At 44.1% G+C, this 144,179-nt stretch overlaps 1 protein-coding gene across 7 annotated transcripts; it reads right to left on the reverse strand.

Annotated features, from left to right (window-relative positions):
- Positions 1-466: 466 nt before the first annotated feature.
- Positions 467-113,273, reverse strand: ST6GAL1 (ST6 beta-galactoside alpha-2,6-sialyltransferase 1). 7 transcript variants are annotated; one of them, XM_046658211.1, is made up of 9 exons: positions 113,145-113,271; positions 111,496-111,692; positions 87,471-87,600; positions 27,386-27,521; positions 22,962-23,618; positions 19,967-20,064; positions 7,458-7,556; positions 6,081-6,255; positions 467-3,419 (listed from the first exon to the last, which is right to left on the reverse strand). In XM_046658211.1, exons 5-9 carry the CDS (start codon positions 23,566-23,568, stop codon positions 3,178-3,180), a joined length of 1,221 nt encoding a protein of 406 aa, XP_046514167.1. In that variant the 5' UTR covers positions 23,569-23,618; positions 27,386-27,521; positions 87,471-87,600; positions 111,496-111,692; positions 113,145-113,271; the 3' UTR covers positions 467-3,177. The 7 variants fall into 7 exon arrangements, with proteins under 7 accessions (XP_046514167.1, XP_046514166.1, XP_046514168.1 ...); XM_046658210.1 differs by lacking the exon at positions 111,496-111,692 and having other exon boundaries at positions 113,145-113,273; XM_046658212.1 differs by lacking the exons at positions 111,496-111,692; positions 113,145-113,271 and adding an exon at positions 100,307-100,381.
- Between the last annotated feature and the right edge of the window lie 30,906 nt (positions 113,274-144,179).

Below are 144,179 nucleotides of genomic sequence, written 5' to 3' on the forward strand. Positions count from 1 at the left end.
ACACATTCAACCTCTAACAGGAGGGGAGCAGTTCATGGGGAAAAGGAATTATCCTTTCTTTCCTTATTTGCTTCTTCTCAGGATTTTTATCCAAAAATTTTGGCTATTCCCTTGGGACATCATTCCTTTGAGGGTTTTAGGCTTTTGGCAACCAAAGTAAGGACCTTCCTTTCATTCTGCTTTCTGCCCTACTGCATCCCTTCCCTGAGGTGTTGGATGCACAGCAGCTTAGCTATTGGGGTCCAAGCAAGAGCAAAAGGAAGAAAATTCAATAAACCAGTCAATACCTCAAAGATGCTATCCTGACATATAAGCGAGCATGCCTTCTCCATGAGAACTGAAGCGGGGCTAAGGCCAGAGGAGCCAGTGGGGAGAATCTGGGGATTCAGGATTCCAGTTGTGTCCTCTTTGGAGACAAGAGTTGCCAATCAGCAGTCATTCCATTAGCAAGTAAGGAGAGAGAGACAAGCTTTTTAAAAAACACATTTATTTTAAAATCGTTTATAATCTTTGGGTAATTCAGAATTAGCTTAGAATCTTAGAATTTTCTGAGATTGATGTCCAACTCCAAAACAATATCGATAGCTTATTTGATTGTTGGAAGGATTAGAGGATATCATGATATAGGCTGAATAGATGGCTACTAAAGATAAATCCCTTCAGAGAGATAGGCTTTCCTGCAATTCTCAGTCATAATTTTTAAATTATCTGTCGCAAATATTAAACAGCTCACCAGCCCATCAATACCCCTCTTATTTTACTGGAGCTTCCATATAGAGAGAGCACAGAATTAAAATCACACAAATGAACTTGATCCCTTATATTAATCATAATTAAAAGCTAGCATCTACCCAGTGTAGTCTCAGGGTCCCAAACCAACATCTCTCTTCTGCTGATGGAATGCCACCTTCCTCTGCACTCATGTTCATGATTCAAAGATTGCAATGAATGTATCAAATCAGAACATAAAGAGAGCCAGGAATTCATGGGCCCAGAGAGGTGGAAAAGATTAGTTCACGCAGCAGTAAGCGGCGCGAGTGCTCAGCCCATTCCCAAGCAGATCGGGCCTGAGCTGCAGGCAGGGAGGAGGTAAAGGGGCCCATTCTGCACCCTCCACTGCCTCGGATGGTTTCCTGGGTGCCCCAGGCAGGGTAGTTGTTGTCTCCCAATAAGACAGTTAATTCCCTGAGGACAGGGACCCCTCTCTGGCCTCCCACAAAGGAGAGTCCTGCCCTGTGTGAGCTCAGAGCAGGTCCTTAGTGAACGAAGGAAGGACACCACCATGTACTGAGCACCTGCCATGAGCCAGGTGCAGAACCAGGATGGCTGTTGCACGGAACCCTCATGACAGCCCTGAGAGGTAGACTCATCACTCCCATTTTACAGATGTGGAAACAGAGGCTCAGAGAGGCGAACTTGCCCACGGTGCCAAATCTAGTAAGTAGAGGAACATCAACTTGAAAACCCAGGGCTTCTAACTCCAGGGCTCTTTCTACTGCATATGTAAGCCAAGGGTTTGGCGGCAAATGAGAAGTCCAGCTTGCAGACGGCTGGTCTGGAGCGCAAACATTGGAGGCCCTTGAGCACATGGGTTAGCTTCAGGAGTCCAGAAGCCTGCATCTAGGAGCCCTGGCCCTCCAGCATTACTCTGGGACTTGAGCAAGTCCTTTACCCTCTCCACACCAGGGGCTTGACCAGTCCAGTGCATTCTTTACAGGGGGAAGAGCTTAGCAAACCATCCAGGAGGCCTGCTTGCAGACACAGCGGGAGGGCCTCTGCTGTGAGGGGGTGGAGGGCGTGGCAATCTGATGCACCTGTGAGAATCAGTTAGCATCTCTAAGGTTCTGACCTTCGGGACCAACTTTAAGTTCTAGGGAACCACATGCCCACTCCCTGAGAGACTTTCCAGAGAAGGCCCACGAAGGTCCAAGAAATGGGGTCAGGATACTTTTACAGTAGAAAATGCTTAAAAGTAATTTGGGAGGGAGCCGACTGCTCTCTAAAGGGGGAAAAAACAAGATGGCAGGAGGAGTTTTGGGGGTGGACATTAAAAAGGAAGAGGTGGACACAGAGTGTAAACCCAGCTGGAAGGACAGGGTCAGGCCAGGCCGAGCCTGGAGAAATCAGGCTGCTGGCATCTGGTCTGCCTGGTGTCTGTCATGGGGCTGCACTTGCTACCTCAGACACGCATAGGGGTTTTCCTCAAAAATTAAGTTGGGGCTGTAAGTTTAAGCAGATCTTCAAGAATATATATGGGTAATAAAGGCAGAAAGAAAAACACAACTCAAATGACAGAGACAAAATCTGCTTGACATGTTTCTCCGCTTCCTCTAAACTCCACTCCACTGCCCCTAGCTCTGTGAAGCCCTCTATGACCCACAGAGACAGTAAGTGTGTGGCCCATCCTGAGAGTGCAGACAGACAGCACAGCCAGTCAGTCTCTCTACAAGTCCCCAGCGCCCTGAGCACACCAAAGCTTACCTCGCTGTCTCTCCCACTGAACTGTGTACAACTTGAGGATGGAGCCTGTACCTTTCTGTACCTCTCATCTCCATACGGGGAGCGTTCAGAGTTCATCAAGACTCTTTGCTCCTTAGCACACAGGCTAGGGACCAACCAAAACAGCCAGAGCGAGAGAAACATCGCCTCTCCCAGGGCATGGACCTGGGGAGCAACTGTGTTCTGGAGAAATCAAGAATGCTTCCTATGCCCCATACCACTTACTTGCTTCCCAGAGCCACCCTGTACCAGGCACGATCATAATCTGGGAGAATTTCTTTAAAATATGAAATCAATGTCTAGGGCAGATTTCAAGCAGTATAGGGTGCTGGTGTGCGAGGATAACATCATTCAGATGGGGAAAGCAGCTCAGCTTTGGAAGCCCTGGTGCGAAAGGTGGATCTTGCGTTTACCTGTGTGGGCGGAGGGGAGGACTAGGTGTGTGTGTACATGTGGGTGCAGGAGGCTTTGGGCTCACGTACTGCAGCTATAGGGCAGGCTGGACCTGGTCCCTTGACCCCTGGCTCCTGAAGCCCCTAGGCTCTTGCTGACACAAGGCCTAAAGTACAGGCTGAAATTGTGTAGGAATATGGTCTTCCCAGGCCTAGCGTGGCCAAGAGACCGGCTGTAAAACGCTCAGTGGAGAAGGGTGAGGGGACCTGGCCAGGGAGCCCCTGCTCAGCAACGAATACTCCGGAAGCCAGGCAGTGTGGCTTTTCCAAACAGGTAAATGTCCTCATCTGTGCCCTGGTTGAGGTGCTTCACCATATTCTTCTCAAAGAGGAGTGGGTGGTAGGCACCCATTGTGCAGGCGGTGTCAAAGTACTTCTGGTAGTAGTAGCACACGTCAGTCTTGCGCTTGGATGGGAGGAACTCGTAAATATCCACCTGGTCACACAGCGTCATCATGATGATGATGCCTGGAGAGAGGAGCAGAGGTGAGTCCTGCCCAATAACCCACCCCAGGACTCCACAGTTCTGCCTAGTGAGCCACAGCACATGACCTCCAGTTTGGGGAGATGTCTATCTGGAGTTCCTATTTATTACTGTGACTCCCACTCTGAGTTCTTCGGGTAAGCCAATCTAGCAGGCTGGTCCTCAGGGTGCAGGGCCATTGCAAGCTACACACTTTTGTATCCCCAGCATGTAGGCCAGGGCCTGGTGCACGGCAGGTCCTCCCTGACACCAGCAGACTGAAGGGCTCCATCAAACAGTCAATGAATTTATCAATGTCAATAAGCTATATGACGAGAGAGGCCAAGGTGACTGAAGAGACAGACCATCACATGTAGATAGTGCTTTCTAGCACTTTTATACGCTGGAGGAGGCTCTCAGATGGCGCTAAGCTGTGGGGAGGGAAGACTGCTCTTCCTTCAGCTGGGAGGAGGGAAGGTTGGAACAGGAGATGCCATAGTCTGTATTGATGGATACTGCTCATTCAGGCAAGAGACAACAATTTCAGTTACCAATGGTGTGGCCAGGTTGGTGCTCTCGGGGAGGCAGCACAGAAGACTCCTGCCACCACCCACACTCGTCCCCAATTGGCTCAGTCATTTTGTGCAGGACACATCCCTCTCTGGGCCTCAGGTTCTTCATATGCCCCAAGAGGTGATGTGCCCACTCCTCCTACCTCGTAGGCCACTGTTAGGATGCAATAAGATCACGGCTCTAACACCCCTTTTATCAACCATAAATATAGGGAATCTTTATGAACGAGCACTTCTCTCTGACAGCAACACTGTAAACTGCTAGCAGCAACTTTGTCCCAGAAGAATCGGATATGGGAAAAGCCCTGCCTCTGCCCTCTGGCTGCCCCTGGTCCAATGGGGGAGAAAAGACACCTCTGCAACTAACTGATGAAGGCTATCAGAAGTGCTTCCAGAAATTGTGGGAGGGAGCGGGCTCAGGTAAACCTCCCGGAAGCACTGGTGTGGGCCTGGCAGGGGCTGTGGCCATGAGGGATGGGCAAGTGGGGAGGATTGGTGGTGGAGGGAAGAGCATGGGCAAGGCGGGCAATAGAGCAATGGGAGAGTGTTACCCAGGATGTTCTCCCATCTACCTCTGTTCCGAAGGGCACCAGAAAGAGCCCCAAACGCACCCATCCAAAAACTGAAGAGAAAGGTACAAAGAAGATGTGATATTGAAAGAGCCCCCGCCTCTTTCTATAAGGAGTGCCTCTGATATTAAACACTTGTCTGTTCATTGACTCAAGGAACACTTAAGCACAGGGCTATCCTGTGCCAGACCCACAAGGAGTCATCCAGCACAGTCCCCACCCTGAAGGAGCCGGCGGTCTAGCAGCGGAGCAGGCAAGTTACACAACGGTGAGTGGCTGGGACCATCCAGTGGGCAGGTGGTGCCCTGCAGGGGCCCAGAGGAAGGCACTGCCCTTCTCATGCACATAAGGAGCCTGGAGTCTCGTGGAAATTGCCCAGGGTCCAGCCAAACTCAAAGTGAAAGGGAGGTAAGGGCAGACAGACTGTGAGGGCCAAGAAGTGTGGAGAAAGTCCAAGAAGACTCTGTAGCCAACATTCGGGACCCTCTGCACTCTGACCCCAGCCCACCCCACATCAGCTCCCACAGCTCCATTCATGACCCCCACACCCTGTAAAGCTTCACCCCCCATCCTTCTCTCAGAGCTGCCACCAGGCTGTTCACTAGGTTAAACAAATTTTTGAAATTTTGAGCAAAGTATTATTAATTCTTCCTTTTTCCTCAGATTCCAACATGGCTCAGCATGATGTTATTACTGACTCTATCTTTATTTAAAATTTTGATATTTCATTCATCACAAAATTTTGAATTAATTGTGATTTTTTTAAAAGATAGTGTATTAAGATATTATTTATCCTGTTACTGAATTTTTTGGCATCCCCTCAAATTGTGCACCTGAGGCAAGTGCCTCGCTGGCCTCATCTGAATCCCAGCCCTGCTCCTCCTGTTTGCCCACCTCCTCTCCTGTCTCTGCTTCCTTTTACTCCATCTCCACCCATCAGATCTGCCCCTCCCCCATGCTACTCCTCCATGAAGCTCTCAGACTGTCCACCTAGAAGGGGTCCTCTCTCCTGTGGCACCGGGTGGTCACTCCCTCCTTGCACAAATTTAATGTTACCTTAGACACCTGACTAAACTCCCCCACTGCACACCCTAAAAGAGAATTCTTTTTTTTGAGGAAGATTAGCTCTGAACTAACTACTGCCAATCCTCCCCTTTTTTCTGAGGAAGATTGGCCCTGAGCTAACAACCGTGCCCATCTTCCTCTGCTTTATATGTGGGACGCCTACCACAGCATGGCTTTTTGCCAAGCGGTGCCATGTCCGCACCTGGGATCCGGGCCGGCAAACCCCGGGTTGCCGAGAAGCGGAACGTGTGCACTTAACCGCTACTTAACATGCGCCACCAGGCCAGCCGCGAGAATTCTATCTTATTGATCTCTGAATCTTAGCTAGAACTTGGCACAGTGTACAAACACAGGGAAAAACCTAGCTATTGTTTGGTGAACAAATGAATGGAGACCCCAGAAGAAAGCTAATCTCTTCTAGAAACAAACACCAGAGGTCTTTTCCCAGACATGGACTCACCAAGCATCCCGGAGGATGGGGGGTTGGGCTGAATCTCCTCTGGGGAGATTTCTTGAATGATGTCCCACAGCTCCCAAGGCATCTGGGGCTTGAGGATGTAAAAGGGCTGATCAGGATGCAGCTTACGATAGCTCTTGTAGTTATCAAAGAAACTGTAGTCGGGATTCTTGTACCACTGAAAAAGAAGGAAACGGTCTCCTCAAGGAGAGAAGTGAGCCAGCGCCACTGCTGCCCCCAGGCAGCCATCCTCGTCTGAAGACCTGGGGGTGGGGGAGGACCAAGGCAGGATCCTAAGGAGCAGCCTCTTCCTTGGAGCAGATTTCAGGCCTCTCTTCCATATCACAGCTCTCACTGGTGGCAGAGGGGACCCAGCATGTAGCCTGTGCTCACAGGGAATTTTGGGCTTGATGTCCCTGGAACAGCTCAGGCTTCGTGATCATAGAGTGCGGGAATGGTGTCAGAGCTGAAAGGCGCCCCTGCACCATCTAACCCCACCTGTCACTTTTCAAGGGGTGAGAACTGGGGCACGGCTGTGGGCTCAGAGTACTTAGCCTGATCCGGACAAATTTCAGTTCTAAGTGGGGTCAGGGAAAACTATGGAAACTGAGGTAGTGAGGGTGCGAGGGATCACCAGAGCCTGTCAGCTATCGGTGTGTCCAACTTAATAATTAAGTGTCCCAAGAACAGTGCTCTCTGTCCTTCCTCCCTAAAGCCATTCTCCGGTGGTCACTGCAGCCCATATCAGGGAGAGGCCAAGTGACATGCATGACAAACAGTGAAAGGGCCATTCCAGAGAGGCCGGGGATCCAGCAGGCCCGAGACTCCTTCCCTGAAAGAGCAGCTAGTGCAGACCTGGCCCTCTGCTCAGTAAATCAAGTCCTGGGACAGGTGACTCGCCCTCTCCACATTCCAGTTTCCTCATCTGTAAAATGGGAACAACCATGCTTCTATCTACTTCCTCATGGTATGACTGAAATGAGAAGAATTCTGGAAACTGGAAGTGTGGGCCAAGTGTGGTAATATTATTTATAGGAATAGTAGTCACCACTGTCTATTCCTGCTGATGCTCATCAGGAATAATTGTATTAAATGAACACAGTCCATCCCAGGTGGTGAGAAATCCAGCCACTATTACTCCTGAAACATACCACAATTAGGAGACGATGCGCAGCAGTGTGGGGTGGGGCATGGAGGGCACTGGTATAGGACAGGAACACTTCTGTACTGATAGTCCAGACAAAGTGGGTGCTCTAAAACTGAAATAGCCAGTCCTCAGGGATGGCCCAGGTCAGCCAGGACTTTAAAACCCAGGAACTCAGGAAAACCTGTAGGCAAACAGGAAACTCAATCCCTTTTTCCCCACAGACACCCACTTACCTTTGGGATATCTGAATGGTAAACAGATGGGTCCCACACAATTAGGATGCCTTCATTGTACAAACTGTCTTTGAGGAAGCGCCCTTCTGTGGTGACCAACTGCAGGGAGAAACAGACAAGCTGTCACTTGGACATTTCCATGTAAACACTGGCTTGTGGTAATAACTGATACATCATAGGTACCACCCAAGGCCCCAGAGGCCCACAAGGCTTCTGAGTTTGGGGGCCGCCCTTAACCTCAGTGAGAAGGTGGCAAAGATGCCAGCCAGAACTGTGTGGACCTGAAAGGCCATTCTGTCACAATCGATCAGTCATAGAGCAGAAGGAGTTCTACCCAGACTTTGAGATTAGTGGGCCGAGGGTACAGTGAAAATGGCTCCGCATCTAGTTTCTTGTAGTCACACCATGTGGGGGGGTCAGGAGTGTGAGGTTTAAAGTCAGAATCTCATATAACGAAAAGGATCTCTGGAAATCCCTTCAATCACCTACGAAGTCCGGTATGCAGTATTTACACGCCATGATGGAGACAGACATGCGACCTCTCATGAGTCCAACACAGCCAGTGGTTTCTGCAGCATTGGAACAGGTGGCTGTGTCTGTGGTTGAGCACCATATAAAGCAGTCGGTTTGCATGGAGAGGCCGTGGTATACACAAAAACATGCATCTTTAAACACAAGGCCCTCATCAGGCTGGGGAGATGCTCACATGTGACCTGCTGGGGAACCAGCCACAGCTCCTCTCCTCCCCGCAGTCCTGGCTGCCAGGCTGGCCTGCCCATACTCATTTATTATGATTTCTACATACTCATGAGAGAGAACTGAGATTTTTAAAAATATCTCCTCTTGCCACAGCCCCTCTTCAGCAATTTTCTCAGTATACGAAGCAGGAGGCCAGTGGCAGCAACTTCTGGCACCCTGAGACTTTCCCAGGATCTGTGGCTTCACTGTGCTCAGAAATCCCAAGAGAGATCAAAGTTTTCTCCTTTACAATAAAGGAGAACAATAATAACAACAGATGTCATTTATTGATGTTGACTACAACCCAGCTGCTCTCGTATATTATCTCAGTTCATCTTCACAACAGCCCTAGGAGGTAGATATTAATATGTCCATTTTATAAACAAGGATATAGATTCAGAGATGCCAAGTAACTTGCTCAAGCCATATGCCTAGTAAGTCGGGAAGTCTGAATTGGAGCCCTTTTGCCTGGCTCCAGAGTCCACACTTCTAATCTACACACTGCACTGCCTCACACAAAGAGGGTAAGGTGGGACACCCACGGCTCTTGGGAGAAAGATGTCAAAGAAAGCACTGGATGAGGCATATGGAAGTGTCATGAGAATTTTGCTTCTTGTCTGAGTTGTAGCATGTCACAGCTGGAAGATCCTCAAGGGACTGAATCCAAATCCATTATTTTCAGATGGGTAAACTGAGGTCCAGAGAGAAGACAGACTTGTCTATGGCTTCAAGGTTGAGTTTGAGGCAGAGCCAGGACCAGAGTCCACAGATCAGCTCCTACCAGAATGTTCTTTCTGTTCCCACAGGGCTGCATTCAAATTCATTAAATGAGAAATTTCAATAAGCCAGCCCACTATCAGGATCTGGGCCATCCTCAGTTCTCACCGTACACAGTGGGGAAATGGTCATTCACTGGAGCTACTTGAGGCTATAAAGAAGAATCCATGAAACTGGGAAGAGGGGAAGATAAATGCTGGTTTTACCCAGAGAGGAGGAACACAAAGTGGCTGCAGCTGGGATCTGGTGGGGTAATGGGAAAGACAGCAAAGCACACCTCAACCTTAAATGGACTTGGCTCTGAACTCACCACGGTAATTCTAGTGGCCCTTTATGTGAGATTCAAAGATTTCCTCAAAAAAAAAAAGAATGCCTCAAAACTGCTCGGGGAATTGGGGCCTGCTCTGCATCCACCTCACTCTGTGGTCTCAGGTGGGTCACTTCCCCTCTCCAGGCCTCAGGTGCCTTATTCACAGGACATCACCAGCAGGCGACTAGCCATGCCTGGACAACATCTCAGTCTGCCATTCTTCCAACTGCAGCAGAAGGGACCTGGGAGAGAATAAAGCTCTTCTCAAATGCTCCTGTATTCATGACCTTGTGCCGAGTCCGACCTGAGTTCAGCGATCCCAGGGGCCTCATGATGAAGAGCGTTAAGTCATTGCCAGAGCAACAGAGCCCTGAGGAACACCTGCCAGGAAAAGGCTACCCCAGGGAAATGGAATGTTACTGTTTTAGAAACCTGTTTAAAGTAACCTTTCCAGTCATAAAGTAAGAAATGCTCACTGCATAAACTTGGAAAATGTAAGGAAAGAATACACACATCTATATATAGTAAAAAAAAAAAAGAAAATAATAACCATAATTGCATTCTTCAGTTATTACACTGTGAATTTGTTGATCTTTTTTCTTCCCAAATCTCTTTTCCCTCTGGTATGGACTGAATTGTGTCCCCCGCCCAAATTCATATGTTGAGACCCTAACCCCTCAATGTGATTATATTGGGGATAAGACCTTCAGGGAAGTAATTAAGGTTAAATGAGGCCATAAAGATGGGACCCTAATCTGGTAAGACTCATGTCCTTATAAGAAAAGGAAGAGACACCAGAGATCTCTCTCTCTCTCCACATGTGCACAGAGGAAAGGCCATGTGAAGACACAGAGAGGCAGCCATCCACAAGCCAGGAAGAGAGCCCTTATAAGAAACCAACCTTGATTTTAGATCTTTGATCTTAGACTTCTGGCCTCCAGAACTGTGAGAAAATATATCTCTGTTGTTTAAGCCACCCCATCTCTGATGTTTTGTTATGGCAGGCCTAGGAAACTAGTACACCCTCTGTGTGTGTGTGTGTGTGTGTGTGTGTGTGTGTGTGTGTGTGTGTAGACACTGACATATCTTAACTATAGAGTCAAGACTTAGTGGTTTTGTTAAACTCACAGAACAATCCAGGACAACGTCTTCTCATTTATTCCTCACAATATTTCCAAGCCCCAGACAGGGCATGAAAATGAAGCTCCAAGAAATTAGGTAATTGGCCAAAGATCACACAACTAAGGAAGGGATGGAGCTGGGATGCAAATCAAGGTCTGTCTAATGTTTTCCCACTAGACAATATTGATTCATAATCCCCTACATTTGTGTAAGAAACAAAGGGAATTAAGAAAACATATATACATCTATTCATCTTTACAGACAGAAACATAGAAGAATAAGTCAGTAAACAATAAAGCTGGCTATCTACAAAAGGGGATGGTGGAACAGAGTGGAAGGAATTTAGGAGTGAGTAATACTTCTGAAGTATACCTTTTTGGATGTTTTGAGTTTTGGAAGCATAATAATATTCTGTATATTTTAAAAAGAGAAAGGGAAAGAAAAACCTAAAACTGAAACAAAATAATTATAATTGAATTTCAAGTGAATTCAATAATCTCAGTAAAGAGAAACCAAAGGACTAATCCAGGTAATTTAGGTACACATTATTTGACTTTATAAGCTCCATCTTGGGTTGGACAGGAGAACTGCCAAAAAAATCCTGAACTCTCTTCAGTAGGTTTGTTTCATGTAGCGATATGCAAAGCAATTTTCAAATTATTTTAGATGTACTACAGATTTGGGCAAATAAATGTACTGATGTTTTTAGAAGCAGGATTCTCACCGTGAAAGAAGAGGAATACAAATGGGCAAGTCAAGGAAGACGTCTATGTGGATAGACTGAATTTGAAGGTATCAGTTTGAGTCTACCACTTCTAGAATTGGGATATTTGCATGTCTATGTAGATGTGTACAGACATACACACAGGTATATGTATTTGTATGTGTAAACAAATGAATACATGTGTTCATGTATTGTGTATGTATAGGTGGATGTGTGTGTGTGTACATGCATATATATCCTAGCTCTACCTGCTGAAAGAAACTAAGACACCTCAACAGGCATGAACACACCTAGTGCCCAGATCATGGTTTCTAATGCCATTTTTTAGTCCTTGGAACAAATGATGTATCCTAGAGCTAGGGTAGGAGGGTATGAGGAAATAAAACTTCCCTGGATCTCTCAGTGCCCTGCAAAAGGCCCTAGACTCCTGAGATGCTTCAGAGATCATGAGAATAAAGTCTGTAGCTATTTGTCTAGTTAACTCCTCTGCTCTGAGTCAAACATAATAAAACTTTTCAAATCTTCCCAAGAAGCCAATGATTATAGCCCAGACTACTGTATCTCTAGTTTAATAGGGAGATATTCCAGGAGGCCAGGAAGACTGGAGCAGGAGGAAAGAGGCCCAGAACTTAGACACATCTCTAGGTGAGTTTATTTATATACCAAAGGGCTGGAGTAAGAAGGGACCTTTTCAGGAAGGGAAGAGGACAGCTTACCTCCTGCCTTTCCTAAGCAGTGGGGAGGAGTCACTTATTTCTTGTCCATTGCCTATGGGGTATCTGGCTACTCATGGAGGATAACTGACCTGGCTCTCACTGCACTGCCTCAGGAGTCAGGACTTGAGTAAACAGGGACTAATGCATTCGTTATTTACTGTAGGGTATTTAAATAAGAAATCTGTCTCTGATCCGGAATACTTTGTGTGTACATTCAGAATTAAATCAATAAAGATGAAAAGTAAAAAGCCCAACAAATAGGTACAAAATGAACTGGAACATCTTGTTATGCCAGAAAGTATAGGTGCTAAAAAAGAACAAACAATGAGGGCATGCATGCTATGGGGAAACAAAAGCCAGCTTGAACGATCTCCCACTGGCCAGCTCTGGGACAATTTGAACACCAAAGTAATTCAGAACAGTAATGAATAATAAACCATTGGAAAAATAGGAATCCATGAGTTCTTACCAATAAGAAATAAAGAAATGGAGGGAAGCAGGAAGGAAGAAAGAGAGGAAGGAGGGAGGGAAGAAATAAATGGAGGAGGAGAAGGGAGGGCTCTTGCTTATAGGAGAATTCTGAGTGCCAACTGGATGATGCAGAGGAGGGAAAGCTGGCATTAAAAGACTATCATTTTGCAACCATCATAGTAAAGATGGTTCAGGCAAAAGTGATCAATGAATGTTAAACATAGGAGGAAATTTTGATGAGGAGAAGAATAATGGCACAGTATTCAAGTGTTCACCCAGAGACCACAGGGGAAAAATAGTAATCATACAGTGGAGAAATAGGATAACAGCCCCTATAGGTGAGGAAAATTAAAATCAGCTGAGGGGCAGATGGACAGTGGCTGCCTCCTGATGTGATGCCCTTAGGAAGACACAGCATCATTTATGTAGTTTTGCAGCCAAAAATGCATAAACTGTATTTAATATTAAGCAAGCATCAGACAAACCCCAAATATTTTTTTTTTAAAAGAAGAACTTTATTCTTCAAAAATGTCAGTGCCTTAAAAGACAAAGGCTATGGAAATATTCCAGGTTAGAGACTAAAGAGGCATAAAAACTAAATGTGATACCTGCTGCTGAACTGGATTTTCTGTTAGGATTAAAAAAAAAAAAAGCCATAAAAAACAGATCAATTAAAACTAGAAAGCAGACAGATTAAACTACTGTATCAAAGTAAATGTATGAAATTGATAACTTTACTTTGGCTACATAAGAAACAATATTCTTAGGAAATACACACTCAAGTATTACTTAGTCAGTTCAGGCTGCTATAACAAAATACCACAGACTGGGTGGCTTAAACAACAGACATTTATTCCTCACAGTTCTAGAGGCTGGAAGTCCAAGACCAATGTACCAACAGATTCGGTTCCCCAGTGAGGGCTCACTTCCCAGCTTGCATATGGCTGCCTTCTCCCTATGTCCGCACTGGTGGAAAAAGAGAAGGCTCTGGTCTCTCTCCACCCTTCCTCTTCTTATGAGGATCCTAATCCCTTCATCATGGGGACCCCGCCCTCAAAAACCTCATCTAAACCTAACTATTTCCCAAAGGCCCCACCTCCAAGTACCATCACACTGGAGATTAGGGCTTCAGCGTATCAAGTTAGGGGGATGTAAACTGCCTTTGTTGAGGGGACGGGAGTCTCTTCTCTTCAACTCAGCTGAAGCTGGTCCAGAGAGGAGAACATTGCATTATTCCGCTCTTCCCCTCTACCAGCTCTTGCGGGAGCTTATTTGCTTGGCTGAATGGAATCTGGGCAGCTGGCTGCACACCAGAGGGGCAGGCCACCCAAGGGAAAAAAGACTGACAGCAGCTCCGACATGTTAAAAATCACTTAGACCCAGAGCTTTGGAATAAGAAGGCCAGCTGAGTCCAATATCGAGTCACAGCTCCTTCTCTGGCTCTGGAAAACATCAGTGACCTAAATTGTGTCTGCTGGCCAAAATCAAGAAGTCCCGGATCTCAGGATATCCATGGTGTCTAAATTTCAGCCACCAGTCATGATGCTGAAATCCTGCATGGAAAGGGTTTCATCAAAATCACCCAGCTCACCTTAGCAATTTTTAGATCTGCTGTTAATGGAAAGTGCCCCCATCCATCTAGACACCTGTCTGTCAGCATCTTGAGAAAAAAATTGGAGCTTAAAGAAAGCATAGGGGATTTTAAATGCTACTGGCAAACAAACTGAGATCCAAATCTCACCTTACTTTCTGCACCACCCTGAGCAACTCACTTAAACTCTGAGCTTAAGTGTCTTCACATAAAGTTATAGTTGATGATGACAGCTCATAGCGTTGTCATATAGATCAAATGAGATAAGAAATGTAAGGCCTTAAGAGAGTAGAAGTATTTAATCAGTGACACCAGCCATTATCTCAGGATAAGCCCCGCTAAGTAATCTGGGAAAATCCTGCTTGAAGTCCAGTCAGCACATTCTGTCACTATGCACAGGACGTAGATTTTCTCTCCCCAGCCTGTACAAGAGCTTCTAAGGAAGCTACCGGGCCTTCTTGGCCCATTGTCTCCTCCCTCAGGCCCCCTGAACACAGGAGAAACTCAGCTGACTATCACGAAACTTTCTGACACTCAGAGTCAGAATTAAAGACTCATATTTAGCTATATGGTTTTCCTGTTGAATCTCATAACAACACCTGGCACATGCACGCCCAAATAGATCTGCTGAGCTGAAACTTCACAGTGTGACACAGTTCCTATAAAAAGCCATCTTCTCAATAAGAAAACCCCCTTTTTTATTTTTATGGCTTTGTCACAGCTGTCCTGTGGCACGTGTCGAGGGGAGCTGAACAAACACGAGCCCAGCTACCCTCACAAGACAGCAGCCGTCAGGAGGAGCTCTCCATCTAGGAAGAGAATGAGCTGCAAAAGGCAGATTTCTAGCAAAGCCTCAGCAACTATTCCCTCAGAGACTGCTGGGTGCCAGGTGGGGACTCAGTTTGCTCATCCACAGAAACAGACACAAAATAGCAGATAACCGACCAGGACAAAAGATAGAGAAGATGGACTGCCAGCTTCCTAGGATATCAAGATGCAAAAGGGCAATGATGGAACAAACGGTGTCAGTCACAGCTCAGTATCACAAGCAGCATTGTCATGGAGCTGCCCACAATCAGAGTGGTCAAGGAACAGCCCAGATGTGTAGTGCCACTTATGGAAAGAGAGGAAGGAGGGTCAGTGTGCTCGAGGAGGACTGGAAAAGGCTCTCTTGAGAGTAGATAGTGTACCCCGGGAAGTGGGCCACCCTCCTTTCAGCCCTGGCAGAGGGAGCACAGGAATCTGGAAGTGGAGGGAAAAATGTTGTGCTTCAGTGGAAAACTATGCATTGCCTACAGCACTTCCTTTCTCTTTATCAGATTGTGATTCTATGGGGGCTGTTCTACGACTCTGTAAATTATAGCTGACTGCAGACCGGCTTACTCAATCTGACCCAGCAGAGTTTCGATTGACTACCCTCCTCCTCCCGCCCACCTCACGGAAAAACCAGTTTCATTCCTTTATTCAAAATTTGTGCTATTTTGACTTTTCCTCTGAACAGGTTATAACATCTGCCTGCTTCACTCATATGAATAAAATAGACTCTTTAACACGTGTTCATTTTTATATCTGTATGAGAGTCATGATCTTACTTTTTTCTGAAAATTATCCTTTAACAGAAGTCTTACCTCCCTTCTGCTAGGCACCTCCCCACTGGCCCCAAGCCAGGTGGCCATCCCTGCAGGGAGACAAGTGGTCCATTTGCCTGAGCTCTGGGAAAGCACAGTGATTCCCCAACAGACAGAGGCAGGCCTTCAAGCATCAGTGACCATCGCCACCACTTACAGAGCCGTTGCTGCCTACCAGGCTCTGGGCGAAATGTTCCACACTTAGTAATCTCACTTGCTTCTACAAAGGCCCTGCATGGTAACTTTTCTTATTCCTCTTTTACAAATAAGAGAATTGAGGCTCAGAAAGATAAAGCAACTTAAGTCACTCATGTAGGAAGTGCTCATGGAGGAATTTGATCAAAATCTGTCTATTCATTCCCAGGCAACCTTACCTTGGTTTTAAATAAAGTTCCAGAATCTTTGCAGGATTGGGATGTACTTCCTCACTAAACACCACAAAGAGACGCCCAAGGAGGGAGTGGCCTCCCCAATCCAAGACAATTTTCAGGGCTCCTCCATGCTCCCTTCTTTATTGCTGCTGCCTACTGCTCTGCTGATCACAGTATCCCCTGATCAAACGCAGCTTGATTTCTCTCAATTCATGCTCTCCAACCTCCAAGTGGCCAGCGTGGCCGGGAAATCCTACTCCATTCCTCTGGTTTACTCCATCCTCCACTCTCCTCAATGACAGTTTCAAACCATCTTTGCCTAAACCTCTCTCCCTCTCGACCTCCCTCCAACACAGCCTTGCATCCTACTTTGCAGAGAAAACAGAAGCACTACTAACTGCATCCAGCTACACCCCTCCCGTCCTTCTTCTTTCTGACTCCCTCCTGCTGAGGTTAAACCTCAGCTGGGCTTTGGATCACCCCACCCCCATCACTTACTTATTATTTCCTCTTTTTCCTATATTGAGTTTCTCCCTCTATCAACTGATTTCTCCTCATTGACTTAAAAAAAATTTTATTGTGATAAAATATACATAACATAAAATTGACCATTTTCACCATTTTTAAGTGTATGGCTCAGCGGCATTAAGTACATTCACGCTGTTGTACAACCATCACCACCATCCATCTCCAGAACTTTTTCATCTTCCCCAGCTGAAACCCTATACTCATTAAACAATAATTCTTCCCTTCTCCCAGCTCCTGGCAACCACCATTCTACTTTCTGTCTCTATGAGTTTGACTACTCTAGGGACCTTATAGAAGTGGAATCATACACTATTTGCCCTTTTCTGACTGTCTTCCCATTGACTTTTAAACACACTCAATTCTTTCCAATCTAAAAAATGAAAAGAACAAAAACTGGCCCTGGAACCCTCAAGTCTTTATAGTTATTACCCGATTTCTCTCCTGCCCTTCAGAGCCAGACGTCTTGAAAGAACCATCCACAACTGCGTTCCCTACTCACTCCTCCATTCACTCCAGTCTGGCTTCTCCCAGACAGCTGTTGCCAAGGTCACCAGTGGCCTCCATTTTGTTAATGAGACCATGCTTTTCAGTCTTCATCTCAAATGGCCTCTTAGCAGAATCTGACAGTGCCGACTGCTCCCTCTTTCTCTCTGTTTTGGTTACCCAAAGCTCCTGCGTTGGTCTTCTCTCCTCTCTACACACTCTCTCTCTAGTGTTCTCATTCAGTCCCAGTGTTTCATTGTCATGTGGATATACACAATTCATAAATCCTCATCTCCAGCCCAGACCTTTCCACTCAGCTCCAGCCCCACTGGTACAACTGCCTCCTTGACATCTCTTCCTAGATGTCTAAAAGGCACTCAGATCCACCACATCCAGAACCATGTTTTTTATCTCTTCCCTGCCCTCTAACCTTAGGCCTCACAATGCAAAACATCTCCAAGTACTTCCAACCTCAGTGACTTCTGGTTGGCCAGTTACAGAGAAATCCAGCTGCACCTTTGGCCCCTCTCCCTTCACTTTTCACATCTAATCCAACATAAAGCCATTGACCGCACATACCAATTAGCTCCCAAATCCATTTCTCACGTTCACCTTCATTTCCACGCTGGTGCAACCACCAGCATTTCTAGTCCAGACTACTGCAAAGACTCCTAACTGTGTGTCTCCTCCACTATGTGCCTCTAATCAGACAGAAGCCAGGAGGTTTACAAAATGCAACTCCGGTCACGCCACAAAGAAGAAAACTTAACCAGCCCCATGACTTGTTCCCTCTTACCTTCAGCCTCATCTCTCACCATGACCCCCATACATACACTCACCTCTTCCTTGGTCCTTGTGCTCCCCTGCTCCCTTCCACACGTGGCCTTATCTACGCTATTGCCTCTTCTTAAAAAGCTTTATGCCATTCTTCTCATCGTCTACTCCTACTCCTCCTACGCAGCTAAGTATCACCTCCTTGCTTTTGCCGACTTCCTTGACTAGGGAGAATTTCCCTTTTATGGGCTCTGGTAGCAACTTGACCCTCTCCTTTGAGTTCTCTGTCACAACTTCATATTTCCTTGTGTGACTATTGATGGTACCAGTAGGCAACATGAGAACAGGGGCTGAGTCCATTGGTAGCCTCCACACGCAGCTCAGTGTTTGCACACATAGATATAAAAGTAGCCAACATAAGTGCCAGGTACTAAGTGCTTTGCGTAGATTTTCTCACTGATTCCTCACAACAGTGCTGTGAGGTAGGTACTATTATTCTCCCTTCTCTACAGACAAGCAAATTGAGGTATAAGTAACAGATGCACGATCATTTAGCTAATAAGGAGCAGAGCTGGGTTTCAACCCTAGGCAGGCTAACCACCAAGTCTACGTACCGACTACTATGCTCTCCTCAGTACTGTCCATATTTGTGGAAGGAAGGAAGGAAGGGTAAATAAACCTCTCTCCAGGATATTTAGGGACCATGTTACACAGAAGTAGAGGTTAAGCATTCATATCCCCTCAAGTGCCCGCCAGCTCCAGGATTTGTGTGACTGGGGCATGAGAAAGGAAAGGAGAAAGAAGAGAAAGTTTGTCCCAACTCCTCTGCCTGATTTTCTGGCTTTTCCAGAGTCTGAGCAGCTAGAGGGTCCAGCTTCATCTCCTTTTAGAGGGCAATAAGAATCCACGCCCCTACTCCCACACCAGCCCGGCCTGCTTGAATGTCTCCCTCATTTCCTATGCATCTCTGTCCTGCTTTGATCCAGCTCTGATCCCACTTTCTAGAATGCCTCCCTACTACTATTTCTCCAAACCCTGCCCATCTTTCAAAGTCCAGCTCAAGTACCACTTGCTCCAGAGAGTCTCTCACTGACTAATCTATTTCTTTTAACCTTCCCTCATAATTTATAATAAAAGTAACATAAAAACACAAAATATAAGGTTGAACAATAAACAGATATTGGAAGCACCTAGAGGCTACTGGAGGATATTACAGTGACAGAAAGTGACTTTCTAATAATAATAATAGTATTAGAAGAAGAATAGAAAACAAGATGGTGGCCGCTTACAAAAAAATTAAGTTCCTCAATCCCTGTCCTTGTCATAAAAAGGTTCCCATGACTGTGGGCCTCAAGTGGAAAGTAGTCCATGCAGGAAGCAGCTTCTGCCCAGCCAGTAAGTTCCTGAAGGTCAGGCGGGGCAGAGATCACTGTCTGAGAGAAACAGAGACATGGAGGCCTGGCAGAGAAGAGGAGAAATGTGTATTCTCCTGGGACAGTGCGGGAAGGGCACCTACGATCCCCCTCCAGGATTCACTCCATGCCCAGGAACCCTGGGGAGGTGTAGAGACATAACAACAGCCAAGGCTCACACCTTTACTCAGAAAAGACAAACATCAGTGGTTGTGAGTGAGGTGAATGGGTTTGCAGTCCTCTCGTGCTATTTTTGATATATGGCTAATCCATTTTTTTTCCACTAATTAAATCTACGAACAGAACTTTGTGGCAGGAGTATTTCTCAAGTTTCTGTTAGTATTGAGAAATCAGCATACGCTGCCTGGAAATTCTTCAGGAGACTATCTAGGGGAATTCATGAGGTCACACATGAATTCTAATGCCACATTACACAAAATCATAATGATGATGATGTCTTATAATACTTGTATAACATTGTACAGCTTATAAAGCACTCCCACATGTATTGCTTCATTTGCTTTTCATAACACTCCTCACTCCCCCCTGGATATTCTCTGTTCTGTTGTCCCTCATGCAACACTCTGAATATGACCTGGCAGCTACAGGGACAGCAGAATTCTGCTTTCTCCGGACACTGGGCACCTCTAGTGCAGACCAACCCCACCAGGGCTTTCTTGTGGACACATCAGCAGTTGTATCATGGAATCACGGTCTTCTCCTTCCTCAGTGAGGAATCCGAGACTCAGGAAGGTCAGGGGACTGAATTACGCCAGCAGCTTTGATGTGCTCCTAGTAGCAACATTCTACTTTAGAGCCCCCAGTGTGGCCCTTCTCTCCACATCTGAACAGAAGAAATTTTACCTGAGAGTTCATCAGGCGAATGGTGGTTTTCGTGCCCACGTCTTGTTGGAAGCTGGCTGTGGGTGCCCCATTAAACCTCATGACCGCATCATGATCATCTATAAACCACAAGGAAACAGAAAAGAGGTGATGAGCACCAGCAATATGCAGAAAGAGAGAAGGTCTGGAGGAGGAAGGGGAGGGGCAAGAGAATAATGCTTCCTAACCTTTATGCCATCATGGTACACAGGGGAAAATGATCATATTTGAATGCTACAACCAGGTAAGGCTCCTAGACAGAGATGACCACCTGTCTGCCCAGCCACTGCAAGGGCTAATGAGGTCAATATCATGGCATTCCAGAAATCCATTCAGTGACATCGTGTGCCTGGGCACTGCATAAAAGTGAACAGGGCCAGTGGAATTGCTATTCTGGTTACCAAAGGAGCAAACCAAATATTCTCTTGGTATCACCAGCAGGGCACATTTCTATCCCTGTTAGAAAAATGAAGACACCACCATAAGCTCGATCTAACCCACAAGTGCAAAGTACCCTGTAGCACTCTGTGGCCACTCTGCAATTTTTCCCATGAGACCTTTGCTTCTTGCTTTTGCCTCAACTCAGAATGCTCTTCTCCTTTCCTCTAGGAGAGCAAGTAAGGAAGAATATCAAGAGATTTTTAAACTGACAAGGAATTCATCATACCAAATTTTATTAAAAAGCTACAATCACTATGAAGCGCGAGAGCAGAGGGGCTAAGTGTGGGGGCCTTTGAGTCAAAGGACCTGGTTTCAAGTCCCAGTTTGCTATTAACCAGCTGTGTAACCTCTTTGAGCCTCAACACTTAGCTTATCCGAAAAGGGGGAACAATCATGGTACCCACCTCACAGGATTGCTGCGGGATTAAAAGGGCAAGGCCTGCTAGGCAGACAGCGGGTGCACAATGAGCGTGCCTCCTTTTGGTTATACTGTTTTACAATTATGCCATTGTTTGAAATGAAAATTCAAACACATCTGAGATACTTTACATGTATACATATCAAAAATCATTGAAAATGACTGAGCCCACCATTGACTAGTTTGCGGGGCTGCTGGAGACCATTTTGCAATAGACAAAAAAAGAGCCATAAAACTGATCTCACTTTGGTCTTCTAGCCCTACTCCTGAGGATATTTCTCCTTTTGGAGGGCAGTGGTAGTCACTTGTTATTTACACAAAAATACTGTTAGCAATACTATTTGTAAGAGCAAACACTTTGAAATCATGTGATACATTCAATAGCTGGGAAGAGGCTGGACAAATTCCAGATGTCCTGAAAAGGCTCTGGGCCTGGCATGCTGCCGATGCTCAGAGGCCTTCAACAAACGGCCTCTCCTTTCCCTTTCCTCCTTGTATTCTATGTTCCTGTTTTGTATTGTTGATGAATCGATGAGTGAATAAAAGAACAAATAAATGAATGCCTTAAAATGCCCGTTAGACTAATTGCCCAGAGGAAATACACTATAAAAGGCAGAACATTTGAGGTCTAAGATACAATTTTTGTTACATCTCAGGATCAAAGTCCTTTCATGGAAATACACATTTGAAATTATAACTGCAGTCTATAAAAAAATATTGTCTTAATTAATGTTTATTTAAATCACTCTAAGTTTTTATGGAGGCCATAGAAATGAAGATTAGAGTTCGAATTCATAGAAGTATCAGGTTCTGATTCAAACTTCAATGCAAGTCCCGCCAGGCAGACAATGATAACTCGACATGGAGAAGAGGATCAGCTAACACCTGGGATATTCTAAACATCACCATTACAGAGCAAAAGTAGGGAAGAAAGAAAGAAATGTAGTGCCATTATAGATGAACAAAAACCAATCACATTCAGTTTCTAGAAAACGAAGTCCAAAAGAAATGAAAAAAGAAAAAGCAAAAGTTGGAGTGGTCTGGTTATCTTGGCAGCGTTTATTAATAAGTGCTGCCTATTCAGCAAGGGACAAACTGTGACCTCACCACTTCTTTCTGCTCTAGAGAAGCCAATTTGGGTCTATGTTTCTTCTTTTGAGAGCCTGTGCTTAGTTTCAGGCCATTTTTCCTGGCAGTCATATGAAGGAAATAAAAAAGGAGACATATGACCTCACCTGCTCCAGTACCTTCCAGAGCCTGACAGAAGAGCAAGGCTTCCTGTGCTCTGCTTTCTTTATTCTGATTCATTTCACCATGGAAAACACATTCTCTCAAAATAAGGGAACGAAGGAGTCTTAAGCAAATCCACAGCTCTGTGTTGTACATGTGTTTACAAATATAGATAGATTTTCTATCGTTATAACCTATGAAGAATTTCAAGAGAAGCAAATTGATATATTCTAACCAGGGGACTTTTAATTTTTTGGGTCACCGACTCCTCAGAGAATCAACCAAAAGCCATGGGCTCTCTGGAAAAATGTGGACTGATATATTACACGCACACATTATACACATCTGATCCACAGATATTTTTGTATGTGATTTTAGGGATCCTTGAACCCCTGGACTTGGTCCACAGTCCCCAAGTTAAGAATTCCTGCTCTAATGAATTCTTTTGAAAAGAAAAGCTGAAAATTACCCAGATCGATGAGGCCAAAAAAGATAATTAGTCCCTAATTATTCAGTAAAATTACAAAATTTCAGGATCTGAAGATAAAGTAGAGATCTGTGCTTCAATCATTTTTAAATGTCAATTATAGTGTTTTGCTTATTGGTAGCAGTGGAACTCTCTTTTCTAATGAAATCTTACAGAACACCAATATCTAAGACAGATAAAAATAAAGCTATTCTAACTGATAAAGATGCTGGGAAGCTGGATCCCCATCCTTTCAGCTGGCCCTGTAGCACCTCCGACGCATGAAGGAAAGTTGAAAAACATTGATCCACTAGTCCACGGAGGCATCCTGGGTTCCCTTGGCTCCAGTCCTCTTCGTATGCCTAGCTACTCCAAATGAGCACTGGCTGTTCAGATAACAACCTTAATACACCAGAACCCACCTATTTCTTGGCCCAGTTGGGAGGACTTCAGAGATCCCGCTGATGAGACGACAGCACACTTGCCCCATGGCCCAGCCTTGGTCCTAATGTCCTCCATGGGCAGGTAACCCTCCCACTCAGAGGTGTTGAAGGGAAAATCTGTGGCCTCTACCATGGATACATTCACTTCGTCCCGGAGGCGGCAGCGTAGGACGTCTGCACTGAACTTGACACCCGGCCCTGGCCCCTTGTAGGACACTTTGTACTTATTCATGCTCAGATAATTTTTCCAGATCTTCTGCAGCCTGGGGATGAGGTTTTTGGAAGAGCTGTCCTTGTTCCACACCTGGAAAGAGCCCTCTGGTTTGGCCTTGGCTGGACTCCTGGGATTGCTGAGGCCCTGGGTGTTCCTGTGGGGGTCTTGGGTGCTGCTTGAAGATGCAAACTTGGAACCAGACCCAATGGCCCGTTTCTCTGGACTCCTCGGCATCTGTAAGTCCTTGGTTTGCAATTTAAGGGATTCATAGTAACTTCCTTTCTTCTTTTCCTTCCACACACAGATGACAGCAAACAGGAGAAAGACCAGCACACAGAAGCTGAATTTTTTCTTCAAGCTGGAGTGAATCATAATGAAAGATGTTTTCAAGGAAGCCACTCTGTTCTGAGCGGAAAACGAGCCTAAAAAAAGTGAGACAAGGCAAAAAAACGATGTAAAGAAAATCTAAAAGTCGTGATTGGCAAAAGGTGGGGGGAGGAATGGATTTAGAGTGAGGAAACTTGAATTCCAGCCCTGGTCTACTTCCCACCAGGTCTGCAAACTTCAGCAAGTCTCAGACAAATTCACCCTCTGTTTGGGCTTTGAATGTCTTCAGAGAGCAGTCCTCAGACGCTCCCTTATTCCTCTCCGAGCCATGAACACTTGATGCATTCTCCACCATTTCTTTTTATACCCTGAATCTAAGTTTTGTGTTGTCTTGTCTAGCTCCCTGACTGCATGCTGAGCTTTTTGAGGTGAGGAACCACATCTTGCAACATCATTTGGTTCTTAGGGCCATATACTATCTGTTAAATGAAGATATGCATGCTTGAAAAACTAGAAGAATAGGAAGAGCAGGCTGGCTGGTCTAAATCACAAGAACCCAAACTCCCTAAAATCCTAAGGGGCACAGCATCCTTTTAAAATTGCCAGAAAAAGACCTCTTGCCATACACAATGCCATAGATTTGTGTTGCATCTCTCTAAGGGCTGTGGTGCTGGACTCCTGTGTGAGAAGAAAACCAACGGTTAGCTTCACAACATCACATTTGGTTTTATGGAGTGCCTAGTAAGAATTCCATGAAGTGGCACGAAGGTGATTCACCTCATGGTAAAGATAAGAAATCTTGATAAGATAGCAGACATGTGACCAAGTAAGGAAATGGAAAAAAAAAGATGCATTAAGCACACAAGATGTTATTTCATTTAATTTCACCATAATCAGGGCCACTGTGAAGCACAACTCCAGTGAGCACCATGTTTATCATAGCCTAATATGAAGGGCATCTCCTGAGCTGCCCAAAGAGGCCCTGACCATCACTAGCCATGAAAGTGTTATAATCTCCACTTTATAGATTAGCAACTTGAGGCTCTGAGAGGTTAAGAGAAGTGCCTAGGATCACAAAGCCGAGTAAATGGTAGTGCTGAGGTTCAAATCCAAGTGTACTTGATTCCATAATCCATGTCCTTTTCATGCACAGAACTAGAAAGTTCTGGAAAATGGATTTCACTAAGGAAATAGAACCTGAATAGTCCCTTTAATATCTTGGTAAAGACCTACTTTGTTTTCTCAGAATTTATTGTGTAACTGAACAGAAGGTGGAAGTACTTTGAACTCAAATAATGTCTGTATCTTTTGGAAAACATTAAACATTCAATTCTTTGCTAAATAACTGGGTTTATTTACATAATGAATGTAAGCAATCACCCCAGAGTTTGCTAGCCCACTAGGGATCTACAGTCCTTTCCCATGGAAACTGCTGCTAAGGATATCAGGGATAAGGGGGCAGGAGTAGTCACGAAACCTGGATCCCCATTTGTGGTGACCTTGGCAAGTCACTTAACCTCTCTGCGCCTAAGTTTCTGTAGAGTAATCATCTCTGCCCTGTCTCATTCACAGAGTGCTAGGAGGACCAAACAAGAATGGTGTTAATAGGATTTGAACGAGGTAATTGTAAAGGCCCAGGAGGTATTCTGAACAGAGACCAAAGAGCAGTCCTCAGCATGAGGGCCCTGTGGAGGTGATGTGGGGCAGTGAACAATGGCAGAGTGGAGCACTGGCCAAGACTCATCAACCTGAGCTTCAGGTCCTTCATCTGAGACTCTTTAAGTGACGTCCAGGTTGTTCTTAGAATACACTTGCAGTACCAACCAAACAGTGCTTCTCAGACCTCAGGAACCATTGGCTCTGGGAGGATAGGTTCCTACCTTGGGCTGCTCATGTTTTGGAAGTGATGAAATGTACAGAGGGAGCGTTCACACATGAGATCATGAAATGGGGGAGGGGGCTCGCTGCATCATCAGAAAACCAAGAAATTCAACTTCTTCAGCTACCCACACAGCTACACACATGACTCAAAGACAGCTGAGGAAGAACTAGAGAAGAATGGACAGCAGCATTTGAGAAGTGCCCACTATATGGTGGCCAGTTTACCTGAAATATCTCACTTAATCTTTACTACAACACTATGGGATAGATAGTAACAACCCCATTTGAGAAAATGAAGAAACTGAGGCTTAGCAAGATTCCAGGGCTTCTCTGAAGTCCATGGCTAATCAATGCTAGAGCCAGCATTCCAACCCAGGTCTTTCTGACTCTCAAAGTTCATGGTCTTTGCACTAGAGGACAGTCATCTGTGATAAGGGACAGTGAAAAGTCAGTGTCGACCAAACAGGACTCAGAAATCAGAGCCCTAGAGAGACAAGTCAATCTGCCTGACAATCACAGAAAACGGCCCTCACCGTCAGCGCTGCACCAGCCATCACCCGTGTGCACTCCTCTACCCTCAGGTAGCTAGTTCACGGTACTTAGGTTTACAAGAGCCAGTATAATCCCATGAGATAAGTGGAACAAATTTTACTAGCTCCATTTATAGCTGAAGAAACTGAGGAAAACTTCAGGAAATGTATATAATTTTCAAAGTTGCACAAGTGATTTAGAAATGGTGGAGTTGGCGCTTCGCTTTTATGTGTATGAGTGAAAGAAGACAGGAGTTGGGACCTGCTTCACGTCTCATGAGCTGAGGCTCAGAAGGGGCTGGTGTTCAGCTTCCTGCCAGCATCTACTCTTCAAGGTTGAGTTTCTCAGGAAACAAGTGCTACCCCAAACAGCCAGGTACAACCACAGTCCTGCAACCTTCAGACAGCCTCAGCCTTCAGGGCCTGTGCCCTGTCATGGTCTCAGGGCACTCATTTGAAACCTCACATCAGGTTTCAACCAGGGTTCCCAGGTCTCTTGACACCACCCTCTGTTGAGGCTTCAAGTCCTACCAGCTCACTGGAGCTTCTGATCATAGACACTTAGAGCTTTAAGACCCTTTCTCATCCCTCAAGCTGCTCTAAAGAGACAGGGACTGAAGGAGTTTCATGTAAGCAGCCCAACTGAGGGAAAGAAGTAGCAAATTTTTCTCCCCAAATTCTTCGGGAAAACACACAAAGTTTTGAATTTTCCAGTCACATCCCAGTCTGACTTCTTAAGCCTCCAAGCCTTTGCACTGTTGCGATCTCTCCTCTCATCCATGTGCCCGGCAACCAAACAGCATCACCTTTCTGCTTCTGGCCTCCCGTGAAGCCCACCTCCCCTTCGGCACTATTCTTACTCCCTGCTGCTCCCATCTAGCGTTTAGTAAAGCTGGCTTTTCATGCTGACTCCTGCTGGAGGGGAACTCCTCCTGGCTCATTTCTGAAATTCCAGCCCCTAGCACAGTGTCTGGGCCAGAGTGGGTACTCAATGAAGGATTATTGAATTGATGGCACTGTATCAATGAATCCTTACAACCCCATGAGGCTTCTAGAAGAATGAAGTAACAACTCACATTATCACCTACAGAGAGCAAGCCAACACTGAACCAAGAGAAAGAAAATCTCAGTCAAAGGAAGGCCTCTGCCCTGGTCTACCCATTGCTACATGCCCAGCACCAAATGCAGGGCTTGGCACATAGCAGGCACCCAAAAAAGCAGGACTGAGTTACAGAATAACTTCAAATCTTATATTTGTAGTTTAAAGAAACAGGCAAATCACCTATCTCCACCGCTCACTGAATTAGGACTAAAAAACACATGAAGAAAACAGCAAAGCTGTAGCTAGACACCGAGACCCTGTGACTTTTACCAGCACACTCCTCCACACCACACGCATTTTTCATCCCTTTGTTGCCTCCATAGAGCTCACGCCTCCAGGTGTTCCTTACCTGCTTCTGGCTAATCCCCCTGGAGCTGCAGGCTCTCCAGGTCCTCAGGAACCAGCACTCTTCTCCATGGGAGGGATGTTTGCTTTATTGGGTCTGGAGGCCAAGGCTCACTTTCCTCAGGATAATCAAAAAACATCTGCAAAAAACAAAAAAAGAGAGAGAAAAAGAGGGGAGGTAAGAGTTGTTTTCCAGCAGGGACAGCGTTAAAGATTAACAGGATGGATAGATACTTCCGCTAGTCTCCCCGTGGGCCCTGGCCTGGGCTGCGGCTCAGTCCAGGAAGCGCCAAGGGCTGGGAGAAAGAGGTGTAGTGCTCTGGGTCCACAAACAGCACAAGGAACCTGGAAATAGACTGAGACTAGAAAAGAATACGCTAGAGAGAGAAAGCAGGCACCAGAGACCAATCTGGGAAGAAAGGATGGTTGAGTCACCGGTTTGGGGAGAGAGAATTTGGTTCATTCCAAAATAAACTTTAAACAGATTTTTAAAAATTATCTATTATCAAAGAATATTTAATGATATGTGAAAGTTCAATCAGTATAAGGTTAACTGAAAAAAATAGGTTATAAAACTGTATATAATATACTATCCAAATCCAGAAAAAATACTTTTTAAAAAATTTTATTGATGTCATATTGGTTTACAACATTGTGTAATTTCAGGTATACATTATTATATTTCAGTTTCTGTATAGACTGCATCATGCTCACCACCAACAGTCTAGTTTTCATCCATCACCATACATATGTGTCCCTTTACCCCTTTCGCCCACCCTCCAACCCCCTTCCCCTCTGGTAACCACTAATCTGTTCTCTTTATCCATGTGTTTGTTTATCTTCCACATATGAGTGAAATCATATGGTGTTTGTCTTTCTCTGTCTGGCTTATTTCACTTAACATAATACCCTCAAGTCCATCCATGCTGTTGCAAATGGAACGATTTTGTCTTATTTATGGCTGAGTAGTATTTCATTTTATCTATATACCACATCTTCTTTATCCACTCATCCATCGATGGGCATTTGGGTTGCTTCCATGTCTTGGCTATTGGGAATAATGCTGCAATGAACATAGGGGCGCATAAATCTCTTTGAATTGTTGATTTCAAGTTCTTTGGATAACTACCCAGTAGTGGGATAGCTGGATTGTATGGAATTTCTATTTTTAATTTTTTGAGAAATCTCCATACTGTTTTGCATCCTGGCGGCACCAGTTTTCATTCCCACCAGCAGTATATGATGGTTCTCTTTTCTCTGCATCCTCTTCAACATTTATTATTTTTTGTCTTGTTACTTATAGCCATTCTGACAGGTGTACTGTCAGACATTTTAGTTTTGATTTGCGTTTTCTTGTGATTAGTGATGTTGAACATATTTTCATGTGTCTGTTGGCCATCTGTATATCTTTGGAAAAATGCCTGTTCATATCCTCTGTCCATTTTTTGATCGGATTGTTCATTTATTTGTTGTTGAGTTGTATGGGTTCTTTATATATTTTGGAAATTAACTCCTTGTTGGATATATGATTTCCAAATATTTTCTCTAAGTCAGTGGGTTGTCTTTTCATATTGTTTGTGGTTTCCTTTGGCTTGTAGAAGCTTTTTAGTCTGATGTAGAAAAAAATACATTTTTAAAAACGTACAAGTGAGAACGAGAAAGAATTTAAAAAGAAATACACTCTGGATGGTAGAATAATGTATTTTCATTTTTCATAATTTTTTGTATATTCCAAAATTTCTAAAATGTACATGCATTACTCAGAGTTAGAAAAATATTATAAAAATATAACTTTACAAAGCTACAAATAGAATTCTATATTTGTCGGCTCTTCTTTCTGATGGAAAGTAGAAAAATAACAAAGGAAAAGTTTAATAGAGTCAGTTGCATGAAAATTAAACAACTTCTGTACAATGAAAAATACTGTATTAAAAGGTATGGAAAGGGTTAATACAGTAAAAACCTCCCAAAATAAACAGGCAATCAACATGAATGGACAAATCACAAAATAGAAATTACAATTAACAAGCATATGAAATTACGAATAATCTTGAGAGAAACCCAAAAGAGGTAACTGGAATATTAAGATACTAAATTTATACAATTTACATTAGCCAGCAGTTTTCAAAATGATAATACTTCATTGCTGGACAGACTATAATAAAATTGGTATATTTCAAGGGTATAATATTTCTTATTATGTTAGAAATTAAATTGACCTGTTTGGAAAGTAATCAGGCCATAGAATTAAGAGCTAATGACTATTAATCAAGTTATTGTACTTCCAGGAAATAAAACTGAATAAATAATTCAAAGGGAAAAAAGATTCGATGTTTCCATTTCCTCACAAGTGAAATGCTTCCCTACCTTACACAGTTGTGGTAAGGATTGAAAGAGGACTAATGGGATAAAGAATGAGTTTCATAAAACAATGTGTACCTGAAAAAAGAAAAATAGTTTTCAATTTCAAAATTATTTATAATGGTGACAAATCTAAGGTTAACAACTAAGCTTCCAGCAATAGGGAAATAGTTAAACTATGGGACATTCACCAGATAGAATATATATATATATATAGTTTGTATGAATTTAAGTAGCAATAGGGAAGAAAATGCTTAAAATATTATACCAAAAAAAGTGAAACAGAAAATGTTATCTGTGCATACATCATTGTGACTAATAGTTACGCATGTCCAAATACCTAGGAAAAAAATGTACACGGTTGAGACCTCAAAACTGATGTTTCCTGATGAGCAAACTGATAAGAGATGAATTCTCACCCTTCAGTTTGACTTCCTTTATTATTCTTCATATGTTAGTTGAGTAATTAAGGCAAAATTGTTGGGGACAGTATTGAAAATACATTTCAACCTCGTGTATCCACTTGACACACAATATTGGGCTGGCCTCGAAGCCTGTCCTAGGAGATGCAGCATTAACAGAACTAAGAGGAGGCCATAATGGCCAGAAACTGGCTTCACCCCATGAATTAGGAAGAAATCCTCCAATACAGACCCAAGGTTCAGGTTGGGGGAATCCCAGCTTTTCACGACTGGGAGGCTGGCAGGCAGGCAGGCTCTGGGCCTGACTGACAGGACAAAAGTGAGAAGTGCCATCTGTACTTTGTCAAAAAATGCAGAGCTCGCCTTCTCAATTCAGAAAAGAACTGGCTCCCTGGCAGCCTCCTGGTAGAGTCAGAAAATGTCTCTGATAGCCGTCCCTCTTTTCATGTCCTGTAAGTTCCCCTGGTGGCAGGAGAGTTTGTAGTTATGCATGCATTCATATTATTATTTGATTACCATCTGTCTCCTGCTGAAAACGTAAACTCCATACGTGGGCACTTTGTCAGCCTTCTTCACTACTATCTTCAGTGCCTAGATAGGTGTTCAGCACGTAGTAGGCGCTCTATTTGTTGAATGAATGAATGAGGAGGAGGGTTGCCAGCTTTGAAGAGGTCTATGCTGACCTTAGGCATCATAGATGGAAAAGGGTCTTTCTCAGCATCCTCACAGGGAACAATGTGGACAGTCACCTAACCTTTGGATGATGCCTCTTGCCTGTGAATGCTGGTTCGCTGCTATCCACCCAAGGGATGAGCTGCTAGGGCATGAGACTCTTGTTTGGGTCCAGTGCACATACATCAGAGGAATGCAGCAAACCCAGATCTTCCTCCCTCACATCAACTGCATCTGCCTGGAATAACTTGCCCTCTAAGAAGAGAAAAATCACTCCCACTCTTGCTTTCCGAACATCAACCAGTTTAAACAAAAGTGGTACAAGTGTCAATCTGGATCTATTGTAGGTGGTGAGGGCCTTCCAAAAACAGTCATTGCAGGGCCGGCCCATTGGCACAGTGGTTAAGTTCACATGCTCCGCTTCAGCAGCCTGGGGTTCGCCAGTTCAGATCCCAGGTGCGGATCTATGCACTGCTTATCAAGCCATGCTGTGGCAGGCATCGCACATATAGAGTGAAGGAAGATGGGCATGGATGTTAGCTCAGGGCCAATCTTCCTCAGCAAAAAAAGAGGAGGATTGGTGGTGGATGTTAGCTCAGGGCTAATCTTCCTCAAAAAAAGAAAAAAACAAAAGAAGTCATTGCTGCTCAGGAGATAACAGCAGTGGTGATCTGCAACCAGCTGCAGAAGGGATAACAGAATTCTCAACTCTCTGGGTGAGAAACTTCAGCCATCACGACAATAAAAGCTACCATTTATTTAGTACTAGCTAATTGCTAAGCACTTACTATAGCTTAGGGGTTAAGAGAAGAGCTCTGGAATTAGACTGATCTGGGCAAGAGTCCAAACTCTGCCTCTCCCCAGTGACAGGACCATGAGCAAGTTCCTCAACCCACTAAGACTCAGCCTCTTCATCTGTAAAATGGGAATAATAACAGAGCCTATCTGAGAGTAGTATTGTTTAAATAATCAAGTAAGATAATATACCCAAAGGGATTGCAATAGGGCCTACGACAAATATTATCCACATCACTTCATTTACTCTTCACCAGCCCCTACTCTGTGGATACCACTCCTATCACCATTTTACAAACAGGAAAGATGAGAATTTGTCCAGAGTAACTCAGTTGTGGCACTCCAAATGTCCCATGCTCTTTCTTGCCTGTGTAGCCCTGCATGTAAAGTTCCTACTGCATGAAATATCCTTTCCAATCCTGCTCACACAGGGCCACACCCACTCAGCCTCCCCCACCAGCTCAAGTACCCCTGGTCTCTAAAGCCTTTCTTGACCCCACACAGATCGACACGACTCCATAGTGCCTGTTCCGGCTCTCATCAGACTACATGACATTCATCTGTTTGCAGGTCTGTCCCAACCAACCTGAGAGTCCCTTTAAGTTTCATGATCCCTTGCATCTAGCCAAGCTCTGGGTCCTAACTGACAGTCAAGAGCTCAGTCATGTTTGAATGAAAGAATAAAGCTAGCTCTGACATCCCCCTCCCCACTCCCCGTGTTCTTCAACTGTTAGAATCACCCCTACTCACCCATCACCTTCAATTGCTAGAATCCCTTTTGCAGCACTGTCATTGCAGAAGTTCATTTTGTCTGCGAGACACACTCAGGGACAGGAAATCCACCACCTCGCTAGGTCACGCACAGCAGTATGAGCAGCTCTGCTTCTTGGAAAGGTCTTAAAATGAAGAGAAGTCAACCTCCCCGTAAAAATAAACCCAGTGGTTTAGGTTCTGCTCTGTGGAGCCACAAAGACTCAGAATGAGAACCACTAAGATGTCTTGAGCCTATAATCAGGGCTGTAATTCATTGACTCCTTTCCTCTTCATAGCAACCCTGTGTAGACTAGTACCTACTACCCTCCTTGTTGCTGTCATCTTCTCCTCCACCCAGAACACTCTTCTTCATTCCTTGAATAGTTTAGCTCCTGGCTCACTATAATTCTCTTCAACACTATTTTGTCATAACTCTTTGTGATATTAACATCCATCTACAGAACCATTCTGGTCCCCTGGTCTCTCAGTTCTTTGATCTCCTCTACTCCAATGATTGTGACCACAGCCACTCACTCCCAAGGTCCTATCTCTGACTTTGTCATTTCCAAAAAATATACCCCCTCCGTAGTCTTGATTTCAGGCATCCCCTCTCTAATCACCACTCCTATCTTTGCAGCTTAATCCAATTCGTACCCAACTCCAACAATCTTCTGTGGTTGAGCCTATCACATACTCACTGTCTCTCACTTCTTTCATTTCCTCACTTCCCTTTCTACCCAGCTTAAATTCCATGGGCAATCGTTAAATTGACCTCTCTCATTACACTTGGTTGGATAAACCACAAGCCTGGTTAAATCCAACTCTCTGCCTTACTCCACACCTGTAAGCATGCAGTAGAACATGGCTAGAGAAAAATCACACAACGATGCTTACTGATTTCACTTCAAGTTCATGATCACTAACTGCAAGTATCTCCTTAATGCTTCCCAACAATCATATGCTACTTTTCCAGTCAATTCATCTGCCACTCTCCTAGAGGACTATCTGACTTCCTCTCCATGAGAACCCCCCTCATCCTCACCCTTCCCTGATGAACTTGCTACTTATTCACAGAAAAAAAGGAAGCTACCAGAATAGAACTTCCGCACACATGCCACCTACCACAGCTACCCACCGTACCTCCATTTACACCCAAATGATCTCTTGTTCCTGTGGATGAATTGGCTACATCCAACACTTGGAATATCCAACATTTGTCCCCTGGATCCCACCCACTCTTATCCACTTAAGGACATTCATCTAGAAAATCTCTCCCTTTTCTTCTGTATCAACAGGTATCCCTCTCTCAAAGATCATGCCCATCAGCATATAGACACACTAGTAGTTCGCCTACCTTAAAAACAACTTTCTTGATTGAGGCAACCCCCACTGGACCCTGATCGGTCTTAGCATCACTAATAGCAGGACACCTAGACAGTGTGTGCCTTCTGATGTGAGGCAATATGAAGCACACAGTACACCTTATGAAAAATTCTTGCCCAAAATGTTTAACCTGTGTGTGATCAAGCCTTTATATGCAATTTCAGTTTTTAGGAAATACAGGAATAAGAAGATCAGGTTAAATGACACCATATAGAAGTTACCAGATAAATCCAGAAAGCAGGCCATTCTACAGGACAAGTGAACTAGTTTCATCAACAAGTCAATGGGCATGAAAAACAAATGGCTTAAAAGACATCACAATCATATCCGATATGTAGACCTTGCTTGAATCTTGGTTTGAAGAAAACATCATTGGAGACAAATGGAGATATCTGAATACAGATTGGGTTTTATATGATATTAAGAAGTCATTGTTAACTTTGTTAGGTATAATAATAGTATTATTCTGATTATATATGCAGTTATGTTTAAAAAAAAAGTCCTATGCATGTGAAGTAGTTACAGATGAAATCTACTTTAAAATACGTTAGCCAAAAAATAGATAAAGCAAATATGAAAAGACGCAATGTCATTTTTTCAAATATATTCATATTAAGCTATGTAAGGAACAAGACAGATTTGCAGATGCTCCTTAGACAATATTGTTTGGGAGTGGGGAGAGCATGGAAGAGCTGGAGAAAAGTTACAGTAGACAATCGTTTCTGTTTTACTGAAGGAATTAACTGAAAACGATATATGACTTTACAAAAGTCACATATTTAACCATTGCATGAATTCTAAATAAACTGCATGTCCCTGTCCCTCCTGCAAAACCTCCTGACCTCATTTCACCTTCCAGCTCCTGCTTTTCCTTCCTTGACCGTAAAACTCCTTGAAAGAACTGTCTATAGTCACTGTTTCCAATATCCCTCTTCCCATTCTCACTTGAACCTACTCCATCAGGCCTGCCTCCCCCATCTCTGTGAAATGGCTCTTGTCTATGTCACCAAAGACCTCCTTGTCCTCCAAGTTGCCAATCAAATGGTCAGTATGCAGTCTTCATCTTCTTCAGCCCTTCAGCAGGATTTTACGCAGTGGGTCACTTCCTCCTCCTGGCTTCCACCACCTGGTTTTCCTCCACCTTACTGGTCACTCCTTCTCAGTAGTCTCCGTTGCTGGTGCCACCCTATCTCCCCACCTCTATATACTGAAGTGCCCCTAGGTTCTGTACCTTGTTCTGTCTACACTCACTCTCTATTGGTTGTGAGCACCTTGTGGTCTGTTCCTCCTCTACCCAGCCTGGAGTCTGCCCTCAACATATCTTTGTTGAAGTGCACTAAAATCAGTTCAGAAAGCAGGTTCTGTCAGTGAATTTCTATGGAAAGGAAGTCCTCAATAATTTACAAACAAACCAACCAACATAGGGTGGGATGGAAGTGTACAGAACAAAACACTGCACTCACTTCACTATTCACCCTGTCATCTGTTATCTACAGAAGGGAGGCAGCATTGCAGGGAGCAATGATGATCAGACTTAGAGCACATCAGAATTATTACAATTACTTGTTAAAATGCAGATTCTTGAATTCTACCTCAATCATTCCAATCCTAGTAGTCTGGATTGGGGCTCAGAAACCTGCATTTAGCAAGCACCATAAGTAATTCTGATGCAAGTGGTCCCATCTATATACCATGCCTGAGAAACAGGTAGCTTAGGACACTACCACTCAAATTGATGAGGATTATTTTAGGCTGGTTACTTTTAAAACTGCAGATGAGAAGGGGGCTGGTTACTTTTAATAAAAGCAACTCTGAGGAGTGGAGTTTGCTTGCCCTTTGTTGGGAAACATTTACATTTGAAAGGGAAATCTCCATCCGTAAAGATGCCTCACTCTCTGTGTCAGGAAGAAGGGGGATGACCTTATCTCTAGAAACTCTTAATCAATGCCAAAGGCAAGAACTTAAGTTGTTTACTGTCTGGCAACCTCATGTAACTGAGCTCCCCCCTCAACATCCTCCTTTGTCTTTAGCTGAAGATAACATTTAAGAGGTGACTTCTGCCATTTACTCAATCGGTTTGATTCTTATCTAAAAGTTATAGGACCACCCAATAACCAGAACCTACAGGCACTGATATCATTTTAACAACTCTTTTTACATATTCTTTCCTTTGTCTTGTAAAGAGATAACTCACATACCTATGCCTTAAATTTAGCCTTACTCTCCACCCATGTTCACAGCAGCAGTGGTGGCAGCGGCAGCTCTTTCTGCCCGTGGGTCCTGTCCCCATGCTATTCCACACTATTCTCTAAATAAAAGAGGACTACTGCCAGACCTTGAGAGTCCAAGAAATCTTTCTTTCGACTCCTCGGCTCACTGACCCCGCATCAAAGTGAGATTTGCAGACAAGTGTTGGTCTGAGGACGCTTTATCGAGGTTCAGGAGGAGAAAAGTAGAGAAATTTAGTGTAAGCAACAGTTACAGTAATTTGAAAGAGTAATTTTATGCCTGTGGAATCTAATAACTTGTAAAATGGGGCTTGTATTTTGAATGTCCTTTTTTTCATTTCATTATTCTAATAATCCATTTTTATTGTATTTTAAAAGCTATTGATGTGTGAGAGGTTGGAAAAAAGCCTGATTTCACCACCAATAGTTCAAGAAACCCTGGCTTTGGAGAAAAAGTTCAGGGTGTGTCATCACAAAAGCCCAGATTCAAATCCTGGCTTTTCTATCAGTGATATGATGTTAGGCCAGTTGGTCAACTTCTGTGAGCTCTGTGTCTTCATCTGTAAAGTATGGATAATAATATTTTTAACATTTGCCTCCACAGGGGTGTGGTGACAATTTAATGATAGACTTTATCACTTTGTTTTGGCTAATAATTATTGAGCTTTTACCATGTGCTAGGTACTTTATACAGGGTAAAGCTCCCGTAATTCAGTAAAGTTCATTTAATTCCCAGAGCAACAATAGTGCCAGAGGCAAGTCCGGCTACCAGCCACCTCCTACAGTCCCAGGTGGAGCTGGTTCAGGCTGCTGTCTGACTCAGCATCCCAGCTCCTAGACGCTGAGCTCTATCAGTGGGCGCCAGCATAGATCAAAATGTTAATAGTTACGTCAAAACATTTCTGACAAGTTATGATTTGCTTAAAAGGGCAGCAAAAATCAGAAACATGATAAGCAACAGGAAACCAACTTGTAGTTGATGAACGTAAGAAGCAAGTGATAGAAAGCCATGCTAGATTTAAGCTCCCAAAAAGCTGTTGCATTTGCAAGTGTTTACCTGAGGACAAGCCCAGCTGACAGCCTGATGGTGGGGAGGGGGAATCCTGCCCAAATCAAAGCCCTGAAGATAAAGGGACTTTCATTCCTGCCTGCCCCAGCTATTCCAGTCCAGGCTGCAAAAAGGGTCTCTTAACAGAGATTAGATCTTTTCCCAGCTAGGCAGGCACTGATGGAGAAGATTATTAAGTCCTCGGAAACGCCTGAGTACATTTCCCTGAGGTTTTCTAAAAGCATGGAGAACAGGATGGGGGTGGGGGGGGTGCAGCGCTGAGGCTCTACCACAGACAGGGCAGCTGCTCTGTGGTCCCTGACCAGAGCCAGCTGCTCTGAACTCAGGATTCATGGAGCCATGGCAAGGGAAATCACAGGCCATCTGCCACTGTCTTCAACCTTGCACCTTCAGTGGATACATATTTGTAGAAATATTTGCCTTCCTATTTGATGGGCACCTGGCAGAAGGTAGGCACTTCACACCCCATCAGCTCCCTTTCTGTACAATGCCCACTCCCAGTACAAGCAGTAGAAGCCCCAGCCGGCATCTCCCCCAATCTTACCACACTAAAGACCACTCTGCATGCCACTCCATCAGTCAGGGGTGAGCAGAGGAGGAAGGAGCAAAAAGGGCTTCTAAGGAGGGTTGAATAAACACTGCACCCCTCCCAAACAACAGGCATGCCCCTCTTTCCTCCACACTGCAACCCCAACAGAGAAGTAGAGAGAAAAGCAATAGCCCTCTCTCTTCCTCAGGAAGAGGAACTATCTCACCTCCTCCTAATCTTTGAAAAAGAGCACTCTGCTTCGCAGCCCGGGGTTCGCCGGTTTGGATCCCGGGTGTGGACATATGCACAGCTCATCAAGCCATGCTGTGGCAGGTGTCCCACATATAAAGTAGAGGAAGATGGGCATAGATGTTAGCTCAGGGCAAGTCTTCCTCAGCAAAAAGAGGAGGATCGGCAGCAGATGTTAGCCCACGGCTCATCTTCCTTAAAAAAATAAATAAAAATAAAAAAGAATCAAGTATTCACTATGGAAGTTTTTACACATACAGAAAGGTATAGGAATAACATAATGAACCTCCACGTTTTCATAACCCAGCTTCAAAGATTATCAACATTTGCCTACCTCGTTTTATCTATCCCTCACCCCCTTTTTTCTCCAGGAGTAATTTAAAGCAAAGGCCAGACTTCCCATCAGGTCCCCTGACTAACTCTTCTCAACTGGGGTCCCAGAAGAAAATTAAGCCCTAAGGTCCTAAAACATCAATTTATGGAATAAATTAACCTAGCTCCTTGGCATCTAGAATGGTATTAGCTGGGGACCATCCTTGGCAGGGCTGAGAACAGAAACCCTCAAATCATTTTCTATGGAGCTTAAATCTCTATAATACACCCCCCCCCCCCCACACACACACACACAAACACAAATATTGAGTTCTGCCAGAGAATATATGAGAATATATATATACACGACCACAATGCCATTATCACCAAGCCACTTTCAAATTTCTGCCAATTCTCTCAAAAAAATCTTTTATGTTCAATCCCTTGGAGGCTCAGGGAGGTTATAGGATTCACCCACAAGCACCCCACTGTTAAGAGGCAGAGCCAGGATCTCAACTCAGATTTGACTCAAGGCCAACAGGCCAAGAAAACCTAAATGCAGCCCCCCAGTGCTGACGAGACGAGGACTAAGACTGAGATGAGGAAGACCCTCAGACAAGGCCCAGTCTGGAAAAGAAGGGCTAGCTTCATGAGAACCCAGCTCTGGAGTCAGATGAATCTAGGTTTAGATCCCAGTTTCATTATTCATCACTGTGTGGTCTTAGGCAAATGACATGAGTGCGCCGGACTTCAGTTTCCTCATCTGTAAAACGTGTGCAAAACCACCTACCTCACAGGATTGCTGTAAAGGTTGGATGTAAGGAGCGTGCAGTGCCTGGCACATGGCGGGGACTTTTATATGGTGACTTGTAAACCTGCACCTGGCAGGAGGGAAGGAGGGACAGAAGGATGGGGCCTGGCTGTGGGTGGAGGAAGTCTTCATTTCTGAGAGTGGGAGATGACCTTTCCCGGAGTGTCACAAGTCAATATTTGTCTTTGGTTAAACATGAGACCTTGAAGTTCGTCTCAACAAAACCAGTATCTGCCGCTTTCAGTGTTAACTATTTCAAACACTGCTCCACTGCAAAGAGAGCCTGAATTTGGGACCCTCACGTGACTCAGAAACGAAAGGGTGTTACTGGGAAGGCTGAACTCACAGCAAAGCCTGAAACCAGTGCACAGATGCGAGGTGCCCCAGCTCTCCAGCCAGATCACCGTGTGTCCTGGGAAGTCACTTCTCCTCTGTGAGCCTCTGTGTCCTCACAGTAAAAAGGGCTTAATAGTCCTTACTTCACAGGGGTGTGGTGAAGCACAAGGAAATAATCCATGAGAAGGAGCTTGAAAGCTATGCAGATGAAACATTTGTTATTTTAAATTTCTCCAAGACAGTGTTATGACTTCATCACCCCTATAAAGCCATAGGAAATAGAGCTTGTGGATGAAGTACCCTCCCATTTGAAAGAGGAAAAGGAAACACTTTGACAAACTTTTACTTAAGACACTAAAGGTTTCTTCTACTAGTGTCATTGTCATTCAATAATGAATTGAGCCTGTATAAGAATCATTTCTCTATGATCATCAAGATGAAAACACAAAATCGTTGAATTCTCTCAGAGCTTGTACACACTCCTGACAGCCTTCTGCAGATGCTCAGGGAGAAGTGCTGCCCTCAGAGGGTTCACACCCTGAGAGAAGGAAGTCAGTAGACCCAAATTCTCACAATAAAGCCTGCTGACTTTTCTCTGGATTTTCCCTCAACTTAGAAAACAGGCCACACTCACTCCACCTCCCAGCACCACTCTGACGTCTCCTGCAACTGGAAGGTGCCCAGAGAAGAAAACAGGAGATCAGTGAAGTGGTCCCAGAGCGAAACCAGGGCAGGCTGATAGCACTGAGGCCTGGGGACCCAATCTTGATTTCAGGAGAATAATTCTCTGCCCATTCAGCTGCAGTAAATAGGGAAAAAAATACTGTGGTCTCTGACTTGGTAGGGAAAAACAGGTTATTCAGAGCCACAGCTTCCTTTTCTGTTTCAGCTGTTGTTAGCCTTCTGGAAGGGGGGTGTGTGTGTAGCAAGAACATGTCCAACTTAGGGGTTCTGGGCCTGGGCACAGAGGAAGGGAGGAAGATGGGGGGCCGAGGGAGGGGCCATGAGTTGAGGCAGAGGCCTCAGCTTGGCTGAGCTGCCCTGGAAAGATCATGTTTAGGTCTGAGTTCTGCTCCAAAGATTAAGGTGAGACACTGCCAAACAAAACCACCTGAAGTTCACCCCGGTCCTCTGAGCCAAGCACGGCAAGGTGCATTTCCACTGAATTAGATAGTAGAAGATAAAAACGACGACAAACACACACATGGCAACAGAGGTTGGATTGGTGGTTACCACAGGGGAAGGGGGGGGGGGGGGGAGGGTAAAAGGGGTGATTAGGCTCACATGAGTGGTGATGGACTATAATTAGTTTTTGGGTGGTGAGCACGATGTAATCTACACAGAATTCTAAATATATTATGATGTGCATCTGAAAGCTATATAACGTTATAATCCAATGTTACTGCAATAAAAAATAAAAATTAAAAAAAATAGATAAATACTATTAGCAGTCAGAATCCATTCCCCCAAGATCACCCAATTCCCCAAGATGCATTTCCTGGCTTATGATAGCTGCCTCCATGGCCCAGCAGTGACTGAAAGACTGCCCAACAGGGGGTCTCATTAAGGATGACGGTAAAGAGGCAGCGACCCAAACATGAGCAGCAATTCCTGCAGGGGGTCTTCCCTGTGCAGGGGATGAGGCCGGTGGGACCCAGCTCTGAGCTCCTTGATGCCTCTACACAGGACAGCAGCTTTTATATCCTAAGCCTCAGGTTCCCAAGGACAACAAAGGCTACAGTCTTCACTGACCACTGTGCCACTGACCACTTCATTGACCACTGTGCACCAGGATTTTTTCCCATAAATCTCTCTTACTTCACACTCATGGAGGCCAGTAGGACTGCTCTGTTTCATCAGTGAAAACATCTGAGGCTCAGAGAAGTTAAGGTTGCACAAAGTCAGGAGTAAGTGGCAGAGTCAGGATTTGAACCCAGGGCTCCCCGTGTCTGCGTTTGCCTCTCATCTTCAAAATGGAGAATGGAGAGGGGACAATCAATCTCTTTTCTTCTACTCTTCTCCCCTACTTTCTTCCTAAAAGGTGGGGGACCGATTCAATGGCAGGCTGGGGATTCAATGTCACTTGGAAATCAAAGAAAAAAACATTAAAATAACAAGATACTACCTTCCCCCTGTATCAAATTAATAGAGGATAAAAATATACATGATATAGAGCTGACAAGGGCACTGTGATATACCTCTTGAGCAAAAATAACGTGGAACATCTCTTCAGAAGGGTAATTTGGCAAAATGTATCAAAACGTTAAAAATGTCCATTCTCTTTTAACTCAGTAGTTACATTTCTAAAAAGGAAATAATCAGAGAAGCTGTCAAAGACTGCAGTTCTATCTCAGCCCACGTATAACCTGAAACAACCTCAATTCACAATAGAGCAGCAGTCAAATGTCATGGAATGTCCACAGGATGGGATATGATTAAACAATTAAAAATCACATTTATGAAGATTTCTTAAAGTTTTTTCATTGCATACATATAGAATTGCATACATATAGAAAACTATAGAAAGTAGTACAATGAACCATCATGTACCCATTACTCAGCATCAACAATCATCAACTTATGGCCAATTTTGTTTCATCAATACCCATCCAGCCCCCTATCTTGAGTATTTCAAGCAAATTCCAGACATCATATCAATGCATCCATAAATATGTCACTATGTATCTCTAAAAGGTGCTCTTTTCAAAAATGTAACCAAAATATCATTTTTTAAAAATCAAAATTTTTTTAAATAATTAAGATTTCTTAACAAAATAGGAAAGTTTTCATAATATGTGACGATAAAAATATTAGAAAACTATATACTGTATAATCTTTGTTGAAAGAAACAGAGGGAGGGAAGAAAGAAAGAAATGCTTACTCACAGAGAAAAAGGACTTGAAGTAAATATATCCAAAATATTGCCAGTAGTCTGTAGTTACCCCTGTGTCATGGAATTAAATTATTTTCGTTTATTTTTGTATTTTTATGTGTGTTTTCACTAATGAGGAACCTACTGTGTTTGATATTTATCATTTCTCTTGCTCTTTTGTTATTCCTCATGTTCAAAGTTTCCCTCTGGTATCATTTCCTTGAAGCTTGAAAAACTTCCTCCGGAATTCCTTTAAGAGCAGGTCTCGTGGAAACAAAGTCTCTTGGTTTTCCTTCATCTGAGAATATGTTTCTTTTGCCTTCCCTCCTGAATGATATTTTTTCTGGATACACAATTCTAGGTTGACAATTCTTTTCCTCCAGCACTTTAAAGATGTTGTTCCACTGTCTTGGGCCTGCATGGTTTGGGATGCAAAGTTTGCAACTATTTGTATAAGTTTCCCTTATACATAATGTGTCATATTTCTCTGGCTGCTCTCAATATTTTTTTATCTTTGGTTTTCAGTGGTTTATGATGTGGCTGAGCAGTTGTCCTTAAGTTTACCCTGTTTCAGACTCACTGAGATTCTTAATTTTGTAAATTTATGTCTTTCACCAAATTTGGGACACTTTCAGCCATTCTGTCTTTAAATATCTTTTTCTGCAACAATATCTTTCTTTTCCTTTTTTTTTTTTCTTGCTGAGGAATGTTAGCCCTGAGCTAACATCTGTTGCCAAACTTCCTCTTATTTTTGCTTGAGGAAGATTAGCCCTGAGCTAACATCTGTGCCAATCTGCCTCCACTTTCTATGTGGGTCACCACCACAGCATGACTGATGAGTTGTGTAGATCTGTGCCTGGGAACCTAACCCGTGAACCTGGGCTGCCAAAGCAGAGCATGCCGAACCTAACCACTATGCCACAGGGCCAGCCCCTGAATTTTCAACTTTCTGATGTCGTCCCACAGTATCCTACGACACTGTTCCTTGTTTCTCCAATAAAAAACATATTTACGAATATACTATAAAAAATATTGTATAATTCCTATTGATCTATCTTCAAGTTTACTGACTTTTTTCTGTCATCTCTATTCTGCCACTGAGCTCATCCAGTGAATTTATTACTTCAGATGTTGTCTTTTCAGTTCTAAAATTTTCATCTAGTTATTTTACATAGTTTCTGCTGAGAAATTCTATCATTTCATTCATTTCAAGGGTGGAGAATGGTTAAAAAAGCTACTTTAAATCTTTGTCTGATAATTCTACCATCTGAGACATCTCAGGGTTAGCACCTATTAAATGTCTTTTCTTTTGAGTATCGTTCAGATTTTCCTGGTTCTTTTTACGTTCAGTAAATTTAGGTTGTATCCTGGACTTTTGAATATTATGTTGTGAGACTCTGGATCTTGTTAAATTCCTCTGGAGAATGTTGATATTTTTGTTTATTTGTTTTAGCAGATAATTAACCCACTTAGGTTCAGATAGAAAGTTCTGTCTCACCTTTTGTGACTGGTAGCTTCCTTGTCAGTTCTGTTTTCAAAGCCTTTGCTATGTCGTCTGGATCTGCCTGTCACATGGGCAACTTAAGGGTATATCTTGGACTTGGGTGGTGGTTAATAGCAGAGTTAATTCTTAAAACATTTGCTGTGCTTCTGGGGGTCTGCTCTATGAAGGCACACCTTGTAGCATGCCCAGGACTTACATCAGTCCATTCACAGAGTTAGTGGGTCCCCTTTTCCAGCTCTCTCTTCTCAGGAATTTTCTCACACTCTCTGGCTGCCAGTGGCTCCTGGTTCCTTTGGCTGGAGATATGGGCTTCTCTCAGAGTTTTAGCTTTCAGCACAATCATGCAATTCCATGTGACAAAGGCCTTTATGGGACAAGTTTTGACTTCAGTATCCTATCTACCTGCTATTACTTTTCAGAGTTCTCATGTAACTGCTTTTTTGCATTCTGTCCAGTTTTTAGCTGTACACAGTGTTAGGGGGTATACTTGGATGACTTCATCTTAGCTCATACTGCCACCCCTCCTTCTCAGCAAGTTTTACTTCTCAAAATTTCACCCATTTATCAAAGCTCCATTAAAATACCACTTCCTTCTAAGAAGCCATCCTTCTTCTCCCAGCTAGAGAAACTTCCTTCTTCCTCTGAATTAGGGAAAATTCAGATTTGGCAACATTGAGAATCAAGCTTAAAGCCAAATCTTTTCCTGACTATCCTTGTGCAAACCTCTGGGTTCACAGACATGGCTGGAACGAAATCAAGCCTAAGCAAGAAGCATCAGGGTAGTTAACAGAGAGGACTTTGCCTAAATCCCAGCTTTACTAATTGCTGGATGTGTAACCTTAGGCAAGCCACTTACTTCTACATACCTCAGTTTCCTCCACTATGAAATGGAAATAATAATAACAATTACCACATAGAATTGCTGTGAAGATTAAATGTGTTAATAGTTGTAAAGCACCTAGAAAAATGCCATATTCTAAGTCTTAGTGATTATTAGCAATCTCTCACAGGTTACTATAACTTTACTCTGCAGATGAGGGCACCCCACAGAGGAAACAGGAAAAAGCAGACAGACAGTTGGCTCAATTCCCACCTCTTACTATGCCCCAAAGGTGACTATAATTTTTGTTTCAGTAAATACTTGGAAGACCCCATTTGTGTGTCTGTGTGGTGAAGAGCCATGTGGCAGAGTGGGATGATAATTTGCCTCAGGTGGGTTGAAGATCTGGCTTCCAGGACTGGTTCTCCTTTGGGTCTGGATTTTTCTATTCTAAATCATGACTGCCTAGGGTGGACTGGTTTACCTACCCATAGCTGACATTGTAAAAGGCAAATGGAATTGGATCATTCCTCAGTTTACCTTCCAATGTCTTCCTGACACACACAGAATAAAATTCAAATTCCTTAGGCTGTCCCCTAAGACCTTTTGTGATTTTTGCTACTGCTCTGCTATCTGTAACCTCTTCTCCTGCCACTCCTCCCCAGCCTTCACATTACAGCTGTACTGACCTAACTAAGGTTCACTCATCCCACCTCACCATTCCCCACTTGCACCACTGCCCGTCATCCTTGAGCTCAAATCTCTCTCCCTACTGTTGTCAAATACGTAAATGCCTCCTCTTCCATGTAAACTGCTCAAGGACTTCTGTCCCTTGACCTTGTTTGGTCAGCCCTTCTCACCCTTGTGTCCTCCAGCTCTCTGTGCATACCCAAAAGCACTTTCTGGTACATTGGTGAGTCTCAACATCAACTTAGAGCATCACCATCAGATTTTTAAAAATAGACAAACTAGATCCAAAATATTAGAATTTATTGTGTGTAATAACAGTCAGTAGTGTTTCATGAAAATTTGTCTCAAATAGATAATTAGAAAGATAGATAGAGATGGATGACAGATAGTGAACTCCCACTGACCCATAACCCAGATTCAATACTTACCAACTACAGCCAATCTTATTTTGTTTATTTTCCAACCCACTCCTGTACTCCCTAGATTATTTTGAAACAAATCCCAAATAGCCTGTCATTTCATTCATAAATATTTCAGTATGTGTCTCTAAAAACATATTTTTTAAAAAAAAGTAACTACCATCCCATAAAATGTATTACTTACTGTTGGTGGCAGTCAAAAAGTTTGTAAGACTTAACAGGCTCCCAGGGAGAGATGCCACTCCATTGATCTCTGCACACTCAGGGCCTGGTACTCAGTAAGGGACAGCTGAGTAACGGAGGGAAGAAGAGGAGGAAAGAGAAAGGATAGATGGTGGGAAGGTTATAAAAGGCGGAAAAAAAGGAAGAGAGTCCCTTCTTCCCTTGTAGCTTTGAATCATCTGAAAGTACTTTTGATGAATTTCTCAAAAGGAAAGAAACAAAATAATAATGTAGGTTCTCTATCCTTAACTACTTCCTGAATAATTAAGGTTTCTGTGTTTGTTGTCTTCCCTCTGGGATGCCACACACGATTGTGCCAGTTGTTCATGGCACACAGGCATTTGGCCCTGGTGGAATGGCATCCTTCCTAATAGACACCAAAGAGCTAGACGGGCTAACAGTGACCCTGCTCTCCCTCCCGACTCTAGTGTCTTCTGGATAGTCATCTCGGTCTACTTTCTCCCTCTGCTAACTTCTTCCCTTCCTTCTACACTGTCTACAAAGGCCACAGGCAGAAGGTTCTGCATAAAGCCAGGCCCCTTTGAGGGATGATCTCAGTAACAGCCATAAAAGGTCATCTTTATATAGAATGACTTTGGTATAAGGACCAGGACCTCTCTCTTAGGAAAAGTCCTCAATTCTGATGTTGACTCTGCCACTTGCCAGTCATGGGGATTTTAGATAACATACTTGAAGCAAATTTTCTTACATGAAAGCAGGAATCATAATAGTTCCCTTGTCTCTTTCTGAGAGCCCTTGTGAGGACTGAAGGAAGGAAATACTTTGGCAACAAAAAACATCCAGATGTAAAGGCTATTTTAGTAATGATTTATGGTTATGTCCAAAATGATAGTTCCTAATTTCACTGCTGTCTGATGGATTCAGAATTGTCCTCCTCCTAAAAGTTCTGTATTCTTTCAAAGTACAAGTTCACAAATAAATGGCAAATATATCTTATATATAATTTACAATAACAAAACATCAAATGCCAAGAAACAAATTTAATTAAAGATAGGCAAGACTTTTTACTGAAAACTATAAAACTCTACTGAGAGCAATTGAAGAAGACCTAACAAATGGGGTCATACACCGTGTTCGTGAATTGGAAGCTTCAATTTTGTTAAAATGCCAATTTTTCCCCAAATTGATTGTGAAGGTAAATTTTATATGTCAACTTGACTGGGCCACAGGGTGGCCAGATATTTGCTCAAATGTTATTCTGGGTACGTCTATAAGGGTGTAATGGATTAGATTAACATTTGAATTGGTGGGCTGAGTAAAGCAGATTATTCTCCCTAATGTGGATGGGCCTCATGCAAACAGTTGAAGGCCTGGACAGAACAAAAAGGCTGACCCTCCCAGGAGCAAAGGGGAACTCCTCCTGCCTGACTGCCTTGAGGTGGGACATCGGGGATTTTTCCTACCTCTGGACTCAAACTAAAACATCAGCTCTCCCTGGGTCTCAAGCCTGTCAGCATTTGGACTAAAACTATACCATTGATTCTCCTGGTTCTCAGGCCTTCAGACTCGAACTGCAACTATACCGTTGGCTCTCCTGGGTCTCCCTGCCGACTACAGATCTTGGGACTCGTCTGCCTCCATAATTACGTGAGCCAGTTCCTTATAATAAATCTCTCTCAGCCTCTCTGTCTGTACATATGTGTGTATCCGTGCATATGTGTATATACACACATATACATCCTACTGGATCTGTTTTTCTGGAGAACCCTGACTAATACATTGCTCTAAAGCTTTCAATGCATTTTTCGTCAAAATTCCAGTGGCTATTTTGTAAAAATTAACAAGTTAACTCTAAAATTGATTAGAAAATACAAAGGGCCTAGAATAGCAAAGGCAATCTTAAAAGAGAAGAACAACGTTAAAGGATTTACATTACCAGACTTATTATAAAATCACAGTAATAGAGACAACGTGTCACTGGTGGAGGACAGATAAAGAGTCAATGAAAGAGAACAGAATCCAGAAATAGGCCCACAGATATACAGTCACTTAATTTTTTTACAGTGGTACAATGCAAAGCAGTAGAGAAAGGAAAATCCTTTTTCTTTTCTTTTTTTTTTTGTTTGCTGAGGAAGATTTGCCCCGAGCTAACATCCACTGTCAATCTTCCTAGTTTTGTATGTGAGCCACCAACCACCACAGCATGGCCACTAACAGAGGAATGGTGTAGGTCTGCATCTGGGAACCAAACCTAGGCCACCAAAGTGGAGCACGCCAAACCACAAGGCCACCAGTGCTGGCCCAGGAAAATCTTCTTAATAAATTATTCTGGAATGTCTGGATACCTCTACAGAGAAAGAAAAAAATGAAACTTGACCTCTACCTCACTCCATCCATATAATTAATTTGAGGTGGATCCTAGAGAGTTATATGTGAAAGTTCAAACTGTAAAGCTTCTAGAAGAAAATACAGGAGAATATCTTCATGAACTTGGGGTAGGCAAAGATTCCTTAGACAGGACACAAAAGGCACTAATGGTAAAAGGGAAAATAATGAATAAGTAGAACTTCATCACATTTAAAATCCAAGTTATTTGAAAGTGACCCAGACAACTAATTTCAGTTTTTAGTGTGAGAAAGACAAGATCCAGACCTGGCAACAACTGTGCCAGAATAAATACACGGACTCAAGATGTTTCAGGACCTCACGCAAGGTTCACAGTCTCATCTCTCACCAACATGGTAGGCCCAGGGTTAGGAAGAAGTTAAGGGAACAAGATAAGGTTTTTGTCACTGGGAGATCAGAGTGTTACTAGGAGGTGAGACTCAGAACAGACAGTGCTACTAAACTCTACCACTCTGACCTGCAATCCAAAAGTAATTCAGGCAAAGAAGAGAGCAGGCTGGACTGGAGTAGGCACAATGATGGTATGAAACAGAAGGGAATTTTAAAAAGCATCTGATCAAACTCTCCCCATCCCATTTTCATCGATGAGAGAACTGCTGCCCCCTGCCACAGAGAAGGCCACATCATTGGTTTATGACAGGGCCAAAGTGGAACTCAGATTTCTTGGCTCCCTCTCAAATTCTCCTTCTATCAGCACTGTGTCATGCTACTGGCTTTAGCATCTGGCCAGGCTTCTTAGAAGATATAGAGGGGTCACACTGGTCCTGAAAATGCGAGTACTTGAGACACTATTTGTGAGGCTCCCAGTACATTGTCGAGCAAACAACAAGTTCTCAGCAAAGAATACTATTATTAGGTTATATTGGACTTCCTAGACGAGCAGTGACAAAGCAGAAGGCCCCAAAGCCAATATTTGAATAGCAAACCTCATTTCACACAAAGATGATTCCTACACCTGCCCAGTGCCCCACTCTACCAGTTACTGCCATCCAAGGAAAGCCAGTGGGGCCCTGGCCCTTCTCTAACCCACAGGGCATGAGGATTGAAGAAGGAAACATTCATCATTTCTGCTGATATGACTGGGGCCCAAATTTTTCCCAGAAAACCAGAAAGCTACAAATTAGGTATGTACATACCACAGAATTATCCTCACCCCAAATCCTTGGCAAGGGTGGATGGCACAGATGGGAGATGGCGAGATGTTGAAAGAGAGAAGCTGCTTAGGGGTGAGAAAAAGCTGAGATGAGGAAACAATTGATGCCTTACAGAGTACAAGGCTGTATAAGCAAAGGAACGTGCTATGCATTTTCCAAACATAAATATTATTCCGTCCGTTATTCCTCAGCCCAAACAGAAAACGGCACTTAGCTTCTACTTGCCTCACTTTGCAGATCCACCCATCATTATTATACACACACCTTCTAGAATCACAGACAGATTTTTGCAAGTTCATCCATTCAGCCAGCAAATACTTATGGAGTGCTTTACTGTTCAGGCCTGGTGCTAGGCAGCAAGGACACAGGGGTCACTAAGCAGGGCTCTGCCTCCAGAAGAAGAGAGACAGGTAAGAGAGGGTTGCATTCGCAGAGAGTGTCACCATGAGGAGAGTCCAGCCACCAGTCTGGATGGTTTGGGAAGGCTGCCGGGGGAACCCCATCTGAGCTCAAACATGAGGATGAGAAGGAGTTAGCCAGACAGGAGGGGAAATGGGACGAGCTGTGTTCAAATGCCACTTTGGTCATTTCTTTGTATTTCCTACAGGATGTGTTTTTTTACCTTATCACTCAGGAAATTTGATCTGTGTTGCTGAGCACAAAGAAACCGTTGATACCTTCCATCAACTTGACAGTTTCTTTTGAACCATGGTAGGGGGATGTCACGGAATTATTAAGTATGTGAAGTTCGCCTTCTCTCTGTTACATTATGCACACATTAACCTCAAAAACAAGACTTCATTAAAACCTGTTAAAAGCTTCAGGGACATGAAAATGTTGATTTGCCTCTCATTGATTTCAGGATGGCTCCACACCCACATCACAGACTTAAAAATACACGAAAATAACAAATATGGTCAGAATCTAAGAACTACTACAACAGAACTGCTGCTTGATCAGTGTAAGGGGACAAAGCTCTCCCTTTCCTAGAGCAGAAAATAACACTAAAAAACAATGTTTTTCTCTTGGTTACGTTAATGGAGGGCCTTTCATGTGAGGGCTCTGTGCTAAATGCCCTCCATACATTATCTCAGTAAAACCCCCAACACTTTTGTGAGCAGGTGCTAGAATCCCCTTTTACAGGTAAGGAAGCTCAAAGCCAGAAAGGCGAAGTAATTTGCCCAAAGTAGACACCCAGAAAGTGTTAGAATGGAGATTCAAACCCACATTTCTAACATTTATTGAGTACTAATTATGTGCCGGGCACTGTGCTTAGTCCTTTCCCAATAGAAACACATTTAATCCTCCCAGTAACCTTATAGGAAAACACTGCTGCCATCTCCATTTTAGATAAAGACACAAGGCAAAGAAAGACTAAACAGTGTGCCCAGCGCCACACATCTCTCTGACTTCAAAGCCTGTGACAGATCCAGGTGCAATCAGGGGTGTGGAAGGAAACAGGAAGGAAACAGCCTTTTTGCAGGCTGCGTGCAGTTCAGAATGGAGCTCTGTCCTGCGTGCGTCGCTGTAGGAAGCGGAGACTAAGATTCAGGGAAATGCCACATCCAGACTTGAAGGTTGTGGGTATTCGGGCCTCCCTCTCACCATCAGCCTGCAAAGGAAAACCGTTTAACCCATCCTCCTGGGAGGAAGGCGCCCCTGCACCGGCGGTGGCCTCGCCTGTCCCACTGGTCAATGACATCAGTGGGGTTCTAAGAGGCAGATGGGGAAGTCCACACAAAGGCCTGGCACATTTTTACCTTTGTTAAATTTCACAAAACTTTGAGGACATCTTCATACCCAAAACTGGTGATTTTGTAGCAAAACTGGTGAGCTCATATATTCATTGCTGGGAAAATGAAAGCAGTACCTCAGAGCAACCAATACATTTTAAAATGTTTCTAGCTTTCTGGTGTGAAAGATGACATGGGTGGAGCTGTATTAAAATAGAGCCAGAGCAGGGCCTGCCCAGTGGTGTAGTGGTTAAGTTTGTGCATTTCGCCTTGGCAGCCCGCAGGCCCGGATCGCGGGTGCGGACCTAGCACTGTTTATCAAGCCACTCTGTGACAGCATCCCACATAAAGCGGAGGAAGATTGGCACAGGTGTTAGCTCAGTGACAATCTTCCTCAAGCAAAGAGAGGAAAATTGGCAACAGATGTTCGCTCAGGGCCAATCTTCCTCACGAAAAAAATAAATGTATGTATAGCCAGAGCAGCCATTTCAGAGGAACTGCCTTGCACAGCTTGTTTTCTTTATCTTCCAAACTGGACCAAACCACCAACATTCCAAGAAGCCAGTAAGGACAAGAATATCCTGTTTGTAAGGACTGATGAAATCGGACTTTGCTGAAGACTGAATTGCCAACCAATCAATGAAGGACAAGTCTAGCCTTTTGCCTGAAAACTGGGTCTCAAGCCAATCTATGAAGTTCAATCCTAGCCTGACCTCATCTAGCACCCATGAACTCTTCTTTAATACAACTTACTTCATCTTCTTCCCTTTTTCCCATGAAATCCCTGAGCCCCTCTCCTGTAATCAAGACACTATTTGGGTTTCTACCTGAATCTGTGCTCCCCAAATTGCAACTCTTGGATCCCAAATAAACGCTTTGTCTCTTAAACTGGTTTCTGTTTTTGTAGGTTGACATTGGCCTAGAATTCAAAGGCTGGCGTATTTCTTATAAAGAAATAGTTTTAAATTTATAATTATAATTGATAACATTATAATTGATAGAATTATAATTACAAACGATAAATTTATCGTTTGTAATCTAATTATAACAGAAAAGAAACAAACATGAGGTTACAGGCTATAGCACCAAATATAATGTCAAGAAATTTTGAAACAACCTAAATATCTAGCCATAGGAATAAACAAATTATGATACAGAATTCAGCAATATCCTCTGAAGCCACGGACATACTACATGCACTATAAAGATGGAAAAATGCTTATGATAAGGAGAGAAACAAAATAAATTCCATCCACACGAAAATTATAATTATATTAAAAACTTTTTTCCCCACCAACAGACAATGATTACAAGGGAACATTGTAAAATGAACAGTAACATGTCAGGATGCCAAGATTTTAAAGGTGTATCTTTACTGCTATTGAAATGTTTGTGGATAAAACAAGAAAAATAAACTTAGAACCAGTTTGGTTGCCCACAGGGCAGGCACATGGCCCTTCGAGTCCAGTTTCTCCTCCACTAGAATATCTAGTCTTCCTGGGAAGGGATAAAACTGGCCGAGTCCACAGGATCTCCTGCCTTAGCCGAGGGGAGGACGAAGACAGACTGGCCGGGCTAGCTGAGCTCTCTCTGCGTATTATAATCTAAATCTTCACGCAGCTTCTAAAAGGAAAGTGTTGTGAACGGCCCAGAGAGGCTCACAGAGTGAAAGGACCCCCTTCACTTTGGCATGTGCATTTGAAGACAATGGTTCCCTCTACAGTATTTCCCTAGGATCTCTGAGCCACTGTCCCCAAAGGCAAATTTAACAACAGTTTGGAAATTGGCTACCCCTACTTTGGCCCTGGGCCTCCTTCCCCAACACACACACAACACCATCAACACCAGCAGCAGCTCAAACCCTCAGGGTAACATCACAACATCAAGGCCGCTGCTCATTTCCACCTATTCAATTCAACCACCCTTCCAGGCCAGATCACACAGCTCTGCTTTCCTCCTTTCCACCAGATTCCGGAAGAGGCGGGACAGACCTGGGTCAGAATCCAGCTTGGTCACTTTCTAGCTTTGTGACCTTAGGCAAATTACCTAACCTCTCTGGTCTTCATTTCCTCAGCTCTTAGGTAGTACTGCAATATTGGTGAAATATGTGAAATATGTAAAATGCTTAGAACTGTGCTGCCCACATGTGGCTGTCCAGCCCTAGAAATGGGGCTAATTCATATAGAGTGTGCTGTAAATATAAAACACACACCAGAATTTGAAGATTTCATATGGAAAAAAAGAATGTAAGATGTTGGATTAATAATTTTTATATTGATTACATAATAAAATAAATAATATTTTGGATATATTGAGTTAAATAAAATATATTATTAAAATTAATTTCATCTGTTTATTTTTACCTTTTTAATGAGACTATCGTAAAATTTAAAATTACATACACAGCCCATATTTGTGGCTTGCTTTCTGTTTCTGTTGAACATAAACACTGCTCCACGTTAGTTCTTTCTCTATTTTTCCCTCCTCATTCACTGGCCACATAGAGTGCTCGGCATTGTCAGCATCGTCTAAAGTGTTCTGTCACGTCTGCTGTTCCAAGTGAGTCCCTCCTCCTTTCCAGGCCCCAGGATACCAGCCTGAGACAGATAACAAAGAGTTGAAAGGAAACTAAATTTAGAAATCAGAAGACTGAGCTCCAGTCCTGGTTCTCCCATTACAAAGTGGGTAACCCTTAGCATGTCATTTCACTACTCTGAGCCATACTTCTGTCATTTACAAAAGAGGGGGTAATGATATCCCCTCCATGGATGTGGGCACGAGAGAAGGCGTGTGAAAGAGTTTGATAAACTGTAAGGAAATGCATAGGCCAGGATTAGGTAGTATAATGTGCGCAGTGAGGAGGCTGGGCCGTCCTGCCTGCCTCCTCTGATAGCCTCTGCCTTCCATTTTGTACTGTTATTTAACTATTTTCTATGTCTCATGTCTCCAAAAACAAGTTTCCCGAGCACACCTCTTGCTTCTCACATGCCCCCCAACATAGCCAAAGCAGAGCGCTGCAGGCAGACCCCTCAAACCACTACACAAACTGGGCGCACCCCGCGTACCAGGCGTCAAGCTTAGGGAGCTCAAAGCACAGTGGTGGAGATGGCCTTGCAAAAAAACTGACAATAAAACACAGAATGCGCTTATAATGGAGGAATCAAGTAGCTGTAAGTGCACCAGGGACCAAGACGAGGGTGCATCTTATTCAGGAGAAGCAGAGAATGGTGGCAGTGGGGGAGATGCATAAAATGGCCAACAGGAGGGACTCTTGGAGGCATCTGCAAAACAGAAGGGTGTAAAGGTATGAACGAGTATGGAATGCTATGGCATTTAATTCAAGGTAAACATCAGCATACGATGTACAATGGGCCACCTAACCACATGCATCTTACCATGAGAGGCCCTGGTTGAGAGGTCCTTCCTGCAGATGGAGCACCATTGCCTTCCTGCCCTTGTCACCTCAGGTTCTCCCAGCTCAGCCCTCAGTCCACTCAGGGATGTGTGCAATAAGCTCTCAGGAGCTTAAGCGCTACCCGCGGCAAGTGCGTAAACCTCAGCCATTTGCACAGAAAGGCTGGGGGAGGCGCGAGGGGGGAGGAGCCCCGTCTCAAAACATCCTGTTCCTATTTTTAGCCAGGAAATAGCCTCTTACCATCTATACTCTATCTACCTCCTCCCAAGGCCAACGAGCATGAAAATCATAAAGCTGCATCATGAGGTGGGTGGCAGAGTGCGTTCCTCTATGTCATAACGTGTTTCTTCTTAATTCCAAAATAAGATGCAGATTATTTCCACTTAAGCTAAGATGCAAACTCTCACTTTATCAAAAACACAATGTTCTACCCTCATGACGCAGGAAAAGCAAACACACAAAGCCTCTTGGGTGAAGATCTGAAGTTGAGATTTCTGCAGCTGAACTTGTCCTTCCGATTGTTATTCAAATATTTAAAGAAGTGAAGAATCTCAAAAGTTCATATTTTCATTTAAGAATGACTAGACAGAAGATTGCGAGACGGGTGTTTCTGAGAGGGACAGTTGAGCGATGGGAATAGATCAGAATCTATGTAGAGGTGGCATCTGTGGGCCTGTGGCCACCTCTGCATAAATGGACAGTGGAGCTACACCTTACCCAAGGGTTAGTTACAAAATCAGCACCAGGGTCAAAAGTTCCCCTCCTTTAGGAAACTACTGATTAAAAGCATTTTCAGAATTTTAAAAGTCGTACCAATCTATTGAACTACAGGGATTTTATTTAGATCCTGATTTGAGCAGTTTTAAAAATTATACATACGTATGTATATACACACACACACATCATACATGCACATACATATATGTGTATGCATATCTATACACACATCCACATACATACATACATATGACAAGTGGGGAAATCCGTCATATGATGAAGGAACTGTTCATTATTTAAATATGATAACAGTACATTGTAATTGATTTTATTTTTAAAGAGTCCCTATCTTTTAAACATATCCATTGAAACATTTACCAGTAAAATAAAAAAAAAAAGAACAGCTGAATTACAAGTCAGTCAAAATGAGATCTTATTTTGTACAGATATTCACGTGCAGTACATGAAAGTTACACAGAAAGTCCTCCTACCTTGAATCACTCATAAAACACAGAATACACAGTCTGTTTATACAACCCTGAACACCACGCAAAAGTTCACTCAGTGACTCCAGCACAGCTGGGTCATCCTCCGGCCCTGGAGGAGATGACGATTCTTTCTTCAGGGTACCAGAAGAAATCATTATCTTGAGTTTAGTACCCTGTAGCAGGAAAAAGGCAAATATTTCAACACTGGGATCATTTCCAGCATACTCAGCCCACTGAGACGGAAGGAACTCCTGCTTCATGTCTCTCCGCCTGAACTTGTGCAAGCCTTAAATTAAGCTGAGTTGGGGGCCAGCCCAGGGGTGCAGCGGTTACGTGCACACATTCTGCTTCGGTGGCCTGGGGTTCACCAGTTCGGATCCCGGGTGCGGACATGGCACCACTTGGCACGCCATGCTGTGGGAGGCGTCCCACATATAAAGTAGAGGGAGATGGGCATGGATGTTAGCTCAGGGCCAGTCTTCCTCAGCAAAAAGAGGAGGATTGGCAGCAGATGTTAGCTCAGGGCTAATCTTCCTCAAAAAAATAAATAAATAAAAATAAAATAAAATAAAAATTAAGCTGAGTAGCCGTCAGACCTGTGGGCACTGTTTCAGTTATTCTCTTTCCTTCTCAATCTCTCCCTTTTTAAAAATGTGCTGAGTTTGTAGACCTGAATTGACATGCCACTCTGTGCTCAGATGCTGCTTCCCTGAGGTGACCTTCCCTGGGCTTCCAGTATTAGGGCTGCTATTTAGGGGAAGAAGATGACCACATCTTAACACATAGAAGGATGTGGACCATAAGGAGCATGCAGAGTGGTCCAGGTCACAAAGACAACCTCTGATGAGGAAGCACAACCATGTCTACCTCCATCAGCAACATGGAGGGCAGAGAGTCTGTAGTATTCAATTGTTGGTATCATTATCATCATTCTTATTAGGTCACTTACTGAGCCCCTATTCTGTGCTAGATGCTCTTCTCTATTTCATCTTAAATCTTCTGAATAACAGTGTGGGTTGATTATTTTACAGAGGAGGAAGCTGAAGCTCAGAGTAACTGCATGATTTCCCAAAGGCCACACAGCTAGAAAGGGACAGAACAAAGATTCAAATCTCACTCCCCCCATGACCCTTTCTAGCATGCTCCATCCCTGCATGCAAATGAGGCCTTTAAGACACAGTTATTGAATGAGATCCTTTATTACTAAAACATTAAAAAAAATTGTTGAGTTGTCTAAGTGAAAAGCAGAGAAAAATCCCCACTCTGAGATCTTGTAGGATGACTTCTGCAAGTTTGTAGCCCTGTTTAGTTTCACTTTGAGTTTCTCTAGCCATCATTTCATCTTCCCTTTGATGCATCTGACATGCTTGAGAGAACAGAAAAGGAAATGACTTTTTTGTTTGGAATGATAGAAGTGCAGGTGACCCCATACCACCCCGCCCCCCCGAAAAAAAAAAGGTCCTGTAAGACAGTGTTTTTTCTTTCGATCTCAAGTCTACTGGCTTATTATGGCAACTTAATAGCTGAGTCAGATTGGCTGTTCATGAAAGTGAACTGACAAAGGATATGCTCTGCCCAAGGGCCAGTCAAGCAGGGACCACAGGGACCACAGGGACCCCAGAGGGAGACTGACCTTGGAATAGATGCCTTTATGAACTTGCTACTTCAATTCCTCATGCAGGTGTTTATCAAATGCCTGTAAAGGGAGCCCCCACCCCAAGCTAGATGCTGTGGGGGACACAGACATTCAAGTCCCAGCCCATAGGCAGCTTCAGGAATCATGAGGAGCAGGTAAGGAGGAAAACAGCCATCCTCTGTCACAGGAAGCTATCCTCTATCCTCCTTGGAAGGGTTAGAGGGGATGCGTGGTTTTGGAAGGCCTTAGGGAAGGGTTCTCCTCACAAGTGCTGACCAGCAGTGGGAACCACCTGACCTAGATAGATAGTGGACTATAAGCCCCTTAAGGGCAAGGACCGTGTCTAACTTGCCTTTCTATTCAAAATTTGCCTATATTTCAAGAAAGTAGTCCTCAAACATTTGTTGTGGGTGTTCTAAATCGTGGTCATGTACTATGTTTACAATTTTAAAAGATATTTATGGCTAAATACTGAAACTGTTCTCAGGTGCCACAGCAGAAACTGAAGCACTTAGTTTGAGGAACTGAGTTCCTGTCCTCAGAATCGATCCGGCCATATGGGAGGTCAGGTGCAGGTGAGGGAGATGGTAGAGTGATACCTAAAAGGCCACTTATAGGTGGGATCCACTGATATCTCAAAGGATTATGGGCAGATCACTCTCTGTCCTCAGAAGGGAAGGGAGGCGGCTGGGGAATGGAAGCCCACTCTGGCTTCTACTGCGGGAAAATGAGAAGAGGCCAAGCTTTGTGACTCAGTGGAACTCACTTCTGCCCACAAGCTCAATGCTAACCCCTAACTCCCTAACCCCTGCCTTGATAGGAGCAAAGGAAGTGAAATGAATATGGATCATCACAGAAGGCACCAGGGCAGCTCACACCCTGTCCAGTATGGGATGAGGCCATCAGGTGACTAATTCATGCTTCCACGGAACCAGGTCACAAGAGCATTCACTTTATCAGTGACAGTGGGGAGGCCAAAGGAGACAGTCCTAGGGTGGGAACGATGTGAAAGGTCAGGCCATCCAGGGAGGAGCCACAGGCATCCTTTGACATAATATGTGTGGGAAGAGCCAGTTGATCTGACATAAAGAAGGTGTTGACTATAAGGTAACTTAGTAAAGGAGCCAAAGCCTCCCCGACCCCCAGTCTGATTAGGGCCCCCATCTCCCCCAGCTCCCTGTACAGACGCAATCCCAGCACCCCCTCACAGTTTCTATGTCTATCTCCTCTACGAGGGCATGATCTTCCAGAGCTCAGGAACACTCTAGTCCTCTGAGTCACTCTGAGGCCCATGAACCTACCACACTGCTAGGTACAGGCTGGGTCCTAAGCAATGACTTCTGCGTGCCCTGAATGAATGCATCATGAACGAGGTGCCTATAAGGAGAATCACACTCACCCAGAGTACAAATGCCTGGCCTGACTGCAAAGTCAAATCATAGCAAGTCCAGGAGAGGGCAACTGGCTAGGTCCTACCTGCCTATCCTTTATTATAAATTAATTCAATCGAAAGGTCTTGACCACATGAGAAAAAGAAAGAACTAGTCAATTAGTTACCACTAGGTTAACGGGGTAGGAGCCTGGCGAGGTGATTCATGTCAATACTGTGAACCCTGCCCAGCTATTTGCAGGTGACCTAGAAGCAGGGATGGAGAAGGTGGGAAACAGGCAACCATGACAGGCAGTGATGCAGAACTCTCTGAAACTAGTATCTGAGTGAGCCAGATCCAGATAAAGCCAGGATCTGGTTTATATTATTTATTTAAATTTTTTTAGAGGAAATCAGAAAAGACCAAGCTGTAGGAAAGGACAACAATGGTTTAAGAGAGAATGACTGGAGAAGGTGATGCTGGTAAACCTCACCCCACTTGCAACAGTCCCTGGCCAGGGAATTCTTCATTCCAGGTAACCATCCTTGGAGTAGACTGAATACAGCTCTCGAGCCTGATGCCTATCAATAACCATCATAAATATCAACACCATTGACTGACCATGAACCTTGTGCCTCGTACCATGTTGGCAGTTTGTCTCTCTCCAATTATCACAACAACACTGCAAGGTAGATGCACCTGCATTTTGTAGATAAAGGTGAGTATCTTTACATGAAGAGCTAAGCCCCTTGCCCAAGGTTGTGCACCTAGTACAGAGCTGGGATTCAAACCCAACTCATCTAACCCCAAAGCCCATGCCTACCGCACATGGAGGCAAGACCACCCCTACAGATAAGGGTGGGTAAGGGAAGGCTTCCTGTGAAGAAATAAGGTTGGACCTGGACGTGGAAGGATGTGTAGGATTTGGACAGCTGGAACAGTGCTAGGAGGACATCAGCAGGTCCTCAAGGTCCCTGGGATCCTGTGGGAGAAGACACTCAAATTCAAGGGCCCAGTAGTTATGCTGTTATTTTTCAAATAGTACATGCTACCTCGTAGGCACTTTGGGACTCTAATTTTTTATTAATTGCAGAGAAAGTCAAATACAGGAAGATTTGAATCATTAGCTCTTTGTCCAAAGCTCAAGCCATCTACACTGCGGCCTCCCATCAGATCACCAACGTTGTTATCCGGGTTCCCTTGTGCACGATGTGTGGGGCCTAAATGCTCTCCGAGGCCTCGCAGCACACCCTCCCAGCTGGAAAAGACCTTAGTGGACAGTCAGGTGATCAACCCACCACCTGATGAACAAATTCCCCATTCAATAGCAACAAAAAGGGGCTGGCCAGCCAGCACCTACTTTCACACATGTAATCATGATCCTCCTCTTCTGAGGCGGCCTGTCCCCAGACAGCCAGATGTTAATTACGACAAACTTTTTCCTGACATTGGACTGAACTCATCCCCACACCCCTCAGCTTCCACCTGCAGGTTCTAATTCTACTCTCCAGGGATAAACAAATGTCTGTTCTTTTTTCCATAAAATAATCCTTTAAGTTTGTCATACCCTCCTAAACCTTCTTTTTTTTCAAACTAAACATTCTCAGTCTTTGAACCATTCCTCAGGTAACAGTTTCTGAACCCCCTAACCTCTCTGTTCACTTGCCTCCTAGCCTACTCTCATTTGTCCACATCACTCTTAAAAGAACTAAACACAGTTTCCGGGTGTGGCCAACTAGGGTGGAAGAGGAAACTGACAACACCGCTACCATGCAAAAATTCAGTTTCTGGTTAGTTCTTTTCAGCCTCATACTGACTCTCACTTAGTGGAGCATGCAGTGAAATCAAGCTCCCGTAGCCTTTTGAGTCCTACTCTCTAGCCATACCTCCCGGCTGCCTTACTGGAGCCATTGGTATTTGGAGCTCACATTTTATCTTCTATATATCCTGCTGTGTTCTATCTTTCTACACTCAGTCCCTCTGCTAGCCTGTGGAACTTATGGAGAGCCTTGACCGTGGCACGTACAACATTTGCTACCCCTCCTGGCTTTACAGCATCCGTAAACGTGATCAGCAAGCCCTCTCTACGTACCCCTCTAAATCACAGGTTAGAGCTGAGAATAGGCACTATGCTGTGGAGTGACACAAGTTAGCATTCTTTAGGGACAGTTACAGAAGCACTACGTTTAAACCAACTGAACTACCACCCAGTCTGCATTTTCCATTTGTTTATAAGATTATAAATCCTCAGTTATTGGGGATAGAGATGTTCACTGCCTGATAGAAGAGTTCTAAGTTCATTATCATCATCATCGACATAAATTAAAGTTCCTCTCTGTTTTAGGATCACCCAAAAATGTCTAGCCCTTGAGGGGATACTTGGGATGGTAAAATACAGGTTATGGGGCCATGTGCGTTTCATTGTGCAGACATCACAAAGAGCAGCTAAACTGAGGTACCAGAGGCTGGGTAGGTCTGCCAACTGGGAAAGATCTTATCTTATGTAATAAGACATTATGGATGTAGAAAAGCTCCAGTGCTTTCCATAGGAGCCTCAAATTGAAAGACTCAGCTCGTAGAACTCCGTGTCTCGTGTCCCAGGGCGAGGAGAAGCAGCGGGGATTTATTTAACAATAATTAATAACTCCCTTAAGTATCACAGTTCTCACTTATTGAGTACTACCATGTGCTGTGCATTTTACATAGCTCATCTCAGTTTTGGCCTCGTGCTGAAGGTTTGTAATTATCTCTCCCTAAAATTTAAATATCTCTCTCTCCCTGGGTTTCTCCCATCCTCCAGAAGGCACTGAAGACCTCCAGTAGCACTTCAGCAAAAATATTTGCAAGTTTCCTCAGGGCCCTGGTAATTCACTCAACCAACCAACTCCTTTTGATAAATATTTCTCAAGATTTTCCTGAGAATAAGACACTGTGCTGGATGCTAGGGACTCAGGCTGACTTCAAGCAGCTACATTTCTTCTATTCATTCCTCTCTAGCCATGGGCTCCTCTCTCCCATTTGTTGGCTGTGTGGCCCTGGGTAGGTTCCATTAAACAGTGATCTAATGCCTTTTACCTAAGAAGGATGGGTGTAGGGTACACATATGCCCAGCATAGTTCCAGGCACACAGGATACTTAATAAATATTAGGGATTTTTTATTTCATTCTTTCCTATGCAGTCTGCAAATCTGCCTCTTTTCAGAGCAGGAAGGAGCAAAATAGGAGTCGAACCATTCTGCTTTCTCCCAGGGCCTCCATGAACTTTATGTCATTTGCCAGAATCAGGAAATTCTGCCTGCATTCTTCACATATCACTTGTTTTAAAAAGAAAAAGAACAAAGACTTTGGTTCTTGATATATTTTGCAAGTCATGGGTTTTTTTATTTCTTCCTTTCCTGACATGATTCTATTTATAAAACTGAAAGAAAACTAAGATCATTTTAAATCCAGTTCCCAGGGAGGTGGCATGACTTGGTGTGAGATGGAGCTGGTTCAACAGCAGGCTCTGATGGAGAGTGGTCTTTCTGCGCCCCTGGCCAACTCTTTTGTTCGCCTTGTTTCCCTGGACTTACCATCTGCTATGGTCTGAATGTTTGTGCTTGAAATCCTAATCCGCAGAGGTGAAGGGGTTGGGGGGGGGGGGGGCCTTTGGGATGATTAGATCATGAGGGTGGAGCCCTCATGAATGGGATTAGTGCTCTTATAAAAGAGACGCCACAGAGCTCTACTGACCCTTCCACCAAGTGAGGACACAGCAAGAAGGTGCCAGCTATGAAGGAGGAAGTGGGCCCTCACCAGAGGGCCACCATGCTGGCACCTTGATCTCAGCCTTTCCAGGCTCCAGAACTGTGAGAAATACATTTCTGTTGTTTATAGGCTACCCAGTCTGGTATTTTGTTATAGCAGCCCAAACGGACCAAGATACCATCATGTCCCTTACATCTGTACAGAACTCGAGAGTAAAAGGTCATTCTAGTCACTCGAGTCACTTGAAAATTACCTGTTAAAACCACTGTGCCATAAAGAGGAACCCAAAATACAGCCACATACAGCTGCTCAAAACCACAAGTGGGGAAGAAATGCCACTAGGCAATAGTCAGTGTTCAAAAAGTAGTCTCTCTACATTAGACATTTTTGTTCTTTTGTTGCTGTTGATACAGTGACCTGTCACTAAATTCTATGTATTTTATGTCGTATTCAATAAACATTCATTGTGGACCTACTGTGTGTCAGGCACCGTGCAAGGGGCTTAGACTCAGTAACAACTCTTTGCCAGGGACCAGATATAATTTGCACAAGTTCCATTTGCCAGTCTGCGTGGTATTCACTTACTGTGCACTTCCCCACCTCCACCCACCCGCCCACACGCAGGAGATTTTTTATAGCTAAAAAAAATCCCCCAAATAAGTCACTTCCTCAAATAACAACCTGACCTCTCTTTCTTTATGGCAGGGCCTATTAAGTTGCTTACACTTCCCACTTTCCACTTGTTCCTCAAATAATTGAAGTCAGCCCACATCATTCCACTGAAATTGAATTTCTAGTTGCAACATCTAAAGACTCCTCTCTAGTCCCTACCTCGGGGTGGCCTCTCTGGCTTTCCTCCTTCTAATGTCTGAGAGGTGTCCTCCCAGTTCCCCTCCTCCCTCCCCATCTCAGCTTCCTGCCTGAAATGTCCACATCCCCAGTTCAGCCGCAGCAGTAGGCTCCCCTCAATTCTGTGCCCCCTTCCATGCAGACAATTCCTGCATCCACATGTCCAGTCCCCTCTGGCATCTCCCCCAGACTCTAGACTACCTCATTTTCAAAAAGAATTTTTTTAACTGGACACCTATATGGAAACTTTACACTCTACTCATTCCCACTACATAACACAAAACCACTATGTGCTCAGCATAAGTCTTAGTACTTGGAATACAACACTAAATCAGAGGAGAATCACTACCCTTAGAGCTTTACATTGTAGCAGAGTGAGACACAATGAGTAAATGCAGTAAGTAAATTACTTAGCATCTTAGAAGATGCTAAGTGTGATGGGAAACAGAGCAGAGCAGAGTACTGGACGGGGAGGATCAGAAGTGCTGGGTGGAGGCAGGTTTCCATTTTTACAAGGCCAGTCAGAATCAGCCTCATTGAGGAGGAGACATTTGAGCAAAGAATAAAAGGTGGTGAAGGAGTGAGACCTGCAATACTCTGTGCAAAGACCCAAGACGGGAGTGCGCTGGTGTGAGCTGGCTGGAAGGAAAGGACCAAGAGGAGGGTACAAGGAAAGGGGCTTGGAGAGGAACAGAGACAATGGGTTACAGAGGATGGAGATCAGGTGGGGCCTTACAGGTCACGGTAAGGACTTTGGCTCTTACTCTGAGTAAAATGGGAGCTACTGCAAGGGTTTAAGCAAAGGAGCAACCTGATCCAATTCAATGTCACTAGGACTGCTCAGGGTGCCCTGGGGGGACGGGAATAGGGGTCAAGGGTAGAAGCAGGCAGACCATCAGGAGGTCACTGGAGTGATCCCAGTGAAAGATGCTCATGGCTTGGACCAGGTAGTTGCAGGAGAGGTGGTGAGAAGTGGGTATATTTTACACATCCTTCGAAAATCAAGCTTGATGATTGGCTGTGGGTGTGAAAGAAAGGGTCAAGGATGATTCCAAAGTTTGGGGCCCAGGCAGCTGAAAGGATGATGCTGCTTTCAACAGAAAGGGGAAGATGAGAGAAGAGAGATCTGGAGGGGAAGAGATCAGGAGTCTAGTTTTGGGTATTCTGAGTTTGAGATTAGACTGTTGAGTGGAGTGTTAAATAGGTAGCCTGGTAGGAAATCATAGAGGTCAGGAGAAAGGTCCAGGCTGGAGGTATACATGGGGGAGTTATCAGCACCGAGGGCCCTTTGGAAGTTCTTGATCAGCTGCTTGAGTTTTTCTCCACCCAGCTGCATGGGTGTTTACTGTGGAGCAAGAGCTCCTGGGTTTAAACCTGACTCCACCAATTCCCAGCTATGTGATCTTAAACTAGTTACTCCACCGCTCTGAGCATGTTTCTTCACCTGGAAAATGCAGAAAATAACAGGACCTACCCCTTAGGGTTATAAGGAGGAAACAATGAGGCAATTCATGTGAATGACCCTGTATGTAGTAACAAGCAGCCTATGTGTGTTAATAACTATTATCCTCTCCCGCACCCTCTCCGTCTCTTACTGTCTTGCAAAGCTTGGTATCTTCAACTTTTCCTTCTTTCTTGCCCCATATTTAACTCATCCTTCACCCTGAGAGCTCTGGATTACTTGTTCATCCGGGCACCTCATTGCCCCTAGAACAAGCCCTTAAAAGGTTTTGAATCAAACTAAATAGGAAACAAAGTTCTACTATTTCTACGCTCAAAACATTTCTTTTATCTGTCTCCATTTCTCTTTTCCCATTATTTCTCATCTGAGCTCTCAATAAATTTTACTTAAGCCTCAACTATAGCTCAAATGAAATTAAAATCTAAGTTTAATTTGCTAACCTGTCTGTCTTCCCTTAAAACTGTAAACATTTCAACCACCAAGTAATAATTAGCTCCGTATACCTAATGCCTGTGTCCAGTGCCCAGACCCTGGTCAGTATCTAACAAACATCATTTGAAGAAATGAAAAAAACAATTTTATTGGCTACCTATTACCTGCTAGACACTGAAATTAAAATATAATCATCACTACCTCCACATAAACTACAGTCCATGCCCTCAAGGAGTTTTGAGAAACAAACAGTACACCTGAGGCAGAAAACAAATTAGCTTCATAAATCTAAGGAGATCTCTATAACGAAAGAGCAAGCTACATAATATTGACCACATTTACACAAGGAGCTCCAAGAAAAAGACCACCATCTTGGCTAGAGTTAGAAATGAAGATGGGGACTCTTAGGGGAAGGCTGGCTACAGCCAGAAGCCTTCAAAAAGGAAAGGAGATGTGAGCAGGGTTTTTGAACAGAAGGTGGAGAAGTGAGGCAGGCCACTGGGGCTTTGTCAGTGGTCAGGGATAACAGAGGAGAGAAATGGCAGCATGTAAGAGGTGCAGCTCAAACTGAAGCCCAGAGGAGCTGCTGGAAGAAGAGACGACAGACAGGCAATCAAAAATGGGAGGACCCTCCATCTTAACATGAGTATGCAAGTGATATAAAACCAAAAACTAAGGTCTATTCATGGTTACAGAACATAAAGCTTGAGTTGGAGAAAGCCCTCAAATCCCTCTGCCAGTCTTGGAGGATTTTTGTTTCCCTAACACATCAGATCTATATACCAGAAGATGCAATCTCCTTGTGTTGGCAGACAGAGATGGGGCCTCAGAGGGTCTCCTTATCCAGGTTAATACACACAGGTACTCTTTGATCTCAAGCTCAAGGTTGATTAAATGGTGCGCAGCTCACACTCCTTTCCTCTCACTTCATCTTCCCAACTGTCATCACTCCTCAAGACCAGTCAAATTCCTCGCCCTCAACATCCTGGCCACAGAGCCCCAGCCTGTTGTAAACATATGTTCCCCAACATAGTCAGCCACCATTCTTAGCATTAATGGAGCCTCAGTGAGAGTCAGCAGTAAGCAGAAATCCGTCTCTGCTGCAATCACCAAAAGATGACTTGAGGAAGGTCACGGTTATTCACATTCATAAGGGTTAGGGATGACTTCAAATGTGAATGTAGGAGCTGCCATCCCTTTGATACACTCTATACATAGCTTGGCTTTCTACCACCAGTCAGAGTGACCAATCCTTAAGTTTCTTCCTCATCCAGGGAAGCAAAACTTCCTATTATTCCAATGAGGCAAAATAACATGGGCACATTAAGTTTTAATTTGGGAGTCACATAGATCTAGGTTTGAAGTCCAACTCCATTGCTTGTTAGCTCTGTCACCTGGGGCGACTTAGTTGAATTCTCTAGGCTTCAGTTTATTAATCTGTAAAACAGGGATAGTGTTAACTACATCATAGGGTTATTAGGAGGATTAAACAAGATATGTAAAACACCCAGCACACAATCAGTGTTCAAAGTGGCAGTGATTATCATGGGTCTTAGAATGGAAGTAGCCAAGGCAATCATTCAGTAGGTTTCCTTCAGCTTCTATCAGGGTCTTATAGATGGATTTCTCTCAGTCTATAAGAAAGCTTGTGCTGAGTTTTGTCATCCAGGCTGAGGTTGGAAACACAAGGTTAATGGACCAGGGTAGCAGTCAACCCTTTCTCTGGGTTCCAATGGGACAAAATTCCCCGAATACATTCTATAATTTCCATGCTCACAGGATGCACCTTGAGAACTTAAAAACAAAGACAAGGAAGACCAAGGGATACTGATAAGAGATAGAAAGACATCTGCCCATCATCAGTCCCTGAGGAACACAAAGTGCTCAGCACCCTGGTGACAGAACTGGAAGTCTAGAGGCTCAGAAGCTACTGAGGAGACTGCAGTACAGGTTGCCCAGGACACAAAGCAGGGAGCGGTGGCCCCAAAATATCTACTCACTTCGGCCCCTGCCATCCCTCCTTCCTGCTTTCCCTCCCCAGGTTGGGATCCTTCCCGACTTTGCATAGCTGCTCCACTCCACCTCTGCTGGAACCTTAACATGCCGAGGGCCTTCTCAGTGCATGCATAACGCAGACTCTGATCCGGCACTGGGTCCTTGAAGAACCGACCCCTCCACCAGCACACCTGATATGTGGTGTCACCTACTGTTGACTACAAGCAACAGGGACCTTTGAGGGCAACTCATTCCATTTGCAGATTGTTCTAAATGTAGAGTTTTAGAATATAGATTCACTGACCCAGAATCTACTTCTCTTGACTTCTATCTTGAAGATCTAGTTCTAAGACTAATGAACTTTCAAAAGATGAAAATGGTTGCATAATAAGATATCCTTTCAATCAATTCATACCATAATACTTACCACTAGTAATTATTGAGGGCCAACCATGAGCCATGGGAAGCTGTGAGGCTATAAGGGCTGCAGCGATGGGAAACGGGGTTCAACTGGATTATCTGCTCCAGACATAAGTGTTTCTAGTTCCAGTTTGTCCTGCAAGAAACTGGGACTGGTGGAGGTTTGCTAAGCATGCAACGGACATTATTGGATTATTTTCTCTAAACTCATTGTTGAGCTCCTGGCACCAAAAAGGAGCTTTGATGAGGCATGAAGAGGTGAAAAGGAGACATGTCAGTTGATGGAGAAGGTGCCAGAGACCATTTTTCCTCATCCCAGGTCTGGCCTGCAGCCCCACCATCTTACTCCCCAACCTCTGGTCTGGCTGATATTGAACTCTAGTCAAGTACCCACTGGAATACCAAGCTCCAGGAAATGTTTTCAGAGTGCTGGAAAGAGACAAAGATGAAAGATGGAGGAGTTGGGACCAGCTGCAAGGACAACCTGAAGGGGAGCCGGGGAAATATTTTGTGTCTAGTGGCTCACAATGTCACGAAAGGAGTGTGAGATCAACCTGAGTTCAGATCCCACCCCCACCCTTTGCTCCCTGCATGACCTTGGGTAATTCACTTGATCTCTTGGGGGCTATTTTCTCATCTATCAAATAGAGATAAGCCCCACCCCAAAGACTAGTTCTGAGGATTAATTTATTTCAAGTGACCAGCATAGTGTCCACACAAGGAATAATGGGTCTCTCAATATTAAACTGATTATTAATATCCTCATTTTTGTCTTCTGGGGGAGGGGGACATCAGACTAAAAGACCTCCATAAATAGCGGGTCCCACTACGACACCAGGATGGAATCAGCCCAACAAGATACTCACCGGGCTGCTGTGAATTCCTAGGTGAGACCTGACCAGTGCCTTCCAAGTTGCCTCCTTGGCTGTTGGCAGTTTCTGTAGGATAGGATCATATTTCCCACTGGAGAGCTGTGGGCCCCAGAGAGCTGTGGGTCTTGTAGCCCGGGGCTTTTCAGAGGGCTCGCATGACAAGCTGGCAGGGCGCAGCTGTTCCCAGCAAGGGCATTAATAATACAGGCCTTTTTCCACAAACTCTGGCAAACAGCCTAAAGTGACAAGTGAAAACACTGGGTCCAAATTCTCACTGGAGCTTAGGGCAGAGGAGGCCAAGATAACTTGCCTTTATCAGGGCTAAATCATGGAACTGAAATAGAGTTCTGCTAGGGGGTGATGGCTGACGGAAACTGCTGGTGATAAAAGCTAAGAAAGGCAGGAAAAACCATGTGTGTGTTGGGAGGGAGGATGGTCAAGCTCTTTATAGAATAAACTGCCTATATTGCCTATGGGTAGTTTCAGTGGAATGTTTCGGAGACCCAGAGGCAGAGAGAAAGGAGTCCATGTGACCTGTTGGCTGAGGAGTGAACTGGGCCACGGATTTCATCTCAGCAAAAGCCAAAAAACACAGCAGCACCACAGGCAGCCCAGAGCCACCTGCGACAGGAGACCTTATGAGGAGCAAGCTGATCTCCCCTCACAAGCAGGAGGACAAGCGGGGTAGGTCTCAGCAGGATTTTTGTGTTTATCTGTATCAGCACCAAAAATAGGGCCTGGCCCCAAGGCACTCAGTCAATAGGAGAGACAGAGAAATATGTGGTGTGGAGGGAGAACACAGGCATCAGATCCAGCAGCACCAGTTAGTAGCCATGCAAATTTAAGCAAGCCATTTGTTCTCTCTGAGCCTCAGTCTCCCCATCAGGAAAATGTAGTAATGACATATACTTTGGAAAATTCTTATCAAAATTAAATAATCTATATACCTAAAAAGGCACCTAAAATAATGCTCGGACATAGCAGGCACTCAATAAATGGACTTCTCAGAGTTAGATCTCTGTCTTCAAATACAGATGAGACCCTGAGGATCAACTTGGCTTCCATTTCTCATAGTTACGGTGGGGGGAAGACTGGAGGAAGACTAAAAAGAGAATGTAAAACAATTGAAGATGATCAATCAAGGGAAATTAAAGGAAGACCTCTAAGGTCACACTGGACAAGTCATGTACTTCTCTGGGTCTCAGAATTCTCTGCGGGAAGAGGGGAGGTCGGATTTGATTGGTGGTCTTCAAACTGTGCTCCAGGAATCCTAGAGAGTGTGTGGAAACTCTAAGGGGCTGTCTTGGGGTGGGGAGGAGGGAGACAAGTGGGCTGCCAGCACCTTCAGGAAGCTTCCTATGGAAAGCTTTCTTCTGAAGAAACAGCCCCACCCTCGGTCCTTAACCCTTTGAAAGCTATTGCTTTCTCCAAGGTCACCAGCAACCTCCCAGTTCTCTCCAGGAACCTAGCCCGGGACTAGGCAAGGCCAGGGAGGCCCCTGGGGTGCAAAACTGGAGGAGGCCCTCACTCTCAGGATTGTGCAAGCACTGGGTTGGCACCTGAATGTGAAGGCCTCCTTCAATTTTGCACCCCAGGCACCTCGCTTGCCTCCCACTAGTACCAGCCCTGAGACGCCAGCCCTGCTTCAGTGCCCATCCTCACTCACCTCTTCAGCATCTGGCATCTCCCTCTCTGGAAATCTCTCTCCACTACCTCCTCTGGCACAGCCTTCCATGGGCACCATGTTTTGCTTCTCTCTGGCTTCCCCCTTTCCTCCTGGGCACGAGGAGTGGGATGGGGAGAGAAAAGCCTGTCAGGCAAGGGGAAACCATGGTGTGGGGAGGCCACCTGAGTCTGGATTTGGACAGGCCAAGTTTGAGGGGATGGTTGAAGTGCAATAGGCAGGTGGGCAGGCAGGTATGGACCCAGGAAAGTTGGGACAGAGAGATTTTCTCCTGTCTCCTGGCAGAATCTTCTCTCCCACCCAGTTCTTCCTCCTTTGCCCTACTGTCCTGCCCATATCATGTCCATATCACCTAATATTAGGATGCTCACCAAAGCCTCCTAACCCAGGCCCACTTCCCCTCTCTCTCCTCATGCAAGATTACTCTCCCAAGTCCAGCTCTGAATGATCACACCCCTCCTTGGAGACTTAAAATGGTGTCTTCTGTGTTTGCTCCACTAAGTCCAAATTCCTCAGTCTAGCATACAAGATTGCACTCCCAACCATACCCCCAAAGCGTCCAAGCAACACCCCACCACACGCAAATGCGTGTGCAAATGCTCGTGCTCCTTTCTTCCGTCGGCACACCCTCACCCCAATTCCCCCTGTCGATTGCACTGTAAACAATACACCCACTCTCCCGTCTTCCCAGATCCTGCATCCAGGCTTGCCGAAGCCTGGAGCTGTTTGCAGATGTTAGTGAGTACACTTCCCTCTTTCTGCTTGGCCAACAATTTCAATGCAATACCAGGTATTACAAAAGAAAGGTGCTTGCCTTTCCCTCAATTAAGAACCACAGGGTAGACAATAAACACCTGCCCTGCAGCTGCCAGGAGACCCATTCATGCGAGTCGTTCCATTTGACAGTATGTTCAGTAGGAAGCTTGTCAGCTGCAGGGAAGCAAAAATCTCCACTTGCTTCTCTCTTTATTCCCTTTTGCCCCTAGCCCAACTGTGGGCTCCAGCAGGCTCTCAGTAAATACTAACTGAATTAATTAATAAGATCCTCCTGTTGAGAGCACAGAACTAATTCCAGAAAAAATAATTATGGAAGTATTTCCATGAAAAATAATTTTCTGGCCTTTTCCATGTAAAGATGACCCTACCAATGATGGAAATATTCTAAAACTAGGTTGTGGGAATGGTTGCACAACTCAATTTACTAAAAAAAAAATCATGGAATTTACACTTAAAGCAAGTTAATTTCATAGGATATAGACTCTACCTCAGTAAAGTTGTTTTAAAAAACATCTGTGTGATGATCATAACTACCACAATGGTGCACTGTGTCCAGTTGGGTCATAAGTTGACTAAGTCATGAGCACAACTCAAAACAAAGAAACAGCAAAAAAAGATGACCCAGCCCTGTAATGTGTGGCTCTGAGCTAAGTCTCAGTCCCCATGAGATCAGCAGCAGCTGTGAACGGTTGAATACGGGTAATCTCACAGAATAGTCTGGGTTGTTGGGTTGGGGAGAGCTCTGGGGTGGCCAGGCATCAGGCCAGTCTATAAAGTGAACTGATCCTACAGAATGTTCCACATGGGCCTCTTAAGCAGTTCAAGGCTGAGGAATCAGAACTCAGGTCAGAATCATCTCCCTGAGGTGGCATCGTTGGCCTCAGACTGTGGTTCGCTCACATGGCACCCCGGAACTTCCTTCACAGCATCCTACAATTCATGATTTTATTACTTGGTTGTGTTACTATTTAACTAATATTTACCTCTGTGTACCATATGCTACTTGAGTCAAGACCCATGACTCTTGTGTTCATCATGACTGGTACAGAAGCAAACACACAGCAGGTGCTCATTTTAAAAGTTGGTTGAATGCTGAATGAGTGAATGGACACTGTTCACTGATTGAATTGGGGCAAGGTACAGAGACACCCTGCTTCCTTGCAGTGCAGCACTGCCATGCAGCTGGGTATTGATGATTGTAAAGAGCCCCGTGGAAAGGAGAGGGAACTACAGTTCTTTAGGGCAATTCACTACACCACCCACACTCAGCCCCCACAACAGTCTATAGGCCAGGTATTGTTATTGCCCTGTTTACAGGTGAGGAAACTCAGGCTTTGCAACTGGAACCCAGATCTGTCAGGCTAGAAAGCCAACACTCCTTCCCAGTTATCCCTGATGGGTGGGAGTGAGGCGGGGGTCCCTACAGTGCAAGGACAAGGTTACTATTGCACAGGCAGGTGGTTCAGAGTCTGGGGGCCAGTGTGGTCATGTGCTGTCCTGTCCCCCAAGGTCAGGGCCTCCATGTCATCCTCCTCTAGCCTCTTCCCATAGTGTGTGTGAGCCAGTCCTGAGTGCACAGCAGGCTCAGGGAACAGATCTGTGTCTTCAGAGGCTGAGCCCCACTCACACCTGGACAGCCCATGCCCAGTGCAGGCTTCCAAAGAACGCCCATTCCTGCTGGGAAAGCACCTCTCACCTACTCTGTTTCCCATTTCAACATCACAAAGTGCTGATGCCCCAGGGAACACCCATGGCAAGCCCTCCTCCTCCTCCCACATGCTTCTCAGGGGAGAGCCTGAGGCCCTTCAGGTTCACATAGCAAGGTGCATACCACACAAGCTTCTATCTACCCTGGCACACAGACGGTATAGCGTAATGACTAAGAGGATGGACTTGGGTGTCAGACTGTCTGGGTGCCAATCCCAACTTAGCCACTTACTAGCTATGAGACCTCTCTGGGCCTCAGTTTCCTTTTTTATAAAATGGAGATATTAATACTACTTAATTCTTAGGGTTGTTGTGGGGATTAAATGAGTTAATATATATAAAGTACTTAGTACCTGGTATATAATAAGTCCTATACAATTGTTAGCTACTATTATTATTTTTTCCAGAGCATTAAATTTGCCTCTCTACCTAAAAGCAGAAAGAATAAGAAGATGCTGAGTGTAGAGAGAGCCTGAGGCCATGGCAGCTTCCCTTGGCACTTTGGACTTCCAAACATTGAGAAAACAGTCCTCCTGGGCCAGCTCCAGAGGTTTCTTCATCTCAACTGCCAGTAAGTACAGATGCTGGCACACTGACACCAGGGAGGGACAGGGTAGAGAGAGAACTTACCCCACAGCACAGTAAAAAAATCAACATTTACAGGTTCTTTGCTCATCTATAGGGAATAAAAAAATCCTCCCTGGAAAATTATGCAGATCTACAAAATATCACTTTCCAGGAGTCACCCAGGACAATGAAGAAGGATCTCCTGAAACTGGCCAGCTGGGCCAAAGGACAAAAGAAGTCAGACTTCTGGGGCAGCTCCAGAAACAGGGGCAGGAGACCGACAGCACTATGTCCCCTTGCTTCTCACACTTAAAAAGTACAGGCTGGGGTCTAGATTCACAGAGCCAGACTTAAGGAGCAGAAATGGTTAACAGTCACACAATTAGCTACTAGAGAAAAGCAATTTAAGACCATGAGATACCACTGCCCACCTATTACAAGGGCTAAAATAAAAATATGACACCACCAAATGCTGACAAGGAAGTGGAGAAAGTGGATCTCTCCTACTTTGCTGGTGGGAGTGGAAAATGGTACAGCCACTCTAGAAAATAGTTTTGCAGTTTCTTAAAAAATTAACATACTTTCCATACAACTCAGCAATTACAGCCCTGGGCATTTATCCCATAAAAACAAGAATTTATGTCTACACAAAAACCTGTACACAGTTGTTCATAGCAGCTTTATTTGTAATAGTCAAAAACTGAAAACCACCAAAATGTCCTTCAATAGGTCCATAGTGAAAATGTGGTACATCCATACCATGGAATACCACTCAGCAATAAAAAAGAGCAAACTGCCGACACTCTCAGCGACCTGGGTAGACCCAAAATGCATTATGATGAGTGAAAACAAGCCACTCTCAGAAGGTTGCATATTGTATGATTCTGTTTATAGAACATTCTCAAAATGACAAAATTATAGAGATGAAAAACAGGGGAGGGGCCGGGCTGGTGTAATAATGAAGGGGTGGCATAAGGGAGATCTTTGTGGTGATGGGGACAGTTCTATATCTTGATTGCAGTGGTGGCTCCACTAATCTACACATGTGAGAAAATTACAAAGAACTATATATACATCGTACCAGTCTCCTATTCCTGGTTTTGATATTGTACTATAATTATGTAAGATGAAACCAGTGGAAGAAACTAAATGACAGATGCACTGGACACCTCTGTACTATCTTTGCAACTACCAGAGAATCTATAATTGTTTCAAAATAAAAAGGTTAAAAAAAAATGAGAGATGCACAGCCAGTAAGCAGGGCAGCTGGGATTCCAGTCCACATCCTTCTACTCCAAAATCCCAGCATTCCAATCAAATTACTTCCAATTTTGCATGAACAATGACATTCTATATCTCGGTGCCTTTGCACAAACTTCTACCTAGATTGCCCTTCCACTACCTAGCTAGCTTTTAATTTTCTTTAAGACTCAATTCACATATGTTCTCTTCCAAGAAGCTTCCCTAACTTCCTATCCTAAGATTACTGATCTTCCTTTGTACTTCCTGTGCATAACACTTATTCAACTGAATTTAACTATCAGTTTACTTGGTACTATCTCCACATGCAAGCCACAGAATTGGAAAATATATTTGCAAACATCTACAATAAAGGATTAGTTTGTAGAATATATAAAGAACTCTTACAACTCAGTCATAAGAAGACAATCCCAAATTTTTATAAAATGGGCAAAATATCTGAACAGACATTTCACCAAAGGAGATATGCAGATGGCAAGTAAGCTCATGAAAAGATGATTAACATCATTAATCTTTAGGGAAATGCAAATAAAGCAACAGGATATCACCACACACCTATTATAATAGCTAGAATTATAAAGACCAAGCGTATCAAGTGTTGGCAAAGAAGTGGGGCACCTGGAACTCTCACACACTGCTGGTGGCAATGGAAAATGGTACAATCACTCTAGAAAACAGGTGGTAGCTTAAAAAGTTACACATATACCTACTATATAACCCAGTCATTCTACTCCTAGGGATTTACCCAAGAGAAAAGAATGCATATGTCCCCACAAACATTTTTTCACAAATGCTTATAGTGGCTTTATTTTAATAGCCAAAAATTGGAAATAACCCAAACGTCTGGCTACAGATGAATGGATAAATAAATTGTGGTCTTTCCATACAATGGGACACTATTCAGCAATAAAGGAATGAACTATTGATACACACAAATACCAAAATAATTACGCTAATGTAAGAAGAGCACATGCTGTATCATATTATTTATGGAAAGTTCTAGAAAATGCAAACTAAGCTATAGTGATAGAAAGCAGATTAGTGGTTGCCTGGGAATGGGGGAAGGGCATAGAGAGAAGCAGGAGAGAGGGATAAGGTGAAGGAGGAAACTTTGGAGTGTAATAATTATGTTCATTAACTTGACAGCGGGGGGGCATTCCATGAGCGTATAAATAAGTCAAAACTCATCAAATTGTGCAATTTAAATACGTGCAGATTTTTGTCTGTCAATTATACCTCAAAGTTGGAAGATATGGCGGAGTGAGCTCTACCAGTGATCTCTCCCCTCCATGATACAATGAAAAAGACATTCATACTCCAAGAGAGGACATCTATGCAACAGAAAAAACATCTGAGAGACCCACGCAGCCATACATTAGAGGGTGGAGAGGCAGGAGCCCCCCTCGGAGAAGGTGGGATAGGGTAAGAGAAAACTTCACTCCCCACTCAAAAGATTGCAATCTGGGACTGCACGTGGCCTCCAAGAGGGAAGGAAGTGGGGAGGGACCCCCCATTAGCAGGAACATCAACGATCCCCAGGGTCCCTCACAGCCTAGGGGGAAGCCCCCTACTGAGGTAGAAGCTATTGTGGGGGTGACTTCATCAAGCCAACACTCCAGGAGAACAGACAGCGAGGGCAGAGCGAGCCAGCCCATCAGAGCATGCAGAAGAAAGTGCCCTTTTCCCCCACTCGTCAGCGCTAGCTCCAGCACCTAGGATCTTGGTGGAACACAGGGGCTCAGAATATGCAGCTCTTTCCCCCACCCAGTGGTGATAGGTAGTAACAGCAATCAATAATAAAAGAATGCAGAAAAACAGAGCCATGCCCTCTAGCAGTATCAAAAATTATATTAAATCTCCAGACCAGAGAGAAATGACAAGTACCTAGAAATCAGTCCTGAAGACAGAGAAATATGTAATCTAAATGACAGAGAATTTAAAATAGGTATCATCAAAAATCTCAACAAGTTAAAAGAGAATGTAGAGAAACAATTCAATGAGATCAGGAGCTACTTCACAAAAGAGATTGAAACTACAAAGAAGAACCAATTGGAAATATTAGAGATGAAAGACACAGTGGATGAGACAAAACAAAATATGGATTCCCTGAATGCTTGAATAGAGGAGTAAATCAGCATAAGCAAGGACAGACATATTGAAACACTCCAGATAGAGGAGGAGAAAGAAGTAAGACTAAAAAGAAATGAAGAAAGTCTCTGAGAAATATCTGACTCAATTAGGAAATGCAACGTAGAAATTATAGGTATTCAAGAGGAAGAAGAGGAGAATGGAGCAGAAAGCTTGTTCAAAGAAATAATAGCAGAGAACTTCCCAAACCTGGGGAAAGAGATGGAAATCAATGTGAAAGAAGCTACCAGATCTCCTAAAAATGTCAGTGTAGAAAGACCTACTGCAAAGCATATAGTAGTGAAACTGGCAAAAGTAAACGACAAAGAAAAAATACTAAAGGCAGCAAGGCAGAAGAAAATAACTTACAAAGGAACCCCTATCAGGCTTTCAGCAGATTTCTCTGCAGAAACCTTACAGGCTAGGAGAGACTGGAGTTACATATTCAAATTTTTGAAGGACAAAAACTTTCAGCCAAGAATACTCTATCCATTCAAAATATCCTTCAGATATGATGGAAAACTAAAAGCTTTCCCAGATAAACAAAAGCTAAGGGAGTTCATATCCATGAGTCACACCCTACAAGAAATCCTCAAGAAAGCCCTCATACCTGGGGGGTAAAAAAAGGGAGTAAGGGGTTACAAAGCATGGAGTAAGGTGATAAAGAGGTAGAAAAATCAGAAAATTGTAGCTATACAGTAGAACAAGTTAGCAAATACTCAAGTATAACATTAAAGATAAAGGGAAGGAAAACAACAAAAACAAAGATAATCTTGTCCTTTTAACCACAAACTCACAACACAGGATGGAATGAGATGTGACCAAAACAACAAAGGAGGGGAAGAGGAAAGGGTCTAAATCAGTTAGTCTAAGGAAATAAGAGGCCATCAGAAAGTGTACTATCTTATCTACAAGATTTTGCATACAAACCCCATGGTAACCATTAAACAAAAAAAAAATGAAGACACACATAATAAATAAGGAGAAAACAAAGAAACCAACATAAAAAACTACGTAACTCAATTGGTAGACCAAAACACATGGGACAAGAAACAAAGGAAATGCAGGAGAACTAGAAAACAAGTGATAAAATGGCAGCGTTAAACCCTCATATATTGATAATCACCCTAAATGTAAATGGATTGAATTCTCCAATAAAAAGACACAGAGTGGTGAGATAGATTAAAGAACAAGACCCAACAATATGCTGCCTCCAGGAAACCCATCTCAGCTCCAACGACAAACACAGGCTCAGAGTGAAGGGATGGAAGATGATACTAATGGCAAACAAAAGAAAGCAGGTGTCACAATACTTATATCAGACAAAGTAGACTTTAAGATAAGACAAGAGAGACAAAGAGGGGCAGTATATAATGATCAAAGGGACACTCTGGCAAGAAGATGTAACACTTATAAATATCTAGGCATCCAACACAGGAGCACCAAAGTACATAAAGCAACTATTAACAAACCTAAAAGGAGATATTCAAAATAACACAGTAATAGTAGGGGACCTCAACACTCCACTCACATCAATGGGTAAATCATCCAGACAGAAAATCAACAAGGAAACAGTGTAATTAAATGAAAAGCCAGACTAGTTGGACCCAATAGACATATACAGAACACTCCATCCAAAAACAGCAGAATATACGTTCTTCCCAAGTGCACATGGAACATTGTCAAAGATAGACCATATGTTGGGAAACAAGGCAAGCCTCAATAAATTAAAGATTGAAATGATAAAACAAGCATCTTTTCCAATCACAATGCTATAAAGCTAGAAATTAATTACAAGAAAAAAGCTGAGAAAGGGACAAAGATGTGGAGACTAAACGACATGCTAGTGAACAACAAATGGATCATTGAAGAAATTAAAGGAGAAATCAAAAAACATCTAGAGACAAATGAAAATGAAAATGTACCATACCAACTCATATGGAATGCAGCAAAAGCAGTACTAAGAGGGAAATTCATTGCAATACAGGCTCACCTTAACAAGAAAAATCCCAAATAGGTGATCTCAAACTACACCTAGGTGAATTAGAAAAAGAAGAACAAATGAAGCCCAAAGTCAGCAGGAGAGAAATAATAAAAAGCAGAGCAGAAATAAATGCAATTGAAACAAAAAAAGGTAGTAGAAAGGATCAGCAAAACAAAGAGCTGATTCTTTGAGAGGATAAACAAAATTGACAGACCCCTAGACAGACTTACAAAGAAAAAAAAAGAGAAAGCTCAGATAAATAAAATTAGAAGTGAAAGAGGAGAAATAACAACAGATATCACAGAAATACAAAGGATTATAAGAGAATACTACGAAAGCTATATGCCAACAAAATGGACAATCTAGAGGAAATGGTTAAATTCTTAGACTCTTACAATCTCCCAAAGCTGAATCAAGAAGAAACAGATAATCTGAATAAACCAATCACAAGGAAAGAGATTGAAACAGTAATCAAAAGCACCCCAAAAAATAAAAGCCCAGGACCAGACGGCTTCCCTGGAGAATTCTGCCAACCTTTCAGAGAAGGTTTAATATCTATCCTTCTCAAGCTATTCCAAAAAATTAGGGAACATGGAATGCTTCCTAACACATCCACACATCCTATGAGGCCAACATCACTCTGATACCAAAGTCTGACAAGGGCAACACAAAAAAGGAAAACTATAGGCCAATATTGCTGATGAACATAGATGCAAATGGAACAACAAAAGTCCCCAAATAGCCAAAGGATTCCTGAGAAAAAAGAACAAAGCTGGAGGTATCATACTCCCTGATTTCAAAATATACTACAAAGCCATGGTAAACAAAACAGCATGGTACGGTGACAAAAACAGACACACAGACCAATGGAACAGAATTGAGAGCCCGGAAATAAACCTACACATCTATGGACAGCTAATATTTGACAAGGGAGCCAAGAGTATACAATGGAGAAAGGAGAGTCTCTTCAATAAATGGTGTTGGGAAAACTGGACAGCCACATGCAAAAGAATGAAAGTAGGCCATGACCTTACACCATGTACAAAAATCAACTCAAAATGGATTAAAGACTTGAATGTAAGACCCAAAACCATGAAACTTCTAGAAGAAAACATAGCCAGTACGCTGCTTGACATCAGTCTTAGCAGCATATTTTCAAGTACCATGTCTGACTGGGCAAGGGAAACAAAAGAAAAAATGAACAAATGACATCAAACTAAAAAGCTTCTGCACAGCAAAGGAAACTATCAACAAAATGGGAAAAGATATTTGCAAACCGTATATCAGATAAGGGGTTAATATCCAAAATATACAAAGAACTCATACAGCTCAACAACAAAAACACCAACAACACAATTAAAAAATGGGCAAAGGATCTGAACAGAGATTTCTCCAAAGAAGATATACAAATGGCCAACAGGCATATGAAAAGATGCTCAACATCATTAGCTATCAGGGAAATGCAAATCAAAACTACAATGAGGTATCACCTCACTCCAGTCAGAATGGCTATAATTAACAAGACAGGAAACAACAAATGCTGGAGAGGATGTGGAGAGAAGGGAACCCTCATACACTGCTGGTGGCAGTGCAAACTGGTGCAACCACTATGGAAAGCAGTATGGAGTATCCTCAGAAAATTAAGAATAGATCTACCAAATGATCCAGGTATTCCACTGCTGGGTATTTATCCAAAGAACTTGAAAACACAAATGCATAAAGATACATGCACCCCTATGTTCACTGCAGCATCATTCACAATAGCCAAGACTTGGAAGCAACCTAGGTGCCCACCAAGGGACGAACGGATAAAGAAGATGTGGTATATACACATAATGGAATACTACTCAGCCATAAGAAATGATGAAATCCGACCATTTGTGACAACATGGATGGAACTTGAGGGTATTATGCTAAGTGAAATAAGTCAGAGTCAAATACCATATGATCTCACCCATAAGTAGAAGATAAAAACAACAACAAACAAACACATAGCAATGGAGATTGGATTGGTGGTTACCAGAGGGGAAGGGTGAGGAGGGAGGGCAAAAGGGGTGATTAGGCTCACCTGTGAGGGGATGCACTATAAGTAGTTTTTGGGTGGTGAACATGATGTAATCTACACAGAATTCGAAATATATTATGATGCACATCTGAAAGCTATATAATGTTATAATCCAATGTTACTGCAATAAAAAAGAAAGAAATGCAGACTCTCAGGCCCCACCCCAAACATAAAGAATCACATACTGCCTTTTAACAAAATTCCCAAGTGATTCATATGCATATCAAAGTTTGGGAGGCACTGTTCTAAGTATGTATAAATCACTTACTGCTTCAACCTCTCCACCATTCAAAGAACAAAAGAATGTTACTATGAGACAATACTTGGCTATTTTTTTAATAATCTCAAATTGAGTCTTTTAATATTAATTCAAATATATATGAAGTGTAAAGTTAGAAAAATAAGACATACTTGCAAAATTATTCTATAACAAAAATATCATTACTAAAAACAAAAACAAACAAACAAACATAGATGCAAAAATCCTCAACAAAATATTGGCAACCTGAATATAGCAAAACATCAAAAAAATCATACATCATAATCAAGTGGAATTTCTACCAGGGACACCAGCATGGTTCAACATCTGCAAATCAATCACTGTGACACACCACAATAACAAAATGAGGAATAAAAACCACATGATCATCTCAATAGACACAGAGAAAGCATTTGACAAGATCCAACAGCCATTTAGGGTAAAAATTCTTAACAAAATGGGGATAGAAGGAAATTACCTCAACATAATAAAGGCCATATATGACAAACCCACAGTAAACATACTCAATGGGGAAAAACTGAATGCCATCCCTCTGAGAACAGGAACAAGACAAGGATGCCCACTATTACCTCTCTTATTCAACATAGTACTGGAGGTTTTGGCCAGAGCAATTAGGCAAGAGAAAGGAATAAAAGGAATGCAAATAGGGAGTAAAGAAGTGAAACTCTTGCTGTTTGCAGACAACATGATCTTACATATACAAAACCCTAAAGAAACCATCAGAAAACTATTAGAAATAATTAACAACTACAGTAAAGTTGCAGGGTACAAAATTAACTAACAAAAATCAGTTGCACTTCTATACTCTAATAACAAACTTACAGAAAGAGAACTCAAGGACACAATTCCATTTACAATCACAACAAAAAGAATAAAATATCTAGGAATAAATTTAACCAAGGAGGTCAAAGACTTATACAATGAAAACTATAAGACATTATTGAAAGAAATAGATGATGACATAAAGAGATGGAAAGAGATTCCAAGAACATGGATTGGAAGAATAAACACAGTTAAAATGTCCATACTACCCAAAGCAATCTACAGATTCAATGCAATCCCAATCAGAATCCCAATGACATTCTTCACGGAAATAGAACAAAGAACCCTAAAATTCATATGGGGCAACCAAAGACCCTGAACTGCTAAAGCAATAGTGAGAAAAAAGAACTAAGCTGGAGGCATCACAATCCCTGACTTCAAAATGAACTACAAAGCCATAGTGATCAAAACAGCATGGTACTGATACAAAAACAGGCACAAAGATCAGTGGAACAGAACTGAAAGCCCAGAAATAAAACTGCACATCTACAGACAGCTAATCTTTGATAAAGGTGCCAAGAACATACAATGGAGAAAAGATAGTCTCTTCAAAAAATGGCGTTGAGAAATCTGGACAACCGCATGCAAAAGAATGAAAGTAGACCATTATCTCATGCCATACACAAAAATAAACTCAAAATGGATCAAAGACTTGAAGATAAGTCCTGAAACCATAAAACTCCTGGAAGATAACATGGGTAGTACACTCTGACATCGAATTTAAAAGAATCTTTTCAAATATCATGTCTTCTCAGAAAAGGGAAACAAAAGAAAAAATAAACAAGTGGGAGTTCATCAGACTAAAGAGCTTCTGCAAGGCAAAAGAAACTAGGCTCAAAACAAAAAGACAACCCACCAAGTGAGAGAAAATATTTGCAAATCATATATCTGACAAGGGATTAATCTCCATAATATATAAGGAACTCACAACTGAACAACAAAAGAACAAAAGGCCCAACCAAAAAATAGGTGGAGGATATGAACACACATTTTTCCAAAGAAGATACAGATGGCCAGTAAGCACATGAAAAGATGTTCAACATCACTAATAATCATGGAAATGCAAATCAAAACTACACTAAGATACCACCTTACGCTTGTTAAAATGGCTATAATCGCTAAGACTGAAAACAACAAATGTTGGAGAGGTTGGAGAAAAGGGAACCCTCATACAATGCTGGTGGGAATGCAAACTGGTGCAGCCACTATGGAAAACAGTATGGAGATTCCTCAAAAAACTAAAAATGGAACTATCATATGACCCAGCTATCGCACTACTGGGTGTCTACCGAAACAAGTTGAAATCAACAATCCAAAGTAACATATGCACCCCTATGTTCATATCAGCACTATTCACAATAGCCAAGACATGGAAGCAATCCAAGTGCCTGTCGACTGATGATTAGATAAAGAAGATGTGGTGTATATATTCAATGGAATACTACTCAGCCATAAAAAAGATAAATTCATCCCATTTCCAACAACATGGAAGGACCTGATGGGAACTATGCTAAGCGAAATAAGCCAGACTGAGAAAGACAAACACAATATGATTTCACTCATATGTAGAATATAAACAAACACATGGACAAAGAAAACAGTTCAGTGGTTACTAGGGGAAGGGGATGAGGGGTGGGCACGGGGGAAAAGGGGAGAACTTACATGGTGACGGACAAGAAATAATATACAACTAAAATTTCACAATGATCTAAACTATTATGAACTCAACAAAAAGTTTTAAAAGTTAATGAAAAAGGTAGACTAGAAAGATCAAAATTCATTTCAAATAATAAATATACATAATGTTTCAGGAGCAAAAAAAAATAATAATAGTGGGTACCACTTAACAGACATCTACTTTATGGGAGGAATGTTATATAAATAATTATTAATCTTCGCTCAAGGTAAATATTATTCAACCCATTTTACAGATAAGGGAACTGGGTCAGAAAGGCCAGGCAGTCAAGCAGCTATGGTCAAGCCAAGCTTAAGCCCAGGTCAAGTATCTCCAAAGCTGGGGCACTTTCTCTGTATTGTGATGCCTTCCAACAATGGCAAATTCCCAGCATGAAGTCACAGGTGATAGCCCCTGGCCTGAGCCAGACCTCTAGGAAGTATCTGAAAGAAGGAGGGTGAGAGGCTGGCATCATTGAGAAGCCAAGGGACCTCTGGACCTCTCCCTTCCAGGGTGCCATGACCATAAATTCCTCCAACAGTCAAACCCAGCCCATCCCAGGCACTAGACCAGACAGGCTCAGGCAGGAAGAGGGCTGTACCTGCTCCCCAGGACATTCTTCCCTCTGCAGCCAGAGGGTTTGATGTGAAGGACACTGACTAGACATTTAGGAAAGAGACTCCAGTTCCACTTGTGTCATAAGCAAGACCTTACCCTTTTCTGAGCTTCCATTTCCTCAGATGCAGGATGTGAAAGCCAACCAACAAGCTCTCCAAGGAACTCTTTCAGCCCTGATTCACATTCTGAGCCCCCTGAAGTGAGATTTTTCTCATTAAGAAGCTGCCACAGATGAAAGGGACTCTTGATTATCCATGAACCTGGACACTCAGCTCCCCCATCGACTCCAACTCTGCAGGCAAGGACACCTCCCCCACCTGGCAGCACCAACTCAAATTGCTCCCTCTGCCACTCTGCCTCCTCTCCTCAGCCCCAGCCTCTACAAGGATCTTCCTCTGACCCACTATTTGTTTCTTTGTTCCCCAGTTAGCAGGTTGAGCACTTAAAACTCTATTTCGAAAAGTCTGAGAACCCTGAGACACACAGGGCAATTTGAGACATAATTTCACCCTTTAGAATTCTTGCAGGAAAGGCTGGAGATGAGTGGTTGCAGGCAAATGTATGTCATATACAGTCTTGACGCAGAGGAGCTCCTCCCTGTGTCCGTTGTCACACCTGTATGCCCAAGGCTGGGCCAGAATCTCTTGTCCAAACAAGCCAGGATATTTGGGTGGGCACACAGTAGGCTTTCAGTGCATATCTTTGGGATTGAATTAAATCCCTCTTGCCAGAGAAATAATCTCTTACCCAAACAGGAAGGAAAACCAAACATCCCTCTCAGTATGTCCCCCTGGAAGGAGCTCTGAGAGTCAAGAGACTGGGAAGACCCCAGCTCTGGCTGAGAGACCGGGAGCCACCAGCACGCCACTTCGCCTCCTGGGGTGTCACATGAATGAGGGGACGACGTTAAAGAACTTTAATGGATGCTCCCAGCTCTGATGCTATCTTACTATACAAGGAAGAGCCCTTGTGATTTGCAAGGAACAGTGCGGTCTTTTGTAAAACTCCAAGCACTTTGAGCTGCAGCTGTTCTCATAGCTTCAGAGTTGGAAAGATGTTCCCCGAGGGAAGGGACCCTGCTTGTCGGAACTGGATTTGGGAACTCCTGCCCACGTAGGCAAGTACTGCTGTAAAGAGCATTCACTAACTTTCAGAAGCTGTGGCAGTCACAGGCAAGCGTAGCTTACATCCCTGTTGCTTGTGAGCTGTGAAATCTTGGGCAAGTCTCTGAACCTCTGCAAGACTCAATTTCCACATCTGCCACATGGGGATAGAAATACCTACGTTGTTAGGTCGTGGCAGAATTAAATGAGCTCATACAAATAGAGCACAAAGCATAGTACCTGGAGCCCTCCTGAGCTCAGTCAACACCCTTCCCTTCCCTTCCTCATACATACACATAAAGGTCCTCAGGGAAGAACTTCTCAGCTGGTTTCACTTACCTGGAAGGCCAAACCCCAGAGGAGCAAGAGGGCTTAATTCCAAGCACACCACAGAAGCACTCATGAAGTGTACTCATGAAGAGTCCTGGGGCTGCGGCAGCAGATACAGGGGAGCGGCTGAGATGGGTATAGGCAGGGCTAGCACCTGGGAACCATCTACCAAGTCCCCTTGCCAGTCCCACGCAAGGGCTCAGTGATCAGGTGGGCTCAGGAGCAGTGTTCTATGGCCCCTAGCCTGGTTGCCAGCCTCCCTAGGAGCACATAATACACTTCAGACAGCTATGCGACCTGACTTCTTAAGATAAGGGTGTGAGACCAGATGGCTTCTATAGTCCTCGCCACCTTTATAATTTTCTGAACTACAATTCTACAAAGATAAACTGGTGCTTAACTGATGCCCCACCTGCGCCCATCCCCTCCTTCAGGATACAGGAAGGAGGTGCGGAGAGGGGGCCAAGAGGTTCAGAAAGTAGAGGGTGAAGGGCAGAGGCTGCAGCTCCATTCCGCTAATTTAATTAGCTCTAATCTGCTGACAGCAGGGCCTTGAAGAAAAAGGCTTTTGTTTAAATTTCACATTTGGCAGGAAGTGCCCCTTCTCCTCCTCCTCCCCTCTCTCACCCCTCGACACCCGCCCCACCATCACCACCCCTTAAAGCTCATGAGTCAAAAGCTCTCATTTCAGTCCTGGCTCTTACATCTAGCAGCACTGGGGCTTTCTTTTCACACTGCTCTAACTTCTTGATTATTCCAGGAAGGAAATTTGCCCCAGATGTCAGTCTGTAAATGGAGAGTTTTCATCTGCCTTTATCAAAGGGTGTCAGTAATTCACAGACTCGCCAAGAAGCCAGCTGACTTCTCTCTGTCAATAAACCAAAGGTTTCCCAATCAACTAAACCTCCTACGGGGGCAGGAAGCCTCACAGTATGCAAAACATTTCGTCGTCACTGTCTTACAGGACCCTTACAACCATCTTATGTAAGATAAGGACGGAAATCTCATTCATTCATTCATTCAACTAATGCTTATAGAGCACGTACTGATCACAGAAGAGGAAGCAGAAGGATGCACAAGTGAAGTGACTTACCCCAACCCCCCCAGCCTGTTGGTGGTGGAGCAAGCACCTGGACAGGTGGTGTGCTGGTAATCTGATCCTTCCAAATAAACAAGCCCTGGTTTGCAGCAATGGTTAATTTCCATAGTGCAAATTTTCCCACCATGGCCAATTTCAAGCTGCCAACAATCTTTAAAAGCCAGTTTGCAAAATTCCTATTTGAAAACCGGCTCTGAAAAACCTCCAGACTAGAGGCAAGTTCTTGTGGCTCCTATTTGAGTGTTCTTTCTGCCTCACCTCTCTCGTCGCATGCTAGAGAAGTCCATGTGCTGTGGAAGATTCAAGAGCAATGTTAATGAGAACTACCTGAACGATTGTTAACAGGGGTAGGATTTCAAACATGTTTTGTTTTCTTCCACATCAATATTATCTCAAATGTCGTAGGAACACATACTACCTTTAAAATCAGAACATATCTAGGTAAGGAAAGTCTTTTTAGTGAGCTTAGTGGAATGTTTTGCAATAACCTCGTCACATAATTTCTGTCACTGTCTCCTTTGGTTGAAGGGAGAGAGGGAGAGAGAGTGTGTTTCCCAACAGCTCGACTTCCCTTGCAGAACAGAGCAGGCACACCTAAGTTATGCATTCACCTGAATCTGGTGCAGTCTTACCTGGAGGAGAAACTTATTCCCTTTGGAGATCACATTTCACAAGCAACTAAGAAAATACAACTCCCAATTAAGATTCCAACAGACCAGCTCAGAAAACTCAAAGCCTCTTTGGCCACCAAATGGCCTTGTCTCCCGGTGGGTTGAACCAGAAACAACTGCTCCTTCTTTCCTAAGCCTTAGAGGAGGTGTACACCACCTCACCACACGAGGCATTCTGCTCTCTCTGTCCCCAAGCTGGGATTCCAGGGGTCTTACCTCAGCGCTGGACAGACCAGGGCTTGAGAAGGCTCAGGGAGGCCAGTTCATTTCAGCTGGGCTCCATGGCTTCCCTGCTTCTTCTCTGGGCTGCTCACCACAGAGCTCTGCACAGCGGGCTCTACCCTGCCTGCAGGGGTAAAAAAAACAAAGCAAAGTTACGGGTTGAGCACCAGAGACACAAATGTCGATCCAGGCAGGAGGCTGTGCACCCTTGCTCCTCCCACTCCCAGCCCCGGTCACTCCTGCCACTTCAGAGCCTCTGGAACTACACCCCTCACCTGAAGGAGCCAGCCTCCTTCCCAGGGCTCAACCTAGCCGTCTGTTCACCCAGACCTACTCCTGGGCAATTTCAGAGTGAGCTGTGGATTAAGCAAAGCAAACTACTGTAGTCACTGAATCCTTGTGCCACTTGCTTTTGCTCATAATAAAAGCAGGAATAAGAAAACTACCATTCCAGCCCCAAGTCTTCTGTTTAGATAAGGCTTGTGGACCACTGATTTCAATCAACAAATACATCAAACTTGCTCACAGTCTCCCTTTGATCTACAGGATGTCATTTATAATGTTACAAATGTGGGGTCAGCCCCGGTAGCCTAGTGGTTAAGTTCAGCATGCTCTGCTTCAGTGGTCTGGGTTCGGTTCCCGGGCACAGACCTACACTGCTGTTAGCAGCCATGCTGTTCTGGCAACCCACATACTAAAAAATAGAGGAAGATTGGCATGGATGTTAGTTCAGCACAAATCTTCCTCAGCAAAAAAATAATAATAATAATGTTACAAATGTGAATTCAATTTCTAATTCATTTGGGGAGCATTTTTAACTGAGCCTAAATTTCCAGCCCATAAAGTTATTATAGCTGCCTGGGTGGGTAGTATTTGTTTTTAAAGTAGTTATTGTTTTTCCTAGTGCCAAAGAAATTTAAGAAAATATAATTAAGTCAAAAGACGGAAAAATGTTAACTGTTTTTTCTCCACCCAAGATAACTACAGATTACACACCCTTCCTGGTTTTATTTTATTATCTGGATATTTTACAGAGATTAAATAAAGCTGGGCATGGTTTAGAGCTGTGTCATCGGCAGTCATCTGCAGCATCATTTTAATGGCTACATAAGATGTCCTTACGTGACTGTAGCATAAATTGTACCCTGCCCCCAAAGACTGGACATTTAAATCATTTCCAACTTTTTTTGCTAGTTACAAATAGTGCTTAAAAGTAAATCTTTGGTGAAATCCCTGGTTATTTCCTTAATGCACAGTCTTAGAAGACAAACTGCTGGGTCAAAGAGATTCCAAATTTCTCAGGCTTTTGAACCGTCTTGGCAGGCTACCTCCAGGATTACTGTACCATCTAAACTCCTCCCAGCAATGGAGAAATGTGCCCGTTCCTCCAACACTCCTCTCCCCAGCCCCCTAGTCCCTCCCTCACCCACATCCTTGGTCACCATGTGTAACCTTTCTAGTGGAAATGAGTGTGGAGTTCCAGGAATCTGGGTTTTCATTTCTCACTCCCCCTCAGCTCAGCCCAAGTCTAAGATCAGATCTATGATGATAAAATGAGGTCCCCTAATCAAGCATGGGGTTAGGGGGTGCATGAGTAAGAATTGGTGAGGAAAAAAGTGATAAATCCACTGTGGAACAAAGAAGGAGTGGTAATACACAAGGACGGTGTCCAGGAGGAAAAGACTCTGAGATCCTAAGACAAACAAGAGTCATCCCGTGAGAGGGCAGATGCTGATAGGAACTAACATCAGATGAAACTGAAGCTGAAGGTGGAAGGGGTGGAAATGTCAAGGTCTCACAAAGATTCAGGGCAGAACAGTGCAAACAACAAAGGCATCAGGTGAGATGGAAAAATAAAAAGTCACTTGCGGCAACTGGGCACTTTGCTGCTTTTTATAATTAATGCCAACAAAACACCAGGAACCAGAGTCACTGTGGGGAAAGTGGGCCAATCCAGGAAGAGATGTCTAGCTGTAAACACAGCTGAACTGGTGGCCGCCTGGGAGCCTGCCAGTAAGGAGCATTCCCGAGGGAACAGGAGCAAGGTACTCCGGGGGTAGAAAGACTACCGGACTGCAGACTCACCTGCCTCCTTAACAGGAAGGAGGCCCCCACTATCCATCTCTCTCTAGCCAGCCTCTCATATCCCTCCTTTTAGTCAGGCCAAACCTTCAGTGGGAGATGGATAATTCACCAAGAAATCTGTCTAAACAGACTTAATAGATTTCTGTGGCCCTGTGACCCAGGCAAAGACCCTGAGGACCCTTGCCACTCCACCCCAGGCACCCTGCACTCCAGCCACAGCAATCTGCAGACCAGTATGGGAATGTGGGGTTCCATTAGTGCTTTTTAAATCCTTTGGAAGATGGCTTGCAGACTTCCAACATTACTAAAATAGGCAAGTCATTCTACCTGCCTACCCTGTTCCCCACCCACTCACACGCTTGGGACTCCCCTGATGGACAAAGAGTGGAACTTTGACTTAAAAGCAACTCACCCATAAATAAGGGAGTTGGAACAATCAAACACTTTTAAAATGCAACTATGAAAAAAGACTAAAGTCAGCTGGTGGTAGACCCAGGAGCTTTAAGGAAAAATAGTAGGGGCACCATGAGAAGCAAATGCCATGCACAAGATCAAGTGATGGGATGGTGGGGCCCTGCAGAAGGAGAGGAAGTTGGCCTACAAAGAGAAGAGCAGAGGCCCAGAGAGAGGCAGACAGGAAACTGTGCAGCCCTAGAGAGAACAGATACTTGGTGACTTCCTAGTGGCAGTGAGGCTCATCTGTAGTTCCTACTTTTTATTTCTGTTAGCTTCCCCAGGAGTCCCACCAATAAACCCCTGAAGAGCCTGATTAACGAGGCTCTGGGGTCCCAGCCAGCCCTGCCACACTGAAATCTAATGGAGCTGAGTGAGAGCAGAGGGTCTGTCCCATCACCCAAGGACGGCTTCGTGGTAGGGCTCCGGACATCCATGATGGCTGCTCAAAGCCTTTTTTTTTAAACTTCCTTCCAAAGTTTGTGGCTGGGCTTTTGACAGATAAGACAACTAAATGTCCCAATCCTGGATTGCAAGTATAAATTGTACTTTGTAGTAACATGAGAAATAAATAATAACAGAGATGCATACTAAGTCCTCCTATCACCTTATCAGTGTTACAAGTCAGCTGATCACAGGGTCCCCTTGCATCCTCCTTGCTCCGGAGCCACCTATATCCTCACGTGCTTTCTTGCAGTTTTAATACGGTGCCCATTTAATTCATGACCTCACTGTAATCTGTGTGTCTCCTGCTCCCTGACCTACCTCCTATCCCACAAGGGTCACTGGCTTGACATCTAAATTTTAGTTTCATTACTTTTCTCCACAGGCCTAACCAGCCAAAGGTTGGCTCAACTCCTTCCTCGCGCTCGGAGCCTATTCTCTGCTTTCTCTCTTCCTGCCCTCATGCTGCCTGCATTGTCCCCCACCTGGCAGCTCCTCAGCTAATCCCCTTTCTCCTCCACCCTCAGTCAGACCCAGAAGCTTCAGAAGATGATTATCAGGAAGACAGCAGATAAATGAGAGGCTGCCTTGGCCTCATTAACTCCCTCATACCTCTAGCAAGAGTTTCCTTCAGGTGAATAATGTGTGAGGCAGGGACCACAGACCAGAGCCAGGATTTAGAGAGCCCACCAAGAACCAAAGAACCCCAAAAAGTTCCATAAAATGAGCTAAGAACACACACCCTAAGAATTTCATGGCCCAGCACCCCCCGGACCATTACTAAAGGGCTGGTTGTGAGTCAGAGAATGGGTTAGCCTGTCACAGGGGTAAGTCTCTGGCCCCAGGTCCCTGGCTTAAATAAGCAATCACCACAAGGCACACAGGAGCCCTAGGGTAAAAGATAACCCCGACCAATTATTCCACATGATCTGGGGTGTGAGCAGTTGTGCTGATCGTCTTTGGATATGGAAGCTAAATCAGCTAAGAGCTTTTATCGATCCTTGTGCATAAAACATCCCAGGATCTGGGTCTCCACAACTTTGCTGAGCCCTGCAGTCAGATCAGAAGACGCTGCACTCAAAATACAATGAGAACTTCTGCTAAAATCTGGAGACTTCCTGGATTACTTCTGCCCTCCCCTCCTCTCCCAGAGCTCTCCCCTCTTCTGGATGGTTCCTCTGTGGGGTCCAGCCCCAACATTATGGGGCTCCTGTCCTACACCACAGTGTTGCTTTATTATTATTTTTCTCTAAATTTTTTTAGCAGGTAGTTTGTGCAGGGCACTTTATGTACTAAGTTATTTATTTACTCCTCACACAATCCAATGAGGCAAGGAGTGTTTTCTCCATTTTCAGGTAAGGAAACCGAGCTTAAGGCACAAAGCTGGTAAGGGACAAGCCACAATTCCACACAGTGGCCTGTCTCCCTGAGGCCTTTCTTCCCTCCAGCATTAAGGTAGAGCCAGGCCAAGCCCTTTCAATAAAAGAGCTGAAATTAAAGATGAATTGAGCACTGAACACACGAGTTCTGACAACAAGAGAAATGATGTAAGAATCTATTTTCAGAGAACCAGGTAAGAGAAGCTCTTCTGTGACTGCCATATGCCCTGCCCCTCCTTGCCCCCTGCTGCCCAATGCGATAACTTGCAACTCATCTAATTCTAGAGTGACTTGAGCGTATCTACACAGCATGCTTAAATGGCTGTTTTTCTTCAATGTTCGATATTTTTCATGGACTTCCTACTACAGAAAATGAGGATTTGGCTCTTTTACCACCATCCGACATACCTCTTCTACTTCCCACATTCTCCTAATATAGTTATACCATTTCTTATTAAGTCAACACTAGAAATTACTTTTCTTTTTTTTTTTAAAGATTGGCACCTGAACTAACTTGCCGATCTTTTTTTTCCCCTCCTTTTTCTCCCCAAATCCCCCCAGCACATAGTTGTATATTTCAGTTCTGCATCCTTCTAGTTGTGGCATGTGCGACGCCACCTCAGCATGGCCTGACGAGTGGTGCTATGTCCGCACCCAGGATCCAAACCAGGGAAACCCTGGGCCGCCAAGCAAAGCGCGGGAACTTAACCACTCGGCCACAGGGCCGGCCCCTAGAAATTACTTTATTATGACCAGATAAATGATTGCTCACGGCTGAGCCATATAGTGTGTTATGATTAATTCCTTTCACATATATTCCTTAGTTATCATTTCTGGAGTCCGTGATTGCCTCTTTTGTTTGTTTGCTTAATTTTTTATGTGCCTGTCACTAATTCAGCCTTCGACTTTCCAATAGTTCTTTTTTTTTCCCAAAGATTGGCACCTGAGCTAACATCTGTTGCCAATCTTCTTTTTTCTTCTTCTTCTTCTTCTTCTCCCCAAAGCCCCCCAGTAAGTAGTTGCATATTCTAATTGCAAGTCCTTCTGGTTGTGCTATGTGGGATTCCACCTCAGCATAGCTTGATGAGCGGTGCTAGGTCCACGCCAAGGATCCAAACTGGTGAAACCCTGGGCCGCCAAAACGGAGCACGTGAACTTAACTACTCGGCTAGGGGGCTGGCCTCTAGTTCCTTTTTTTAATTTCTTGAAGCTCTCCCTCCTGGAACCCTCTGTCCTCCTACTCCAACCTGAGCTGGTTGTTCTCTGGGCTTAAGGGAAGAACCTGTTTCTTCTGTCTTAATTTACTCCCTAATTTTGGAAGAACATGTCTATAGTAACTTCCTCAGAAAGGATGTAAGGGAGGTAAAATAGCTGAGACTTCTCATATCTGAAAACAACATTATTCTTTCTTTTTTTTTTTGGTGAGGAAGATTGGCCCTGAGCTAACATCTGTGCCAATCTTCCCGTATTTTGTATGTGGGATGCTGCCACAGCATGGCTTCATGAGTGGTATGTAGGTCCATGCCCAGGATCCAAAACTGCGAACCCCAGGCCACCAAAGCAGAGCATACGAACTTAACCACTACGTCACCAAAACAACATTATTCTACCTTCACATTTGATTAATAATTTGTCTAGATATAAATTCTCAGTTGGAAATAAATTCCTCTCAGAATTTTAAAGGTACGGCTCCACTGTCTTCCAGTTTCTGGTGTTGCCATACAATCAGATTTCTATTCTTATTTGTAATCAGTTTGAGGTTTGTTTTGATTCTTTTCTTGTGTCTATAAGCTTTTCGTCTAGGTTTCTTTTTCCCCCCCACAATGATATGCTTTTGTGTGTGTCTTTTTTCACTTATAGCCCTAGACACTCAAGTGAGTTTTTCAATCTAGAAGCCTACATCCTTTGGTTCTCACAATTTTTCTTGTATTATTTCTTTTATAATTATTCCCCTCCACTGTCTCTATTTTCTTTTTCTATAAGTCCTGCTATCCAGATGTTGAATGTCTTAGAATGACCCTTTCTTATATTTCATTTTATAGCCTTTTATTGTTTGACTTTCTATAAGATTTTTTCAACTTTATATTCCAAACCCTTTACTGATTCATTTATTTCTGCTATCCTACTTTTAATTTCCAGGAGCTCTTTCTTATTCTCTGAATACTCCTTTTGTTGCACACGGTCTTTATTTTATTAATGTGATATCTTCTCTTGTCTCTATGACACTAATAATTACAGTTTTTGTGAAGTTTTCTTCTGCTCCCTACATTGTCTCTATTTCTTGTGAGTTTCTTTTTAAGTTGTTGTTATTGTTCATCCCTGTTGGGTTTTGTTATTCACGTTTTAAACTTTTCTCAAATATCCGATGATACTTAGCTGTCTTTTTAAATTTTGAAGTGAGACACTGAAGGCTGAGTGGAAGCTCCCTATGCATTGGCAGAGGTGCTGGATGGGTGGATCTTACCAGGGGCAGACTGAGAGCAATGTGTCCATTTTATTTGAAGAACTCTAAATGTCAACATCTACAGGCCTTTTCTCTTGGGCTGCTAAATTTATGCAGAGAGTCCTCTAATCTCATGACTGGGGAAAAGGGGCATATAATGCTAGCTTGCCGGCACTGTGGGAACCAACAGAAAAAGAAGGTGGAGGAGGGGTGGCCTCATGGTTCAGCATGCAGACTTCAATTCATTCGCTTGGTTTTAGAAAGGCATCTCACGCATGCCTTCCTCAGCTTGGCCCACTGTGCCTGATCTTAATCAGATCTTACAGTTGAGCATGTTCCTGGAAAGATCCTTTAAAAGAAATTTTAGCTACCAGGAAAAAAAAAATTTTTTATAGCCATAGTTTCAAATGCCAGACATTTAGGAAAGCATTAACACAGGTTCACAATCGCTTATCAGGAATTTAAGGGGCCTGGTAAGCATCAGAATTCGGAATTCTTTCTATTTTACAAAAGTAATATATTGCCTAAACTATACATGAAGTAACGCCTGCAGCACGGTCAGGGTGGCTCTTCATAATTATCGGAATTCATATTTCTGCAGCAAAACAAATATTTATACTAAGTAGGTTAAATAAAGATTTATAAATAGCCTCACATCAATCCAGGTCAGGTCTTGCCACCAAGTAGGGTAAGAATAAACCTTGGTTTTCACAGATTCTTGGATTTGGAAATTGCAGATAAGGGAGTGTGTGCATGCATTTCCCGTGCACCTCCCACACCTCCAGTCACACTGGGGGCATTTTCACAGGGATTTTGTTACTCTGGGGCCGCTTGCTTGCAATGAGATGTGGACAAAATGAGGCAGGTCGAGATGTGGGTGCTGGCGGGAGGCCCAGCTCAACAGGGAGACAGTGAACTGGCATAGGCACTTGGAAGGTTTGACTTCCAGTTCTATGCCAGTGAGCTGTGATATGTTGAAAAAGTTACTTAACCTCTCTGAGCCTCAATTTCCTCACCTATAAATCGTGGGTGATTCCAACTAATTTTAAAGTGTTGTGAGGATTTAGTTAAATTCAGCCAACAATTATGTATTGTGTTTTTTATTCCTCAGGCATTGCTCTGGGTCCTAGGAAAATAATTATGAACAAAAGAGATGAAATCCCTGCTCTTATGGAAATAACTTCCTAGTGAGAAGAGACACAGAGTAAATAAGTCAGATGGCCACATGTGCTACTGAATAACAAAAAAGCAAGATAAAACGGAAAGAGAGAGCCAGGTGTGACTCAGGAGCAGGCAGGTGCCCGATTATTATCTCACATGAAGTGGTCACAATAGCCTTTCTCATGAGGCGACATTTAAATAGAAACCTGAAGGAAGAGAAGGAGAAAACAATGAGAATATATGAAGAAAATGTGTTCCAACTGAAGGGAACAGCAAATGCAAAGGCTCTGAGGTAATAATGTGCTGTATGTTTACAGAGCCAGGTTAGTGAAATGAAACAAAATGAAAGAGGCAGAGGAGACTAGGAGACAGTCTGTGAGGACCTGAGGGCCAGATCACGCAGAACCTCGTAGGCCTTTCTAAGAACTTTGACTTTGAGTGAAATGGGAAGGCTTTGTTGGTTTTTGAGCAGAAAAATGACATGATACTACATCTTCCAAAATGATCACTCTAGTTGCTGTTCCGAGCAGAGACCCTGGAAGCAAGAATGGAAGCAGGAGGCCCAGTTTTGAAGCTGTTCTAAAAATTAAAGGCAGAGATGGATATAGTTGGACCAGCATGAATTTGGTGGATCAAACAAGAAGTCCATTTCTTGATCTATTTTGCAAGGACGGCTGACATGGTTTGCTAACAAACAGCTGCAGCACGAGAGAATGAGAGTCAAAAGTGATGCTAGAGTTTTAAGCCCTAGCAACTGGAAACAGAAGTTGTCGTTTACTGAAGAGCAATGGCTGTTTGAGAGAGAGAAGCAGCCATTCAGTCTTGACTTCATCATCATTGAGACGTCGTTAGACACTAAGGAAACTTGTTGTGTAGATGATTGGAGATGTGGGAGCGGCATTCAAAAGGCCTGGGATGGAGATACAATGGAGGGTTGTCAGCATATGAGGAGATCACCAGGCATTGAGGAGACAGAGAGGCCGAGGCCGAGGGCTACTCCGTGGGGCTCTCCAACGTGAACAAATAAAGAGGAGCTGACAAGATAAACTGAGAAGGACATGCCAGTGAGAGAAGAAGAGAACCAAAGAGAGAGAGATTCCAGAAGCCAATAGAAGAAACTTTTTCAAGGGGAATGGAAGAAGCAACTACATCAAATGCTGCTGATAAATCAAGACAAGGGCTGAGATTTGACCATTGGATTTGACAATACAGAAGTCACTGGTGAACCAGACAGGGGTAGTTTCTGTGGAGTGATGGAGGCAAAACACTAATTAGGCTGGGTTTAAACAATCAGAGGAGAGGAACTGCAGGGAGCAAGTGCAGACGATTCTTTCAAAGAGCAGGGAAATGAGTCAATAGCTGGCGGGGTAGATGAGGTCAGGAGAAGATGTGCATGTGCATATGCGTGTGGATGGGTAGCAATGGGAGAAACAACAGCTGTAGATAGATGGGAAGAGAGAGAGAAACATGGGAAAAAGAAGGGAGAATTGCTGGAGTCGTGCCCTAAATTAAGTAAGGGAATAGGATACAGTGCACAAGTGGAGGGGTTGGTCCTAATAGGAGCAGACACAATTCATCATCCACAGTAATAGGCAGAAAGCAGAATATATGGGCATAGATTTGGTGGTGGAAAGGTGTGAAAGTTCTCCTCTGATTGCCATTATTTTTTCAGGTAGGTGAGAAACAAGGTTCTGACCGAGAGTCAGGATGGGAAAGGAGGAGTTCAAGGTTTGAAGAGAAAGAAGGTGTGGAACAGTCATCTAGATGAGAGAGAATAGCAGGGGTTCCCAATGAAGGCTGCCCCGTTGGAACCAACTGCAGGGCTTTCAAAAAGGATACTGATGCCCAGGTCCACTCCACAAAGACTCTGATTTCATTAGTTTTGGGTGGAATTCAGACAGCAGAACTTTTTTTAATGTCCCCCTGGTAATGCTAACAGGAGCCAAAGCTGAGAACCACTGGACCAAGGAAATGGAGAGAGATGATCTGACGGACAACCCCAAAGTCCACACAAGGATCACGATCCTGAACTAGGGCGGGACCAGCCAGGATGGTCATGCTTTTCCACGGCCAGAGTCAGCTGTGTGGAGCAGGCACGGTGGAGAGAGACAGTTGGATTTAGCCACAGTTAAATGAGACACCTGTGCAGCACATAACATGCGTGGACGTGGTAAGAGTTAAGTAAATGAAAGCTGCTATATTTATTTTTATCACCAGCTAAGTGACATACACCATCTTTCTAGAAAATATAACTTTGTTTTTATCTCATCCAAATGATTCATCCAATTTGTGTACATCATAGGGTTTTGAAGTCGTTTGCAGACAACTGAAACCACAAATGTGTATCTTTGAATATCAAGGAGGTCTCGTCTAGTTCTTTCTTTTGTGACATTGAGCACTGCACATGGCATCACTGGGCTTCCTAACAACTGCAGAATTCGCTGGTCACCCCTCCCACCCACTCTCCCCATGTCTCAATTTAATAACCACCGTTCTGTGCCAGTGTTTTGTGAAGGCTTCTCCAGTCGACACTACCTGGAGCCTGCATTTTATTAGATTCCACAATTACCAGGTAATTCCTGTCTGGTAATCTGTACTACTCCCTCTGGGGAGGTCCACCCCGGATCCTAGCCCTGAGCTTGGAGAGATCTCTGTGATGACAAGTGCCACCTCAACACCCTGTTCCCCAAGCAAGCCTGGCGGGGTTCCTGTCCATGTCCACCCACCTGCTGGAAAAAGACTGCAGACTCCATCCTGAGCTAAACCGCGTGGGCTTGAATGCCGGCAGAGGGTGTAAACCCCGTGGGCTCACCTGTTGCGGGAGCCCCTACTGTCAGCTCCTGCCCCCCACTAATGGATGGATCTAATGCCATATCCCAGTTGTAAGCCTCTTTCTATCTGCCCCTGCTGTTCTCCCCACCCCTCCCCACCCTAACTGGCTGGAAAACTCCTCCCTCAGGGGTCTCACTTCTTCTTCCCTGACCCCGCACTGCCCCTGCCTCTTGCCCGGGCAGCAACTCATGCAGCTCCCCTTCATCTGGGCCCTGATCACACACGCCCGTCTCTCCTCCTGGACGGGGCTCCTCCAGGGAGAGGCTGGAGCTCCCGTATCTTCTAGCAGAGTGTCTGGCCCACTAGGTGACCCATAACTGAGAATGACCATTAACAAGTGCTATGATATTAAAAATAGCTACCATGTATTGCTCACTAATTCTGCGCCAGTACCAGGTGAAGAAGCACTATACGGTCCTCACACTAACGCTGTGAGATAGGAATGATTAATACAGGTGACAGATGAGAACCTGAGAGTGCGAGAAGTTAAGTTCCCAAGTTCTCAAAGCTGAGAAGTGGCACATCTGGAATGAAACTCAAGTCTGTCTGGCTGCAAAGCGTATGGCTTTTTTCTCCCATATGACAAGCGCTCTCTGAGAAAGGTGACCCTGTAGATGGTGACGGGGAAGGCAGAGAGTTGCCTCCACTGTGAGTCACCAGGACTGGCTAGGGAGACAAGGATAGGACTTGTGTAGAAGCATTTCCCTGGGAGGTGCCTTCCATCCATCTCCTCCCTACCTGTTCTTTCCTGTCCTCCAAATTTATAGGCCAAAATAAGATGTTCATTGTGTAGAGCAAAAAAGGAACTGCCACAAGCCCTCTGGCAGGCAGCATCTTCTGGAGAATTATTCCTCACACTGTCATTAACCACCCCCAGCCCAGGCCCTGGGCCAACATCCTCCCAACACCAAACAATTGACAAAGCTCAGATACAGGATGATTCAGCCTAACTGCTTTTGTGGGAGCTCCCTCAAGGCTGTCCTCCCTCTCTTACCTGGGACAAAGCCCTATGACCCTAGTTCCCAAGAGGATAATGAGAAGACGAGCCAAGTGCCAAATCTGCCTCCCCGCCAGGGCTCAGCTCCATGGAGCAGTGGAGAGAATATTCCCTGTTTCATCTTCTTCTTGGCTCTTACTCCCAAGACTGGAAGTGACAAGTAGAAAAAGAACTGTCCAGTGGGGCAGGAGGGCAGAGTGTTCCTCACTACAGGCTCCTGCAGCCCCCACTGTGCTCACACACCTTGACCCTCCCTGGAGAGCAGTGCTCATGCTCACTGGTGGTGGAATGCGTCCTGGTCTCAGTGGGCAGATGGCGAGCATCGGGAAGGCTGAGCTCACTCCATGAGGCCTCCGAAGGGCTGGGCACTGCACTGGGCCCCGGCTGTGTAGAGAAGCCAGTCAGCATCTTGCCATCCAGGAGGCTACTGTCGAACATGGCTAACTCCATATAACATAGTAAGCACAGGGTAAGAGACAGAAGGTCTTCTCTTTCCTCCGGGTGCTATGAATTTGAGGGGCTCATCCCGAGTGATGCTGAGCTAAGGCTGTGTCATCATAGCAGAGACCAGCGGGATGAAGAATGACTGATCTCTTCAGCAGTAAGGAGAAGCTTAGCTCTCTAAAACCCCACTCATCCGCCACACACACCACACACACACATCACAGGGCTTTTGGACCCCTAGTGGCACATCAGGCCCTATCCAGACCCTAGAACAATCCAGATCCTTCCTGGAGCCAAGGTAAGTCGCCCCAGGCCACTCTAGCTCAGGGCTGAGGTCTGGCTGCCAGCCCATGGTGATGTGCTGTGTCAGAGCCCACTTTCTTAGAGGCCAGGCCCTGCCGTGTCCTCATCAGTACTCCTGGAGAATAAAGACTGCTCCAGAGTCCCTGACAACTCTGTCTCTCCTGTCCCTTTTCCAGACCATGAGCCTGTACCAGACAGACCTGGCAGAGGCCTGCTCGCCTGGCAGCTCGACATTCCTTCCTGTAGCCTAGCACGTCTGGAACACCCTCCTCTGCCCAGTATAACTCACCAAGCTGTTGACAGCTGTCCCGACTCAACTCTCTGGCCCAGACTTTCCCAGCAACCAGGAAGGCAGGCAGGAGCCTTCTCTAGCCCGGCGGTGATGAAGCCAGCCCGAGTGCCTGCCTCCCTCCCACTCCACTGCCTCCCACCACAGCCCCCAGCTGGTTATCTGAGTCAGGAGAGCACAGCTTCTTGCCTGTTGACCAAGTTGTTTGTTGCAAGCCTGCAGGGACCCCGTCCATGCCTGTGGGAGTTTTTACAGACACCTGTGGGTGCTCTAACAGATGTCTGTAAGTTCTCAGAAGAGCAAGGGCTGTGTCAGCAACAACAAACCCTTCTGTGTGGCTCTTTTATACTCTCTCATCTTTTCACATCTATGATCTAATTTGAACATAAAAACAAATCTGAAGGTAGCCAGTCCCACGATTATGATCCCCTTTCATGGATAAAGAAATTCAACTTAGGATTAAGTAGCTCGGGGCCCCACAGCTGCTGGACAGCAGAGTATGAACCATAATTTAGCCTTTCATATTTCCCTAAAAGCTTACCTATAAAATTTACATGTAAAACATATTTACATTTCATAGGTCCATATATATGTAAATATATAAAACATTTACCTATGAAAATATTTTTGTATTTATTTGTATTTTTATATTTTACGTTTCACAAAGGTGGCTAGTTCAGGTCTTCTGTGCACTGCAAACCATAGCACAGCAGAGAAACCATGGGCTTTGGCGTGCAGGCAGCTCGGGGGGTTCAAATCATAGTCTCACCACTGTGTGAATTTGGGCAGATAAATCTCTCTCTTAACTTCAGTTTCCCCATCTGTCCAGAAGGGATCATTTTACCCATTCTACAGGGTTGTTGGGCAGCCTATGGATATGTGTGTGTCATCCCTGGAACACGATGGGCACTTAAGGAACTCTAGCTACTCCTTCATTCATCCTTTGTTGTCCAACCATAACAAATGACTCACGGTTACCCAGACGTGCCGCATACTTTCACTCCTCCAAGTTTGTGTTCCCGCTGCCCCGTACGCCAGGAATGTTCTTTCTCGACCTATCAGAATTCTTCTCATCCTTCAAAATCCAGTTCAAATTTGTCTCCTCTGTGAAAGCTTCCCCATTGTCCTCTGGGCCCCAACACCCCATTGGTCATCTGATTGACAAGTGTTTTGTTGCTCCTAGAGTCCAGTGTTTACATAACTGACTCACCAACTTCCCCATGAAAAACCAACGTCTTGCTCATCTATTTCTATCTCCCACCTCGCTCTCCACACTCTGAGGATTAGTATTTAATGAGACCTTTTATTTTATTTTGTTTTTAAAGATTTTATTTTTCCTTTTTCTCCCCAAAGCCCCCCAGTACACAGTTGTATATTTTTTTAAGTTGTGGGTCCTTCCAGTTGTGGCATGTGGGACACCGCCTCAGCTTGGCCTAGATGAGCAGTGCCACGTCCACGCCCAGCATCCGAACCGGCGAAACCCTGGGCCACCAAAATGGAGCGCGCGAACTTAACCACTCGGCCACGGGGCAGGCCTCTAATGACACCTATTAGATTAGCCTTACTGGTTTTGTTCACTAAGATCAGCTCATTATTTTTTTTAAAAGATCAATCAATGCAAAAAATTATATAGAGCTAAAAGTCACCCAAGATCCCTCCCTTCTTCACGTCTCTACATTAACGTATGGATACAAGTGTGGAGGATAAAAGAAAGCATGAAAGCAGGATGCATGGAATTGTTTAATATAATAGGTATTCTTTATTTTTAAATTTTATTTTGTTACTTTCTCATAAAAGTAAAACAAAGATGAACTTTGAATAAATGTTTTCCACCAAAACAGATATTATTTCTTTAAAGATCCCACCAAGTTTAAGAAAAAAATTAATTGAAAGGTTGAAGACCTCACTTTAACACCATTTAGACAGTCTGAGAGGGAAAGCTCCTCCCACCTCTCCCATCAGCTCTCCATCCCCGATACATTCTTTTCACTTCATCACATTCTATTCCTTAGCCTCACTGCCCACCCTTGCTTAGCTTTTCTCTATTTGAGTGGCTCAAGGGCTCACCAAATGACCTTCAACCACGCCTCATTAAGTGTGCTTTTGATTAATCTTTTTCATCATCAAACAAGTTTTCCAGAAGGGCTCATATGTGCTATATTCCCTGAGTTCTTGCACATATGAGAATGGCTACCTGCCTTATCCTTGCAGAGTGATTTAACTGAGCATAAAAGTCTCCAGTCACTCTGCCTTTCCCTCAAAACTCTGTATGTTCTCAAGTTTTTCTTCTGCTGCAGATGACGTCTGAGGCCAACATGACCTTTTCCCATGCCATTTGGAGATGAATGGCTCCCAATATCCATTTTCTTCATCTTCCTTTTGGTAATACAAGGCCTTCCCCAAACCGGAGTTGTAAGAGGGCACACAGGCACCCAGCTGGAGACATCTTCCCAGCCTCCTTTGCAGCCAGGTGTGTCCATGTGACTGAGTTTCGGTCAACGGAGCATGAGGAGAAGTGACTTGGGGCCTCCACAGATACCCCAGTTACCCTTCTGAGGGATTATGTTTCTAGGACCTTTAGATCTCTGATTAATTTCTTTATCTTTTTTTCTCAGCACCTACTGTGATTTTCCTTGAGCCTTCCCTCTCTGTTAGTAATCTAATTTTCAATGGATTCTACTTTGTTCCTTTATTAAGTTTTTCTCTAATGATATTTGTATCCTCAATTTTTTCCTTAGCTCTGTAATTGCCCTTTTTATTTCATTCTGTAGTTTCATCATCTTGTCTTTGAGCGCTCAATTGATGATTTTCAACAAACTTTATTTTGAGTGAATGAACGATACCCTTACTGCCTCTCCAACCCAAGAACGAACTCTGACCCAGAAATTCCCTTTGCGGGGGGAGGGGTGTGAGGAGAGTAGATCAAAGGTATCTCATTTATCATTGGGTGGGACAGAATAATTTTACTCATATATCATGACTTCTACTTTCCTGATGCCACTCATCCTCAAAGGGACAGCTCCAGGCCCACCTGCTCCAGACTCTTCCAGCCCACACTGATAGCTCCCTCTCCACTCCCCAAAGGGCTTCTCTGAACTAAAGGATTCATAGGTAATACCTGAGCTACTAAAGGAACCTGGGACTCTTGAGAAAGGGGATGAATCTTCTCCTTCTCCCTTGTCACACACTATTGGGCACATAAAGGTTTTCTTTGAAGATTTCTGGACTACTGATTTTCTGAATAAAAAGGAGGGCAAAAACGAGAACCAAGACTCAGAAGAGGCCTTCAACACCAGATCCATGGTCCCAATGTAAGCCATGAGTCAGCTGAAAGGAAGAGGATTCAGCCAGGGTATTACCCTTGAAAGATTAATAGAGAAGGAACAAGCACCTTAGCCAGCAAGCCAGACCTTCCCAACCTGCCCCTGCAGGTACTGTTGTGGGGGCTGAGCAGGCCCACATTCAACTCCAAGCACCTCAACTGACTTGCCATCAGACTGCGAATAAGTCACCAAACCTCCTTCTGCCTTTGGTTTCCTCATTTATCAAATGGTGGTGATAACAGCACATGCCACATAGGGACGTTATGACAATTACATGAGATAAGGTGTGTAATGGTTCCAGCCCCATCTCCCACTACTTCCTGCCTTATGTGTTCTTCTCCAGGAACATCAACCTGCTAGTGGTTCCCTCGTACACGCAGCGAGCCATTCTTCACACCACACCTTCGCTCCTGCAGACCCTTCTCCTTCAAATGCCCTTTTCCCAGAGGCTAACAGCTACTGCCCTCTAGGACCCAGCTTAGGTATCACCTCCTGCAGAAAGCTTTCCCAAATTCACTGTACCTTCTTCCCAACCTCTGTGTACAGCCAAATCATAATATTCATCACACTATGTTGTAATTAATACCTGCGTGTCCACCTCCAGCTATGTTCTTGAAGGAACAAAACTATAGGAATAGTTAAGTCTATGTTCTAAAACTGAGGGGCCGACCCCATGGCCAAGTGGTTAAGTTTACAAGCTCCACTTTGGCAGCCCAGGGTTTCAGTTTGGATCCTGGGCGCTGACATGGCACCGCTCATCAGGCCATGTTGAGGCAGCATCCCACATGCTACAAGTAGAAGGACCCACATCTAAAATATACAACTACGTACCGGGGGGATTTAGGGAAAAAAAGCAAGGAAAAAAAAAAAAGATTGGCAACAGTTGTTAGCTCAGGCGCCAATCTTTAAAAAGAAAAATATGAGCATTGTGCCTGGGCTACAGCAAGCACTCAATGTTTGTTGAATGCATGAACAAAGCAAGGACTCAGAAAAGAGGAAGAGGGTGACAGAGGAAGTTTGCCTACCACTTACTTCCAAGGCCTCGCTAGTCACACTGAATATGTGTGTACATATCTACAATGTGTGTTTTTTATGTATATATTTCCAACGCCTAGCACATAATAGCCATTCAACAAATATTTAATGAGCAAATTAACGTTGAATAAACTTTATAAGAGAAGAAACTGTTTAATTGCCTAGAAGCACAGCTGCAAGATAAGCCCTTAACAACGCCGATAGTGAGTTCCATTTATAAGCTAAAGGCAGTTACAGTGGCCAAGCAGTAGTGCCCACCAATCTGTGGCCATGCTCACTACCAGTGTGCTTGTTCCCAGTCATAACCAGATAACCAGTACAGGTGGATATCATAGCTTTAAAGGGCAAGCAAAAACAAAAAAACAAAAAACCAGGCTTGATGTAAACAACTCCAGGCTTGATGCAAACAACTCTTACCAAAAAGGCAATGAGCAAACGCAGGCTGGATCCAAATGCCAAGCCAGTCACACATGACTGTCCCAGGAGTCTTTCATTCATATGTTCTTAGGGGAATGGTAGAAAGTTTCCATCAGCCCCTGTAAGGAGAAATTCAGCCAAGCCCCCAAAGAAACACGAAGATGAAGCACTTCTCAAACCCAAAGGACTGAGAATTACTAGCAGTGGGAAAACCTGTAACACGATGTAGGGAAAGAGCCACACCCAACGCCAGCTTCACTACTTAGCAGCCGTGAATCTTTGGGTGAGTCTCTCCTCGTCTCTGAAGCTCAGTTTTCTCATCTGCAAAATGGAGCTAATGAAACCAAGACCCCAAGCGTTGCCATGAGGACTGGAGGAGAGAACATACGTAGTGCCTCATCAGGGCCAGGTGCACAGTCAAGGTCCAGAAGACGGTAAACTTGCCATGTTTCCCTCACCAAGACTTGGTTGTGACTAAGTCCTCATCCACAGGAAAGAAAAGGACAAGCATTAAACATGGTGCGCGCTGTCAACTCCAGCTCACAGGCGCTGTCAACTCCAGCTCACAGGACCTTCCACAGGCTGCAAAGGGTAGAGTGTTCCTAAAATTAAAGCTGAGTGACGTCTCAGCACTGTGCTAGGGAAACCAGGAGACGGATACAAATTTAGAAAGACTGTAATGAAAAAAATTTACAATCATCCTCCTGGGACATGTAGTTCTTTTCTGGTTGCCAGACTTCCTGGTCATCTAAAGTGTATGTGATATATTTATTCTTGTGGAAATAATTTATGAATATAAAGTCAAGCAGAGCTGAAGCCAAGGACAGAACAGGAGGAGGGTTGCCAAGATCCAGGGAAAACAATGGTTAGGCCTCCTTTGAAGGTTTCCATTTTATTCCACCTTTGCAGAGCAGGTGAAACTGCTCCAGTCATCGTCCGTCACTTGTCCCAGCCCTTCAGTCCTATTTTGTATCTCTCTGCTTCTTGCCCTACAGTCACAGGCTTTCAAAGTTGGGAGGGGCCTTAGCAGGCATTTAGGTCAACCTCTCTGCAAAGCAGGAAGCCTCTGACGGCAAGGAAGTCCACTTGCAACTTGTGCTCAGATACCTGCATGACAGCGAGTTTGCTGCCTCCTGCCATAGCTCATTACACGATTCTGTTTAGTAAGTTCTTCCTTAACTGCCCTCTTGCAACATTTCCCCCACCCTAAATTGGTTCTCCCCCTCCACAGCAGCCACTCAGTGTGACTCAAATCCTTCTTCCACATGAAGAAGAGGCTTCTTATTTTATCTCCTGTAGGCTAGAAAGCCCCAGTTTCCACATTTATTCCACCTCCAATACGGTGCCCTAAACCTCTGTCTTCCAAGTAGCTCATTTCTGGCTTTGCTTCATTTTATCATGATCAGTATCAGACCCAGGGCGATGTAACACTCCAGATGGTTCTGAACAACCAGACAGAGTGGAGCAGACCGGCACATTCCCTCCTCCGGAGCCTGAGATCAAATAGTCCTTTGCTTCTCTCTCCTCCCTCACTATCACTCAAGTTCCAGTCCTCCCACTAGGTCCCCACTGACCCTGGGAACAGAAACAAACTTGGAAGTGCCAGGGGTGGTGGAAGGAATAGGAGACGGTGACGATGCAGCATCTGCAGCCGAGGGCACCCAACGAGGCAGGCTCTGTCCAAAAATAACCTTCCATCCAAACAATCAGCCTCTTAGTAGCTTCCCAGGAGCCCTTCAATCCAGCCTTCCAGGGTGTGGTCCTCCGTCCCTGGGCCCATTCTCTCACCACCCTTTCCAGAGCTTGATAGACTGGCTGCATTTAACCACTGACATTTTACAACCATTGCTCTATATATCCAAGTTCTAAATACACTTAGAAATATATTTTTATGAAAATAGATAAATATCCATCAACAGAAGGCTGGGTAAGTAAACACATCCATAATATAGAACGCGATGCAGCTATGAAAAAAGAATAAGATACATATTGATTGGAAAGAACACCAACTAATATAGTAAACTGGAAAAGACTGGTTTGTGGCAGTTATAACGTAATGCATTTACTAAGCTTTTAAAATGCATCCGCATATAACCATGAACACATACATAAATGCATACAAAAGGGGCTGAAGGATCACCACAAACTGCAAACAGTACTCCGGAGAGAAGGGGGATTGAGGGAAACAGCAAAAGGTGAGGGGGTCAATTTCTTACCCTATTTGAATATTCTAAAACCAAACAGATTCCATTTCTTATTTGGGTGAAGAAGCCCCCTGACCTTATATATACCTTTTCCCCCTTGCAACTTGATGATCTCAGAGCCAGAAGGGGCCTAGAGAGCTGAGTGAGTCCCTGAGGTGGCACATCCAGGGTGGAATACATCCTGCCCAAGGCCACACAGCTAGCTAGTGACAGCCTGAGACCACAAGTCACAGAGCAGGCTCTGGCATAATGGGAGTCCCAGCAGATTAAAGAGAGGGCTTTAACTTAATTACTAAATTAAATCAACTTTCCCCTTGTAGTTGAGTCAAAAATTTCTCCATGGCTGCAATAGGTAGTTAGAGGAGACCAAGACTCATCAAAATTAGAAGCGGAAAGGAAAATCCACCTATTCCCAGGAAGAAAAGGGGCCTCAGAGAGGGCCTGTTACTCAGACACAGCTGGCAGGGCCCTCGCTTCTCCAGACTTCCTCACCCTCATCCATCAATCAGAGGGAAGGGACTAAGTGCGAGGGGAGAGGGAGAGATCCAAAGCTTGGGGTGCTCTGTGCACTCGGTGCTCTTCTAAGCAATAACCACATCTTGGGAATGAGAGACTGGTGGCCACACTCCCTGAATGAATCCTGGCGCAGTGGGGCTGTCAGTCTGTGACCTTAATTCCACATGGAAACTCTGCCTTTCGGGGAGGGAAGGCTGGATTCAAGTCCTGATTCAGGTCCAACTAATGCTGAGCTGCTTGGGCTGTCACATGGATTACCTCATTTGATACTCGTCAAATTTTTATAAATGGTCTCAAAGAAATTCAGAAGTCACTTGCTCTCCTATGGAAATTATCTGGAATACGGGCAGAGATTTGTTCACAAACGTGTTAATCACGGTGTTGATTACAATAGGGAAAAATCAGAAGTGGTTGGAGTCTCCCACGGTGGCCCTCATCTAGGAAGACATCCCCCCTGCTCCAGTCCTGGGCGGCTGCCCTCCTCCGTGGTCCCACATTCTGCACTAGTCTCTTGTTAGCCTTGCCTCCTCCACTGGACTGTGAGCTCCTTAAAAGCTGAACTCTTCTTATGCATCTTTGGTTTAGAGTGGGCACTCGAATATGTGAGCACTGGATTAATAAATGATCCTGGAGTTGCTTATTTAATACAGATGGAAACTGTTAATGTAAAGTTGCTGGAGGTCACACGGGCAGGATTAGAACCCAAGGCCACATGCAGGGCCCTTCTCCCTCCACCTTAGACTTTAGATTTCTTCTAAAATAAAATAAAAATGGCTGGTGTTGGAACACTTGAGCAGGAGTGGGAAAGGGGGAAGAAGTTGAAGGCTCCTTCCTCTACAGGCCCTCATCCGAAATGATCACTGAAGGGATCAGATCCCATGGACCACGTGACCTTGGAGATGCTGAGCGGCTGATATTGGTGATGAATGAAAAGATGCAGCTTTAATTCGAATGTCAACTATGATATGTATATATGAGAATCTTACACAAGAAAGGATAGAGATAACTGCACATACAGTTTATTCTCAACCATTCAGAGAAAATAAATCCATTTAAAAAAAAAAGTCAGAGGGAAAAATGCCAAATGTTAACAGTGGTTGCCTTTGAATAACAGAAGTTTTTTCTGTTTCTCTGTACTTTTTTGTACTTTCCAAATTGTTCTAAATGAGCATGCTGTATTTTTATAATCAGAATGATAAATAAAATTTAAATCACCAAATTGATTCTGAAGACTAACCTGACCCTTTTAGTAACGACTTAGAAAATCACCCCAGTATTTTAATGTGATGAAACTGCATTGCTATGTTACTCATACAGATAAGCCTATAAAAACTACATCTATCGGAGCCAGAATGCCATCATGTAGTTTCAGCATACAAGCAGACAGGCCAGAAAAATGTTATTTTTCCCCAATTCAGTTCTTATTGAACAAACCACTGATACCAGGTCTGAGCAAATTCTCAGATGTTCCAGAAGAGTACTGTGAATTTCATTAATGAACTATTCCTGTCATTTTTTTAAACAACCACATCCTCACACTGTAGAGAGCCACATTCTCTTTGAAGCCTTCCTTCTCCCACTCTCTCATTTACCACCTGCTCTTGACTTCACTCATGAAGAAAAGGGGACTCTCCCCCCAGAGGTCAATATTGAGATAAATTAGATCTATTCTCTGTGGGCTCCTGACAGCAATTTCTAAGGGGTGATCCAAATGTGCTCTGAGCAAGGGTAGTGGGGCAAAGAATGTGTCTGGTTCTTTGTAACTCCAGGCCACGCACAGGCTCCCCCCGACTCCCAGCCTGCCTGCTTGTCAGTAAACATGGAATGAATGAATGGAACGACTTTAGATTGCACACTCTTGGGCTTTGAAAGGTCTGGTTTTGTTTTTGACTTGTTTTTTAATAGGTTTGTTTACCTCAGAGTCACACACACTTCACAACTATCCAAAGGCCCCCTTTACAATTTGGGAGACATACACACCTCTTTGTAGCCAGGTAGGGTCTCCTAACGTGAGCACAGGGTTACCCTGTGGGGTTGCTATTCTCCCACCATCCTTCTCTACCCCTTAAAAAGCTGGTGAGCACCCAAAGCTTGCCCAGAGATCTGAACTGTCCTCCACATGTATCACGTGACTTAAAACCCACAACACCACCAGGAGATACATACACATTCTTCCCCTCACATTACACAACATGGACACAGACAGCTGGTTCTCAAGGAACACAAGAGAGAGGAGAGAGGACCCAAACCCGCTCCTCTGACTCTCTGGCCTGAGCATCTTCCACTCCACTAGAACAGCCTGTGCACAGACCGGGCAGGAGGGACCCTTGATGTACACAGAAGGAAACTGGAGCCCAAGAGTAAGTAGCATAAAGGGCTCAGTGGAGTCTCTCTCTTCTGACTTCTCGCTGCCTTTCGCTTGATCATGATACAAAGCAGCTCCTTACTGGGGAAGCACAAGGCAGAGGAATATGTGGGAGCCCAGGGCAAGTGGAAAGCGGACCATTTCGTAAATACTAAAGAAAACTGATCCCCCATGATAACTATAATACTCCTCACCATATCTACCATTGGGATCCACAGCTTTGTTTAATAACCAAAACCTATTTAAATCCTTAAGGAATTCATTCTCTGACTTAAAGGGTGTTGTTATAACAACCATCATAACTTTGACTTTACTCTGGGGTGCCAACAACAGCTGGCTTGATGCAACAGTTTCCCTTTCACACAAAAACAGGCACTAAGAGCAGACACCTCACTGTGTGTCCTTAGGCAAGTAATTTCTTCTCTCTGGGCCTCAGTTTTCCCAACTGGAAAAATAAAAGAGTGTGGCCAATTTCTGAAGTTCCTTACAGGGCAAGCATCCTGATGAGAAAACTATACTCAAGTGCCACGCGGAATTACCACAAAAATGAAACATCCTGGGGGCCCGCCAGGTGGCACAGCAGTTAAGTTCACACACTCTGCTTCGGTGTCCCAGGTTCCCTGGTTTGGATCCCAGGCACAGACCAACACCACTTATCAAGCCATGATGGGGCAGGCATCCCATGTATAAAACAGAGGAAGACAGGAACAGATGTTAGCTCAGGGCCAATCTTCCTCAGCAAAAAGAAGAGGATTGGCAGCAGATGTTACCTCAGGGCTAAGTTTCCTGGGGGGGGGGGGGGGGGGGAGGGTGATGAAACACCCTAGAAACTCTGAGAAAAGAAACAAGTGTAGCGAGGAGATAAGCACAGGGTGAAACAGCACATCAGCTTTGGGGAAGCCAGGACTTGAAGTGTTCTTTTGGTTTTTCCACTTTTCCTCTGCCAAATACAAAAATAAGCAGGTACTTCTGTGGAACTCTCATTAAAAATAAATTAATAAAATCGATGAAAACAATGCTTTGTTCTCACACAAGTGGCTCAGGAGTAGCCCACTAAGAGACACTTTCTTCTCAGTTGGCCTGATGTCAACAGCCCCTGCTTATGCCCAAACAAAGGCCTCCTAGCCCAGGAATGAGAGGCAAAACATCTACGGCTCCACAGTTGGACCTATTCCCATTTGAGGGGAAGGGCGCAGTCAGGGGAGAAAAATAACTAAAGTTATGAAAGGTTAGAAGGAGAGTAAGGAATTATTAAATCTATCTTTTCTCAAATGAATAAAGAACTCCTGAAAGGGATAATGGAAGGGTGCAGCCTTCAATCTGAATTACCTTCTTTGTTTAACTCTATTCTGCCTAAGGCCACTGCCTTTCAAGCCAACCACAGAACCCTGGTTTTGCCTCAGCTGCTGGCACGGTGGTGCAGTGTGGGAGTTGGGAGACCCATGCTCACGTCCTCTCTCTCTTGCTGATTTCACTCGGTTTAAACTTGGACAAGTGGCTGAACTCTCCAGGCCTTGGTTTCCCACCTGTAAAATAAGAGAGTTCACCGTATGCCCTCTGGATTCTCAGTGTCAGTGGTATAGAGCTGGCGCCCCTCCATTTCTCCCCAGGGACAGGTTAATCTCCAGCGGTGCTGACCAAGGTGAAGCCGCAGCCCCAGCTCAGCAAGCACATCAGGCAGGGGCACCTCCTTCCGTGCGCACACCACCCACCCACTGCCTCCAGCGTAGGGGCGCGCTCCTGCACCAACACCGTCACCTAAGAGGCCAGATCATCCCCCAACCATCTCACGGCTGCCTGAACAGGTCTGATTAACTAAAATCTGCAAAGCTGAGCTGAGCATATGTAAGCAAAGAAAAAGCAAAACAAACAAGAGGCCTTTCTGGACCTTGGCATTTCTCTCAAATAAACTCTGATAAAACTGAAAATAATAGCATCCCCACCTACAACAAGAGGCCTCGGCTGGCCTTGCTTGTAAAAATACATAACAAGCCAAAAGGGGCCAATGACACCCGGGCTGCCTAGGCGTGTGGACCTACAAGGTAAAGCGCAAGCCAGACCCAAGACTGCGCAGGGCGCAGTTTAAATCGGACTGCGGAGGCGCTCACGATCTGCCAACAGAGGCCGGCGCCGGAGTGCAGGGACAATGGTGCGCTAGGCGCAGTCTGTTTCTGGAGGGAGACCCACAGACCCTTAATTCAATTCCCATCTCCAAGAAATCTCCGTGAAGTGGAAGTGAAGGGTTGTCCAGGTTACATCAAGTAATGCACCTTGGCCGGGGACAGACTCTCGGCCTTGGGTAATCTTTTTGTAGCTGCTTTCGTTTTTCGTTTTTGTCTTTTTAAGTCTGGCGGTTTGGTCTGATGCCCAAGTGGTACCTTTTAGATGTCTCTGTCGTCCTCCTCCAGCAAGTGGCGCCCCCTGGGCCGCTCCCTCCCTCGCGGAGATAAAAGCCCAGTTCCGCAGGGCTGCTCCAAAGGGCTTCCGGCGCGCCCAGTTCCCAGGGCTGGGCGCACGTGCGTTTGTTGTGGTGCCTGTGCGTTTGGTGTGGTGCCTGTGCCCACCCCCGCCGCGGGCCTCAGTTTCCGGGTCTGTAAATCCAGCCGGCGGGCTCTGAAGCAACCAGGACTGTGCAATTTCCTCCCCTCTCCCCACCACCCCCACCCCCCATACTGACGGTGCCATTGAGAAAGCGGGGGTCCTGGAGGGCCGCGCGCACGTGGGTTTGTTGTGGGTCCTCAGGCTTGCGGAGCCCGGAAGAGGCCAGGGCGACCCCTCGGCCAGGACAAATACACAGCCATCTCCAGCCAAAACGTGGCCAGCCCTCGCGGCAAAAGCGGCTGAGGCGGCGTTGGACACTGATTCCCTGCGCCCTAGGCGCGCCGCGGGCCCCGCCTCTCCGCTCCCCTCCTGCGCCCCTCCACATCACTCCTCCCGGGGGCCCGGGCCGCGCCGCCGCCCGCCGCGCCCCTACTCACTCGCCGCGTTCTCGGCCGCCAAGGCTGCGGCTGCTCCGCCCGCTCCGCGCCCGAGCCGCCCGGCAGCCGGCTCCCTTTGTTAGCGCCGGGCAGTGCCCCCGCCGTCTTCCTCAGCCCGGCCTTGCCCAGAACTCCCCTCCCCCAGGTGCCTCCGGGCTCCGGAGAGCCCAGGAGCTGGGAGCCCCGCGCGGGAGTCCCGGGAGGAGGGGTCTGCTGGGATGGAGCAGGGCACAGGAGACGAGGGGTGGAGGACACCCGGGAAGGAAGGAAGAAGAGCGCGGCGGCGGGACTGGGGAAGCGAGTCGCCTCCGTTATGCAAATAGTCGGGAAGACGGGGTGGGTCCCCGGCACACCGCGCCCCAAACCGGCCGGGCCCTGTGGAGGTTGCTAGCGAGCCGGCCTCGGGCCTACAGGGGTCCCTGGTTAGAGTACAGCGTGATGCTGGGACCCTGCTTCCTCTCAAGGAAGGCTGACCGAGGGACGAGGGGGAGGGGCAGCGGGGCGGGGCAAGGATCCCCAAATGCTGGCCCTGCTCCACACCCCAGAGGGTTGAATTCAGCACTCTCGGGCTTTTTGTCCTAACAAGCGGGAACCATAAATCCTGGCTCTGCTACTGACTGCATGACTCTGAGCAAATCACTTAACCTCTCTGAAGCCTCGAATTCTTCTATAGAATGTGAAACAACATCACAGGGTTTGGCAAGAACCTCTCAACCTCGGGCGTGACAGTACTAAGTGCTCTCGAAGGGCAATCACAGAAGAGAGGGAGTGTCGGCGAGCCTGCTCGCAGAGACTTCCACCCAGGCTGTCTGCAGGCGGGGGCAGGAGAGCTCAGGGAGGGTGGTGAAGGGAGCAGATTCCTTCCTTTCCCCGGGGCTCCAGCGAAAGGTGAGGAAACTGCTTGTTGAGCGCGTACTGACCGCTCCTGGTAGCCCCGGGCCACTTCCCCAAGACAGAAGATCCCCCAAAGGAGGGTCAGAAGCGGCCGGAAGCCACCGCTCCAGTCCCTGTAGAGAGGATGTGTCTGCCAGAGGCAAAGATCGTGTCTATTGAGCACCCACTTAGCACCAGGCTCCCTGTTTGAAGGGAAGGGGTTGAGGCGGGGGAGAGGAGACCTGGAGAGTGGAAGGTAGCCTGCGTCCTCCCGAAACACAAGGTCAGGTGCACACTGAGAGGGCATGAAGCCCAGGTCCAAAACTCTCTCTCCAAATGGAGGTGGCCGCTCCCTACCAACAACCTGCGAAAGGGGAGATGGCACCCTCCTCTCATCCCCAACACCCTTCTTCCAGGTGCTGTTTCCTCCCTCCCCAGATCCTCCCCCAGGATGTCTCCTGCCGTCCTGCTGGCCTTCCCCAGCCCCTGAGAAGGCATTATTGCTCAGTACAAAGAGCTCCAGTTGGAGGGGATGCCAAACACAGTGAATTCGAATCTCTCTGACCAACTAGTTGTGCGCTCTTGTGTGAGTTCCTCAACCTCTCTGAGCCTCCCTTTCCTCTTCTGTATGATGGATAGTAAAGATAGTGTTGTTTTCAGGATTGTGTGAAATGATCTCTGTGAAGTGCTTAGCTTAGTGTCCAGCATTTAGAAGGCGCTCGTAACAGTAAAGTATATGAGTGAATGAGTGGAAGCAGACAAACTCTGAAGACTATTTCTGGGAGGATGCTACGATGAAGATTTTAGACTTTATTCTGCAAAAAATTGGAAGCTATTAAAAGATTTTTGTGCAGGGGCATGACATGCGTCTTTGCGTTTTACACTGATTTCTCTGGCAGGTTCCTGGGAAATGGATGGCAGGTGCAGAGACTGCAAGCACGGAGTGCACAGACCAGCTTGGAAGCTGCCGTCAGTGGAGATATAGTAGGAGCTGTGGCAAGGACAGAGAGAATGAAAAAGGACATCCAAATAATGCTAGCAAAAGCCCTTTGCTTATTATATCGTCTCTCCTGGTCATAAAATAGGTGGTGGCCTTAGCCACATTGTGTGGATGAGGAAATTGAAGTCACCTTGGAAATGAAAGAGCCAGAATTTCCACATTCATTAAAAGCCTTAATCATTTCCTTCCTCAGCATCACTTTTCTGTCAACACTGCTTAAGAACCAAGAACAAGAAACAGAGGAGAGGCTTTCTTAGAAGGTGCTCCAGTCCCCACTCCACAGTTCTCTTTACCAGAAGAACTCCAACCAAATTATGGAGAAAACAGGGGAAAAAATTCACTCTGTATTCTTAGCTTGCAGGACTGACATGACCACAGACAACATGATAAGCCCAAGAAATTTCTGGGTCTCCGGGCAGATGAGCAGGCAAGTAGGAGTGTCCCTGGCAAATTTCCAGCTGTGGAGTTACTCTTGTTGGGGGCTGTTCCTCCCTCGCCAGTTGGGGCCTTCTGACCTGTAAGTGAGAGGCAGGAGCCTGGACCATTAGGTGGGGGACAGTCCCGTCCTCCCCAACCTGTTTATGAGGCTTGTCTACCCATTGTCTCTGGGCCCCTGCCTTGACAGTTTGTTTTCCTTAGAAGTCCAGATACATATTTCCCTCTGGACACCGTCTTAACCCCCTGCCCGACCCCATCCTCCATGACCTCAGCCTTTGTCCATGAATAATATTTTAGGTAATGCCTTTCTTGGTCATCATTTTAGGCAGTTTACTGGTTAATACAAATAATGCCCTACTTTATAACATTTGCAGTGATCCACTCGCAAACAATATTTTCATAACATTCTTGAATTAGAGGTGGTGTTATTATGAAGTCTTGTGGAGGGAAAAGGAGGCACAGGCATTTGAAAATATCCTCCCAAACCCTTCTTTCTCACCCTACTATAGATGCTCATCGAGACCCTTAACCAGCTCTCACAGTTCTTCTCTGCTTACTGTCAGCACTGTTGTCCAATATAAGGGTAGGCTGGGGGTTAAAGGAACTGCTCTGTGGGTTGTCTGCGCCTTCTACCTTGGGCCTCAGTGCTGCCAGCTTCAAGGATAAAGATACTTATGGACAGCTAAGTGTATAGAACCCAAGACAGAAAATAGAAATGGAGTAACAGCATCTCTAAGTTAAGCACCCAGGGACTGCTCCTGCAGTCCCTGCACAGATGGGCCAGTGGAGCCTGGAGTGAGGGCGAGGCAGAGGAACACTAGAGGGCGGAGGCTAGACACTAAAGAGGCCTCATGGGAAGCCCACAGCCACACGACAGGGGAAATGGCTGGCCACACAGCCCCTAGTACAGCAAGCAGTGGCCTGGTGGCTCCAGGACCTCAGAGTAGAGTATGGGTGTGGTGTGATCAGGGTGGGTCAGAGAAGGGACATACTGTGTGGGCACATGTGTGGCTGGACTGCACTTCACCCAATCAACTTCACTGTCAGCCCTGTCCTAGGAGATACGAGGAGAAACCGAGTCTCCATTCTCCAATCACCCATGGTTTAGCAAAATATCGCTTGGTTCTCAGTAATAATAATAATTTCCGTGCACTGGACATCTGCTGGGTGCGAGGCAGTCTATGTGAATGTTCTTGCATAATCCTCACTTGGGGGAAGGGGATTATTCTGGAACTCTAGCATAGTAAGTCATCCTTAGCTACTCTTCCTGTTCTTGCCTTAACGCTCATCTTAGCGTGAGATTAATGCATACAGAGCAAGAGCTCGACTACAAATCTCAGTCCAAGAACGTTAAAAAGTGAGAGAGGTCCCTACAGAAAGTTTCTCAAGGAGACAAGATGGCGTGACACCAAACACCCAGAGACAAGGCTTCCTGGATCCCTGCTTACAACACCCCTTTCTCCAAAGTTCTGCTCCTGACAGTCACTGTCTCACGTTTCTACACTCCCTCCTCAACATCCCTCGCCCTCCCGAGATGCTCCTCCAGCTCCCTCCCCGTCCCAGGTCCTTCCTCTAGATGTCTCCCTTAATTTTAACATTAATTAATTTTAATTTTAAGTAATTTTAATTAGCCTCTGTCAGTGACTCAAAAAGGTGTGAGAAACAAAATGGGAAGCTACAAAAATTAAAGAAAGACAGTTGACATGAATATAGATCTTTACATTTACAAACAGCTGGCACAGACTTTATCCCACCTGAGCCCTCTTCAGACTCACAATAACCTGTGAGGTAGGTATGACTCTTTATCATCTCCATCGACAGACGAGAACGCTGAGGCTCAGAGGTAAAGTGACTTGCTTGAAGTCTATTAGTAAGTGTTGAGCTGTGCCTTGAAACCCAGGCCTCTTTCCTTTGTACAGTGTCTGTACCCAGGGCTGCAAAAGGCTGGACAAGCCCATCAAACTGTCAGTGACACTTCACAGGCCACTGCTGCCCTGCTGCCTGGGGGCAGGACTGATAAGCTATGCCCAGAAGACCAGATGCACCAGCAATGGCAGGAAATACAGGGGCAATACAGAGAAATCAAAGATCCTTGTAATAAATTTTCTCAAAAAGATTCAGGAAATTGGATTCTTTTAAGAGACTTCTTTCAGAACCTAAGTGGAAGCTGCCTCCTGAGTATTTATGACCTGGGGATGACTGCCAGAATAACCTGCAGTAAGGGTCAGGCTTTGTGCAAGAGAGCGTGTGGGTCTATGAAATGTCTTTGAAATTAACAAATGTTTGGGGGGAAAAAAATCAGTGTTTGATGCCTGTTGATGATTTGTCCCAAACCGATCTCTGTACAGTCTCTTGTTTTTAAAAATCTATTTTAAATAGGGCTTTTCCCCCTGATTTAACAGATAAAGGTTGCTTTAGGAAATTTAGAAAAGTCGGAGAAATATAAAGAAGCAAGGGGAAAAAATTTGTCATCTCATGGGCCACAAGCAGAATTAACCTTTTGACCTACTTTCTTCTAGTTATTTCCTGTGCAGTTTTCTTCAGCTTTCTGTAGTTGAGATCTTAATATTTATAAGTGATATCCTGCTTTTCTTCTCCATTTAGAGTATATCATAAGCTTTTCCTATATATAACAATAAATTTATTCGTTCACTTCAGCCTTGATTAGATGCAAGGCAAACATTCTTACTTATTAGTTATTAGTGGTTTCTTACACCACTTATTGGCCGTACCAGAGACAACTGAGTTTAGCGGCTGAGCGTACTGACTCTGGAGTCAGGTTGCCTGAGTTTGAGTCCTGACTCTGCTACCTCCTAGCTGTGCGACCTTGGACAAATTTTTAACCTCTCTGCTCTATTTCCTTACCTGTAAATTGAGGATAGTAGTATCTACCTCACAGAGTGGTTCTAAAGATTAAACAAGTTAATTCCATGAAAAGTGCTTAGAACAATACATGGCATGGTAAGCACCAAGTAAGTGCTGGCTATTAGCAATATGAGTGCATCATAAATTATTCAACCGTTCTCCTGAGGCTAGACGTTAAGGTTGTTCTCAGTTTTTGCACTGTATAAGTTCTGCAATAAACATTTACTGCATGCATGATGGGAAGAAACGTGGATTGAAACTCTATTGTGAAGGGATTTGAATGCCAAGATAAGACATTAAGAAGTAAGAAATTCAAGATGGATGACCCAGGACAAAAATGTTCTTTGGGAGGAAGTGTCTGATCAACTTGAAAAGATGATATTTAATTCTATTTGACAAGAATTTATTGAGCACTGTGGGCCAAAAAAGGATCTAGGCTAGGTCAAGGAACACCGGGATGAATAGAAGACACCAAGACGAACAAGGGTCAGGCTCCAAGGAGCTTTAGTCAGATTTACAAAACTTTCCCAATCGTTACCTTCAGGAGGATATCTTCGCCATGACATATTTCTACATGTCGCTCTGTGGACAGAGGTTACAAAATGCCTCATTTCAAATGACCAGTACAGGAGTAGAAGCTCAGTCAATCCTCCTCATCTCCTCATTGGGATGGCTTGATCAAGAATGCCTGCTTCACAGAAGTGCTGTGACGTTAGGGATGGCATCCATAAAGCTCTTAGGATAGTGTCTGGTACCTGGTAAATGCTCCAAAAATAATAGCTAACAGTTACTGAGCACCTGCTACATGCCAGGCACTGCAATAAGCACTGTTCAAACATTCCATCACTGGACCCGTGTAGCAACCCTGTTAAGTAGATACTATTAATTTTGTTATTCATATTTTATAGGCGAAGAAACTAAGAGGTAAGTGACTTAACCAGAGTCACGCAGGAATAAGTGGTGGAGCGGGATTCTTAACCAAGGCGTTTGATTAATTACAGTAAGCTAATGGCCAGTGCTGAATTCGGTGACTTAGACATTCAAAGGATTATGTCATTGCTTATTGTGCTTCACCCACAGGTATTTTACCATCTCTCCCCAAAGAGAGCTAATGTTTTATGAGAGAGGCCACACAACAGACAGTGCACCAATCTAGAAGTCAACAGACGTGAATTCTACTCCCAGCTCTCACGATCCAGCTTGCAGACCTCAGCCAAGGCACTTACCCTTTCCTGCTTTATGAAACAAGGGCAGTTGGGCTAAATGAGTTGTTCCCAAACCTGGCCGACCTTTGGAATCACCTGCTGAAGTCGTTAAAAATATAAATTCTATTTTCTCCCCAAGATTCAGTGGTTCTGGGGATGACCCTGGGTGTCTGTAATGGTGAACATACTCTTCAGGAAGTGTTGATGGTCAGCAGGATTTGCAGACAAGTCTCTAGGTGACTTCTAAGGCTCTTTCTAACTTGTCTCAGAAAAGTTCCTCTGCAGGTTAAAGAGCCACCAGCCACGCCTGAGCGAGGCAGTGCTCCATGACCAGGGGAGACTTCTCTCCCAATACTACCCTGGATGAGGGACCCTTTGCGAAGAGACTAGGAGCTGTAGACAGTGGAGACGTGGCTGCAGCCTCAGCCACATTCTTGTTGATTATCACCAGTAGTCATTTGACCACCAACAGCAGGGCAATAACCTTTGGAAAAGGCCACATTTCCCCATCACTGGGATAGTTCCCAGAGTTCAAATGGCTCCTGGAAACTGCATCAATTTTCCAACCTCTCTTTGTATAACGTACAATGCAAAACCTTTGGTAGCTTCCCATGAGAATTCTGAATGGACAACCACAGCATTCCCTATCAGTAGCTGGTGAAGGAGATTGGTGATTTGAATTAACCAGTAACCAGCTCTGCCAATGTCTAAGTGCAAGGGAAATCAGATAGGGATTTGGGGAGCACTGGCAAGGTTCAGTGCAGGAAGTAGCCCCTGAATGATGTGGCATTATGCATTACAACCTTCCTTGATGAGTTCAATTAGCAAGTAGGTGGTCTATAATGATAATCACAGCCTACATCTCTCTAACCTAAATGGCTCAGAGCACCACAAGGTCATGACCTGAAGGTCTCTGAATGACTCCATCCAGAAGCCAAGGACACCAGGGCAAGCCCACTGAGGCAGGAAATGTGTGTGTGTTTGTGAGTCCTTGGGGATGAGAAGAGGCACTTGTATTCAATATAGCCATTGTTATAAAAGGGTTGTATCAAATTGGCTTGGGGTCCCATCAAGTGGCCTGTAATTCCAGGGAGCAAGGGATATCATCTATCACATCTCTTTGGCCAGTTCCTCTGTGAGGCCTTTCTCAAACTCACAGGAAGAGTGGCTACTAGGAAATTTACTTCCTTTCCCAAAATAGGTGCAAAGGTCATAAGTCTACATTTGGAGTGAACTACACAGAAGGGATTTTTATTTGCAGCATCTAGGCCTCATCTGATGGTTGGGGAAGGAGAAAGGGGCACAGGGCACCTGTTTCATTTTAACCTACCCACTGTGTTCCTCATTTAGAGGGCTTCCAAGACACTTCCCTATACATCTTTCAATTGGTCTCTATTTTACCAGATAACTCAATTGAGGCCCAGAGACTCAAATGGCCTGCGGAAGATCGCCTAGCTAATAAGCAGCAGAGTCTGGACTAGAGCCCACATCTTCTGACTCTGTTGTAAATGCTAATAAGGGGCTACAAGGCAGCCCAGAAAATATAGAGAGAACCAAAGACTTAAGAAAAAGCAGAAATTGCTGTGGGCCAGTCTCCCATAATGAGGCTCCTGAGAGGAATCTGGCCCTGCTCATTATTTTCTGACTTTCCATAGTGGTCAGGGATCATTAGGCTGGGTTTTCAGCCTGTCTCTTCAAAGGGCTAAGAAAAACATATAAAGTGATAAATGGAGATGGTAGAGAATGACCAGAAGCCTAGTGGAATGTTATCGTTGCTGGGAAGAAGGAAGTCACTCATCTGAGACAGAAGCTGGACTTCTGATAATACGTTTTGTTTACCCCAGTGTTTTTAGCCTAGAGGGTGAGGTAGCTTTACTGCTGCTTAGATCTTATGAGCTAGAAAAAATTATAATTCTCAGTTCTTGATTACTGAGGTGAAATAGAGCATGTTAAGATTAGCATCTGGATATTCCAGAATGATCTGAGAGATAATAATGACTTCCTCAAATTACTGAACCAGGAACTGAACTATGTGGTAGTTAATCCTCATAAAGAGCCTGTGCAATGTGCGTCATTCACTGCATTTGGAAGCAAAGTAACTGAGGCTTAAGGAGCTTGAGTATTGGCCAAAGGCCACATGTCTTGTAATTGACAAAGCTGGGACTGAACGAACACGTGCATGACTTCAAAGCCACTCTTTAACCACTATGCTCATCAGTTTTTCCTTGGAGGCAAAGTGATGTGGGGATCACTTGACTCATCTCTCATTATCTCTGCCACTAGGACTTGCCTTTATTTTTTCATTCCTCTGAAATGACCCCTTCATCTCGCTCTGCCTTCATGAACACAACCCTCCTACCCTCCTCTAAGGTCTAGTTCAACCCTAAGCTTGTCCAGGAAGCCTTAAGTCCAAAATGATCTCTTCCTTCTCTAAAGTCTTATAAACACCTGCAGAATTTCCTGGGACCATATGTATTTTTCATTCATTACATGTATAACTAAATACTCTTTCAACTAAAACACTCATTAGCTATTTCGCAGAAGCACTCTTTGTTTTATATAAATAAATGCACAAATCAGGACAAAATTCTCTTTAAAGATTCAGAGAAGTGAATTGCTTCAGTTCAGAATCTTCTCTCCTCACTTAGCCATTCCCCAAATTTGGACCCAGGATCACAGGGGTGGAGAAGTGGCAGTTCCTCCTGGCTCCATCCATGGCCAGGAAGCAGGCTTGCTCCTCTCAGCTGACATTTTCCTCTCTGATCCTCTCCAAGGTCTTCAATAAAACTCCAAAAAGGCCACGCCTCTGTGGTGTGCCTCGCCATCAGATGACACAGCTCATTCCTTAAATAACTGATGAGACAGTAGCAAACTCTGTGTTATGATGGGGCTTCAGCAGACTTTGGGGCCAAGCAAGGCGGCGTTTGGTCCCTGCCTTGCTTTTCATTAGCCAGGTGGCTTTGAGAAAGGCCCTTCACCCCTCCGAGCCTGTGAAACAGGGGTGCTGTATTCCTTGAAGGATCATAGTAAGGATCAGCAACAATGCCATTATGTGCAGTGCCAGGCATCAAACAAGTACTCAAAAGATGGTAGCCATTATAATTATTAGATGTGAACCCAATAAAAAGGAGGTGAACAACTAACTTTTTTAACCCTAAGGCCAATTCAGAAAAAAAAACAAATGTTTACGGCCTCGCGTAAAAAACTTTCTTCTCCTCTTCCTTCTTCTTTTCTTTCTTCTTTTAGTCCCATTAAAAATTAAACATTATAACTGTGATTACCTCCTATTGTAGATTGAATGTTTACATCCCCCCAAAATTCAAATTGGAAATCTAATGCCGAAGGTGATGGTGTTAGAAGGTGGAGCCGTTGGGAGACAATTAGGCCATGAGGGTGGAGCCCTCATGAGTGGGACGCATGCCCCTATAAAAGCTGCCTGAGAAAGCTCCTTTGCCCCTTCCACCAAGTGAGGACTCAGCAAAAAGATGGCCATCTATGAACGAGGAAGCTGGCCTCACCACATGCTGAATCTGCTGGTGCCTTGATTGTGGACTTCTCAGACTCGAGAACTGTGAGAAATAAGTTTATATTCTTTATAGGCCACCCAGTCTACAGTATTTTGTTATGGCAGCCCAAACAGACGCCTCCTTTAGGACTCCTACTTTATGAAACAGACACGTGTCCATGAGGCAATTAGCACTGTTTTTTAGCTTCTAAAGATTCCTGCTCACAGCTGGGCATACTGAGAAAGAAGCAATGTGGAGACAGCTTTCTCACGTTTAACCCTGAAATTTTAGGCCTTGGACTGAATCAGAGAGCTAGAGACCACAGGAGGATCTTGTGCTATTGGCTGCTCATCACCATGTGAGAAAAACCTACGGTATTCCTGGGAGATTTTACTACATTCATAGAGTATCAAAGATTATCTTGTTTCCCTCATGAGGAAACGGACACCAGGGTGGTAGAGAAACCTCTCCTGTGTGGCCCAGTGACAGAGCTCAAAGCAAAAGCTGGCTTCTAGGTGCTGAGATCTCTTTCTGCTCCCTTCCACCTATCAGTCTAAAGGCATTGCTGAGTAGCCCTTGGGCACTAGCTGTATGCTTCTTGGGGGTGCAGGGCAGGAGGAGACAGGGCCCCAGCCCTGCGGGAGTGCACAGGATGTAGAAGCAGGAGTTACCCACAGACAGCCATGAGGGAACAGCTCAAGATCTCCAGGATCCAGAGCTAAGTGGGGCACCCAGGCTTTAAGTCAGCTCCACAGGACAGGAAGTATACTTGCTTTGTCCACTGTTCCATCTCCAGGCCCTAGAACAGTCCAGTTGAGGCAGCATGTATAATTGTTCACGCAATTAATGGACTCTGGAGCCATGATGACTGGGATTGAATCCCAGGTCACCCAAGGAATAGCTGAGCAACCTTGGACAAGTTACTTAATTTCTCTGTGCCTCAACTTTCCCGTAAGTAAAACACAAATAGTATTGTAAAGATGAAATGAGATAATCCATATAAAGTACTTTAAAAAATGCCAGCACAGGGGCTGGCCCAGTGGTGCAGCGGTTAAGTTCGCACATTCCGCTTCTTGGCGGCCTGGGGTTTGCCGGTTCAAATCCTGGGTGCGGACATGGCACTGCTTGGCAAGCCATGCTGTGGCAGGCGTCCCACATATAAAGTGGAGGAAGATGGGCACGGATGTTAGCTCAGGGCCAGTCTTCCTCAGCGAAAAGAGGAGGATTGGCAGCAGATGTTAGCTCAGGGTTAATCTTCCTAAAAAAAAAAAATGCCAGCACAGAGTAAGTACTCAATGGACATTAGCTGTAATTATACTAAGCAATCACATTATTAGAGAAGAAATTAATATTTGATGAACATATACATACTTGATACGCTATCAAATGATATTTGATGAATGAATGAATGAATGCAATTGGATTTAGAGAAGAAAGGAATTTTTGCAGGCTGAAATTTTGCAGGTTTCCTAGCAGAGACACACCTGGGCCAGGTATTTCAGGAAGCACAGGATCTGCGCGGATGAAAGAAAGAGAAGAACATTTTTTACACTTTCAGAAGATCTCTCAGACAAAGACTTATGTTTAAAGTCATTTGTTATAGTGTTATTTTTTCTTCAAAATATTGGAAACAGCCCAAGTAGCCACAGAGACAAATACAATTTGATGAATCCATAAAGTGCATTACTTTGAATCCATTAAAATGATATTTTCAAACAATACTTAGTGACAAATATGCTCAGATTACAATAAATTGCACAAAAAACCCACACATTATAGACAGTACAATCTCAACTAAGTAAGAAATGTATTTGTATATAAAAAAAAAAGGAAAAGAAATTACCAAAATGTTAGAAGGAAGAAATAGAAGTAATTTTGTTTCTTTAAATCTTTCTCAATTTTTCAAATTGTCTAAAATGTGCATGTATTTTTTTTAAGGAATTAATTGTATGACCATTTTTTTTTTTCCAGGAAGATTGGCCCTGAGCTAACATCTCTTGCCAATCTTCTTCCTTTCTTCTTTTTCCTCCCCAAAGCCCCAGCACATAGCTGTATATCCTAGTTGTAAGTCCCTCTAGTTCCTCTATGTGGGACGCCACCACGGCATGGCTTGATGAGCGGTGTGTAGGTCCACACCCAGGAGCCGAACAGGTGAACCCTGGGCCCCCAAAGTGGAGTGCACAAACAACCACGACGCCAGCAGCCCAGCCCTATCTTTTAATAATTTCGTTTGTTTTTAATTGTGGTAAAATATAGCAAAATTTGCCATTCAACCATCTTTAGGTGCACAGTTTAATTAATAATAGTTTTTAAAGTCTTATTGCACTTTTTCAGGTGAAGTTTCCCCTGGCACAGGACCTTGCTCACTCTGCCGTCCTCTCAGAGTGACCCGACAGATACTACAAGTGGCAGCATGGCCACTGCCCGTGCCCGAACACCCTAACCCCTCAGCACTGGTAAACACCGTTATGATCTTGGAGTATGTAACTGCCTGCTGAGGGTTGGCATTTCAGCCCTCTCGTATGGGGAATAATTCCTCCCTAAAGTCAGGACAATGAGAGGCGCCCCCATCCCCAACCCTCTTCCTTTTGTCTCTGATACTGCTCCGCATAAATGCAGTTTTCAGGCATTTCCTCCACTGCTCACAAACCAGGTGAATGCCCCTCAGGCTCCAAAAATCCCCCCAAATTCTTTTGTGCCTCCTGGAAAGTGTGAAAAAGCAGGTAGTAGAGACTCTTCACCTAGTTCCAAAGGCTGGGCCTCATGCTGCAGCTTGCATAATGAATCACCGCACTAGTTAGAGAGAACACCTTGTGTAATAGAAGCCTGGCCAGAGGGATGAGCTCCCTGGCCGCCGGCCTGTGTCTGCTACCTGCCCAGAAATGCCAGCCTTGAAGTATCTCCTCAGTTTTCCTGTAATTCCACCATTTCTTATATCCATTCTCTTCCTTCTCCATTTTCATGCAGCTAATTCATTTATTCAACAATCATTACTTACCTCTTACATCAGGCACAATGTTAGGGGTGGGATACAGACACCAAAGATAATGGTAATAATCTTAACTGCCAAGTCCTGTGCTAAAAAGCTTTACCTGAAATATCCCATTTAACTCTTACAACAACTTCACAAAGAAGGGACTGTTTCCCCCATTTTATGGGTTATAATGCTGAGGCTCAGAAAGCATAAGACATTTGCACAAGAGAATTTCTGGGTAAAGATGGCAAAATGACTCTAGATTAGTAGATCCCTCTCCCCCAACGTTTATAGAATGAACAGCAAAAGTAAAAGCAAAAAAATAGTGAAAAGAAACCACCAGCAATTTCCACTTTTGATATGGACCAATAAGCAACTACCAGACCCTTCTCTCCCACAGATAACAGCTATAAACTCTGGACAAAACGCAAAAAACAACAACCTGAAGGTGCAAGAGAGTGAAGAGAAGCAGACAGAATCTGGAAGGGAGTCGAATCTGGAAGAATGTAGTGACAAGGGGTGAGTTTCCCATTTTTGTAGTTTTTAGCCTGGGAACAGGCTGTGGTCAGCACCATGTGAGATGGCTAAAACTCTGATAAAAAATCTATAGTCTTTCTGGTCTAAAGAACCAGAGGATGGAATATGCTGGACAGTAAGAGGGTTGGGGAAATATTAGAAAGAAATGATCCAAAGAGAGAAAGCCCCCAATTCTGTGTATAAACTCTGACCAATTTTCTGTCAGATCCTGAAGCACCCACGCATACAGCTGATTCAAAGCAGCTACAGCTAAAGACAGAGGAAATGAGCTGAGAGTTGAGCCGCTCCCCAAAGGGTAGTTTTGCAATTTGAATCCACCTAAGTTTATTTGCTTGCTAAAACACAGCATCAACACTTCAGAGGAATATAATAGGATCTAGAATCTCCACAACATCAAATTCATAATGTCTAAGATATAATTCAAAATTACTCAACATACAAAGAACCAGAGAATATGGTCAAGGCTTAGGAGAACAGACAGTGAACTGAGGCCAGCCCTAAAACGATCCAGATGTCGGAATTAGCAGATAAGGATCACGAAGCAGCTTTCACAATCATGCTCAGTGAAGTCAATGAAAATATACTTTCAATGAATGAAAGGCAGGAAATCTCAAAGAAATAGAAACTATATTTAAACAGAACCAATGGAATTTCTAGAACTAAAAAATATAATATTTAAAATTTAAAATTCTCTGGATGAACTTGACAAAGATAGAGTCAAAGAATTTGAAGAGAGATCAATAGAAATTTTCCAATCTGAAGAACAGAAAGAAAATAAAACATTGAAAAATATGAACAGAGTCTCAGGGACCTGTAAGACAATATGAAAATGTCTACATACATGCATTTTGAATTCTAAAAGTGGAAGAAACAGAGAATGAGGCTAGAAAAAAAAGCTTGAAGAAATAATGGCTTAAGGAGAAGTTTTTGAAAGCAGCTAGAGGGAAAAAATGATACATCACATAGCGGAAGACCCATTTGAATCACTGCTGAATTCTTACTAGAAACTATGGAGATCAGAAGACAGTGAAACATCTTTAAGGTACTGGTGGAAGGAACAGGGATCACCTGGCAACCAAGAACTCTGTATTCATTGAAAATATCTTCCCAAATGAACACAAAATAAAGATATTTTTAACAACTCACCAGCAGTAACAAGGAAAGAGGTTCAACCTTATGCCATGAATGTTGAAAAGAAGTTGTCCAGGAAAGGAACAGAGTTTTGTTGTGGTGCCTGCCACGTGCATCATGATCTCCTTCTTACCTTATCTAGAAGAAGTATGGAGGAAAATAGATGAAATAGAAAAATCCTGATGATTTTCAGGAATTGCCCCACCCCCTGTTCCAAACTGGAGAGAATATGACTGAGAGGGTTGAAGAGGCAGCTTGGAGAAAAGTCAAGAGAAGACGCTTGGAAGCAGAAGCTCCTATCTATCACTGCAGGACCACGGTGGAGTGAAGAAGGGCACCCAGGGCTTGCCAGTTTCCAGATCACTGCTAGATGGGGGCAAGCCCGTAGGAGTGGGGTACACACCCAGCTGGATGGCATGGGTAATAGAACTGGACGTTTTAATGGGATCTCAGAAAAGCACAGGTCCCGGATCCTCCAGCAAGGGCTGCATGCAGCCCCATCCCTTCCTCATGCCCTAAAACTAAAGGAAAGTAGACAGCAAGCAACTCGCAGCTCTCAAGCTATAGTTCTGAAAGGAAGACAATTGAGTTTTAGATAAGACAGGAAGGGTTTCAAGGAGAAACCACCCATATTTTGGATCAAACCAAATAATCCATGTTAATGTCAGGCTAAATAAAAAAGAGAAAGGGCAGAAGCCATGAAAGCACTCCATATAGAGAAAAAAATTAATCCAATCTGGAAGAAAACATAGCCCAAACCAAGGAACAGAAGAATACTCATCATGGATTCATCACTCTTCAGACGTAGATATTCTAATGAAGAATGCGACTTTAATAAAATAAGACCACCAAGACAAAAGGATAAAATAACAGCATGAGATAAAAAGGGAGGTTAAAGCGCTGAAGAAACAAAGTGCATAGCAAAATCCTACTTCGCATCTAACAAATAACTTAGAAAAATAAACAAGTAACAGAATAGATGCAGCTGAACATCAGATTATTTCCCTGGAAGGAAGACCTGAGGTCATTGTAATGAATATTGAGGGAAAGAACTCAATAAGATTTAAAACAATTAAAGAGCAAAAACTGGTAGGAGGGGAGAGGGAGGTGGGAAGAGCACAATAGTCGTATTTTCTAGTAGGCCATCAGTTGGTGGTATCTAAAATCAAAATATGTTGTTTTTAAAAGCATAGTAATGCCAATTTTTAGTCGTTTTTATAATCCTTTTTTTTCCTTAACCTTAGCACAGGAGCCAGATAGCAAGTAATAATAGCAAATGTTTATTGATTATTTACCATATGTTTACTGCTCTAAGCTCTGTACACATATTAATTTATTTAATCCTGTCAATAATCCCATAAAGAAGAGTCTATTATGGCCTCATTTTACAAAAGAAGAAATGAAACACGGAGATGTTAACTAAGCTACCCAAAGCCCCAGTGCTAGCAAATGATGGAATCAGAATTCAAACCCAAGCAGTCTGGCTCCCCAGCCCATGTGCTTCATCCTCACCCTTTCTTATGGCTCAGTGAGCATGTGAAGTGGCCAGTGTGAGACAAAAAAAGGGTGAGCAGAAATCCGGTAAATTAGAGTGTGTACGCCCCTGCCCCCACCAAGGCATTCAGCTTCTATTTCTTTAAATAAACTGTATGCAGCCAAGCAAAGCACCTGTGTGAGTCAATTCCCAGCCTGCTGGGCCCAAGCTGGGGCCCTACTGTAGAGGGGTTTAAAGGCACCACCAATACCCCAATATCCCTTGTCATGAAGAAATACTTATCTGTATTTCAGCAATGCCTTGCATTTCACTAGCTTTTTATTGTTATGGTTATATTTTTTACTTTTAAACAATAGAATATGGAATATAGGAATATAATACTATAGCTATAATTTTTTGTTTATTCATCTATCATTCCAGCATATGAATCCACTAGGAAATACCTATAATCATGTTCTCAAATAATGATTTTATTTCTGAGTAGTAGGATTTGGGGGTCATTTGTTGCTTTCTTCCTTGTCCTGTATAAGATATGTCACCTTGGTAAAGGCAAAAATTTTTGAGAAAGGGAAATGAGAAACTTGGGTTCACATAGCTTGAAGCTGAGATGTGGACTCACATCTCCTAGACTTTAAGAACCATGCATTTCACTATTTTGTTATCTTACCTCCTGCACCCTGGGGTTAAAGGACTCATGTCTCAATGTGAGTAATAGATATGTTAGAAATCGTACTGCACTTAAAGTGCTTGACACCATGTCTAGCAAATAATAAGTAGTAAATAAATGTTTGTGATTATAATAATGGTAATTGTTATTATTCACTGCTACAACAGTACATCATTAGAAATGTTACAATAGCATTAAATATATGATAGCACAGAAACATAGAGAAGAGAAAGCTGCTAATCCAAAAAGGCAGCCAAGGAAGGCTTCCTAGAAGGGGACAGAAGTTGACTTTTAAAGAAAGGCTTAGTCAGGCAGGGAACCACATGATGGATTAAAATAACTGGTGTTCCTGAATTGAATGGCATGTGGGAATGCGGCTGGAGAAGAGGTGGGAAGGTAAGTCATTGTTAGATCAGAGACTACCTCCTATGCCATGCCATGCCAAGGAATTTGGGCTTGGAAGTCAACAGGAACCCATTGGAAGCAGAGGAGCGATGTGCTGCTGTCTGCCTTTCTGAGCTCTCAGTGGCTGCTGTGCACAGGACTAGTTAGAAGGAAAATTCTAGAGACAGAGAACTGGTGAAGATTATTGCAACAGTCCTTCTAAGAACTGATGGGCCCTGCGGCAGAGGCAGAGTTGGTAGAGAGCTGTCTAGGACTATGGTTCTCAAGAGTGTGATCCACAGACCACTAGGGGTCCCAGAAACCCTTTCAGGTGGGCTGCCAGGTCAAAACTACTTTTACATTGGGGCCGACCTGGTGGCGTGGCGCAGTGGTTAAGTTCGCCCATTCTGCTTCAGTGGCCCAGGGTTTGCCGGTTTGGATCCTGGGTGCGGGCTTGGCAAGCCATGCTGTGGTAGGTGTTCCCACATATAAAGTGGAGGAAGATGGGCATGGATGTTAGCTCAGGGCCAGTCTTCTTTAGCAAAAAGAAGAGGATTGGCAGCAGATGTTAGCTCAGGGCTAATCTTCCTCAAAAAAAAAAAAACTACTTTCACAATAATATTAAAGCAATATTTGACTTTTTCCCTGTATCAATATTTGCACTAATAGTGCAAAAGCAATAAGGGGCAAAACTGCCAGTGTCTTAGCACAATCAAGAAGGCACCAATGCCCACTAATAATCTTGCATTCTTCACCATCATACACTCACAGAAAAAAGTGTCAGTGTCTCTTTAAAATGTCCTTGATGAAACTATGAAAATTATTAACTTCATTAAATCTTGGCTTTTGAGTACACCTCTTTTTAATATTCTGTATGATGCAATAGAAAGAATACACAAAGCACGTCAGTTGCAGAGAAAAAGACAATGGTTGTCTCAAAGAAAAATACATTTTCAAGTAAGTTATGAGCCGAACTGACCACTATTTTGGTGGAACATCATTTTCACCTGAAAAAAATGACTGATAAACTAAGATTATTCAGACTCGAGAACTGGGAGACATTTTCTTGACCATGAACAAAGTGAACCTGCCACTTTAAGGAAAACAACTTGTCCTTGTTTTTGTGGTCATATTTGTTCCTAGCTGTATTTGTTACCAATAACGAAATTTGAGTTTTCAGGCAAAAATTAGAACTTTGGAAAACTTGCATCCATCACTGTGAACATGGCAGCTTCCTAATTCTTAAAGAATTTTCTGATGTGGTGATTGCTATGGGTTGATTGGTGTCTCCCCAAAAGACATGTTGAAATCCTAACTGCTGATACCTGTGAATGAGAACTTCTTGGGAAGTAGGGTCTTTGCAGATATGATCAATTTTAAAAGAGATCATACTGGATTAGCTTGAGCCCTTAATGCAATCACTGGTGTCCTTAGAAGTAAAAAGAGATTTGGATAGGTGGACAGGGACACACACAGGGAAGGAGGCCATGTGAAGATGCAGGTAGAGATTGAAGTCAAGTCATGTCAGGTCAAATCAAGCCAAGAAACATCAAGAATTGCTGGCAACTCCCAAAAGCTAGGAGATGGGCATGGAACAGGTTCTCCCTCAGTGCCTCAGGAAAGAACCAACCCTGCCAAAACCTCCACATCGGACTTCTGGCCTCCAGAAATGTGAGAGAATGAATTTCTGTTGTTTTAAGCCACTCCGTTTGTGATACTTTGTTACAGGAGCCCTAGGAAACTAATACAGTGATAATAACATCAAATGTGATTATTTAATATCGTAGACGAAAGCGTGTCAACATTTGAAGGGCGTGCATAACGTAGTGAACCGATATTTCCAAAAACCCAAGGTACAATATAAAAAAATCATACATGGGTAAAAAGATCCATTCCCAGTATAAAATAGACCGACACATTTTAATATAACCAAGTACAAAAAGCTCACTGCCCGGCTTCAGACTCCACATTGCAGCTAAACTTTAAGAAACTCTCTCTTGTGCTTTGGTGTAGATCAAAGAAAACTATCTACAATTATTTGAAAAAGCTGTTAAAACACCCTTCCCTTTTCCAAATACTCATCAGCGCAAAGCTGGATTTTCTCCATATACTTCAACCCAAATGATGTGTTGCAACAGATTGATGCAGAAGCAGATACCATAATCCAGCTGTCTTCTATTAAACTAGACATTAAAGAGATTTGCAACAATGAAAAACAATGCAACTTTTCTCATTAACTTTTTTTGTCTTGGGAAATAGGGTTATTTTCATAAAAATCTTTTATTCATGATAATATGCGATGGGTCTATTGTTATCTCAAATAAATATTTCAAAAGTTCTCCATTTTCCTTTCAAATACAGTAAATATTTCTAAAAAGTGCTCACATACATAGAAGCTTTGGGGATCCTTGATGATTTTAAGAGTGGAAAAGGAACCAGAGACCCAAACTTTCACTAGTTCAAGAGGTAGAAGTGATAGAACTTGGCACATGGTTGGTGAGGGTTGAGAGTCTTGGTCCAGTCCCGGAACTATTCTCCTGACGGGGATTATGTCCAGAACAGGCTTTAAAGGAAAGATGATGTGTCAGTCTTGGAAACGTCAAGTTTAGGTTGCCTGAGGGATGCTGTGGTGGAGCAGACCATTAGGCAAAGACCTATGGGTTTGAAGTGCAGCTGTCTGAAAATACAGGGTTTGCATTGCTGCAGTAATGGAAGGCCCAGGAAAGAAAAGTATTACAAAGGGAGAGAATTACCCTGAGAATGCTCAGGATGGAGCCCAGGCTTGCACCGACAGGAAAACATAGCAAGACAGCTAGAAACCAATCTATGAGTCAGAAAAAGAGTGTCCAGGAGGAAGGGAAATCTCACAGGGAGTGGTGTCACGGAAACCGAGCCAGGCAGATTATTCAAGAAGGGAGGGGTCAATGGCAACAAATATTATAAAGACATCAACTGGGTCATTACTGACCAGCTGGGAGCAGTTCTAGAGAAAGAGGGGGAGTCAAGGAGAGTTTGACTTTAAATCAAGCAGCTGCTCTTTAAGCAACAAGCTTGAGGTGGGGCAGAAGTTAGAAGAGTCATATTATTCGATGGGTGGGAAGAAGGCCAGAGGTGAAGTGGAAATTCAAAATTCAGAAAAGCGAGGTTTAAACAGTAGAACAAGATCCCCCAAGAATGCCAGAGGACAGGATTTTCTAGTGGACAGGATTTTCAGAGGACAGGAGACAGTGGGGTGTAGAAGGCAAGCCCCTAAGGGCTTTGGAACCGAACTATCCAACTCAATTCTAGTCACTGCCATTTGCTAAGTGCTATAGACTGAATGTGTCCTCCCAAAATTCATATGTTGAAACCCTCATCCCCAAAGTGATGGTCTTTGGAGGTGGGGCCTTTGGGAGATGATTAGATCATGAGTGAGGGTGAAGCTCTTATGATGGGATTAGTGCCCTTTTGAAAAGAGACAAGAAAGCTTGCTCTTCTCTCTCCCTCTCTCCCTCTCCTTCCTTCCCTCCACCATTTGAAGATACAAGGAGAGGACAGGTGTCTACAAACCAGGAAGCAGGTGCTCACTAGACACGCAATCTGCCGACACCCTGGTCTTGGACTTCCTAGCTTCAGACTATGAAAAATAAATATTTGTTGTTTAAGCCACCCAGGCTGTGGTATTTGTTATAGCAGCAGGAGCTAACTAAGACACTAGATAAGAGACTTGACGAGCTACTCACGTTCTCTGTACCATAATCTCCTCTTCTGAAAATATGGAGAGCAGTAGTGTATACCTCAGAGAGTTGGTTGTGAACACAGCATGAGTTAATACACATCAAGAATTTAAAATTTAAAATGCTGCCTGCTGAATGGTAAATGCTCAACCAACCGCTGTTACTGCTGAGACTGAAGGGAAAAGGAGAAGAATGGATCTATAGTCCATCAAAGATCCTAGGCTGGAGGGACAGAGTAGAGATGACACCCTCCTGATGTTCCCAAGCTTTTCTGAAGACATATGAGGTGGCAGGTGATCCAGTTGAAGTTTAAGGAGGGTGGCATAATTCTAAAATTTGATCTCGTGGGACATAAACACAAAATTCTTTTCTTTTTCAATTACTGTCTTCAACCGCAGGCTTTCAAATCCTTCTTTCTGGTTTATTAAAGGTAGTTTAAAACTTCAGACTCACCTATACAGGCTGGAGCTGGGATTCTGATGACGACCAGCACTTCCAGTGAGGGACAGCCAGGAGGGGGGGAAGGGGGACAAAGTCACTCTCTCTAACTGGCCATTATGTAATCCTGTCTGCAGTCACTGCCTCTCTTGCTGACGCTGGCTGGCCCATTCGTCCCCTGTGTGGCAGATGTCCAAGTGCTAGTCTGTCGTGGGCTCACATGAGAACTCTTCTGAGAGCGCCCAGATGGGAGATCCAGCTTGGCTCAACTCCTCCACCCACCATGGCTCACGCTCAGCCATCTGCCCCTCTGCTGGGTGACCTGGCCCAGTGCACAGCCCTCCAAGGTGAGGCACGTCCACTTGACCTTCCTCATCATGAACAGCATACTCTGCTCTTTGCCTTTGACAATCCCCCGTCTCCCCTCCACCCTCTCTCCTCCCCAGGCTTGGCGGGAGGGTGTATGTGGTCATTGCTGGGGGCCGCAGGGCTGGTTTGCCATCTCTTAATAAGCCCCAGGAAGGCAGCTGTACTTAAATTGGCAGCTCTCTTTAGAAGGGAGGTTATTACTGCCTGCTGTTTTCCAGGCCCTGGTGCCTAAAGCAACAGGAAAAGCCCCCCTCAGCTGGTAGGTATGGGAGAGGTGTTGGCTGAGCTCAGAGCTGCACGAGATGAGCTTAGAGATGCAAACCAGGCCAGCTCTCAAGGCACTCCCCACCCTGACCCATCATCAAGGTTGGATTTTCTGGAAGCAGACTCTGAAATGGAGTTTGGGGGTGCACTATGTTTATTAGGGATCAACACCTATGAAAGGAAGAGGGAGAGGGCAGGATCAGGCCGAGGAACAAGTTAAACTATGATGCGGGCCTAACAAGCTCTGTGAACCTGATGGGAGCTCTGGAGCGAGGACTGTCAGTGTCTCAGATACACACAGAGGTTATCTCACTCTGCTCAGTCTCTGGACACAGGCTGCCCAGAGGGGCGTGGCCACCCGTGAGGCCACTGTACATCTGAGGCAGAATCTGACAGAGCTGACCACCGGAGCCTGTCTGCTCACCAGTCCTGCAGCCGGGCAGCAAGGCTTCCCTTGGAGGGACATCTAGACATCTCCATGACTGCCATCCCGCACTCTCCCAGGCTTCAGGGCTTCGCGGTCAGGCCTACTCCTTCCAGCCTGCTTCGCCCACCTCTGCAGAATCCTGACAGCCCAGGAGGTTTGCCAGTGGGGCTTTAGAGAAGGAAGCAGGAAGAACTTCAGACTTTGGAAATGCTCTTTATCTGTAATTATAGCCCCAGGTATCCATAATTAGGTAGGTGATTTACTTCTAAAGAAGTTGCATAAGACCTTCCCTGGTAAGAGACATTTGGGGGATTTTTCTGCCGCGTTAGATCATATCTGACTCCCACTCCTACCTGAAATAATTTAAAACCAAGAGTACCATGAGCCAGCCCAGATGGCCTAGTGGTTAAAGTTCAGTGTCCTCCACTTCACCGGTCTGCGTTTGGTTCCTGGGCTCAGAACCCCACCACTCGTCTGTCAGTAGTCATGCTGTGTGGCAGTGGCTCATGTAGAAGAACTAGAAGGATTTACAACTAGGATATACAACTATGTACTGGGGCTTTCAGGAGGAAAATAAGGAGAGGAAGATTGGCAACAGATGTTAGCTCAGGGCGAATCTTTGCCAGCAAAAAAGAAAAGCGCTGGCTATCAAGAAGGTGGAGGCTTCCTGAGCCTTGGACATCCATTGCTCATCCAGATTTGGGGCTCACACTGACCAGGTTTGCCCTTGCCCAGGAAAATTTAAATTAAAATAGAGGTGGGGTTTGAGGAGTGATTTGTGTGATTCTCTGCAAGTCTCCTGGAGGGTCATCGTAAGAAGCCAGAGACCAGCATGTTGCCAGGTGCCCAGCAGGAGTTTCATAAATGTTTGTTGAATGAAACTTCTGCACAAATCTGATTCTATCATGAAATTTATCTGAGATGACCATAGCTGTCAGTTAACCACTCCCGCCTCTCTCATTAAATTCCTGTTAAAGGGGAAAGCAGATTTTATTTTCAGGAAGGCGGATGGGCAGCCAGTTAGTAGCTGAGAGAGAAGATGAGGGAGGGACAGAGGTGCTTCCAGAAAGGTCTCAATTTATGACAGAAAGTCTTATGTAAAATGCCTGGGGCTCTTGCTTAATTGGTAATCCTGAGCTGGTTGCTTCTCATTTACAAGCCTTGTGGGAGATCAGAATTGGCCACCCCAAAATGTGTCTCTTTGCCTTGCCTTGATTATTCTTAAGAACAAAAGACTCTGAAAGAATCTTTGACCTTTCCCATAACTGACTAAAGGAAATTTAAGATAAAGGCCTGTCCCCAGGACAGGCCATCACCATAGACAACTCTGGGTATCCGGTAGACTGGGAGGATCCTTGCTAAGCCCACTCTTATCAAAGTTCTATTTACCAAACATTCACTTTTCCATTTCCTTGTGAGTCACTTTCTTCTCCTTTAAAACCCCAAACCACTACCCTCAACACCCTCCTCTGTCTTTGGCTGAAGACAGTATTTAAGAAAACAGCCTCTGCCGTTTTGGCAAGTTACTCAGTTTTCCTTAGTGTCTCCCATGTAGACATGTTATAAAGCTTTGTTTGATTTTCTCCTGTTATTCTGTCTCAAGTCAATTTAATTTGTAGCCCTGCCAGAAGGACCCACAGGGTAGAGGAAATGTTCTTCCTCTCCTACAGCTTTCATTTGTAAAATGAGCACATTTTAATACCGAAATCACAAGGCGAGACAACAGGTAAAGTGCCTAGCAGGGGGCCTAACATTTGAGGTGAGGTTACTATAATTGTTGTTCATCATACTAAATAGAGGCTTGTGTTTCATGATGAGGGGTTTGGCAGGACAGAGGCCTAGGACACAGAGGCTCTTTCCTTAGGCTCAAGAAAGGCACATGGTTACTAGTCATTCATTCAAGATATTTATTGAGTGCCTACGATGTGCCAGGCACAATTCTAGGTGCTTGAGATTCGTCTGTGAACAAGACAGGTGAAGATTCTTACCCTCATAGAGCTTACATTCTAGTGGAGAAGACAGACAATAAAAGGAGATGAGTGCTACAGAAAAATTTTGAGCATTAAGAGGAATCAGGACTGAGGGAGTGAAGAAGGGTGGAGGGAGGGGCCAGGTTGCAGATGTAAACACAGTGGCCGAGGCAGAGAGGTGTCCTTGAGGAATGGAGATGGAACAAATCTGAAAGGTGCAGACCGATGGGCATCTGAGGGACAGCAATCCCATAGCTACAGCAGAGCCCTCAGGTGGGAGCCTCCAGGTGCAGCTGGGGCCAGGGTGGCTGGGCCAGTGAGCAAGGGGCAGAGAGCACAGGGCGTCACTAGGAACGAGGGGCAGATCACACAGGCTTTGTAGCCACACTCTGGACTTTGCATTTGCTCCGAGTAAAACAGGAGCCTTTGCAGGGTTTTGAACAGAGGAGTGACAGGATCTGACTTTAAAGGAGTTATACTGGCTGTGATGGGAGATCCATAAGAAGGATTTGTACCATCGTCCCATTGACGTAAAGGAATCTGTTCCAAGATAGATTACTAGGTAGTTTATGTGGGATAAGTCACAGCAGGTTGTTGCTGGGAATTGCACAAAACAATGATTTCCTAGGTTAGAGAAATGCAAAAGGATTCAGAGCCAAACCTTTCAGGCTGATTTTAATGCATAAACCATTCATTTTCAGCAAAGAAAAAAGCAATGTTTAAAATGCAGACAAAAAGGAAAGGATTGAGAGACTCCAATTTTCTCCCTTATTTTTACCTAATTAAGTTTTTAAATAGGTATTGCCTGCATGGGATACTTCAAAAGGTACAAAAGGATTGAAAGTGTTGTCTTTCTCCTTGTCTGATCCTGGTCCAACAGTTCTCTCCCGCAGGAGCCAACATGGCCACCATTGGTTGTGTAGCCCGCTAACAGCTATACTAGACTATATTGCGTACATTATTGTCATGGGCTGAATTGCGTCATTCTCTCTCCTCCCTTCCCTCCTTCTTGTTGAAGACCAAACCCTTAGTACTTCAGAAAGTGATTGAATTTGGAAATAGGATCTTTAAGAGGTAATTAAGGTCAAATGAGGTCACTAGGGTGGGCCCTAATCCACTATGACTGGTGTCCTTATTAGAAGAGGTTAGGACACAGGCAGACACAGAGGAAAGACAAGATGAAGGCAATGGCAGAAGACGCCGTCTAGAAGCCAAGAAGAGAGGCTTCAGAAGAAACCAACCCTGCAAAACCATGATCTCGAACTTCTAGCCCCCAGAACTGTGAGAAGTAACTTTCTGTTGTTCAGGCACTCGGTCTGTGGTACTTTGTTGTGACAGCCCTGGCAAACCAACACGTGTATGTATATCTTTGAGTGCAGTATACGTGTGTGTTATGACTGAATTTTGTTTCCCTCCCAAAATTCATATGTTGAAATCTAATTCCCAAAGTGATAGTATTTGGAGGTGGGGCCTCTGGGAGGTAATTAGATCATGAATGGGGGTGGAGTCCTCATGAATGGGATTAGTGCCCTTATGAGAAGAGGCCAGATAACTAACCTACTCTCTTTCCACCATGTGAGGACACAAGAAGTCAGCAGTCTGCAACCTGGAAAAGGGTCCATGCCAGAACCCGACCTGCTGGCACCCTGATCTCAGACTTCCAGCCTCCAAAACTGTGAGGAATAAATTTCTGTTGCTTGTGGGCCACCCAGTCTATGATTAAAGCAGCCCAAATGGACTAAGACTATATATACATATATATACATCCCTTTTTATTCACAATTTTAACGGATTGTATATGCTGTTATACACTTTGCTGTTTTCATTTAAAACTGCATCTTAGAGATCATTCCAGGCCAGTACACTTGAAGCCGCTTTATCCTTTTTAAAGACTACGGAGTCTTCCACTGCATGGATGTTTAACAATTTATTTAACCCTTTCTTGCACAACTTTTGCTACTACAAAAAATGCTGTCAGTAACTGTGTACATGCCATTTCACACATGCGTATGGATAGAGGCAGGATAGATTCTTAAAAGTAGAATGGCTTGGCTGAAAATGAATGAATTTAAAATTTGACAGATACTGCCAAATCGCCTTCTGAAAGTACCAATGTACACTCCAATCAGCTTTAAAAGTTCCTGTTTCGGCATAATACCACCAATGTGCTGTGTTTTAAAACTATGTGATTGTTCTTAATATAATAGGTGAAAAATACTATCTTGAACTTATTATAGACAAAGTTTAGGGACTTTTCATATATTTAAATATTTTATGAAACTTCAGGATTGACATTTTGAGCATTTTTCTTCTCCTACCCTGCATAGAGGCTGAGCAGCATAACCATTTATCTGTCCCCGACTGTTTGTGACTGCAGTATTTCCTATCCTGTCTTCCTACCACCCATAGCATTCACCATTCTTTATACCACAGGGTGCTTTTTCCGGTTCTTTTACGGTTAGGATCACAAGGAATGATCACCATCACCGTGGTTGTCACTGGACATCCACAATCTAGCTCAGTTAACTGATGTATAAACAAATATTTGCAATTCCATATCTACCTGGAGCAGCCCAGGAAGGTTTCAAAATGGAGGTGATATTTGAAGTATTTATGAAAGTCAGCTAGGAAAGAAGCCATTCTAGGCAGATAAAAAGGCATAAAATTGGGGCCGGCCTGGGGCCTATTGATTAAGTTCACGTGCTCCACTTCAGTGGCCCAGAGTTTCTCCAGTTTGGATCCTGGGCACAGAGTGTTAGCTTAGGTGCCAATCTTTAAAAATAAATAAATTAATTAAAAGACAGAAAATTTCAAACGTCGCCCACTTGGAACATCAAGTAGTTGGGTAGGACGTCCAATAGAAAGTGGGAAAGAATGTGCTGGGAAGGCCTCAGCTTCCTTGTACAGGTCTGTCAATGGGGACGATCACACCCACTTCCGGTTTATAGCGGAGGCTTCCCTCTGTCACCGCAGGAATGACCCACCCCCATTCCTCTCCTGGGTTTCCTCTCTCCAAGCCGCCTGCTCTCATGAAGAGTGATAAAACAAACAAAGATGTTAAAATACCTTTATTGGTTTTTTTCTATTATAGTAGAAAATTTTATGTAGCCAATTCAAGGACTATAGAACAGTACGAAAAATTTAAAAGAACAAAATACTAACCCCCAGAAGTAACTCCTGCTAATATTTTGTTGGAAATCTTTGCAGTGGTCTCCCAAAACACACACGCGCACTTGTATAATGTTAAATTTATATATATATATATAAAAATATATGTAATATCTATATATTTCATGTAAATGATATATTTTTCACTAAAAAATATTTATAGAAATTTTTCATGATAATGAATATAGAACTGCATTATCCTGATTACTGCCTGCATGGTATTCTACTCTGTTAGAGCTACTAGAATTCATTGACTAATTCTCTATTATGGGCATTTAGGCTATTATACAAACATTGCTACAATGAAGAACCTTGTATGTTTATGCACATCAAAATTATTATATTTTTGGTGTACTGATACTTTTTGATTGATCCTTTGGCTGTTGAACTGACCCCAGCTCATTACTTGTCTAGTACAACCTGTCTCAGGAAGCATCACCAGTTCAGCCACTGTGTGTTAATATGAATAGAGGCCAGGACGATCTGGGGGCCGTCAAAACCAATTTAAACAAAGTGAGAGTTTTCCATTATGTTTAATATTCAGGAAAACGACCAGAATCACTTTTATTTCTACTGCTATAAGAAGGTAACAAGGGGCTGGCACTGTGGCCTAGTGGTTAATTTCTCATGCTCCGCCTCGGTGGCCCAGTGTCCACTGGTTGGGATCCTGGGTGCAGACCTACACACCACTCATCAGGCCATGCTGTGGTGGCGTCCCACAGAGCAGAACCAGAGTAACTTACAACTAGGATACACAACTATGTACTAGGGCTTTGGGGAGATAAAAAAGAGGAAGTTTGGCAACAGATGTTAGCTCAGGGCCAATCTTCCTTACCATGAAAGAAAAAGGTGACCAAGTAAAGTGTTCATCTTAACCCCATGACAAATTAAGTTTTTACAGGTTTTCATAGAAAGCACCTGTAAGAAAGGATTAGCAAACTTACTACTTAACGTTTTACATCAACAAACAGAGTTTGAATTCATCATCAGTTTTCCCACTAGATTTATGGTAAGATTATGAACAATGTAACAAAAGTATTCAAAACAGAACAAAACAAAAAGACTTATTCTGCACGTCAGAAAAATAAGCTATCAAATTTGTGATACTTAGAAGGCTCTTCCTGCAATAAAATTGTTAGTGGTCAGGAAAAAATACCATGGCATAAAGGAGGCAACAGAAATGTAGCATTTTTAGCCTTTGAAGCATTTTTAGCCTTCAATTTTAGAGACTACACTAATTAGAAGCTGCTTGACATTCTCAAATGAGAAACGTTTATTTCTAATTTTAATCCTTTTCTATTTAAGAGGAGGGGCTTAAAGGCTGTTTTTCCACTGGGCTGTGTGCAGAAACTTGCTTGGAAAGCTGAGTGTCTCCTGTCACCACAGATACTCCTGTGGGGAAGGAATGGACAGCAGGCTGAGGGCCCCCACGTTCCACCTTCTTCTAATTCTTGAACTTTCCATAACCGAGACACATTTTGGGACTTCAAATTCTCTCGCCATGGCAGCCTGACTAATTTCTCCTGCTTGATTTCACATGTGATCTCAGGAAGACTTTGGTCAGAAACAGGAAATCATTAGGAAAGTGCTGATTTTGAGAGAAAACAGGGATAAGAAAAGGAAGTTTACCCAGTTGGAGAGGAAACCAGGCCCAGTGATAAGCTGACAAAGGGAAGTGGTGTGTCTGGTTGGTCTGGCCAGTGTACTCTACTGTAAACACTTCTCACTCCTTCTGAGAAACCATAAGTGACCTGAAAATTTACTTAGGTAGACTGAACAGTAAATCAGGAATCTCATCCTTATTGAGGAACCAGGTTCTCATCAGCTGTGATCAACTCCTAAAAGCTCTTCACCAACAGGCACCTATCAGCCTTAGACATTTTCATAAGGCTCATGTTTACACGAATTCCAAATATCTCACCCCCTGTTACTCATCACATCATGCCTCAACACATACACAGCCCTGAGCTAAAAAACCTCAAAGTACACAATGGATATTTAAGATGACAAAACAAGTGCATTAAAAGGCAATAATTCTCAATAGAGAGGTAACATCCAAAGAGTCCTTTTAACTAAAGGACTTCCTAAGAGGAAGTGGGCTTCTTGTAACTCCAAATGTCAGGAAGGTCACAAAGGGTTTTCTGCAATGAACTGATATTCAGGCCACTTTCTCAAGAGCACAGCCCTAGTGTGGTAAGATAGAGGTGTGTGCCAAGCCCTGTCTGTTCGTTTTCTGTGAGTAGAGCTGAGACACCCACCCCCACCTAACACACACTCACACTTCTCCTTTCACCTGACTCATACCAACACTTCTGTTGAATTAAGCAGCAAAAGTTAATCTATAATTATATCCTAACTTTATAATTCTAATATAGAAATATCTCTAGAATTGAGTCTTTCCTCCTCAACTCAGTTACTACTACTTTTGTCTTCACTGCTGGGATCCATAACAGATAGCCTCCAATCTAGTCTTTTAACATCAATAATGCTGGCAAGTGACCTTAATACAATTCCAGTCTTATTATATTATGCTCCTGCTTAAAAGGTTTTTGTTGGCTTCCCATCACCAAAAGATAAAGTCCAAATACTTCCTACCCCATCAGTCTCTCTTTGCCTGCTCTTGCCACACCCAGCCTCACCTCTGGTCTTTTCTCTTATGCAGGTTTCTCTCCAGCCACATTGAACTTCTCGCTTTGCCTATCAGCCTCTTGGTGCTTTATGACTTGGTATCTGCTCTCCACTCTTAGTGGCATGTCCTCCCTTGCTCCTTCTCATTTTAGCAAATTCCTTCTCATCTTTTAAGACCAGTTCAAATGTTAGCTCCAACACACAGACTTCCTGACTTCTCTGGCAGCATCTCCCCCTCTTAGCTCCTAACCATATTTTATTCATTTTTATGGAAACAATTATTAAATTAAGGGGGAAATATAAGTTTATATGTCTATCTTCCTTCTAGATAAGTACCGTCTAGTAGAACTTTCTGGATGATGGTACTATTCTTCTGTGCTATCCAATAAGGTAGCTGCTAGCTACATGTAGCTATTGAGCACTTGAAATATGGTTAGAGTGATGGAAGAACTGATTTTTTTTTAAAGATTGGTACCTGAGCTAACAATTGTTGTCAATCTTCTTTTTCTTCTTCTCCCCAAAGCCCCCCAGCACATAGTTGTATATCCTAGTTGTAGGTCCTTCTGGTTGTGCTATGTGGGATGCCACCTCAGCATGGCTTGATGAGCAGTGCCATGTCCATGCCCAGGGCCAGAACTGGCCAAAGCCCTGGCCACTGAAGTAGAGCACATGAACTTAACCACTTGACCATGGAACTGGCCCCTGATTTTTTAAATTTACATTAATTTAAACTTAAATTTATGAAGCCACGTGTGGTTAGTGGTTACTAAATTGGAAAGCACAGTTGTACTCTGCCCAGCACAGATATTGTCTAATAGTAAGTGGTCAATATTTTTTTGTTGAATGTATAAATGATTGAATGGAAACAGTATCATTATTTTATGTTTCAAGACCATCTAGTTATTACACGTGCTTTCTAGCCTTAGGAAGACTACAGGATTTCTCAAATGTATCTAAGAGACAACTGAAAGTTACAGCAC

Source organism: Equus quagga, chromosome 4 (genome assembly GCF_021613505.1).
Source record: "Equus quagga isolate Etosha38 chromosome 4, UCLA_HA_Equagga_1.0, whole genome shotgun sequence".
In the NCBI taxonomy this organism is placed as follows: Eukaryota; Metazoa; Chordata; class Mammalia; order Perissodactyla; family Equidae; genus Equus; species Equus quagga.

Coding starts and splice junctions, on each gene's coding strand:
- ST6GAL1 (XM_046658210.1), bottom strand. CDS start 23,568: ATGATTCACTCCAGCTTGAAGAAAAAATTCAGCTTCTGTGTGCTGGTC. Junction 6,256..7,457: donor ACCATTCAGATATCCCAAAG/GTAAGTGGGTGT, acceptor CTTCTTTTTCAG/TGGTACAAGAATCCCGACTA. Junction 3,420..6,080: donor CCCATCCTCCGGGATGCTTG/GTGAGTCCATGT, acceptor TCCTCTCTCCAG/GCATCATCATCATGATGACG.